The 124,137-nt window shown below is 44.3% G+C and overlaps 1 protein-coding gene and 2 long non-coding RNA genes across 3 annotated transcripts; all 3 read left to right on the top strand.

Annotated features, from left to right (window-relative positions):
• The first annotated feature begins 26,319 nt into the window (after window positions 1-26,319).
• Window positions 26,320-35,286, top strand: LOC116984261 (cytidine and dCMP deaminase domain-containing protein 1-like). Its single transcript, XM_033038378.1, has 3 exons — window positions 26,320-26,375; window positions 32,298-32,425; window positions 34,969-35,286. Exons 1-3 carry the CDS (start codon window positions 26,348-26,350, stop codon window positions 35,284-35,286), a joined length of 474 nt encoding a protein of 157 aa, XP_032894269.1. The 5' UTR covers window positions 26,320-26,347.
• Window positions 35,287-36,750: 1,464 nt separating this feature from the next.
• On the top strand, window positions 36,751-43,341 carry LOC116983890. Its single transcript, XR_004414837.1, has 3 exons — window positions 36,751-36,877; window positions 40,819-40,871; window positions 43,276-43,341. It is a non-coding gene; the product is annotated as an uncharacterized LOC116983890 (long non-coding RNA).
• A 68,846-nt stretch (window positions 43,342-112,187) lies between these two features.
• On the top strand, window positions 112,188-117,981 carry LOC116983889. The gene is made up of 3 exons (XR_004414836.1): window positions 112,188-112,252; window positions 117,602-117,651; window positions 117,895-117,981. It is a non-coding gene; the product is annotated as an uncharacterized LOC116983889 (long non-coding RNA).
• Window positions 117,982-124,137: the final 6,156 nt, after the last annotated feature.

Consider the following 124,137-nt stretch of genomic DNA (forward strand, 5'->3'; position numbering starts at 1 on the left):
TACTGGATCTGTCGATTTAAAGCCTCTGAAGGATATTACCAGAGAAACAATCCCAGAATTTATAACAATGTTAACGATGGCACAGAACAAAACCAACCTTTCAATCAATAAAATCACATTTGTCATGTTCAGCAACAGCTTTAGATCATGCAGTGCATGCAGATCATGTGAGCGGTGGGTATTAGCAAGGGTTGTGTTGGACACAAACATGTCCATGTCTACATAGATATCAATTTAAGCTACTCTCATTTGCCTGCATTTGACTGAATAGGATAGACCAAAGTCTGTAACATGCTAAGCCAGAATTTACAACCACTACTGAGATTGCACTGATATTTTTGAAATAATTTCAGAAGTTATTAATACAAAACTGGATCCAAACGCAAAATTAATAATACTTGGAATATCAGAGCAAAGTTTAACACTCACAACAAGCCAAAGAAATTTCCTCGACTACAGTATAATAACCGGGAAAAAATTAATATTAAAATTTTGGAAAGGCCCTACGACCCCCACAATTAAAATATGGATTGTGGAAATGTCGGAGACCCTATATCTAGAAAGAATTAGACTTGTCTTAATGGACAAACAAGAACTTATTGATAAAATATGGGCTCCATTCATTAATTATCTGACGGGATAGATTGGCCCGGCACGAAAACCCAACTGAAACTTGAACTCAGGATTAGATGAAAAGTCATACTTTATAATCTACGAACCTATCTCCAATGACGTATTATAAGTAATCCATTCCACCTTTTTTGTTTTTTTTGATATTTGTAACTTTTCTCTCTCTTTCTCTCTTTTTCTATATAAAAAAAACACTAGAAGTAGAAGTAATCGATAATTGAAAATTTTAATAATGCATGATTGATGTATATGAAAAGTTTTTTTTACTATAATATGTAACTATACTTTATAATATGTCTACTTCTAATTAAAAAAATTAAAAGAAAAGAAAAAAAAAAAAATTAATGATAAAAGACAAGGACAGTACGTTAGTAAAAACATGAATGCTAAGCAGCCAAAGATAAGAACTGAAATTACAATAAAACGCTGCATGAAAGTATAGTTCAGTGAACATTTGGAGAGTGACTGAGCTATACTATCTCTGAATGTTCCAGGCCCAGATTTGTGCAAATGAAAGGCTTCTAGTCTTCTTGAAGAATTCTCCGTGTCTGTGTCATTTATATCTTTAATTTGAGTCTTGTAAACCACGACAAATTGGCGCAGCGAGCAGGGTCGTTAAGAGACCATTAATTAAAAGACAATAGCCCAGGGCCTTCCCAGCCCCTAATGTGGATCTTAAGGACAACAGGACAAAGGTGGCCACCTAAAAACTATGCGGATTTCCGCTTCATTTGGACTAATAACCTGTTGTTCATGATAAGCCATTGGGGACACAGAAGTGACTAGGTAGTTAGATGGTCTCTCCGACCCAAGAATCTGGCACTAAATTGTTCTAAAAAGGAGGACCGGGTGGTTTGTCCAAGAACGCATGTATGTGTGGTGAGTAATAAAGTGTGATAAGAAAGTAATGTGATAGTATTAAGAGTTTATTAAGACCTTGTGGTTACCGCCCTGAGAAGTCAGGGGTCTGTACGGACAAGGCAAGTATTAAGACCTCGTGGTTATCACCCTGAGAAGTCAGGGGTTTTGCACGGGCAAGGCAAGTATTGTGTGGACAACGCCTTCGGGTGACCAGGGGTCATCCGGGCAAAATACGAATTTGGGGTAGGTGCGTGGCAGAAGGTATACACAGTGATAGAATATTGTAGAATAGCAGAAAGTAGAATAGCAATAATAATAGTGTATGGTTTAAGGACTGAGTGTCTTAACTGTTTGTGGAGATAAGCTTTCAGCATTCTTTAAGCTGAGAGATCAGAAAATAAATGTGTTTCCTTTGTCTGGAAATTAATGGGAGTGGTGTGTGGTCAGATGTTGAGTGACTAGGATTTTGATTGGTTGTGATTTAGTGGGGTGTGGTTAGAATTTGAGTGACGGTGAGTCTGACTGGTCACAATCTGAATCAATGTCCAATCACAGTGTTTGTGAACCTGACTGCTGGAGGATTGGATCATCCTTGTTTGGCTCTGAAGTTGAAGGTGGACCCCTGTGTCTACCTTCAACTCCCTGACTGTGGTGGCTCAGTGGGACAGGCAGGAGCTCTGGGTAGAGGGTTGCGTTTCTGGTTGAGACCCTTCTTCAGACAATCACAAATGCTCTCACCGACGAGAGTTCAGTTCAGTCTGAAGAAGGGTCTTCTCTCCAGAGTCGCTGCGCTGCCTGTTCTGCTGAGCTACTCCAACTTTTGTCTATCTTCAATTTCAGAGTTAGATAAAATTTCTCATGGGGGGCTTAAAGTGTCCCCACACCCCCACACCCCCACCCCCCCCCCCCCCCCACCTTCCTTCCTAATCTCAGCCTCAGGAAACTTAGTGTACCCCTAGTTCCTAAAACCCATTTCCATCACCGATCTGGCATATAAATTCATGACAGTGAGATTTAAAAATCATGTTATATTCTTGTGTGAATGGGATTAGTTTGTCATTTGGATACTTAGGCTATTTTTAAAAATTATCCTTTTCTTAAGAAATGGAATCTACAGGACATTGTTAATGGGAAAGTAGTGGGCAGAAAGGCATGACATGCGTGGTTTGTAGAGCGAAAACTTGTAGTTTACAATGCCAAAATTGAAAAGTTGAGAAAAACAAGGTGTACAGAGTTGCTTATTGATTACAATCTGAGGAGTATGGTGATGCTACTGATTATGATATGCCAATGTACCAGTTAGCAACTGATCTTCTCCATAAAGACTTGGTCTATTGCTAGAAATAGTAATTTATTTACCTATCTGTTACAGACTTACAGCATATTATACAATAATATTAAAGTTCTGATCTTGAGGAATTTGAAGTTTTCAACCATCTCTACTTTGGCGCCGTCAATGCAAACCTGGGTATGTGTAATGCTTCACTTCCTGAAGTCGATTACTATCTCCTTTGTCTTGCCGACATTGAGAGAAAGGTTGTTTTCTCGACACCAGGACACGAGGTTCTCAATTTCCTTCCTGTAACTTTGAATCATCATTATTTGATATCTGGCCCACAATGATGGTGTCGTCTGTGAATTTGTAAATTGAATTAGATTTGTACATGGCGGCACAGTGTTTGAGTAAAGAAGGGGGCTGAGCACCTTGCAGACCACCAGTGTTGAGGATTAGCATAGAGGACGATTCGTCCCCTATCCTCACTGATTGAGGTCTGTTAGTCAGGAAGTCGAAGATCCAGTTGCAGAGAGAAGTGCCGCTTCTAAGTCCCACGAGTATAGGGCGATCTTGTTCTTTGTTGCACTGTTCCAATGGAGAAAATGACGAGAGAGGCAACTGGAAACTTGCGTTCGTGCTTGCAGACTGAATAGATGGACTTCACAAGGTGATCATTCAATTTATCTTTGATTTTTACAATGCAGAGCAAACTATTGTACACAACGAACAGGAATCAAAACTGAGAGCAGCATGTGCTTCGAGTGTGAAAACACGATTTAAGAAAATGCATAGAAAATGAAAATCCAAAACACTTGCAGACGTGGAAAACTGAAATAAAAATAGAAAATGCTGGGTATCTGAACTGGAACCCTTCAAAGCTATTGCATGCACCTCCTGTAACTGCACAGCAAGGCGTTAATGGAAGTAGGTAATCAAACGTGTTTAATTGCCACAGCACTGACAACAGAAGGAGATTCTTACTTGCAGCTGCTTCACAAGCCGGTAAACATAATACGCACAAAAAAAATAATTAAAATTCAGTCAATTAATAACCATGATACTATTGCAAAAAAACATGACATTTGTAGTGCAGACAAAGCCATAGTACATAGTGGCTCACTGTTGTGTAGTGTTCTTGAGACTGCATGGTTATTGGGAAGATGCTATTCTTGAACTGATGGAATCAGTTTTCAGGCTCCCGATGATAGGACCAGGGTGGTGTGGGGTCTTTGATACGCCAGCTGCCTGTTTGATGCAGTGCCTCCTATAGATCCCTTACATTTTATGGGAAGGTCATTATCTGTGATCTACTGGGCAATATCTACAATTCTCTGTAATATTCTTATTACGGAGTATGTAAGATTTACGAAGTATCCAAAACAAAACCATTTCATTGACACGTCAATCCAAAAGGCTGGCATAGCAGGCTTTTTGGGATGTCCTGAACATACCAGCGTCATTTGGCATCAAATCCAGAATGCTAAGAAAGAACAAAAGAATATGACTTGATCCTCGACCTGGCCAACGCCTATGAATCAGTTCCTCATTCGCTCCTGTGGACTGCTTTTGAATTCTTTCAGGTGCCTGCAACAATAACAAATCAGGTAAAAAAACAACTTCCAGTATCTGCAATTTTGTCTCAATCAGTGCATCAAAATGGGTTGTGGGAGGAAAACAGCTACAGTGTGATCAGCGGTTACCACCTGTATGAACCTATATGAATAATATACCAACACTGTCCCCTGAACCAAGAGACTTCTGGAAAAACTTCATCAAAACATCACATGGGCAAGGATGAAGGTTAAACCCAGCAAGTGCGGAAGCATCTCCATTGTCAAAGGTCAAGTCAAGGAACAAATATTTCATATTGACGGAATACCTGTTCCAACTGTTTCAGAAATGCCAGTGAAGAGCTTGGGCTGATAGTATGATGCAAAGCTCAAGGACACCGAGCAGTTTGAACAACTCGAAAAGGATACCATCACACACATAGCTTGCATGGCCTTTAACTGTGTATGAAATCCCCAACAACAAAGTGGAAAAGCTGGAAAGAATGATCAGCACACATGTGAAATGGGAGTGAAAATTTTGAATTATCCATTGCAGGTCTTGTGGAAGAGTTCAAATGCACTAAAGCAAGGTTGGTCGTGACTAGAGCCAGGATGTTTAAGCGCTAAAAATCTCTGAAATAGGCAGGCAAAAAGGCATAACAAAATTACAAAAAAGGCACAAAAAAGGCATTTATTGACAAAAAAGGCATGGCATTTATTTCCACCACCAAAATATGGTTAAAAATGATCATTATAAAGGTATACCACATTAAATGACCAAAGTTGCCTGGTTGCACATACAGTAACTACCAGCATTTTTTTCAAATTATCTGGTGTTAAACTATGCCGTCTGTCAGACAGAATATGCTACAGTTGTGAAAAACCTCTTTCTACCCCAGCTGAGGTGACTGGTGTATACCTGAAACAAGCTACAAACTCTACATTCATGTTGATATCTTGTGCCTTACAACTACCTTTGAGAGCTATGTTTTGTATTTCTTCAAGATCTTTGTAAACTAAAATCACCCTCTCACATTTTCCTTGTATGTCTTCACCTACATCGCCAGGAACTTTAAGTACAAAGTACAGCAAGTGAAGATGTAAACAACTGAGCAATAGTTCAGCTTATTGACTTCTCCAATACTTCCGATGTCAAGAAATACTCCTTTGATGGTTGACCTGCCTCCAGTGTACCATTGACTACATTGGCAATAAATCTCCCCACAGGATCAGTTATCTCGTCTATTGAGATCCATATTTTGTTGCATGCAACTTCATCTCTAAGTTTCTGCACAACAATGTTGAAGTTGCTGTCAACATAATTTTTCCATAATGATGACTCGCTTGGTATATGTCCCTCTGTGTATTTCCCTAAAAAACCTCTGAGATTTGTTTTCCAATTTCCACAGTGGAATTCCAGCATCAATGAATGTGTTGCACAGATCACTCAAACTCAGATTTGTGATTGGAGCCAGCAGTAGATGTTGTGAGGAGACAAGCTTGCGTATTTCCTACCTTCTGTTTCTCTGCTGCCAACTTGTGTTTAGCTGTCTGTACATGCATGGAGATGAAATATTTTTTTCTCATGATTCACTCCTTTCTCACATGCATTGCAAAACAGCACACAGTTGTCCGTAGAGAATATATCACTCCCGTGCACTCTCACCGAATCGTTCAGTTTTTTACAAGGCGTTGACTTGACTTTAGGCATTTTTACGCTTGCAGGGGTAGATCCTACAGGAGCGGGGATGCAGACCTCTACAGGCAGGCCAAGTACAAGCTAAGAAGAGGAATCAGAACTGCCAAGGAAAGGTACTCTGAGAGGTTGCGGAGCAAGTTCTCAGCAAATGACTTCTTCAGTGTGGAAGGGCTTGGCAGAAATCATAAGCTACAAGAGGAAAGCCCCCCGCTCCTTGACAATCGTCAGCTGGCCAACGACCTGAACGAGTTCTACTGGAGTTTCGATAAACAAAAACTTAACCTTGGTAACCCCAACCAACACTTCGCACCTACTCACAGCTTGACTCCAGTTAGCAAAGACTGGACCCTATCCCACGCACCCCCCTCAAATCACCACTTAACACCCACTTACAGCCGGGATTCGCCCCGGTAGTGTAAATTTTCCTGAAAGTTACGTTAAAATGGCAAAAAAAGGCTGATTTAGGCACTCAATCGTGAAAAAAGCATTATCTTCCTGAAATCATCAAAAAAGGCATAAAAAGGCACATGGCATTTATGGCAAGCTCCTGGCTCTAGTCATGACCCTCACTGAATCTGAAGATACTGTTGTTCGTACAGCGGTGCCCCATGTGGCAATGGGGAGGAAGTTATATGGAAGACTATATATAAGTAATGTAGAAAATTAAAAAGGTTACTTCTCACTTTTACTTTCTGCACCATTTGCATCTTTGTGTGTAGACATATAACCAATATGCTTAAAACATTGAGTAAAGCTCGCAGATGTCAGCTTTTTTGTGTGCTCAGAAGTCAAGGCCCAAAAACATGTTATTGTTTAGTTTATTTTGCTTCAGTTAGAACATTATGGTAACTCAGAAATTGGAGATAAAAGACAAGGACAGTATGAGGTTAAAGTTAGTAAAAACATGAATGCTAAGCAGCCAAAGATAAGAACTGAAATTACAATAAAACGCTGCATGAAAGTATAGTTCAGTGAACATTTGGAGAGTGACTGAGCTGTACTATCTCTGAATGTTCCAGGCCCAGATTTGTGCAAATTAAAGGCTTCTCGTCTTCTTGAAGAATTCTCCGTGTCTGTGTCATTTATATCTTTAATTTGAGTCTTGTAAACCACGACAAATTGGCGCAGTGAGCAGGGTCGGTAAGAGACCATTAATTAAAAGACAATAGCCCAGGGCCTTCCCAGCCCCTAATGTGGATCTTAAAGACAACAGTACAAAGGTGGCCACCTAAAAACTATGCGGATTTCCGCTTCATTTGGACTAATAACCTGTTGTTCATGATAAGCCATTGGGGACACAGAAGTGACTAGGTAGTTAGAAGGTCTCTCCGACCCAAGAATCTGGCACTAAATTGTTCTAAAAAGGAGGACCGGGAGGATTGTCCAAGAACGCATGTGTGTGTGGTGAGTAATAATAGTTGTGATAAGAAAGTAATGTGATAGTATTAAGAGTTTATTAAGACCTTGTGGTTACTGCCCTGAGAAGTCAGGGGTCTGTACGGGCAAGGCAAGTATTAAGACCTCGTGGTTATCACCCTGAGAAGTCAGGGGTTTTGCACGGGCATGGCAAGTATTGTGTGGACAACGCCTTCGGGTGACCAGGGGTCATCCGGGCAAAATACGAATTAGGGGTAGGTGCGTGGCAGAAGGTATACACAGTGATAGAATATTGTAGAATAGCAGAAAGTAGAATAGCAATAATAATAGTGTATGGTTTAAGGACTGAGTGTCTTAACTGTTTGTGGAGATAAGCTTTCAGCATTCTTTAAGCTGAGAGATCAGAAAATAAATGTGTTTCCTTTGTCTGGAAATTAATGGGAGTGGTGTGTGGTCAGATGTTGAGTGACTAGGATTTTGATTGGTTGTGATTTAGTGGGGTGTGGTTAGAATTTGAGTGACGGTGAGTCTGACTGGTCACGATCTGAATCAATGTCCAATCACAGTGTTTGTGAACCTGACTGCTGGAGGATTGGATCGTCCTACTTTGGCTTGGGAGGGAGATAAGAATTATATAAATGTTAATTTTGAAATTTTAATACATGTAAAAAATTGAATAATTTCTTTGAAGTAAGAATGGAACGAATGTGATTTGTGTGTAAAAACCGGGTTGGAATGAATGAGGAAGTTTATATATGTGATAATTATTTTGTTTATTGTATTTGTAAGGGTAAGTAAGTAACTAAGTAAGTTTTATTTATATAGCACGTTTTGAGTCAACTCGCATTGACACCAAAGTGTTTTACATAAAATAGATAATAAGTTTCCATAACAACCAGAGAAAAGGGTTAATAAATAAATAAATAAATAAAAGAAAATAGAACACAACAAATTATAGAGTTGAACACAAAAGTCCCCCCACAGCAGAATCAAAAATTTCCACTGTGGGTAATAATAATAATAATGGATGGGATTTATATAGCGCCTTTCTAATACTCAAGGCGCTTTACATCGCATTATTCATTCACTCCTCAGTCACACTCGGTGGTGGTAAGCTACTTCTGTAGCCACAGCTGCCCTGGGGCAGACTGACGGAAGCGTGGCTGCCATTCTGCGCCTACGGCCCCTCCGACCACCACCAATCACTCACACACATTCACACACAGGCAAAGGTGGGTAAAGTGTCTTGCCCAAGGACACAACGACAGTATGCACTCCAAGCGGGATTCGAACCGGCTACCTTCCGGTTGCCAGCCGAACACTTAGCCCATTGTGCCATCTGTCGTCCCAAGGTAGGTGTATGTTCCTTTAAATAAATGGGGAAAAGTTATGAACAGCTGTAAGATAACGATTAACTGTTTGTATCCTCGTAACCTAAAAGGGGAAGTTGGAAAATGTAGGTTGTTTGTTTTTTTCTGATGTTTCTTTTAGATTTCTTTTCAGTAAAGTTAATTTGGAAAATTGTTCCTAGTGCTAGGAATTGGACATTTAAAATAGTGGTGAGAATGGATTGAAATAATTGGAAATAAGTTAATTGATGAAACATGACCAGCTTTTATGGTTTGTTGTTTTATGGTAAACATTCTGGTTGGAGAAGGGTAATGATTGTTTGGTGGGATTTTAAGAATTTGCTGAGATTTGAGGAAGTGACGTAAGGAAGGAACTTTTAAGGTAAATGTGTGACAAGATGAAAGTGTTAATTATGAATTATATGGCCACAGATAAGTTGGGAAAAGTGGGAAAAGCGGAAAGGAAAGGAATTAGATACACTTAGGCAGTTTAGAAAGAAAGGAGAGAGAGGCAGTTAGGAGATAACAGAAGTAGGAAACGACAGGCGTGAAAGTAATAAAGCAGGAGGAGTCAGTGGAAGATTTTAAAAAGAAAGGTGAATGAATTTGCAAGGAGGCTAGAATATTTGAGAAGCAAGAAATTGAGTTTAGAATAAGAAAGAAGGCATACCAGAAAGGATTAAAGTGGGAAGCATAGGGATAAATTGATGAGAATGCTTTAAAAAGAAAAGAGAAGGACAGACACAGATTATCCCTTGGGGCACCCATAAACTGAGAGGGCTAAAAAATACCTCACCCTATATCCCTGATGGGGGAGGAAATGGATTAGGGCTTTGGAGGAGGAAAATGGGACGATTATTGGCTATGGGAGATTTGAAGGCACTGTTGGTGAAAGTGATATGAGCCATTAAATTGACAGAACTACTGAAGTGATAGTATTAAATGATGCGAACAATGTAATAAGCAATGGCATGCTGTTTGACACAGTCAGGCAGAGGATATGGCAGGCCCTCAGACAATGTTACCCACTTAAGGTGAACCCCAAGGAATAAAGGGGAGATACACAAGGAGAGGCAAATAATCCTGCAGCCTATCTGGAAAACCAACTGAAAAGGTGGAGAGTTGAAAATGCAAATCAACAGGAAAAGCTTAAAAAGAAAGAGCGTGAAAAAAAAAAGACAATGTTGTCAATAACAACGGACGTGGTTGAAAAGACTGAAATAAGTGATGAACTGACACAAGGGAGTCCTATGACAAAACCAAGCAGGGCCAGAGAATTACATGCCAATAATAAATGTCTTTGGAGGAGCGTTTCCTCAAAAAGCCCTATCAGGAATGAAATTAATCTGGATATAAGCCCTATCCACAATAGACTCCATTGTGAGAGGTACGGACAGGGGTTTCTGCGGCAACAGACGGGATGCGAGGATGGTGTGCTGCCTTCCTGGTGCCAGGATCCAGGATGGCACGGACAGAGTGCAGAAAATCCTCAAGGGCGAAGGTGAACATCCGGAAGTGGTAGTGCATGTCGGCACAAACGATGTCGGAAAGAAGGGGATGAATATTCTGCAGCGTGACTTTAGAGAGCTCGGAAAAATGCTGAAAAGCAGGACCTCCAGGGTTGTTATCTCCGGTTTGCTTCCAGTTCCTCGTGCTGGCGAGAGCAGGAACAGGGAGATACGGGACCTGAACGTGTGGCTGAGGAACTGGTGCACGGGGCAGGGATTTAGATTCTTAGATCACTGGGATCTGTTTTGGGGTAAGGGGGAACTGTACAAAAGGGACAGATTGCATCTTAACAGGTGTGGGACCAGCATTCTGGCAGGCAGGTTTGCCACTGCTACACGGGTGGTTTAAAACTGAATAAGGGGGGTGGGGTGTCGAATGGGATAGTGGAGGATGGAGTTAAAGGGAAAGGGTTTCTTAAATGTGTGAGCGTAGAGACAGAGGGGTGTAAAATGAGGGTAGAAGCAATAGGGAGCAAGGTGAAAAGTAAAAGTGGCAGGCAGACAAAACCAGGGCAAAAATCAGAAAGGGCCACTTTTCAACATAATTGTATAAGGGGTAAGAGTGTTGTAAAAACAAGCCTGAAGGCTTTGTGTCTCAATGCAAGGAGCATTCGTAATAAGGTGGATGAGTTGAATGTGCAGATAGCTATTAATGACTATGATATAGTTGGGATCACGGAGACATGGCTCCAGGGTGACCAAGGCTGGGAGCTGAACATCCAGGGATATTCAATATTCAGGAGGGATAGAGGGAAAGGAAAAGGAGGTGGGGTAGCGTTGCTGATTAGAGAGGAGGTTAACGCAATGGAAAGGAAGGACATTAGTTTGGAGGATGTGGAATCGGTATGGGTAGAGCTGCGAAACACTAAGGGGCAGAAAACGCTGGTGGGTGTTGTGTACAGGCCACCTAACACTAGTAGTGAAGTTGGAAATGGTATCAAACAGGAAATTAGAAATGCGTGCGACAAAGGCAAAACCGTTATAATGGGTGACTTCAATCTACATATAGATTGGGTGAATCAAATTGGCAGGGGTGCTGAGGAAGAGGATTTCTTGGAATGTATGCGGGATAGTTATCTAAATCAACATGTAGCGGAACCAACGAGAGAGCAGGCTATTTTAGACTGGGTATTGAGTAATGAGGAAGGGTTAGTTGGCAGTCTTGTTGTCCGTGCCCCCTTAGGCAAGAGTGACCATGATATGGTTGAGTTCTTCATTAGGATGGAGAGTGACATTGTTAATTCAGAAACAATGGTTCTGAACTTAAAGAAAGGTAACTTTGAGGGTATGAGACGTGAATTGGCCAAGATTGACTGGCAATTAATTCTAAAAGGGTTGACGGTGGATATGCAATGGAAGACATTTAAAGACTGCATGGATGAACTACAAAAATTGTTCATCCCAGTTTGGCAAAAGAATAAATCAGGGAAGGTAGTGCATCCGTGGATAACAAGGGAAATCAGGGATAGTATCAAAGCGAAGGATGATGCGTACAAATTAGCCAGAAAAAGCAGCATACCGGAGGACTGGGAGAAATTCAGAGACCAGCAGAGGAGGACAAAGGGCTTAATTAGGAAAGGAAAAATAGATTATGAAAGAAAACTGGCAGGGAACATAAAAACTGACTGCAAAAGTTTTTATAGATCTGTGAAAAGAAAGAGATTAGTTAAAACAAATGTAGGTCCCTTGCAGTCAGAAACAGGTGAGTTGATCATGGGGAACAAGGATATGGCGGACCAATTGAATAACTACTTTGGTTCCGTCTTCACTAAGGAAGACATAAATAATCTGCCGGAATTAGCAGGGGACCGCGGGTCAAAGGAGTTGGAGGAATTGAGTGAAATCCAGGTTAGCCGGGAAGTGGTGTTGGGTAAATTGAATGGATTAAAGGCCGATAAATCCCCAGGGCCAGATAGGCTGCATCCCAGAGTACTTAAGGAAGTAGCTCCAGAAATAGTGGATGCATTAGTAATAATCTTTCAAAACTCTTTAGATTCTGGAGTAGTTCCTGAGGATTGGCGGGTAGCAAACGCAACCCTACTTTTTAAGAAGGGAGGGAGAGAGAAAACGGGGAATTACAGACCAGTTAGTCTATAGTGGGGAAACTGCTAGAGTCAGTTATTAAAGATGGGATAGCAGCACATTTGGAAAGTGGTGAAATCATTGGACAAAGTCAGCATGGATTTACAAAAGGTAAATCATGTCTGACGAATCTTATAGAATTTTTCGAGGATGTAACTAGGAGCGTGGATAGGGGAGAACCAGTGGATGTGGTGTATCTGGACTTCCAGAAGGCTTTCGACAAGGTCCCACATAAGAGATTAGTATACAAACTTAAAGCACACGGCATTGGGGGTTCAGTATTGATGTGGATAGAGAACTGGCTGGCAAACAGGAAGCAAAGAGTAGGAGTAAACGGGTCCTTTTCACAATGGCAGGCAGTGACTAGTGGGGTACCGCAAGGCTCAGTGCTGGGACCCCAGCTATTTACAATATATATTAATGATCTGGATGAGGGAGTTGAAGGCAATATCTCCAAGTTTGCGGATGACACTAAGCTGGGGGGCAGTGTTAGCTGTGAGGAGGATGCTAGGAGACTGCAAGGTGACTTGGATAGGCTGGGTGAGTGGGCAAATGTTTGGCAGATGCAGTATAATGTGGATAAATGTGAGGTTATCCATTTTGGTGGCAAAAACAGGAAAGCAGACTATTATCTAAATGGTAGGTACACACAATTGCTGGGGAAACTCAGCGGGTGCAGCAGCATCTATGGAGCGAAGGAAATAGGCGACGTTTCGGGCCGAAACCCTTCTTCAGACTGATGGGGGGTGGGGAAAGAAAGAAGGAAAAGGGGAGGAGGAGGAGGAGCCCGAGGGCGGGCGGATGGGAGGGTGGGAGGAGACAGCTAGAGGGTTAAGGAAGGGGAGGAGACAGCACGGGCTAGCCAAATTGGGAGAATTCAATGTTAATGCCATAAGGACGCAAGGACCCCAGACGGAATATGAGGTGCTGTTCCTCCAATTTCCGCCGTTGCTCACTCTGGCAATGGAGGAGACCCAGGACAGAGAGGTCGGATTGGGAATGGGAGGGGGAGTTGAAGTGCTGAGCCACCGGGAGGTCAGGTAGGTTATTGCGGACTGAGCGGAGGTGTTCGGCGAAACGATCGCCCAACCTACGCTTGGTCTCACCGATGTAAATGAGCTGACATCTAGAGCAGCGGATGCAGTAGATGAGGTTGGAGGAGATACAGGTGAACCTTTGTCGCACCTGGAACGACTGCTTGGGACCTTGAATGGAGTCGAGGGGGGAGGTGAAGGGACAGGTGTTGCATTTCTTGCGGTTGCAACGGAAAGTGCCCGGGGAGGGGGTGGTACGGGAGGGAAGGGAAGAATTGACGAGGGAGTTGCGGAGGGAGCGGTCTTTGCGGAAGGCAGACATTGGGGGAGATGGGAAGATGTGGCGAGTGGTGGGGTCACGTTGGAGGTGGCGGAAATGGCGGAGGATTATGTGTTGTATTTGCCGGCTGGTGGGGTGAAAGGTGAGGACCAGAGGGACTCTGCCCTTGTTGCGTGTGCGGGGATGGAGAGAGAGAGCAGTGTTATGGGGTATGGATGAGACCCTGGTGTGAGCCTCATCTATGGTGGCGGAGGGGAATCCCCGTTCCCTGAAGAACGAGGACATTTCCGATGCCCTGGTATGAAATGTTTCGTCCTGGGAACAGATGCGGCGTAGGCGGAGGAATTGGGAGTAGGGGATGGAGTCTTTACAGGGGGCAGGGTGGGAAGACGTGTAGTCCAGATAGCCATGTGAGTCAGTGGGTTTGTAATGTATGTCGGTCAGGAGTCTGTCCCCTGCGATGGAGATGGTGAGGTCAAGGAATGGTAGGGAAGTGTCGGAAATCGTCCAGGTGTATTGGAGTGCCGGATGGAAGTTGGTGGTGAAGTGGATGAAGTCAGTCAGTTGTGTGTGGGTGCAGGAGGTGGCACCAAAGCAGTCGTCAATGTAGCGGAGGTAGAGGTCGGGGATGGGGCCCTGGTACGCCTCGAACAAGGATCGTTCAACGTACCCGACAAAGAGGCAGGCGTAGCTGGGGCCCATGCGTGTGCCCATAGCTACGCCTTGTGTTTGGAGGAAATGGGAGGAGTCAAATGTAAAGTTATTGAGGGTGAGGACCAACTCCGCTAAGCGGAGGAGAGTGTCAGTGGCTGGGTATAGGTTGCTCCTCTGGTCGAGGAAGAACCGGAGGGCTCTGAGGCCATCCTGGTGGGGGATGGAGGTGTAGAGTGACCGGACATCCATGGTGAAGATGAGGGGGTGAGGGCCCAGAGAGTGGAATGCGTGGAGGCGGCGGAGAGTGTCTGAGGTGTCTAGAACATAGGTGGGGAGGGATTTGACCAAGGGGGATAGGATGGAATCAAGGTATGTGGAGATGAGTTCGGTGGGGCACGAACACGCAGAGACAATGGGTCTGCCGGGAGAGCCGGGTTTGTGGATTTTTGGGAGAAGGTAAAAACGGGCCGTGCGGGGCTGGGGAACGATGAGTTTGGAGGCTTGGTCAGGTAGGGCGTGGGAATTGATGAAGTCGGTGATGGTGCTAGAAATGGTGGCCTGGTGCTCGTCAGTGGGGTCATGGTCCAAGGGTAAGTAGGAGGAGGTGTCCGAGAGTTGGCGCGTGGCCTCAGCTTTGTAGAGATCGGCGCGCCAGACTACCACGGCACCTCCCTTGTCGGCTGGTTTGATGACCCAGTCTGGGTTTTCGCGGAGTGATTCGATGGCAGTGCGTTCAGAGGGGGAAAGATTGGAGTGAGACAGGGGAGTGGAGAAGTTGAGGCGGTTGACGTCGCGGCGGCAGTTCTGAATGAAGAGTTCCAGAGCCGGGACTTTATGAGGGGGGTTCCACGAGGAGGGGGTGCGTTGAAGACGGGAAAAGGGGTCATCATTAGGGGGCGAGGACTCCTTCCCCATCATTAGGGGGCGAGGACTCCTTCCCGTTGAACAATCCTTGTTCGAGGCGTACCAGGGCCCCATCCCCGACCTCTACCTCCGCTACATTGACGACTGCTTTGGTGCCACCTCCTGCACCCACACACAACTGACTGACTTCATCCACTTCACCACCAACTTCCATCCGGCACTCCAATACACCTGGACGATTTCCGACACTTCCCTACCATTCCTTGACCTCACCATCTCCATCGCAGGGGACAGACTCCTGACCGACATACATTACAAACCCACTGACTCACATGGCTATCTGGACTACACGTCTTCCCACCCTGCCCCCTGTAAAGACTCCATCCCCTACTCCCAATTCCTCCGCCTACGCCGCATCTGTTCCCAGGACGAGACATTTCATACCAGGGCATCGGAAATGTCCTCGTTCTTCAGGGAACGGGGATTCCCCTCTGCCACCATAGATGAGGCTCACACCAGGGTCTCATCCATACCCCGTAACACTGCTCTCTCTCTCCATCCCCGCACACGCAACAAGGGCAGAGTCCCTCTGGTCCTCACCTTTCACCCCACCAGCCGGCAAATACAACACATAATCCTCCGCCATTTCTGCCACCTCCAACGTGACCCCACCACTCGCCACATCTTCCCATCTCCCCCAATGTCTGCCTTCCGCAAAGACCGCTCCCTCCGCAACTCCCTCGTCAATTCTTCCCTTCCCTCCCGTACCACCCCCTCCCCGGGCACTTTCCGTTGCAACCGCAAGAAATGCAACACCTGTCCCTTCACCTCCCCCCTCGACTCCATTCAAGGTCCCAAGCAGTCGTTCCAGGTGCGACAAAGGTTCACCTGTATCTCCTCCAACCTCATCTACTGCATCCGCTGCTCTAGATGTCAGCTCATTTACATCGGTGAGACCAAGCGTAGGTTGGGCGATCGTTTCGCCGAACACCTCCGCTCAGTCCGCAATAACCTACCTGACCTCCCGGTGGCTCAGCACTTCAACTCCCCCTCCCATTCCCAATCCGACCTCTCTGTCCTGGGTCTCCTCCATTGCCAGAGTGAGCAACAGCGGAAATTGGAGGAACAGCACCTCATATTCCGTCTGGGGTCCTAGCGTCCTTATGGCATTAACATTGAATTCTCCCAATTTGGCTAGCCCGTGCTGTCTCCTCCCCTTCCTTAACCCTCTAGCTGTCTCCTCCCACCCTCCCATCCGCCCGCCCTCGGGCTCCTCCTCCTCCTCCCCTTTTTCTTCTTTCTTTCCCAACCCCCCATCAGTCTGAAGAAGGGTTTCGGCCCGAAACGTCGCCTATTTCCTTCGCTCCATAGATGCTGCTGCACCCGCTGAGTTTCCCCAGCAATTGTGTGTACCTTCGACATTCCAGCATCTGCAGTTCCCTTTTGAACACCTATTATCTAAATGGTGGCTGACTAGGAAAAGAGGAGATGCAGCGAGACCTGGGTGTCATGGTACACCAGTCATTGAAAGTGGGCATGCAGGTGCAGCAGGCAGTGAAGAAAGCGAATGGTATGTTAGCTTTCATAGCAAAAGGATTTGAGTATAGGAGCAGGGAGGTTCTACTGCAGTTGTACAGGGTCTTGGTGAGACCACACCTGGAGTATTGCGTACAGTTTTGGTCTCCAAATCTGAGGAAGGACATTATTGCCATAGAGGGAGTGCAGAGAAGGTTCACCAGACTGATTCCTGGGATGTCAGGACTGTCTTATGAAGAAAGACTGGATAGACTTGGTTTATACTCTCTAGAATTTAGGAGATTGAGAGGGGATCTTATAGAAACTTACAAAATTCTTAAGGGGTTGGACAGGCTAGATGCAGGAAGATTGCTCCCGATGTTGGGGAAGTCCAGGACAAGGGGTCACAGCTTAAGGATAAGGGGGAAATCCTTTAAAACCGAGATGAGAAGAACTTTTTCACACAGAGAGTGGTGAATCTCTGGAACTCTCTGCCACAGAGGGTAGTCGAGGCCAGTTCATTGGCTATATTTAAGAGGGAGTTAGATGTGGCCCTTGTGGCTAAGGGGATCAGAGGGTATGGAGAGAAGGCAGGTACAGGATACTGAGTTGGATGATCAGCCATGATCATATTGAATGGCGGTGCAGGCTCGAAGGGCCGAATGGCCTACTCCTGCACCTAATTTCTATGTTTCTATGTTTCTATGTTTCTATCAGGACTGGGGTCCCCAAGGGAGGGAGGGATTTAAAGGAGGATGTCAAGAAAGGCTAGGATGAGGTAGGGTTTTGAATACTAGCCCCATGTTTTAATTAGATGATAAAGGCAGTTGGAAGGTGTACCCTTAGAAAGTATTTAATGATGTGGATGATTTGTTGGTTTGTTCCACAAGTGAGAAGCAATGTAAGAGAGAGAGAGAGATATTGTAAGTCTAAAAATATATATATATATATATATTTCAGAATGTAGGACAGAGGATGATGACCTTGGGGAAGGCAGGATATAGTTCAGGTTAGATTGGAAAATATGTTAAAATTGTGACGTCATTAAGAAAGATAATGAAGGAAGAAGGACAAACAAGCCTAAATAATGTTTTACAGTGAGAACTTTTGAATGATGGAGACAAAAAGGTTTTGTTTGTGAATGTTTACTGTTAAAGGGATCATACTAGCAAGTATGTAGGGTTTGAAATGGTGTATAAGGATGAATTAGACTTTAAGGTAATTAAATTAGAAGCCTGTAACCTTGCTTAGCTCAGTTGGCAGAAATTAAGGCTTTAAGAGAAGCATGTGATGTGAGGGAAAGTGAGAAAGATGAAGTTTATACCGACTAAGCATATGATTATGGAGTTTGTGATATGTTTAGAGCAGTAGGGAAATAGAAAGGCTTTGAGAAAAGCAACGTAGACCAAACGTTAGCAGTAAAGTTAGACCTGACAAGAGCAATATTGAAGTCAGGGGCACTAGCCGTCATTAAATGTCAAGCACATAAGTAGGTAAATTAAAGTGCAGACGAAGTAGCCAAAACAGTATCTGGATAAATTGTTATGTCTAGGGTAAGTCAGAATCGATTTAGGTATGAGCACTGTAGTATAGTTTATGATGCATAAGGTAATTAAGAGGTTTGGTAGACCTACATAAATCAGTTTTCACAACGGATTGTTTTCATTTAGGGAGTAGTCAAGTTGGCGATACAGGCCCTTAGAGTAAAATACACATTTGGGTGTGTAACACCTGCAGTCACAGGCATGGTGGAAAGAATAAATGGAACATTGAAGGTTAATATGAATAGGATTTGTGTAATTACAAAGTTGAATTGGATCGATGACCTGCCATTGGCACTGAAGAGATGTGGCATGCAAACTAACCAAATAACCCACATAACACCACATGAGATGCTTATTGGCCGACCTATGTAAGTTGCACAATGGAGAGGTCCTTACAAGTGACTGAGTTCAGAACAATTAGAGATAGAATTTAAGAAGTATATGCAACAGTTAATTATGATATACAAGTCTATTTATGAACAGGTAAAGTAAAAGCTGTTGGAGGTGGACCAGGAGGAAGGACCCTTTAAACTTGAAGACAAGGTGTATGTATGAGTTTTCTAAACCACCTACCGATGTTCAGGTAGAAGGTTGACATACCTGGTACCATTTCAATAATTACATGAGGGCTGTCCCGCAGGTACAAATAGATAATAGCCCTGAGGTAAGTGAACAGGAGGACAAAGATGTGAGAAAAGAGTAGAGTTTTAACAAGAACGTTGTTTGACATCAGTGGTGGGCAAAACAATGGAAAGGATATTTAAGATAATATATATAAGAATTTGGATAAATAGGGTAGGATTAGGAAGAATTTGCATGGATTTGTGATTAGAAGGTCATGTTTGACTAATCTTGAATTTTTTGAAAAGGTTATTAGGGAAATTGATGAGAGTAAAGTGGTGGATGTTGTCTAGATGAACTTCAGTAAGGCCTTTGACAAGGTTCAATAAGGAAATAAGGTTGGTTAAGTAGGTTTAGTAAGGAGTAGCAAGATGGATTAAAAAGTGGCTGTATGGGAGATGTCAGAGAGTAATGGTGGATGGATGTTTGTCAGGTTGGAGGTCAGTGACTAGAGGGGTACCTCGGGGATGTGTGTTGGGTCCACTGTTGTATGTCATGTGAATCAATAATCTGGATGTTGGTGTTGTAAAATGGATTAATAAATATGTAGATAGGTGGTGTTGTGAATAATGAAGTAGATTTTAAAAGTGTACAGAGAGATTTAGGTCATTTGGAAGAGTGGGCTGAAACATGACAGATGGGTTTAATGTTGATAAGTGTGAGGTGATACATCTTGGAAGGACAAATCAAAATTGGACGTACATGGTAAATGGTTGTGAATTGAGGAATGAAGTTGAACAGAGGGATCTAGGAATAACTGTGCATAGTTCCCTGAAGGTGGAATCTCATGTAGATAGGGTGGTAAAGAAAGATTTTGGTGTGTTGGCCTTTATAAATCAGAGCATTGTGTATAGAAGTTGGGTTGTAATGTTAAAATTGTACAAGGTATTGGTGAGGACAATTGTGGAGTATGGTGTATAATTTTGATAGGCAAATTATAGGGAAAATGTCAACAAAATAGAGAGAGTACAGAGGAGATTAACTAGAATGTTGACTGGGTTTCAGCAACTAAGATACAGAGAAAGGTTGTTCAAGTTTGGTCTTTATTCTTTGGAGAGGAAGAAGGTTAAGGGGGAATTGATAGAGGTCTTTAAAATGATGAGAGGGATAGACAGAGTTGACGTAGATAAGGTTTTTCCGTTGAGAGTAGAGAAGATTGAAACAAGAGGACATGATTTGAGAATTAAGGGACAGAAGTTTAGGGGTAACATGAAGGGGAACTTTACTGAGAGTGGCAGCTGTGTGGAATGAGCTTCCAGTGGAAGTGGTGGAGGTAGGTTCAATTTTATCATTTAAAAATAAATTGGATAGGTATATGGACGGGAAAAGAATGGAGGGTTTTGGTCTGAGTGCAGGTAGATGGGATTAGGTGGGAGTAAGTGTTCGGCAAGGACTAGAAGGGCCAAGGTGGCCTGTTTCATTGCTGTCATTGTTATATGGTTAAGATAATGTGAAGTTTTTTTGGAGACATTAGTGACTATGAAATTGGTGTAAATAAGGTCAGAATAAGGGAGTGTTTGTGTACTTTTTGTGGAGCACTGTTGTACCTTTATCCGTAATAATACTAGCCCGGAGGGGTCTTTCACTAAAGCCATGGATAAGTTAAAAACCTAAGGAGTAAGGTTAAACGAAACGCAGGGTTAAGACATCAAGTGTGTGGGTGGCTGGAGAGGATGTTGGGGGGTTTGGGGAGAATGGCTGATTCAAAATTGAACTGACCATTGTGGTCGTTCTACATGTAGTGGTAATAATGTTGTGCTGTGTTTTCCCCTGTATTAAGTCCCTACTGGTGAAAGATATTGTGCAACAACTGCCAATAATAACGGGTGCAGACGAATCCGGCCCTAAAGGAAAATGGACCTGGGTGATAGAATACTACTGCGATGAAGAAGAACTGTTAGGAAAATGTTAAATGTAGTATGTAAGGGAAGCTGGGTCTTTTTTCCTGCCTCACGTAATGGGGGTGGGTTTTTGGTCCAGTTTCTCATGGAGCCAGAGAAAGAACATTACACAGCATTACGTAAAATTAATTAAACAAGCCTGCATTTTAGGCCTATATGAGTGATTAGACCTGGGGAATGTGTGTGTAGTTTTCTTTGTCTTGTGAGACTTTTTAAAGTCTCAGAGAAGGAAGTTATATGGAAGACTATATAGAAGTAATATAGAAAATTAAAAAGGTTACATCTCACTTTTACTTTCTGCACCATTTGCATCTTTGTGTGTAGACATATAACCAATATGCTTAAAACATTGAGTAAAGCTCGCAGATGTCAGCTTTTTTGTGTGCTCAGAAGTCAAGGTCCAAAAACATGTTATTGTTTAGTTTATTTTGCTTCAGTTAGAACATTATGGTAACTCAGAAATTGGAGATAAAAGACAAGGACCGTACGAGCTTAAAGTTAGTAAAAACATGAATGCTAAGCAGCCAAAGATAAGAACTGAAATTACAATAAAACGCTGCATGAAAGTATAGTTCAGTGAACATTTGGAGAGTGGCCGAGCTGTACTATCTCTGAATGTTCCAGGCCCAGATTTGTGCAAATTAAAGGCTTCTCGTCTTCTTGAAGAATTCTCCGTGTCTGTGTCATTTATATCTTTAATTTGAGTCTTGTAAACCACGATAGTAGACCCCATCTGAAGCCGTTCAGAGTGCTAAGTCTGCTCTTCATTTCAGGGATGTGATTGGCCAAGTCCAACACAAGAGAGCGGACTCGGGCTCGTCCCAAAAGATTCTCAATGGCACAAGGCAACATCAGTGCAGAAGAGGCAGCTCGTTGTGCAGGAGGTGAGAAAACAGGAGGAGGCGGAGCAACACGACAAGGCCGTCTCAATGGCTAAGCAGGGCCAATGGGCTAACTGGGAGAGCCTGGAAAAGAGGTACCTCAGCTGGCAAATGGAGGGATCTCGGCTAAGTTTTGTCACCAGAGCCACTTATAATGTTCTGCCCTCGCCCCAGAACCTGAAACACCCCGGGACCCCGCTTATTCTCTCATCAAACACCTGCATCACTAAGGCACATTTTAACAGGATGCACTATGAGACTCGCCCAAGGGCATTACACTTGGCGGCATAACCAAGTTCTCAGACAACTGGCATCAATCCTGGAACAGAGGCGAACAACCGCAAATGCTTCCCCACAAACATCAACAGGAAATGTCCACTTTACAACATTTGTACCAGTAGGCCAACCTCCAGAGCACCACTTACCATCAAAGGATGCAAGCAATTTGCAGGCTGCTCGGGATTGGAAAATGGACTTGGACTTGGAAAAAAAGCTTGTGTTTCCCCCAGACATTGTGGCTGCAACACTCCGGCCAAGCATGGTCCTGTGGTTCACAACAGCCAAGTTGGCATAAGTTGTGTAATTGACAGTTCCATGGGTAGATGGTGCTGAAGAAGCTTATGAGAGGAAAAAGACCAAGTTCTCTGAACTGGCAACAGAAGCGGCCCAAAATGGCTGGAAGACCCAAATTCTCCCTGTAGAAGTGGGATGCAGGTGATTCGTTGCTACATCAATGACGAGTCTATTAAAGAAAATGGGGGTCAGAGGTCACTCCCTCCAACAAGCAATCAAGTAATTGTCAAATTCAGCAGAAAAAAGTAGCAATTGGCTTTGGATTGAAAGGAAAGATAACAATTGGGCTGCAAGATGAAGACAGGACGGTATGGAACTGAGGCGGGTGTACCTGGGACGCCAGGTATCACCGTTGAGGCCTCTGGGGACATTGTGGGCTTATCAATGAAACGTCAAAGAAGGAGGGAGTCCACCTGAAAACCCGATGATGTCCCCACGCTAGAGGAAGGTCAAATCAAGGCATGAGGAAGGCAAGAACGGCCTCTGCTCCAGGCGCTAATGGTGTTCCGTATTGTGACTATAAGAATGCCCCGGATGTTCTGATATTCCTTTGGAGGAACATGAGGATTGCGTGTGAAAAGCAAGTTATCCCCAAAGCCTGGCGAAGAGCGGGGTGAGTGCTGACCCAAAAGAAATATATTCGTCCACCATCGAACATTTTCGGCAAATAAACCTTCTTAACATAGAAGGCAAGATCTTTTACAGTGTGTTGGCAAAAAGACTAACAAAGAATCTGAAACAAAACCATTTCATTGATACGTCAATCCTAAAGGCTGGCATAACAGGCTTTTCAGGATGCCTTGAACATACCAGCGTCATTTGTCATCAAATCCAAACTGCTAAGAAAGAACAAAAGAATCTGCATGTCTTGTTCCTCAACCTGGCCAACGCCTATGGATCAGTTCCTCATTCGCTACTATGGACTGCTTTTGAATTCTTTCAGGTGCCTGCAACAATAATAAATCTGGTAAAAACTACTTCCATGATCTGCTATTTTGTCCAACAACATCAGACTTTACCACAGCTTGGTAACCACTGGAAGTAGGCATCATGGCGGGGTACACCGTCTCCCCATTAACCTTCACTATGGCAACCTTCACAGTTGGCATATGTTGTGTCATTGACAGTTCCATGGGAAGATGGTATTGAAGAAGCTTATGAGAGGAGTGGGAGGGTTGGTGTGTGGGGGGATGGGTGGTGTGGGGAGGGGTGGTGTGGGGAGGGATGGTGTGGGGAGGGGGTGGGGCTAAAACTCTTCACTCTTAACCCGAGATTTTGGGAGAAGGAACAGCATACTCATTGAAGGTTAGAGGTTAGAATGTAAACCAGTACTGAGGTTGCAAAGAATGCAGTGTTGCAGTACAAATGAATGGTATTGTGATATACTGCATCTATTTACTTGTACAGAAAATAATCCCTAGTCACACCCAATCATAATATTTGATGTTGGCTGTTTATTTCCTCAATCAACCACAGTAATAGATGGTTATTCCAATGACTCAAGCACATCATTGAGCAAAACCGAAACAAAAAAATCTAGGAAAACGAAACCATTGAAAGTTGGGCGGCATTTAATATACTGAATCTATATATTCAAGTGAATATAACATGTCACTTGAATATCCTTGGTTATCATGGAAATTTGAAATAAAAATCTTACAGTTCACATCAACGAACACAGCCCATTCAATACCCAGAATTTTTAACCAAATCCCGAAGCCTCAAATTTAACAAATTCATTTTAATGAGATTTAAATAAATGTTTGTTTGACCAAAAGTTTCATTGGTATTTACCATTTTGTTGGTCATGTTAATCTGATCAATCTTTCTTGGGAACAGATGTCCTGTTCTTTGGCTGGAACATGGCAAATATACAATGCTGCTGGATCTGTCGATTTAAAGCCTCCGAAGGATATTACCAGAGAAACAATCCCAGAATCTATAACAACGTTAACGATGGCACAGAACAAAACCAACCTTTCAATCAATAAAATCACATTTGTCATGTTCAGCAACAGCTTTAGATCATGCAGTGCATGCAGATCATGTGAGCGGTGGGTACTAGCAAGGGTTGTGTTGGACACAAACATGTCCATGTCTACATAGATATCAATTTAAGCTACTCTCATTTGCCTGCATTTGACTGAATAGGATAGACCAAAGTCTGTAACATGCTAAGCCAGAATTTATAACCACTACTGAGATTGCAAAGAATGCAATGTTTAGAGTTGTTACAAATTCCTACCATCAATGGCGCTCCAAATCTGCGCACTACCTGTGCGTGCGATTCGAGAAGCTGTAGGGGAGGGGTGATTAAAATGCATGATCAATATTTTCATACTAATTATCTGACTAAAAACTTCCACAGTAATAAGTTTTCAGTTAGATGTTTAGTATGAAAATATTGATCATGGATAGTGAATAACACAAAACATAGATAATTTAGATGATTTTATGACAGGATTATGCAAAAAATAATTATTTTGATTATCTTGAGAATGGATGTTTGTGGATTTTGAACAAATGTCTATGTAAAACGGCCCTTGCCTGCTGCAGTGTTATAAACCAACAGAGTAAAATTTATGGGAATTAAACATTCAATTCCTTCCATTTGGCATAGAAATTCATGACAAAGTGAATTTAAAAATCGTTATATTGTGAATTCTTGTGTGAATGGGATCAGTTTGTTATTTGGATACTTTGGCTATTTTAAATTTTATTTTTAGCCTTTTCTTAAGAATGGCATAGATGTTTAGATCTAGTAATTGAATTTAGATGAATTTAATTGATTTGATTACACTGATGAATATGAATTTTTTGTTTGGTATTTACTATTTGTTTTAACGTTTAACTTATGTTAAGCATTTTGTTGAACAAAATCATTTCTTTTTTTTCTAAAATAATAACTTGTTTCTGTTAATGCAGTTTATTGGTTTGAAATTGGGGAGCGTGCAGAGGAACAGACGGAAGAAAAAACAGAAAGAATTGAGAGCAGAAATCATCAAGCGACAGAAAGACAAGGAGCATGCTCGGGACACGAATGAGAGGAAAAAAATAGGAAAAAATTGAAAGAGACTGATTTAGACAGCATTCGCAGAGATTATCCGAATTTGGTCTACTCCAAATGTGATGATCTACAGGACATTTGTAATGGAAAAGTAGGGGCAGAAAGGCATGTCATGCATGGTTTGAAGAGCAAAACCTTGTAGTTTACAATGCCAACATTGAAAGGTTGAGGAAAAACAAGGTGTACAGAGTTGCTTATGGTTGCAATCTGAGGAGTATGATGATGCTACTGATTATGCTATGTCAATGTACCAGCCAGCAACTGATCTTCTCCATGAAGACTTAGTCTTTTACTGGAAATTGTAATTTCTTTACCTGTTTGTTATGGACCAATCATATAATAGAATAATATTAAAGTTCGGATCTTGAGAATATCACAATTTTGAATTTTCAAGGCAGTCTGGGTGTTTATAACTATTTCCGTCACAACGGTCAATTTTGTAATTAGCTACAATTAGGTAACTAACTAATTAAATGCTTTAATTTCAGGTCATCCAAGTAAGATGTATCATATTTGTTTCAGACTGCTTCTATCTACAGTAACTGAAAATTTCATTCAGTTCTCTTCTTTTTTAAGAAAGTGATGGGCTTTTATGTCAATTGACTGTCCTCGATCACAGCTTTTGTGTTGTCAGTGGAACAGCAATAGGGAACAAGATGCTAATTTCCGAGAATGAAAATGACCATAACCTTTTTAATACTGAAGATATGAAAGTGAATTAGGTATCAAATTAAACTTCTTTTTATGCTTTATCTGATGGATCAATTACAGGCTTGATTTTTTAAATCTCAAAATGTTGACATTCCTACAGTGTTGCAATACAAATAATGGCATTATATACTGCATTTATTAATACAAAATAATACCTGGTCACGCCCAATCATAATTATTCAAAAATATTTGATGTGTCACTTTATTTGTTCAATCAACCACAATAATATTTGGTTGTTTCAATGACTCAAGCACGTAATTGAGTAAAACGTAATTCGGCTTGCCTTATAAATAGCAAAGCTAGCCCTGTCCAGCATTGGACTTACTCAGTGGACCCACAACACCAAAACCCAGCTGGATCTAACATAAAATGGAATCAAGGGAGGATAAGGCAGCTGGTAAGTGCTCTTTAAAACTAAGACCATATGAAGAGAATTATACAAACTTGAACTTGCCTCATGTTGTGTTTGCTGAAATTGTATATCATAAATCTCCAACGATAAACTGAATGAGTCACCCAGAGAGAAGACCAGTAACATGATCTTCTTCTTCTTCTTCTTCTTCTTCTTGCGTGTAAGACAACTTGTTCTGTTTGATCTTCTGTTTGTGCACGCCAGGTTGATTGCATTTGTTGAAACAGGGTGGACCACGTGAAGGTTGCAATCTCCCACCCCACATGATCTTCACTCGTGCTGTTTAACGGGCATCCATAGAAACATAGAAAGTGGGTGCAGGAGGAGGCCATCCAACCTCATAGATTTACTGGGTCAGATGCAGAATTGTTTTGCTCTTCCCAGGTACCAGAAGGAGTCAGGTTGTGAGCAGTTTCAGTGGCTGGCTGAGCACTCAGTAACACTTCCTTTATCACGGCTGTTGGCCCTGCTTTGCATCTGCCACTACTTCACCTGTACATTCAGGCAGATAGGAAATGTGTGATCATGAGACTAGGGTGAGCAGGTGGTACAGATGTCCGTCCGTCCCCCGTCCCCCGCCCCCCTCCCTCCCTCCCTCCCTCCCTCCCTCCCCTCCCTCCCCTCCCTCCCCTCCCTCCCCTCCCTCTTAACTTCATGGACTGCAGGCATAAATAGCCACCTAAAGTTCTGATACTGTGGTGCAAAGACGTGACCCAAAACAAATTAAGATTTAGGATTAGATATATCCTGGATGTTTGGGAAAGGGAAAGTAAGAAGTCACAGAGATTGTAGAATATCACTGAGGAAGATATTGGATTGCTGAAAGGAGAGAATGTTCTTGGGTGATAAAGGACAAAAGCCACATAATTTGAGTTAAGAAATAAAAGTACCATTGCACTTCTGGGTGTATTCTATTGGCTAACATGTAAAAAGAATGAAGTGTAGAAAATTTGTGGGGAAATTTATAAAGATATATAAGAATTATTAAGTACCACTAAAGGGTGATGTCAACTATCCAATTGGATTGGGGTAGTAGTTGGGCAAGATTTACTTGGTTAAAGTTATTGAAGTGTGTTCATGAGAATTTTTTGCATCAATATGTTTCCAGTCCAATGAGGGAAGAGGCAGTAATGGATCCATTTATGCAGAATGGCAGGGGTTAATTGGGTAATCATTTAGAATGTAGTGATCATACATTAGTTATGGGGAAAAAACAAGATTCTGAGATTCTGCCATTTAGCCTTTTAAACAGCAGCTGCATGTGACCAGTACTGACAGATACAAAAACCTGGCACATACTATAGGGACAGATATGTGGCATTGATTATGCTGGTTCAGTCCATAGCTAGAGTCAATGGGAAGGGCATTTGCTTTAGATTAATAATGAAGGAAATTTCTGAAAATACCAATTTGGTCGGTCAGCATTCACAGAAAAGACACATGTTTTATTCAGTTACTGTTCTGATCCTACCTGGATTTGTGCTCAATGGGCTGAATAGCATCTTGAGTGTGTAGCTTTTTGGTGTATTGCTAGTGGCTCCAGTTCTGTTTGAATCCTACAATTGTGCCCCCTCCCTCAAGAATCAGGATTTGATGAGGGAAGAATATTGGTCTCGTGTTAACCACATGGTGCCAAGAAGCATGTGAAATACCAGCCATGTAAACACTGCCATTCCATTCTTCCCACTCCCAGTAAGCGCAGATAATGTCCCAGATGTCTGCAGTCTGTACAAAGTCTACAGCTGCTCAGGTGAAGCTCTGTTCTTGCCTCTCCAATCAGCCTTGACCAGAAGGAATCCCACACCCCACCCCCCCACACCACCCCACACCACCCCTCCCCCCAAACCATCCCACACCACCCCACACCACCCCACCCCCCACACACCACCCCCATACCACCATACCACCTCCCTGCCACTCCCACACCACCCGACCCCCCCTCCCACACCACCCCCCCTTCTCCCTCACCACCCCTCCCTCTCCCACACAAACCCCTCATCTCACCCCTCTCTCTCCTCCTTCACCCCCCCCTCTCTCCCCTTTCTCCCTCACCCCCCTCTCTCCCCTCTCTCCCCCCCCTCTCCCCCCCCCCTCCCTTTTCCCCTCTCCCCTTCCCTTTCCCCCCTCCCCTTCCTCCCCCCCTCTCTTCCCCCCCTCCCCCCCCTTCTCCCCCTTCCCTCCCCTCCCCTCCCCCCTCTCTCCCCCCCTCTCTCTCCTCCCCCTCTCTTCCTCCCCTCTCTCCCCCCTCTCTTCCCCCTCTCGTCCCCCCATCCTCCCCTCTCTCCCCTCCCTCACCCCCCCTCTCTCCCCCCTCTCCCCCTCCCCTCTCCCCCTCCCCCTCTCCCCTCTCCCCCCCTTTCTCCCCCCTCATCACCCCCCTCTCCCCCTTTTCTCTCCCCCCCTCCCCTCCCTCACCTACCCCCTCTCTCCCCCCTTTCTCCCCCCTCTCACCCCCCTCTCTCCCCCCTCCCCTCCCTCACCCACCCACCCTCTCCCCCTTTCTCGTCCCCCCCCCTCCCCTCCCTCACCCCCCCCTCTCTCCCCTCCTCTCTCCCCCCTCTCCCTCCTCCCCCTCCTCGCCCCCTCCTCTCTCCCCCCCTCTCTCCCCCCCCCTCTCTCCCCCTCTCCCCTCTCTCCCCCCTCCCCTCTCTCACCCCCCTCCCCCCCTCTCCTCCCCCCTCTCCCCCCTCTCTCCCCCCTCACTCCCCCCATTTCCCCCCTCTCTCCCTCACACTCTCTCCCCTCCCTCACCCCCCCTCCCTTTTCCCCCTCTCCCCCCTTCCCTTTCCCCTCTCCCCTCTCTCCCCCACCATCTCCCCCTCCTCTCCCTCCTCTCCTCCCCTCTCTCATACCCTCTCTCCCCCTCTCTCCCCCCTATCTCCTACCCTCTCTCCCCCCATCATCTCCCCCCTCTCTCCCCCCTCTTCCCACCTTCACCCCTACCCCCCTCTCTCCCCCCCTCTCCCCCTCTCTCCCCTCACTCTCTCCCCCCTCTATACCCCCATCATCTCTTCCCCCTTCATCCCTCCCCCCCTCTCTCCCCCCTCTCTCTCTCTCCCCCTCTCTCTCCCCCCCTCTCCCCCCCCCCCCCTCCTCCCCCCCCCTCCCCCTCTCCTCCCCCCCCTCTCCCCCCCCTCCTCCCCTGTGAGTGGTGGTTAGTGTGCGTGTGACGCCGAATGCCGCCCCCCCTGCAACCGCTCATCGGGGGAACCCGTTATTTCCAGCTGTTGATGCCCGTTATTTCCAGCTGTTGACGCCCATTCACCGCTCCGCCCGCCACATCTGCAGCCGATCCGCACTCCCGCAAGATGAACATCCTCAAGCTCCACACACCGGTGCGCCGACATTTTGTAAGCTTGTGATTATAAACACGTCATGTATATATAATAACACCATTAATTATTTGCCTGTACAAAATACCAGATGTGCCTATTATTTTATAATTCTATTCTCAATGCACCTGTTAACCTTATTGCTAAGTTCAAGTGTATTATTTATAAACAATACGTGCAGGAGGAGGCCATTTGGCGCTTCGAGCCAGCACCGCAATTCAATGTGATCATGCCTGATCATCCCCAATCAGTACCAATCTCTATACTTATAAAACTCTGATCTTGGATGTGTGTGTATTTGTGCAATGTTCGTGTGCGTTTCCCCGTATGATACTTCCCGGTACTAATTTCTTTACAATTTAAAAAGTTTGCGGTTATTTACTCTTTAAATTTACCTGAATCAAAAATCTCCATCTTTCCAGAAACCACTGTACCATCTACAAGTACAGAGGCAGCTACAACAGCTTCAAGCAACACACCAGGTCCCGCATCAGCGACAGTAGAAACAACTACAGGCAGCACTAGTGCATCTACAACTGAAGCTACCACCACCAGCACGACCACACCACATACACCCACTGGTGAGTCCGGTATGCAAGAGTAATGCAAAATAAAAATGTTCCTTACACATCCAGTGAATAAGAATCATTACAGTAGAACAGGTTAACATGGATTGGCCATGTGTGTTCCGTGGCGTACACAGTTGGCCTATCTTCTGTCAAACAATCCACAGATTTTGTTTCCAAACTCTTTGGTCCCTTGAAAACAAATATGGTCTACTTTCCAGAATATTGAAGAAAATTATCATGTTGATACAAAAAAAGGCAAAATTGTAGTTCAATACATTTTCTGCCCCAATAACACCAGTCTTTACATTTACCTGAATCAAAAATCTCCACCTTTCCAGGAACCACTGTACCATCTACAAGTACAGAGGCAGCTACAACAGCTTCAAGCAACACATCAGTTCCCACATCAACGACAGTAGAAACAACTACCGGCAGCACACTCAACCTCTCCCCCCTCCACCTCTCCCCCTCCTCTTCTCTCCCCTCCAACTCTCCCCCTCCCCTCATCCTTCCTCCTCTCCTCTCCCCCTCCTCTCTCTCCCCCTCCTCTCTCTCCCCCTCCTCTCTCTCCCCCTCTCTCTCTCCCCCTTTTCTCTCTCTCTCTCCCCATTTCTCTCACTCTCTCTCATCTCTCTCCCTCTACTCTCTCTCACCCTCCAATCTCTCTCCACCTCTCCCCGCCCCTCCTCCCCTCTCCTCCCCCACCCCTCTCCTCTCCCCTCCCCCTCTTCACCTCTCCTCTCTCCTCCCCTTCCCCTCCCCACCCCTCTCTACCCCCCTCACCCACCCTTCACTCCCCCCCTCCCCCTCTACCACCCCCACCCCTTCCCCTACACCTGTCTCCCCTTCACCCTGCCCACTCTCCTCCCCTCCCTTCCCCATCCTCATCCCCCGCTCTCCCTTCCCCTCCCCTTCCCTCTCCTCCCCCTCCCCACTCTCTCCCCATCTCGTCTCCCCTCCCCTCCCGCTCCCACCCTCTCCCCCGTCTCCCCCCTCCTCATCCCTCTCTCCTTACCCCTCTCCTCACCCCTCCCTCCTCACCCCTCTCTCCTCACCCCTCTTCCCCTCTCCTCCCCCTCCCTCCTCCACTCCCTCCCCATCCCTCTCTCCCCTTCCACCCCTCCCTTACCCCTCTCCCCCTCCCTCCCCACTCTTCCCCTTCTCTCCCCCCCTCTGCCCACCCACCTCTCCCACCTCTCCCTTCCCTCTCTCCCGCTTCCCCATCCCCTCTCCCCACCACTCACACCTGAAAAGAAAAAAATCAATATTCATACCACTAGGCTGCCCAAGCGAAATATGAGATGCTGTTCATCCAATTTGTGTTTAGCCTCACTCTGACAATGGAGGAGACCTAGGACAGAAATGTCTTTGTCGGAATGGGAAGGAGAATTAATGTGTCCAGCAACCGAGAGATCGGGTAAGTTCAGGCGGGCAGAACGAAGGTGTTCTGCAAATTGCTAAGTCTGCGTTTGGTCTCGCCGATGTATAAGAGTCCACATGTCGACCAAAACATCACCCATTTCTTCTCTCCAGAGATGCTGCCTGCCCCGCTGAGTTACTCTAGCTTTTTGTGTCTATCTTCGGTTTAAACTAGCATCTGCGTTCCTTCTTACACATGGAAACCTGATTGATGGATCACAGCCCAAAGAAACGCTCATTAAAGGACTGAACATTTACAGGACATTTGGACAAGCGCATGCTTAAGAAATGGTTAGAGGAATATGGGTTAAGTGCAGGTAAATGGGACCAGCATAGATAGACATCGTGGTCAGCATCAGAGTTGGGCTAAACAGGTTGTTTAAATGCTGAATGTCTTTTATGATTCTGTAGAAGGGGATCTATATTGAAGGACTGGGGGACAGAAAGATAAGTACTGTATCGTAATAATACAGTCAAGTTAATGCTTGATCTGTTATCTGAGATTAAATACTCCCTCCCTGGCTTTGAAAGTTCAGTTTAAACCTTTTATAGGTAGAGTATAAACAGGTTGTTATGACTCATTGCAGATTTTGATGGAGACATCCAACGGCTGGAAGACAAGGAGACTCTCTTTATGTTACTCGCTCTACACATGGAGGAGTCCCCACTCTGTGAGTCTCCAATTTCTGAACCACGTGGTGATCAGGTGATCAAGGTAGGAAAAATAACAGTAAATTTAGATTATCAAATGAAACACTAAAGAGTAGAAATTATTGACCAAAGATTTTAACTGTGTTTCATTTCTATGTAGAGCCTAAAACTCTGGTGTTAAGTTGGATGGAAAATGGCAGTAACTGGTTTGGTATTTTGCCCATCTTCTTTTTAACCTGCAGTATTTGGATATTTGGCACAAATGAAACAAACACACATGCTTCAGAGTCACGCCATACTGCTGAGAAATTAAAGCATTGTCCTAAATAGCTAGCTTACCCCTGGTAGCATAGGAAGGCACCTTACTGAGTTGCTTATGGTAAATTAAGTTTGAAGAGTTAGGTTGACCAAGATGTGAAAGCTGAGCTGTGTAGAGCATTTGTGCGTATGTTATTGCAGGACCAGTTTGTTGTTGGAATAAAGTTAGCTAGTTCTTCCAAAAAGTACTTGATGGGAATAAAAATTGTTATGGAGGATCGGAAGTGGGTAAAACTGAATGAGATTTAAAAATCTTTAAAGAGTCTTCTTCCTTGGTACGGCGCCTGATGTCAGAATTGAGATCTGTGAGTCATTACGCATTATCATTCAACACACATTTTCTTTCTAATCTAACTGGACCCTTAGGAAGACTACAGCTTTCAAGTAAATGTTTTCTGGCGAATAACAGGAAGGTGTCGGGATGTTTGTGAAAGAATGTGTATGGAGTTTGCCCATTATCCCTGTGACCCATCTGGGCTTCTGCCAGATTTTCCAGTTTCCACCTGCATCCTGATAATTTGGTAGGTTAATTGGCTGCCATAAAATGCCCCCTAATGTAGGTAACTTACAGGAGAATTGGCTTCTGAGCATGTCATGGAGAATGAGTTGCCAGTTACAGAGAAATAAACAGTTCCGTTTAGGTTATTGTCAAGTTTACTGATAGAGTGCAAGCAGAGGGGAAATAGCACTGATGGGATAACTCTGTTGAGAGCCAGTATGGATCTGATGGGCTGAATGACTGCCCTCTGTGGCATGAGTCAAAAAAGTAAGCGGTTGCCAGATCATGGCCTGCTCAGCTTAACTTCATTTCTCTGTCACTTCCAGTAGGGATGAGTACTGGGGAGAAGAGGTAGTTTTAGTGTTGTAATGAGATATTGCAGAAACAGGTTTGAGTCCACCTGCTCTCTCCTCACAGTCTGTTTTAGATTCAAAGAGTTACAGAACTATGTAGCACAGAAGCAGGTTATTTGGCCCATCTTGTCCACCAACTACCAAGTTGGCATACTGGGCTAGTCTCAATTGCCTGGATTTGGGCCATATACTTCTAAACCCTTCCTATCCATATATCTGTCCAAAAGTCTTTTAAAAGTTGTAATTGTATCCACCAACTGAAGATTGGCCTCTGTGGGGCAGGAGATGAAACTTTGTAGGCAAGAATTTCATTGTACTCACCGTAGTTGGGCCTGTGACCATAGACTCGACTTGACTTCACTTGACGAGCATTGCAACTTCAATCGAAAGTTATGTATTAGTGCAGGAGAGGAGTTGTTGAAAGGAAAATGTTTAATGACGCTACCCAGATTCAGCATACTCTAAAAAATCAACAGATTGATTTCTAGGACAGGGGTTGGAAATGGGAATGGGGAGTGGATTGGAGGCATTATCTCCTTTGGTGAGATTAAACAGAATGGGCCCATAACCTTCAGAGTGTCAGTGGTGATTTATATAAACCATCAAAACTCTTACGGGTCTTGGCAGGACAGACACAATGATGATGTTTCCCTTTGCTGGTGTAGAAGTAGTCTCAAGGTACCAAAAGGTGAATCTATAGAAATTTCCACCTGAAGGCAATGGAGGCTTAGATGCTGAGTGTATGCAAGGCAGAGATCAGTAGATTATGGGATATTGAGGCAATGAAGGGATGTGAGGTTGGGGCAGCATTGATTGTAACCTCACTAAAGCCTTTGAATCCATTACTTAGATGGGATCATTACTTAAAATGTCCTCAAATTCGGCTGCCCAGCGGGATTTATCTTTATTCACTGTTTGCTTCAAAATGATATACATGCTGTGATCTAAACCAATTAGTGTTGGCCAGTGTCAACAAAGCTGCAACACAATTTTCTACACCTGACCTCCAACAAAACTATCGTGAGAGTGGAGCTAATCTTTGGGAATATTGGGAAGCGTATCCCAACTTCACTTTCGAGTATGATGAAGAAGGGTGAGGATGCTCAGTTATAAAGGTCACTGGAAGACATTCAACAAATGGCCTTATTTTAAAGGCAATGGAATCAGGAGGGAGTGACATTTTTAATATGAAATTGGTGCATTTATTGCTGCTGGATGTTTTCCAAAAGTTTACATTAGTTTTGTGTAAGGATAAACTTTGGATAGATGATTCGCTTCCGTTTTTATCTGATGGAAACTGGTGCAGTGGACACCGCTGAGAACATGATTAGTTTAAATCCTTGTGGTACATGTCTGCTGTTGGCCATGTCTATATTTATAATACATTTTCAAGTGACCCATTCATTATTCTGGTTTAATTCACATCTTTTCTCACAGATTAATAAAACTGGGATTGTCGTGTGCGAGTCCACTTCCATCCAGCGAATCGTGGCAATGGACTGCTCTCGGAAACAGCTACATGCCGTGCAGCGCGTCATGATGAACCTGACGACAATGGCAAAAGGGTGCAACGTGTACCTCTCCAGGAAACCCTGCACTGAATGCGCAAAATGTCTAGTTCAAGGCAAGACATACTTTACAAAATCATTGACCTCAGAGCAGTTCTTTTCCACTGTGCCCTTCCCAAATGTCCTGCTGCTGGCTGTCGGAATGAAGATGTCCTTGATTCTCAACCAAGTACTTTCTTTCATATGATTGGGAATGAGGATTGTGAGGCAATTCATAAGGTCCTAGGTAGAACCCAAGGGGAGACCTGGACAATGAAGAAGGGTCCCCAACATTTGCCTGCTCATGTCCTTTCAGAGATGTTGCCCAACCAGCTTAGTTACTCCAGAATTTTCTACGTAAGAGGTTCTACGCAAGATTCTAGCAACTGCAGTTCCTTGTGTCTCAAGATCCTGAGATCGATGCAGATGATAGAGTGACTTAGTCATCAGCAATTAAATCTCACTTCCTCATTATTGATAAAGTGATTGGTTGTGAACAATTGTCATAGATCTCTCATTCCAAGCACTTGTACAGGCACCCATCCCAGCCAAGCTTTTCTTTAAACGTATTTCAAATCATCACTGTGTATTCTCGTACTCAGCCTTTACCTTATTGCCTGGTATTTATGTCCCCACTCTCTCAGGTACCCCACCATCGTATTTACATAGAACATAGATCAGTACAGCACAGGAATAGGCCCTTCAGCCCACAATGTCAGTGCCAAACATGATGCTAAATTAAATTAATCTCCTCTCCTTGCAGGTGACCCATTTCCTTCAATTTCTTGCATGTTCATGTGTCTATCTAAAAGCCTATTTAACATCACTATCATATTGGCTTCCAGCACCACCGCTGGCAACAAATTCAAGGCATCCATCACTTTTGTGTAATAAACCTGTCCTGCACGTCACCTTTAATCTTTCCCCCTTTCCTCTGACATTATAGCTATGTTCTCTTGTCTATGATATTTTCATCCTCAGATAAAGGTCCTGACTGTCAAGTCTATACCAGATTCTGTCTATCATATCACCAGATTCTCTCTACCCTATCTATTCCAAGTTCAGAATGTCTAACCTCTCCATACCCTTTTGACTTGTTTCTTTATCAGGTTTTTTATTGACTTCTTGTAGCACGAAAGGAGACTATTGCTAGCTCTCGTCAAGTCAATCTCAAACCTCTTCCCTTCTCCCTGTGGCATTATTCTCTCTTGCATCCCACTCATCTTTTCCCCATTTGGTTTGTTTGTAACAGCTGTTAATTTCTAAAACAAATGGAAAATCAAAGGATCTGGATTATAGTTAGTAAATGGATTTGTTTTGATTCCAAATTAGTAAATAATTCAAGCATAATGCCTGACACTTTCTTGCCATTATAGGAGGGGTACGATCTGTACATTTCTGGCCCAAGGACGCAGAATATAGCCTCAACAATGACAAGAAAGATTTCTACGAAACCAACCAGATTTTCAGAAAGAGCAACACGTTAATGGTGCCATTCATCCCGATCATCAAAGTTAATATTGACGACAATCTGTGCCACCGGACCCGCAGGAAGAAGTGTAAACAATGTCAGAAATCCACTTCCAGCTTAGAGGAGGAGCTGAATACCAACTGGATGGGTTGTGGCTTTGCTCCCCAGTCAGACCCAGAAGGCACGAACGCCATGATCAAGAGCACAGTGTGCAGCTACTATGCACTCTTAAATTGTAGCCATGGCACCATGCCTGAGCATGAGGAGATCTCCCTGGGCATTGCTACTCATTGTCTGCAACTTTGCTTCCTGCTGGCTGCTCGTTCAGGTTTGTAACTGAGTAGTAATCCTGGTATAGTGTCAGCATCGAACATCTCAGTGCTGATTTCACCAGATTTCACTCCATTCAAACCCTCTAACCCATTCAGTCACTGGGTTATATTCTGGCTGATTTGGATCTCAATAATTAACTGATTTTGGTCCATATCTCTTGGTATCTGGCATGACAAATTTCTTTCAAAGTCATAGAGTCAAACACCACAGACACAGGCCCTTCAGCCCACCGTGTTCATGAAACTTGTGGATTGTATCTGATACCAGTACCTCCTCTGTCAATGAGTTCCGGATATCAGTCACTCTCTGTGTAAAAACCTTTCCCCTCAAACCCCCTTTAAAACTCCTTCTCATCTTAATACTTTGCCTTCTTGTTTGTGATATACTCACCAAGGGCAAACACTTTCTGACTATTTATCCATCAATGCCTCATAAATTGATTGGCATTTATCATATCACTCCTCAGGCTTCTGTACTCAGTCCCAAAGGACCACAACCTAAAACATTGTCTGTCTATTCCCCTCCACAAATGATGCCTGGCCTGCTGAATTTATCCAGTGCTATGTTTTTTCTCATTATAGGCTGTGGGCCGAGCATCAAAAATGTGTCTAGAAATCAGTTTTTGTGACCCAAGTCACCGAACTACATTTAATTTTCCACAGATTTAGATGAAATATAATTGAGAAGGATGTCATAACTCCTCATTGCCAAACGTTGCACATTAATGAATTAAACTAATTAGAAAATGAGATCAGGAAAGTAAGTGCCTTCTAGTGGCCAATGCCCGTATTACACCATGGGCAGCCTATTTCCGTGTTGCAGTCCATTTAAACTATATATTATTATACCTATATATATGACTTGTAAATATGACTGTAATCATATATAATTAAGTATAATTATATTATATAAAAATAATATGATGAATATAATTGTGTGTTTTTTTAATGACACGGTCGCAGAGGTCCTGTTCCTGGACCAGCCTAATTAATGGGTGAGGGCAGTTCTTGTGGGTTCCTCCCTTTACTGAACCCCACTGACTGCCAGTGTGCAGAGTGGGGGTCACGGCCATAGTGGGACTGGGTGGTAGACCTGTAAGAGACCTGTCTTATTCTGCAAGGCATCTTCCAGTCGCTTCAATAGGAAATGTAATGAGACTGCAGCAGAGGTCCCAAGTTTTAAGGGCTCATGAACCTGCCTAATTAAAGGGTCAGGACAGATCCTCTGGGTTCCCCCTTTTACTGAACTCCACTGACTGCCATAGTGGGGAGAGTGGGGGTAATGGCCATAGTGGGACTGGGGCAGTGCCAGGCTGGGTGGCAGACTTGTAAGAGACCTGTCTTATTTCTGATGTAAGTGTCACATCCTGACCAAGAATCAAATGCTCTGATGTTTACTCGATAAGTATTAATTTTAAGCTTCAATGAGCCTTAATATATGATAGAGACCCCCCCGATGGTGTCTTTGCAAATGAGGACTATTACCTTTAACCTAAAATAACCCTAAAAGTGTTGCATTGTTTGAGTATCTGTAGTTTGTGTGTGTGTCTGTGTACACCTGTCAAACGTGTATCTGTGGACGTGTGGATGTAAGTGTGTAAGTATGTGTGGATGGATGTATGTGTGAATGAATGGATGTGTCAATGTATGTGTGGATGTGTGTGTAGATGTATGTGTGTGCATGGATGTGTACATGTATGTCTGTGTGCGGATGGATGTGTGTGTGCGCGGATGTATGTGTGCATGTATGTGTGTGTGTGTGTGTGTGCATGCATGGAAGTGTGCGTACGGATGGATGTGTATGTGGATGTGTGTATGTATGTGTGGATGGGTGGGCTGTTGCATTGTCATTCACCAGCACGCCATTATCATAAGTAATTCACTCATTGTTTAAATAATTTGACCAAATAAACAGTGAAACGATCGACACTAAAATAAAACTTTATATAATCATTTATTTCCCCAATTTATTTGTTTACATTACATCTGATCGTCATCTGAATATTCTTCATCAGATTCCAAGTCTTTTGATAAGTTTTGATAAGTCCATTGATAAGTTAGTTCAGGTTCACGTGGAGGGTCAGGCAGAGGCTACAAAAAAAAAACATCTCATAGTCATTAAGTCTGCATGGACTTCAATTCATAACATTTCAACCTCTTCTTAATGTTAATGAGAATAACACTTACTACCATAGACAAATTAGTTCCTTCAAGTTCACATACACCAATTCATTTCTACATAAACATCAGCCATTTCTGACCATTTCTCACTCCAATGGCAGCCTAAAAAGTGCAATGAATATCCTTCCGTTTTTCTCCCATGGTCGGAGCCTGGAAACGGCTGCTACGGACGGCACTATGTACAGCCCCCCCCCCCCCCCCCCCCCCCCCGCTCGCGGAGATGATCCGCGGCTCCGTGTTCGCGAATCGGCCGCTTCTTAATTGAGACTGCGGCTTCACTATGTTAAGTACATAGACCCCGCGATCGGAGCACTTTTTCCCGGTAAATTAACGCAGGCAACTCCGAGATTAGATGTTAAAGACTTATTAGACTACAACAAGCTGGCATTAGTGAAAATGTTTAATTTACCTTGTGTTATGCATACACATAATTTAGGCCCCCAACTTCATGAGTGAATGAGTGAGTGAACGAGTGACTGAATGAATGAATGAATGAATGAATGAATGAATGAATGAATGAATGAATGAGTGAGTGAGTGAGTGAGTGAATGAGTGAATGAAGGAATGAAGGAATGAATGAGTGAATGAATGAATAAGTGAATGAATGAAGGAATGAAAGAGTGAGCGAATGAGTGAGTGAATGAGTGAATGAACGAGTGAGTGAATGAGTGAGTGAATGAATGAGTGAAGGAATGAGTGAGTGAATGAGTGAAGGAATGAAGGAATGAATGAATGAAGGAATGAATGAGTGAGTGAGTGAATGAGTGAATGAATGAAGGAATGAATGAGTGAGTGAGTGAGTGAGTGAGTGAGTGAGTGAGTGAGTGAGTGAGTGAGTGAGTGAGTGAGTGAGTGAGTGAGTGAATGAATGTACAGCCTCCAAATCTAATTTTTTCACATTATAAAAGGGTGCAATTAAATTAATGAAAGTCCATACAGGTTAATTTTCATAAATTCAGACTAGATCTTACCTTTCAGTTTGAGTTGATTCACAAAGTTTCACTGGTTTCACAACTTTGTGTTGCAGCATCTCAGCAGGGACTTTGCTTTCAAGACTTTCTTCCACTTCTATCCACTTAGCTGCAAATTCTTCAGACTTCTTAATGCTTTTCTCACCAAATTCAATTACCCTGCTGCAAGTTTCCACGACATGTATTCCACAGAACTAGAAAGAACCTTCATCGGAATCTCCAGTAAAACAGGCATCAGTAGAAGAGGACTCAGCCATGTTGTGTGCTCCCTGCCTAGCTAGCCAGAAGCAAAGCCTGTGATTGGCCAACTGGCATACAACTCAATGTTAAACGTGCTTTGATTGGACGAAAAATACCTGAAATGTTACCAGTTTTTCTCTTATTTAATAAAAATGTGCAAGTTTTGTTCTTGACGAGGTTCAGGGGTGATTTATATAATATTTTTACACAATATGTGAAAATTTAATGTAGTTCTGTGACTTGGGTCATGAAACACTGGAATAAAGCTCCTCGGCCCACAGCCTATTACAGCTGTGGTGTGTTTAAAATGGGTCAGTAAAAGGCCAGCATCTCTCTCATTGTAGCTTTCTTAGGGCTCATCACAACTCCCCAAGATCACTGGAAGTAGCAAGGCAATCAATAGAAAATAGAGACAAAGTTACTGATCAGCGATTTAGACCCAGAAATCATTTTAATTTTATTTTTCATATCCATCTTAAATTTTAAATTTAGTCTGTACTTTGCAGCATTGTAACTTTTCTAACAATTTAACACTTCTTATTTAGATGATCCAGATCGTGGTGTTGGAGCAATAATCTACAACAAGAAGCAGTATATTGTGAGTAAAGCTGCATAGCATTTTTATTCCGCCTTGGGGTCTGGATTATGTGGACAAAGTTGGCATTTCTTGCCCATTCAAACTACTCTTGAGAGGGTGATAAGCAAGTCTCTCCTTGGACGACTGGTGTCCTTTTTGTGAAGGTTCTCCCATGTGCTATAGGATTGGGAATTCCCAGATTTTGGCGCAATGACCAGGAAGGAACAATGATAAATTTCCACGTTCAGATTGTGGACGGTATTTTGGAGGTGATGTGTTCCATTGTACCTGCTGTCCTTGTCCTTCCAGATGGCGTAACATTTGTAGAACATAGAACAATACAGCTCAGGAACAAGCACTTTGGTGTGATGCCAATTTAAACAAGAACTCATTCTGCCTTGTAAGCAGATGCCCAGCTCCGAGTGGTGGAGAATCAAGCTGTTAACATACAATTACCAGGTTGCCAACAATGTCTGATTTCTTGGATGGACATCATTCTTCAGTATTCTTCCCAGCAAGCACCACAGTCTCAGGTCTGGCAGTGTCCCCATTCTATGTCCCACTACAGCCCTTGGCTCCTCATTGTTGGACCTTCTGACGGTCAACCTTGGCAACCTCTTGAGTTCTCCGACTCTGCCTTAACTCTTCCAGGGAAATGATTGTGTTTGTCAGTTTCTCATGCCTTATTGTGCAGATCATGGGCTTGCCCTCATCAGCTCCCTCTGGTCTCCTCCTCAAACACACCTCACTTATCTTCCCAGATAGAATGCAGAAGCCTCTATGAGTCATCCTCCCTGATCACAGGATTAGAGCATTGGTGTCCAGCCCTTGTGCGACCTGATGCCTCAAGAACCCACCTTGATAGGGCATCATCAGCAGGTCTCTGAAACACACATTCCCCCTACTCATGACTGAAAGAGGCCCACAATTGCAGCTCCAGAGGTCCTTGGTAGTGAGTGGATTCAACTACCTGTTCCGCCAGAAATCCCATGAGTTTACTGCCCTAGAACCTGGGAGATATCTCTTGTTTTGATGCCTTTCTTTGCCTCATAGCCAGGTGTTTGAGGTGTTTTTTGTACAAGTTTGACCTTATAACTTGCAGCAATACAAAGGACCATATGTAGCCAGATGGTAACAGTGGGGGGGGGGGTGCGGACACAATGGGAGGAGTGTGTAAATGATTGGAAGATGTAGTGGGGTAGGAACAGGCAAGTGGGAGATTAGGGGTTAGGGGTGAGGAGTGGTTGAAAAAGAAGTATGTGTGATCAGGAGAAAGAAAGAAGTGGGACACACTTAAATTGGAAAGTTCAATATTCATGCCATGGGGTTTTAGACCAACCAGGCAGAATACAAGGTGCTGATCCTCTAGTTTGCATTTGGCCTCAGTATGGCAGTGGAGGAGGCTGAGGACGGATGGTGTGGGAATGGGGAGAGGAATTATAATGGTCTGTGGGAAATCCAGGTAGCTGGTGGACAGTGCAGATGCTTGGCAAAGCGGTTGTCTAGTCTGCGCTTCATCTCACAGATCGAGAGTAAGCCACATCTCGTGTACTACATACAATAGATGAAGTTGGAGGAGATGCAAGGGAACCTCTCACCTGAAAAAGTGTTTAGATTCCTGGATAGAGGTGAGGGAGGACTGTGGAGACAGGAGACTGGTCCCTGTGGAAAGCGGCATGTGATGGGGAACGGAAGATATGATTGGGTGTAGGAAGTGTTTGTTGTTTGTACTTGATGCTACTCATCTGCACTAACAGCTGCTATCCACATAATTCCCGAAGATTGCTTCATGTCTAACAATACCTAGCAGAGTGAGACATGGTAGAAATATTTTCCAATTTTCCAATTTCTGACAGTTTTAAAGATGGATTGGAAAAGTCATTGAGGATCACGCATCTCCCAAAACCTCTTCCTGACATAATGTTTGATCTTCTTCAGTTGAATATATGGCACTGCCACAGGCTACCTCTGACATAGCCAAACCAAAGTTACTTATAGCATCCATATACAGTAAATCTGAGGCCCAATGGTGTTGGCGATTTTGATGGTCCAGGATCTGGCTCCTTCACTGGTTTGGAATATTAGCTGCAGGTTCCAAGTGCAAGTTGAGTATGGCCAGAGCTCTGGGTCAGGAATGTGAGCTAGGTATGGGCTAGTAGTGGGGGCTACCTTGCATATAGATACATTTCCCGGTGAGACTGGTGAGCTTAAAGGGAGCACCCGAAACAGGATCTGGGTCAGTTTGAAGGAAGCACAGGAAACAGGGTCCCATGTGTTGAACAGAACCAGGACAATGGTGTGTGGGAAGAGAATACAACAAACATCAACTGGTGAGTCAGATACTGAACCAGCAGGATTTCGTCGAATGGTGTGTTATCTGAGTTCTAACCGTATTATTGACAAAGCACCTATTCTTGTTCTGTAGGTTGGAGCTGGCTATAATGGGTACATCAAGAAGGCAACATATGGAAACTTCCCTCGCCATGGGCGAGGCACTATGACCAAAGCCAAATCCATGGTTCATGCAGAAGTGAACGCACTTCTCCTCAGGTTTGGCATGCTATCGGGGTTTGGGGTATGATGCCTGTGTACAATTAGTGTGTCAAATGCTTTGTTAGAGCCAACCTTTGGTCCATAGCTCCCTGAGTCAGTCCGGAAAGACATAACTGAAGACAGGCCTTGATACTGAGGAAATGTAGCCATGTGACTCAATAATCCTGGCAGTGAGGAAGAAGAAGCATATAGCTACTGGGTACCGAATCCCTGCTCTTAGAAAGGGTATGCAGGAGAGTGTGTTGTCAAAAGAACAAGGGGCTGCAGATGTTAAAAAAAAGAGCCTGCCCCGGTACTTGTAACATCCACATATCATGTACTGTCTCTCATGGGAATCCAGTACTCCACATGCACTCATCCTCTACTGTACCACATAAACCCAAACGCTGTTCCACATGTTCAACAATGGTACCCTGAGTGGCGCCGACAGACAAGAAGCCGAAGCAAAGAAGTCGAAGCAAAAGAACCAAATGAAAACGAGGCTGAAACGGCAATAAACCAAAAGAGTACGAAGATGAAACGCCTACTAACCAAATGGATGGGACGCCTAGACGCAAACTAATCAAAAGGGCGGGACGCCTGAAAGCCAACAAACCAAAAAGCTACGTAGCCTAAAAGCAAACTTACCGAATGGCCGCTCTGTTGAAACGCCACCTTCCCAAAAGGCAGCGTTGCCTCCAAGCCAAAGGACTGACTGCTGCTCAACAGAAAAGTCCAATAACGGACATGAAGTTGCCGGGGGGCGGGACTTGTCAGCGATTGGTCCAGACCCACGCGTCCATCACATCACTGTGAAGGCATGAACATTGTCCCACCGGCTGGGTCACTGTGTGACAGTGGTCTCACCGGCTCTGCCAATATGTGGAGGCAGTCTCACAGGCTGGGTCATTGTGTGACATCAGCCTCACCGGCAGCATCTCTGGAGAGGAGGAATGGGTGGCATTTCGGGTCGAGACCTTTCAGACACACTCTGAAGAATGGTCTCGGCACGAAACGTCACCCATTCCTTCTCTCCAGAGATGCTGCCTGTTTTGTGCGTGGGAGCTTGGGTGCGTTCCGCAAGCACCGAGACGGTAATAAATAAAACGTCTGTCCCCGCGGCCAGGGTGAATCATCCGGTGTGGGTGCCGGGGTCCGGTGGTCGGAGGGGGAGTGAATTACCCTGGTGTGGAGGTTGGGGTTCGATGGCGGTGCATAGCGGTCAGTGACCCATCTCACTCATTGGTCCAAATGAAAGTTCCCAATCTATATACTGTGCACACTCTTTATTCTGTCTCACTATTTATACTGCCCTGCACTCCCTATACTGCACCCCCTTTATTGTCCACAGTCCCTATACTCTTGACATTTCCTATACTATCTACGTACTCCTAATAGTGTCCAACCATACTATACTAAACACACTTCTCAAACTATCCCTAAACACTACACCTAAACATTAAACTATTGCATCTTTATTTGTTTTGTCATTGTTTAATGTGCTTATAAAACTGTAGCAGTTAATAATTTCATTGTTCTGTGATGCCGATGCATATGACAATTAAACACTCTTGAATCATGAGTTCCGCTTCCGAATTTTCTATCCTCTTGACCAGAACATCAATATTTTCCTGGAGTCTAAAGGTCCCTTCCTCACTGTTCACCACATGGCCAACACATGTATCATTTGCAGGCTTCCTCACTATTCCCTCTCCATTTAAATGTAACTAATTGATAAAGAAAACAAGGGACCATCGCACACATACATTAACCATCACCTCTGCATCCTACTGAGGAAATATTATACAAGTAGAACCGCTTGGATAGTGACTTTTATATAAGCTAAGTTGATTGCAAAAGAAAAGCTTAAAGTTTTCCTGAACTGAAATAAAGTGCAAACAGACACATACACACAGGCAAAGATGAATCAAAACATGGATGCCTGAACCTGAACCTGCTTAGCTTAGGTTATTACTTGGGGCAATTATAGCACTGGAGGAAATTGTATTTGATATGGCTTTGTGTTGAAGAATGGGAAGCTGAATAAGGGGCCTCTTCTTAGGCCATCTGCTCTGTCTCTATGGCACATTTTTGAGCTCTGAATGTGACATAAAGGTGAAGAGTTATGGCTTGTTATGCTAGGTTTGAGACAGAATTCAAGGCTGAGAGATGATAGACTGCAGTTAGCCTTGGCTGTGTAAAATTATAATGAGTGTGATAAGGAATAAGATGTAAATGAAGGAATAGTTGCTTTGAGAAATAATTAGATTGAGGGAGTTGTTTATAGAAGGTTGAAGCAGATGGAATTCTGACGTAATGGTCTGAGATGTACCTTGTACCTTGTGTTCTGTATGGTACATGAGATTGGAAATCCTGCTTCCCGATAACAGGAAAGGCACCAAACTCATATTAACTAAATTGACAGATTTACGACCCATGTATCTTTGGATGGGAGATGGAAATGTGCGTTTTGAACTTAGAAACTGTAATTCAGCAAACATATATAATTAATGTTTTAAAGACATAGGTAATGGTATTTCAAAATGTGTAAAATTATAGTAACACCAATTATGAAATGTATTGTCTTAGTAGAAAGGTACACTTTAGACATAGAAATTGTTTAGATTTATAGAAATATATTTTCTCTTAGTATAGAAAGTGTGTATGACTTGTGTGATCATTGTGTTATATACGTATCTTGTATTTTGAGGAGTGGTTTTGAAAAAGCTACTTTTATAACAACTAACCAGGTTTGCTTCTTAATAAACAGACACCACACAAACTGTTTGGTAGACCAGTTCAAAACTTTACTTATTATCGGCCGATGGAAGGGAGCGAGAATTCCAGCTAAGTGACCAATGTAGACACTCGACTGTCCTCGGTCCACTTCTCTGAACAACAGAATTACATTGCATTAAATAGTTTTTTTTTGTCCCCTTGGCACATTCCACAGACATTAGTCATGGTCAGAGGTACAGGAAAAGGTTTCCACAGAATGCATCACATCAAAGGCATTTTGTTTACATGGTACAAGATACTAAAAACATTGGCCATTTGGTTTAGGTCATTTTATCTTCAAAGAGATCACCCTAGCTCTTTCGCTGCTTCCTCTCTGTTGCTTGGAACTCCCCGTGTGCTGGTGTAACTGGTTCATGCTTCTCTTGTGTGGCACTGCATTTGCAACATAACAATGCCCTGTCACAAATATACTGTTTCCTAAATATACACCAGTGCCTTGGTTGTGGCAAAAACAGGTAGATTTAACTGGCCTTTGCAGACCTCTTACTGTCTGTAGTCAGGTTATCTTTGCTGCGCTTGTCATGTTTGACTTCAATTTTGTTTAAAAGGAGGTGTGTACCATCCTTTAAATGTGGGTTAGTCCGCAAGCTTGCCATTCTGAAGAAAGTTCAGTCCATGTGGGCTGGGCCACCCCAGAATACAGGGAGCATCAATAGCCCATCGTCCTTGTTTCCACAAACTGTTCAGTCAATCAAATGTATCCAGCGACGATGATCTTCAATCTTTACAGCAGTTCATGTTGTTAGCAACACTTGGTTGTTCTTTTCAATACAGTCTCAATTTCTTCTTGTCCCAGCACCATCATCGTATAGCTTTTATGGCCTTGGTCACTGGTTTCCAGCAAAAACTCCTCCAACCTGGGAATGTAGATCTGGCAAGACATGGGTTAATTGCCGTCCATACATAATTAGTTAATTGCCCAGGGTCTGTAGGTGGCTTCCCCCCACTCTCTAGGGGGTGGACACAGCAGCTTTTCCTGCATCAATAAAAAGTTGTAAATCTTGTTCACCAGCTGAGTTTCTCCAGCACTTTTGTCTACCTTTGATCCTCCAGCATCTCCAGTTCCTTCCTAACACTTCCCTGTGAACTTATTCTTTAATCCGATTATATCCGAAGAGGCTCTCTCCACCTGAATATTCAATTCTCCAAATATGTTCTCTTCCCCAATCTACTTTATCTTCTCACCTTTTATCCCTCATTGTGAGTTCCCTCAAACCCCCTTTTGTAAGCCATAAGACAATTTTTCATGTACCTTCATTTCCCTCACACAGCACATGCTACAGCCACATATTTTTTTGCTTGCATACAGTAATCTTGCTTCATTTGCATTTTAAAAGACAACCTCTGTTATCATATCAAAACAATCTTTCCCAAAAGAACTCACTCAGAATCAGTAATCAATAATACATTTTATTTTTCTCTGTAATTTTGACATTTCCAATCTCATTTAACACTTTAATCGGGATGAGTCTTTTTTTTAAAAACTTGGTTCAAAAGATTTATAATCAACCAACACATTTTATCATTCGAGTATAGCTCCGCCCCCCATTCATGCCTGTTTCTTAACGGAGCACACCATAAACTGTTCATTTGCATTTTAAAGGACAAACTTCTTAAAGCGACACACAACTTTGCTCATTGCTTCGAATTTCACACATTCCACATACAAAAAACATTGCTTTACAAGCAGTACATATACAAAAACCTTGTTTTGCCAGCAGTATATAATATTTCATCTACAAAGACGTCTCTTTGTAATTTACTTTCCCTTTTTCTGACAAGACTTCTGTTTACCAAAATCCTGGTTACCTAACCCTAATTGGACATTGATCCAGATCATGATTAGTCAGACTCCCCTTGACTTTTCAGTCTCCCTACCCTATCCTCATTTCTCCATTGAATTTTCCTTCATCCCCAATTTTTTATAACTTAGTTGCTTGTCAGAAAAAGGATTTACCCCAGGGTAATTTTGTTTTGCAATCCCCATTGACTCTTTCCACCATCCCAGATGCCTGCGGGTGGTGTACACAGTGAATTGCTGTCGGATATTAAAATGTGCACATTTTTCCTTATTAATAGTGGTTAAAATGTGGACCACTGTCTGAACTTATAACAATAGGTAGGCCAAACCTGGGAATAACAACAATGTTACTGTAGGTTCAGCAGTATTATTAGTGGTTGGTAGAGCTTCACTCCACCTGCTAAATAAATCTAAAATCACTAAGCAATATTTATAACACTGAGCCCTTGGCATTTCAATAAAATCAATCTGTATGCAATCAAACGATCGTGATGGCATTGGCGTCACCGCTGAGGGCATCTTATTTGGTTTGCCTGGGTTACTTCGTTGGCAAATTTTACATTCAGAGGCCTGCCACCACGTTTCCTTTGTTATTCTATCATTCCCTCCTTACCAGCATGGGTAAGACGGGTAAAAATGTATTGAATACACCAACTTGTCCAAGCGGGGTGTGCTGAATCAATGGCACAGCCCTCTTGTTTCCAGTTATTTTTATATATGAGAGGCGTCCCTCTGTAATGTACATACCTCCCTCATGTTTGGCAGGACTGTTCTATTTGATAGCATCTGTTTAGCTGCTGTCACTACTGCATTTGGATGTACAGGCTGCACTGTTTGGATACACTATCGGCAACTCATTGCCTTTTGCTATAGGGACCCCAGCACCAGTGTGTGCAGTACATTTAATAATGACCAGCTGTTCTGGTAGCATCAATGCCTTAAACAAATTACGCACAGAAAGGCATTCCCCTGCTCCCAATCCTGGGGAGCTTTGTAAGGTCAGAACTTCAAGGTATAGGGATGTTACTGACGGAACTGTCACAGGTAAAGATGCCATTGCTACTGGTAGAGCATAGGGAGGTGGACATCTCCCAAGATTATCGAACTCCCCATCTTCATTACCAAATAAGGTCGTCGTGCCAGACATGGTCTCCTCCAGAGGATTTACCAGTACTGGGTTTATTTTTTACTAACCATCACCTGTTTCTCATCTCCTGTTTGTCTTTTAATTCTTTTCTCTTGTTCCTCTGCCCACTGGCATTCTAGTTGCAATACTTTCCATCCTTTCATAGTGCTATCCTTGTTTCTTAACTCTATCCCCTTCTTACATGCAGTGTCCATCCAACTTCGATCTCTACTCTCCTCATGCTTCTTCTCTGCTTCTGCTTTCCACGTTTTAATTCCCTTCTTCCATTTCTTTCCTGCCTTCCTTTCCCATATCAACATCTCTACATTCCATGTTCCACCTACTGGCCAGGCTTCATCCCCTAACCATTTGGTCAACTTGTAACTTAACATTCTAAATATCTTATTATACTTAGGATTCAAATAACACATATGTTGGACTGTTATCCAGAGCATTCCCCATAGATAGATAGAGAGAAAGAGAGAGAGAAAGCAGACTTCTTAATTCCGAATCGTTCCAAATATATCAACCAGGCCGACTCACTACTCGAGACCCCAGTTTCTCAATTTGGCTGACTTTTTAACTCTTTAATATACGACCCAAGTGTCTCAACGAGGCCGACTCGCTAACCGAGACCCCCGTTTCTCAACCTGGCTGACTTCTTATCCCTTAAAATAAGCCCCAGGTGTCTCAACGAAGCAGACCCGCTAACCGGGACCCCCGTTTCTCAACCTGGCAGACTTCTTAACTCTTAAAATAAGCCCCAGGTGTCTCAATTAAGCAGACCCGCTAACCGGGACCCCCGTTTCTCAACCTGGCAGACTTCTTAATTCTTTAATATACAACGCCACTTATTTCTCAATCCGACAACTCTTCGGATGTCTCAATAAGCCAGACTAACCCCCGTATCTCAACCCGACAAATCACGGATGTCTCAACGAGGCCGATGAGCCCTTAGTAGAGAGAGAAAAAAAGAGAGATAGACACAGAGAGAAAAAGAGAAAGAGAAACCGCACAAGTCCTTCTTAAAAATATACACAATTCCTTCTTAAAAATACATACACAATTCTGTCTTAAAAATACATACACAATCCCTTCTTAAATAAAAACATATAAAGCCCAACTGGTCTTACCGTCGTCTGTTTCTAAGAACCTCAGCAGGGAACCAATTCAATGTCTGATGAAGGATCACAGATGTTCCCGGGAGTTTCTAGGGAGTCGGTCTGACAAGGGGGCCGATAGAGCTCCGTTATCTCCCTTCCAATCCCGGCAACCTCTGCAACCTCTTGCACATTCAGCTGTTGATGTGGTCCCAGCGAGGCCTGCATAACTACGCCAATGAAAAAGCTACTTTTATAACAACTAACCAGGTTCGCTTCTTAATAAACAGACACCACACAAACTGTTTGGTAGACCAGTTCAAAACTTTACTTATTATCGGCCGATGGAAGGGAGCGAGAATTCCAGCTAAGTGACCAATGTAGACACTCGACTGTCCTCGGTCCACTTCTCTGAACAACAGAATTACATTGCATTAAATAGGGTTTTTTTGTCCCCTTAGCACATTCCACAGACATTAGTCATGGTCAGAGGTACAGGAAAAGGTTTCCACAGAATGCATCACATCAAAGGCATTTTGTTTACATGGTACAAGATATACTAAAAACATTGGCCATTTGGTTTACGGCATCTTATCTCAAAGAGATCTCTCTAGCTTCTCCTCACTGCTTGTCACTTGGGAGACAATGTTATAGGATTTATTATCTCACACACCGCAACCTGAGGCAAGCCTAATTTGGGACTAAATATAAACTGTAAGCTAGCCCAGAAGCCAATTTAAAATCTTCTTATATTTTTAACTAAAATTTCGCTTCATCAGTTTTTCATAAGAGCCTACTGGGGTTTTGCTGTGTTGAAATAAAATAATTCTAAAACAAAGTTATAAAGCACAGGCAAATGAAGGCTGTAATGAGGCCAGGGAAGGGGGATCATGTGACTGATGTTGTAAATAACCAGAAGGACTCGGATGATTGGTTACTAGCTTGTCATACCCTCTGTATCTGAAATGTGTAATACCTATATTCCAGAGGGCTATTGACAACGCCCAGAAGATTGTCGGCTGGCCTCTCCTCACCTTGGAGGACCTACACAGTTCCCACTGTCTCAAGAAATCCCAGAACATTATTCAATTCAATTCAATTCAACTTTATTGTCATTGCACAGATACAAGTATGGGTACAACGAAATGCAGTTTAGCGTCAGTCCGTAGTAATAGTGCAATATAGAAATAAAAATACAGAATAAGCAACAATGTGGACCGAGAGACTGGAGAAATCTATCGGCGGGACTCCGAGTTCAGCAATGTGATGGTGTGGTTGTAGAAGCTGTTCCTCATTCTACTAGTACGAGACCTGAGGCTCCTGTACCGCCTCCCTGATGGGAGGAGGGCAAACAGTCCATGGTTAGGGTGGGAGGCGTCTTTGATGATCTTCCCGGCCCGTCTCAGACACCGTTTTCGGTGGAGGGCATCCATGGCAGGGAGCGGGGCACCGATGACGTACTGAGCGGTTTTCACCACCCGTTGTAGTGCCATCCTGTCCGCTACGGTGCAACTGCTGTACCATACCGTGAAGCAGGTGGTCAGGATGCTTTCGATGGTACAGCGGTAAAAATTGGTCAGGATCTGTGGGGACAGGTGAGCTTTCCTGAGCCTCCTCAGGAAGTAAAGGCGCTGCTGCGCCTTTTTGATCAGCTTGGAGGTGTTGAGGGACCAGGACAGATCCTCCGAGATGTGTACCCCGAGGAATTTGTAGTTGGAGACGCGCTCCACCTCAGTCCCGTTTATATAGATGGGGGTATGTCTGCCCCCTCTGTTCTTCCTGAAGTCAACAATAATTTCCTTCATCTTCTTGGAGTTGAGGACAAGGTTATTGTTGGCACACCAGGTTGTCAGGTGCTGGACCTCCTCCCTGTAGGACATTTCCCACGGTACAGATCAATGAGGCCAAGGACAGACTCAAAAACATTTTTTATCCCACAGCAATAACTACACTTAATGTAGCCACCAAATGAGCGCAGGTGCGCTACATACCAAAGGGATTGTGCAATCGACAGAAGCATGTATGGTTGTGTGTTTATGCTTGTTTTTTTCATGTTATTTATTTTAGTTGTTTATTTTAGATATTTCTCTTTTACGTATCGTTAGCTTTTAGATAATGTGTGAATGGTGCACTGACTGGTTGGCATTTTTAATTTCGTTGTACATGTTTACATGTTATAATGACAATAAAGAACCTAAACCTAAACCTATATAAATGCCATGAGTTTGAATCAGTTACTCCTCTCTGGACCCGCCCCAGAGCATCAGCTCTGTGTTGGAAGGTTCAAGAGACTAGTCTCAGCTGAATAAAGAATTGATTTTAACAGCAACAAGTGTTTGAGTCAAGTTGTCTTTAGATTGAAAGAACTCAGTTTAACACTGCCACTGACCTAATGTCAGATTCAATTTGTTACTTCCCTCTAACTCCAATGGAATATCAACAGCCCTGTTAATGTCCAGGTAGACTGCGTTAAAATTTAAATTTTATTGAGCCATCAAAAATGGGTACAGATTATGTTGCCATATCCAAGCTCATTTTTTCCAAATGTACATATTAAAACAGAACATTTGAGTATTATACAAACAATATGGATGGGCATGTTTATAAAAACAACATCAAATAATAAATCAATAAAAAATGAGGGGGAAAAAAAGTAAATAAAAATAAATAAATACATAAGTAAAGTGCAGAAGGTGACTACTGTACATAGGGAGCAGTTCAGTGCAATAATTATTTGTGAAGACTCTTGTTTCTAAAGCTTCTAACTCTTCTATCCCTTACTCATTATTTCATTAAAATGAGTGGTTTAGAGTGTAGATAGGTTTGTGTTTTGTGTCAGTATTCTTTTGTGCAAGAAATTATATAAATGGTTGCCAGATTATATTAAATTGATTGACTCTATCCTTTAGAACATATCTTATTCATTCTAAATGTAATGCACTGGTCAAGTCATGAAGCCACATTCTGGAATTGGAAGCTGTTGTTTTTTTTCCATGACATGAGCAGTAGTTTCTTTGCCGTAATGAGACAGTAGGAGAGGAATTGTCGTTGAACAGTTGTGAGTTGTCTTGATGTTTCAGATACCCTAAAGATGATTAATAAGGGCTCTGGGTTTAATGGGATGTTAAGAATGTCTGAGATATTCTTAAATATATCAGACCAGAAAGAGGTGAGTTTAGGGCACGATACAAAGCCATGAACAAGAGTAGCATCTGAGGAGTGACATTTATCACAAGTAGGAGAAACATTTGGATATGTACTGTGTGCCTTGGAGCAGAGAAGTCTATATATAATTTTGAACTGTATGAGTCAGTGTCTATCATTGTTTGAGCACCTATGTATAGCGATGTTACAAAAGTTACCTTCAGCGGCGCTGCAGTTCTGCCACTGATCATGTGATCTACTTTAGCGCCATGGGGGAGGGGGGGGGGGGGGGGGCGGGATTTAAATGCCGTTTTCTCCTGCTTATCAGAGGCTGCTTTCCTCGGGCTGCTAAGTTGCTGAAGAACAATCGATCGGACTTCCGTTCCCAATTTTTTTTCTAATTTAATCACAAGACAATTTAATAATTACATTAAAATAAAATGCGACTTCTAACGCCCTCAATGCCTACAACGTGACGGATCGCATGAAGGGGACAAAACATAATGTAAGTCATTTATTTTACATATAAACTTGTTTCTCGGGATGGTATTAATCTAATTTTCCTTTGCGAAAATGTGATTTGGGCCCCATACGAACCGGCAGTGTTTTTCCTGCCGATATGGAGTTCAAATTCACCGCAAATACAACGTTCCAATCGATCGCGTTCCAGAAGCAAGATGATTAAAATGCCCAATTATTTGGTAGAGAAGCCGTCTAAATTGTCTATATTTTGTGTTATTCTCTCTCTCTCCATGATCATTATTTTTAAACTAAATATTCACAACAGTTTGAGTCACATGTATTGTGCAAAAAACAATAATTTGATTATATTTTGGGTGGATGTTTCTAGATTAATTTATGGGAATTAAACATTAAATTCCTTCCATCTGGGATATAAATTCATGACAGTAAGACTTAAAAATCATGTTATATTGTGAATTCTTGTGTGAATGGGATTAATTTGTTATTTGGATACTTAGGCTATTTAAAAAAAAAATCATTTTCTTAAGAAATGGAATCTACAGGACATTGTTAATGGGAAAGTAGTGAGCAGAAAGGCATGTCATGTGTGGTTTGAAGAGCAAAAACTTGTAGTTTACAATGCCAAAATTGAAAAGTTGAGGAAAAACAAGGTGTACAGAGTTGCTTATTGATTACAATCTGAGGAGTAATGATGATGCTACTGATTATGATATGCCAATGTACCAGCTAGCAACTGGTCTTCTCCATAAAGACTTGCTCTATTGTAATTTATTTACCTGTCTGTTACGGACTTACAGCATATTATACAATAATATTAAAGGTCTGATCTTGAGAATATCACATTTTTGATTTTTCAAGGCAGTCTGGGTGTTTATTACTATTTCCGTCACGACGGTCAATTTTGTAATTAGCTACAATTAGGTAATTAACTAATTATATGCTTTAATTTCAGGTCATCCAAATAAGATGTTTCATATTTGTTTCAGAATGCTTCAATCTATAATAACTTTGGACAAAGTCAGCATGGATTTACGAAAGGTAAATCATGTCTGACGAATCTTATAGAATTTTTAGAGGATGTAACTAGTAGAGTGGATAGGGGAGAACCAGTGGATGTGTTGTATCTGGACTTTCAGAAGGCTTTCGACAAGGTCCCACATAAGAGATTAGTATACAAACTTAAAGCACACTGTATTGGGGGTTCAGTGTTGATGTGGATAGAGAACTGGCTGGCAAACAGGAAGCAAAGAGTAGGAGTAAACGGGTCCTTTTCACAATGGCAGGCAGTGACTAGTGGGGTACAGCAAGGCTCAGTGCTGGGACCCCAGCTATTTACAATATATATTAATGATCTGGATGAGGGAATTGAAGGCAACATCTCCAAGTTTGCGGATGACACTAAGCTGGGGGGCAATGTTAGCTGTGAGGAGGATGCTAGGAGACTGTAGGTGACTTGGATAGGCTGGGTGAGTGGGAAAATGTTTGGCAGATGCAGTATAATGTGGATAAATGTGAGGTTATCCACTTTGGTGGCAAAAACAGGAAAGCAGACTATTATCTAAATGGTGGCCGATTAGGAAAAGGGGAGATGCAACGAGACCTGGGTGTCATGGTACACCAGTCATTGAAAGTAGGCATGCAGGTGCAGCAGGCAGTGAATAAAGCGAATGGTATGCTAGCTTTCATAGCAAAAGGATTTGAGTACAGGAGCAGGGAGGTTCTACTGCAGTTGTACAGGGTCTTGGTGAGACCACACCTAGAGTATTGCGTACAGTCTTGGTCTCCAAATCTGAGGAAGGACATTATTGCCATAGAGGGAGTGCAGAGAAGGTTCACCAGACTGATTCCTGGGATGTCAGGACTTTCATATGAAGAAAGACTGGATAGACTCGGCTTATACTCGCTAGAATTTAGGAGATTGAGGGGGGATCTTATAGAAACTTACAAAATTCTTAAGGGGTTGGACAGGCTTGATGCAGGAAGATTGTTCCTGATGTTGGGGAAGTCCAGGACAAGGGGTCACAGCTTAAGGATAAGGGGGAAATCCCTTAAGACCGAGATGAGAAAAACATTTTTCACACAGAGAGTGGTGAATCTCTGGAACTCTCTGCCACAGAGGGTAGTTGAGGCCAGTTCATTGGCTATATTTAAGAGGGTTAGATGTGGTCCTTGTGGCTAAAGGGATCAGGGGGTATGGAGAGAAGGCAGGTACGGGATACTGAGTTGGATGATCAGCCATGATCATATTGAATGGCGGTGCAGGCTCGAAGGACCGAATGGCCTACTCCTGCACCTATTTTCTATGTATCTATGTATCTAACTGAAAATTTCATTCAGTTCTCTTAATTTTTAAGAACGTTATGCGCTTTAGACTGTCCTCGATCACAGTTTTTGTGCTAAGTCAATGGAAAAGCATTAGGGAACAAGATGCTAATTTCCGAGTATGAAAATGGGCATAACTTTTTTTATACTGAAGATATGAAAGTGAATTAGGTGTCAAATTAAACTTCTTTTTATGCTTTATCTGATGAGATAAATTGCAGACTTGATTTTTTAAATCTCAAAATTTTGTAACATTGCTACGATATATAGGTTTGAGGCTTTCCTCCCATATTTCATCTGGTATTTGCACATTTATTTCTTTTTCCCAATTGATCTTGCTAGAGGATTGAGAGGTTATTAATAGAAGGACATCATACATATAGGAGATTAATTTGTCTTTATATGGTGATGTTTTAAGGCAGTCATCTATTTGAAATTGTCTCTCAAATCCAGACAGATGCTTTCATATATAATCCCTGATTTGCAAGTATCTGAAGATGTTACTACTGGGAGTTCAAATTTATTTCATAGCTGTGTAAAGGTGGCGAGCGTACCATCGATATATAGGTATCTGACACTGTGAATTCCTAATTCACTCCATGTAGAAAAGTCTTATCTAAAATAATAAGATTAAACGAGAACTTACCAGTTTGAAGTTTGATCTTTATTTTATGAGGAGTTATGATGAGTGATTACGTGAAGAAGTCCCGCCAGTCTGCATGCGTGTCAATCTTCAAAGCAGCGGTGTGAAATCACAGATATCAGTAGTTGAAGTGACATAGTAAGATTAGAGATGAATAGAACTTCCATATGACCTTTATGATACGAGGGTTGGGAGTGGAGGGCACGTAATCGCTCATCGTAACTCCTCATAAAATAAAGATCAAACGTCAAACTGGTAAGTTCTCGTTTAATCTTACTGTTTTACTTCTGAGTCACGTGAGTGATTCCATGAAGATTTCAAAGCTCTGTGATTTCATGCCGTGGATATGAATCCATGCGACACACTGCCTTGGTTGACCCAGGATGAGTAATAACAAATAATGCATTCAAACATGATACAGACTTATACACGTTGATGCTTTAATTAACAAAAAGGTAAACAATAGCGACCCCTCTCTCAAGGGGGAAGCTACAAAACAGAATTTAAAATGGAGTGGCCAAATACCCCCGGTGTGGCAAGAAGTTTATGATAGAACCTTTGAAACGTCATTTCATTGGACCATCCTGCGGCCGCAAGGATTTGGTCGAGAAGGACATCCTGTGCCCTCGCTGCTGACGTTGATGCCGTCCTGGTGGAGTGAGATTTAAAAACATCAGTGGCCACTCGGCACAAGCCAGAACCTGTTTCAGCCACCTTGAGATGGTCTGTACTGACACCTTCTTATGAGGCTTTTTGTGACTGATGAATGTCGCTAATTCGGAACCTCTGAGGCTCTTAGTGACCTTGATATACTGCTGTAAGTGTGTAACTACACATAGGCGAAGGTCTATGGGGTATGCCATAAAATTAAGTTTAAGCCCCGACGTCCCTGGCCTGCTCTGCTTAAGTAAATCATAAACATAAAAGGTTATGTTATTTACAGTTGAAACCATGCTGTCCAGCCGAAACTTCTGCAACGTCTGGGCGCGTTGTGCTGAAACCAGTGCCATGAGCATAACCAGTTTAAGGGCGAGCCTGGACAATGACAGAGATTTTGCTGGAGCCCATTGGCGAAGCAGCGCGAGAACCACGCTCACATCCCAGATTTCCATGTATCTGAGCCTGGGGGGATTACAGTTGAAAATACCCTTCATGAACCGAGATATTAAAGGATGAGACCCAACAGAGTGTTGTCCTGATCCTTGCCACAGGTAGGACGATAAAGCACTCCTGGCATTGTTGATGGCACTATAGCTTAGTTGCTCATCAAAATATAGTGTGGAAAGAAATTCCAACACGTCAGGTACGCTTAACGTGTGATATGATATGTTCGACTGTAAACAGAGCACCTCCCATTTCTTGATATGAGAGATATATTGTTTTTTAGAACTATCCCTCCAGGCCGCAGTAATCACATCCACCGTACACTCTGATAGTCAGAGCCCCAGCAACGGTATTCTCAGAATCTGCAAATCAATAGATGAATACGATCATGTAGTGGATGATTCTCCCCAGTCACAGGATAAACCAGCAGGTTACTGCTTTTGGGGACAGCCATAAAAGGCTGTGTTATTAGTCTCAGAACTAGTGGAAACCATGGCTGTGTAGGCCAGTCGGGAACTACCAAAATGCCTGAGGCGGAGTCCTGCTCGATCTTAATCAAGCACCGACTGATGAGGCAAATTGGGGGAAATGCATATAAAAACATTCCACCCCAGTATAGCGAGAATGCATCTACTGCTACTGCCCCAGGGTCTGGTTCCCATGAAACGTACTTTGGTAACTGGTGATTCAATCTGGATGCAAACAAATCAATCTCTGGTACGCCATACCGAGCAACAATATCATTGAATATTTCACGATTCAACATCCATTCCGTGTTGTCATTGAATTTTCGTGACCTGTTGTCTGCCACCATGTTAAATCTACCTGGTAAGTAGATAGCTGAAATCCAGATGTTTCTTGTAATACACCAGTGCCAAATAAGTTTAGCCAACTTATCACATACCGAGTTGATACCACCCATGTGATTAACGTATGCTACTGCTGTAGTGTTGTCAATCTGAAGCTGCACATGCAAGTCATGCATATTAGTACAATATGCCTTTAAGCCATAGAGTGCTCCCAACAACTCTAAACAGTTAAAACCATGTGATTGTAGAATTAATGCCTCATGTATATTCCATCTGCCACCACAGCTGGAGATGGTATCAGTAGCTCCCCATCCTAGAGCACTAACATCAGTTTGTAAAATAACTGAATGTTTATCAATCCAAATTTTACTGGAGCAATGCCAAATATTCGTTATCCACCATTGTAACTCAGTAATGGCATCAACTGGTATCCGCAAGGGCCTATTGAAATGACCAGCATACTTTTTGAGTGCCTGCTCCTTTGCACGTTGCAAATTTTGATAATGTAAAGGTCAAAACTGCGCAGCTGGAAAAACAGCCACTAATTTGCCAATTATGCTAGCCACCTGCCGAATAGAAGATTGTTGCTCATCAACGAGGTTGTTAAAAGCTTCTATTAATTCTGATCTCTTGCCTGCCGGCAGAGTCACAGACATGTGAGTTGAATTAATGGTGAATCCCAAATAATCTATGACTCTAGATGGTATCAATTTGGATTTAACTGGATGGATGAGAAACCCCAATCTCTCAAACATGAGTTTGGTAGCTGAAACGGATAATTCAGCTGATTTCTGAGTCTTGCCTATGAGTCTTGCCTTCTGAGTCTTGCCTTTTGGGGAAGGTGCGACCTGTACAGAAAGGACGGGTTGCACTTGAACTCGAGGGGGACCAATATCCTGGCGGGGAGATTTGCAAAGGCTGCTGGGGAGACTTTAAACTAGTATGGTTGGGGGGAGGGACTCAAATTGGGAAAGCTAGCAGTCAGTGTGTGAGGCAGGAGGCAGAGAATGGTAGCACTCTGACCCAAAATGTAGGGGAGAGAGAAGAAAAAGACAATAAACAGAGAATAAGAGAGGGTGGGTTTCTTAAATGTGTATATTTTTATGCTAGGAGCATTGTAAGAAAGGTGGATGAACTTAGAGCCTGGATTGACACCTGGAAGTATGATGTTGTGGCAATCAGTGAAACATGGTTGCAGGAGGGCTGTGATTGGAAACTAAATATTCCAGGATTTCGTTGCTTCAGGTGTAATAGAATTGGAGGGGCAAGAGGTGGAGGTGTTGCATTGCTTATCAGGGAAGATATTACAGCAGTGCTTTGGCAGGATAGATTAGAGGGCTCGTCTAGGGAGGCTATTTGGGTGGAACTGAGAAATGGGAAAGGGGTAGCAACACTTATAGGGGTGTATTATAGACCGCCAAATGGGGAGCGAGAATTGGAAGAGCAAATATGTAAGGAGATTGCAGATGTTAGTAGTAAGCACAAGGTAGTGATTATGGGAGATTTCAATTTTCCACACATAGACTGGGAAACACATTCTGTAAATGGGCTGGATGGGTTGGAGTTTGTAAAATGTGTGCAGGATAGTTTTTTGCAGCAATACATGGAAGTACCTACTAGAGAAGGGACGGTGCTGGACCTCCTGTTAGGAAATGAGACGGGTCAGGTGGCAGAGGTATGCGTTGGGGAACAGTTCGGGACCAGTGATCACAATACCATTAGTTTCAATATAATTATGGAGAGGGTCAGAACTGGACCTAGGGTTGAGATTTTTGATTGGAGAAAGGCTAACTTTGAGGAGATGCGAAAGGATTTAAAAGGAGTAAATTGGGACAGTTTGTTTTATGGGAAAGATGTGGAAGAGAAATGGAGTACATTTAAAGGTGAAATTTTAAGAGTACAGAATCTTTATGTCCCTGTTCGGTTGAAAGGAAATAGTAAAAATTGGAAAGAGCCATGGTTTTCAAGGGAAATTGGACACTTGGTTCGGAAAAAGAGAGAGATCTACAATAATTCAAGTCAAGTCAAGTCAAGTCATGTTTATTTGTCACATACACATACGAGATGTGCAGTGAAATGAAAGTGGCAATGCTCGCGGACTTTTGTGCAAAAAGACAAACAACCAAACAACCAAACAAACTACAAACACAATCATAACACACATATACCTTTACATAATAAATAATGGAAGGAAAAACGTTCAGTAGAGTTAGTCCCTGGTGAGATAGGCGTTTACAGTCCGAATGGCCTCTGGGAAGAAACTCCTTCTCAACCTTTCTGTTCTCACCCATGGCAACGGAGGCGTTTGCCTGACCGTAGCAGCTGGAACAGTCCGTTGCAGGGGTGGAAGGGGCCTCTCATGATATTGTTGGCTCTGGAGTTGCACCTCCTGATGTATAGTTCCTGCAGGGGGGCAAGTGAAGTTCCCATAGTGCGTTCGGCCGAACGCACTACTCTCTGCAGAGCCATCTTGTCCTTGGCAGAGCAATTCCCAAACCAGATGGTAATGTTCCCGGACAAGATGCTTTCCACTGCCGCTGCGTAGAAGCACTGGAGGATCCTCGGAGACACTCTGAATTTCCTCAATTGCCTGAGGTGGTAAAGGCGCTGCCTTGCCTTACTCACGAGTGCTGAGGCGTGTGATACCCATGTCATATCCTCGGAGATGTTGACTCCCAGATATTTAAAACATATCTGTGGACTCCCAGATATTTAAAACATAATTATAGGCAGCATGGAGTAAATGAGGTGCTTGAGGAGTATAAAGAATGAAAAAAGAATCTTAAGAAATAAATTAGAAAAGCTAAAAGAAGATATGAGGTTGCTTTGGCAAGTAAGGTGAAAGTAAATCCAAAGGGTTTCTACAGCTATATTAATAGCAAAAGGATAACGAGGGATAAAATTGGTCCATTAGAGAGTCAGAGTGGACAGCTATCTGCAGAGCCAAAAGAGATGGGGGGAGATATTGAACAATTTATTTTCTTCGGTATTCACCAAGGAGAAGGATATTGAATTATGTGATGTAAGGGAAACAAGTAGAGTAGCTATGGAAACTATGAGATTCAAAGAAGAGGAAGTACTGACACTTTTGAGAAATATAAAAGTGGATAAGTCTCCAGGTCCGGACAGGATATTCCCTAGGACATTGAGGGAAGTTAGTGTAGAAATAGCAGGGGCTATGACAGAAATATTTCAAATGTCATTAGAAACGGGAATAGTGCCGGAGGATTGGCGTACTGCGCATGTTGTTCCATTGTTTAAAAAGGGGTCTAAGAGTAAACCTAGCAATTATAGACCTGTTAGTTTGACATCAGTGGTGGGCAAATTAATGGAAAGGATACTTAGAGATAATATATATAAGCATCTGGATAAACAGGGTCTGATTAGGAACAGTCAACATGAATTTGTGCCTGGAAGGTCATGTTTGACTAATCTTCTTGAATTTTTTGAAGAGGTTACTCGGGAAATTGATGAGGGTAAAGCAGTGGATGTTGTATATATGGACTTCAGTAAGGCCTTTGACAAGGTTCCTCATGGAAGGTTGGTTAAGAAGGTTCAATGGTTGGGTATTAATGGTGGAGTAGCAAGATGGATTCAACAGTGGCTGAATGGGAGATGCCAGAGAGTAATGGTGGATGGTTGTTTGTCAGGTTGGAGGCCAGTGACTAGTGGGGTGCCACAGGGATCTGTGTTGGGTCCACTGTTGTTTGTCATGTACATCAATGATCTGGATGATGGTGTGGTAAATTGGATTAGTAAGTATGCAGATGATACTAAGATAGGTGGGCTTGTGGATAATGAAGTAGATTTTCAAAGTCTACAGAGAGATTTATGCCAGTTGGAAGAGTGGACTGAAAGATGGCAGATGGAGTTTAATGCTGATAAGTGTGAGGTGCTACATCTTGGCAGGACAAGTCAAAATAGGACGTACATAATAAATGGTAGGGAATTGAAGAATGCAGGTGAACAGAGGGATCTGGGAATAACTGTGCACAGTTCCCTGAAAGTGGAATCTCATGTAGATAGGGTGGTAAAGAAAGCTTTTGGTGTGCTGGCCTTTATAAATCAGAGCATTGAGTATAGAAGTTGGGATGTAATGTTAAAATTGTACAAGGCATTGGTGAGGCCAATACTGGAGTATGGTGTACAATTTTGGTCGCCTAATTATAGGAAGGATGTCAACAAAATAGAGAGAATACAGAGGAGATTTACTAGAATGTTGCCTGGGTTTCAGCAACTAAGTTACAGAGAAAGATTGAACAAGTTAGGGCTTTATTCTTTGGAGCGCAGAAGGTTAAGGGGGGACTTGATAGAGGTCTTTAAAATGATGAGAGGGATAGGCAGAGTTGACGTGGATAAGCTTTTCCCACTGAGAGATGGGAAGATTCAAACAAGGGGACATGACTTGAGAATTAAGGGACTGAAGTTTAAGGGTAACATGAGGGGGAACTTCTTTACTCAGAGAGTGGTGGCTGTGTGGAATGAGCTTCCAGTGAAGGTGGTGGAGGCAGGTTCGTTTTTATCATTTAAAAATAAATTGGATAGTTATATGGACGGGAAAGGAATGGAGGGTTATGGTCTGAGCGCAGGTATATGGGACTAGGGGAGAATACGTGTTCGGCATGGACTAGAAAGGTCGAGATGGCCTGTTTCCGTGCTGTAATTGTTATTAGGATATCATCCAAATAGGCCATTACAATATGATTCTGATCCAAATTTAGCAATTAGGCCCAAATTTAGCAATTTTGTAAATAATCTAGTAGCAGAAGTTAAACCATTAGGCAATGCTTTAAACTGCCATTATTGCTTCATCCAGTTCAAATATCTCCGGTGATTGCAATGAATGGGTACTGAATAGTATGCATCTTTGAGGTCTAAGCATGCCATATAGCATCCTTTGGAAACCAGTTGTTTGGCAGTAACAGAAGTTTCCATTTTGAAATGTTTATACTGCACATAGGAGTTAAGTCGAGTTAGATCAAGAATTATTTGACACCCTCCATCCTTCTTTTGTCTAGGGAATATATTAGACACAAATTGGTGTGATTGATAAAAAGATTTCTCAATCACCCCTTTTTTAGCTAGCGTTTCAATTTCAGCTTGTACCTCTAAAGACTCTTGTGAAAAATAGTAAGATTAAACGAGAACTTACCAGTTTGAAGTTTGATCTGTATTTTATGAGGAGTTACGATGAGGGATTACGTGAAGAACCCGCTCAGTGCGCAGGCGCGGCATACTTCCAAGCAGCGGTGTGGAATCACAGATAGACAGTTATTTTGAAGTAAACATAGTAAAGATAAGGAGACATCAATTTATTAGTTTGATCCATATAATGAGGGTGGGAGCGGAGGGCACGTAATCCTTCATCGTAACTCCTCATAAAATACAGATCAAACTTCAAACTGGTAAGTTCTCGTTTAATCTTACTATTTTACTTCGGAGTCACGTGAGTGACTACGTGAAGATTTCAAAGCTCTGTGATTTCAAACCGTGTAACAGTTTCATTTCACTCACTGCCGAAGTTCTTGAGGGAGGAAGTGTTATCGTAATCAACCAATGAGTCTATTTGTAGAAAAACACAATGGTATTTTTTAAACAATAACAACAAACAATTTAGTTGCTACCCTGGGCTTAAATTAAATATTTGCAGTTCGTAAATCTTTACTGCAAATAAACCAGGTTTTGCCAACGGCTTATTATAAAATTTCTGAACGGTCTTTCCCCCCCCCCAACCATCCTGCTGTAGCCAGGATGTGGTCTATAGGCATGTCTATTCTTTAGCCGTCGACACGGATGCTGCCCTGGTGAAATAAAATTTGTACATGTTAGCGTTTATCCCAGCAGTTTCTAGCACCTGCTTGAGCCATCTTGCAATGGTTTGGCTCGTCACCCGACCATAAGGCTTTTGTGACTGACCCACAAGGCTTTTCATCTCCCTCGAATATTTTGGTTGTGTCTATGTAGGATAGTAGGTGGGTCATGGCACATAACCGTGGTTCTGGTGGGTAAGCCACGACTGGATTAGGTGTTCCTGGTCTGCTCTGTTTGATCAGTCGCTGAATAACGACAGATCTGGTCTGGAGCTGTGATCATGTTCTCCAGTCGCAATAGGTGTAGTGACTGGACCCTCTGAGCGGATACAAGTGCCATCAACATGAGCGTCTTTAGTGTAGCTTGCTCGAGGCCGGGGGATCTGGCTGGTGGCCATTCCCTGAGATATGTCAGGACCACACTGATATCCCAAATATGGGTATACCTGGGCTTAGGGCTTGATATTGTAAATGCCCTTCATCAGTTTTACCACCAGTGGATGGGATCCCATCGCCTGTTGTCCTGGCGCTGGTTTGAGATAAGCAGAAAGAGCACTCTGCGCTGTGTTGATGGCACTGTAGCTGATCCCTACATCGTGGTGTAGATAGGCCAGGAACTCCAGTATGTTGGTGGCTGTAGCTGTTGCGTATGTTGTCCCTGTTTCCTGGCAGTACTTCTCCCTTTTTTGATGCTGGTTAAGTACTGCCTCTTGGTGGATGTTCGAAGGGATGCCGACATGGTGGTGATGGTTTGTTTGGACAATCCCAGTTCCAGGTAAGGTCTGTTCAAACTTGCAACCCAGGCGTTTAATTTTCTCATGGCATGGGTGTTTAGCTTACCTGGTAGGTAAGTAGCTGATAGCCAAATATGTCTTTCGACACACCATTGCCAAATCATGTTGACCAATTTGTCGCATGATAATGATTTTATGCCACCCATATGGTTAATATAAGCCATCACCGTAGTATTTATCAATTTGTAACCGAACATGCAAGTGCTGCATATTAGATACATATGCTTTTAAACCATAAAAGGCGCCCAACATCTCTAGATAGTTAATGCCCAGTGTAAGTAGTAATGATGACTCTAGGTTAGTCCATCTACCACCTGTGCTGGATATGGAGTTATTCGCTCCCCAGCCTTGAGCACTGGCATCTGTTTGAGTAACTAAAGCAGGGTTAGTGATAAAGATAGGGCTGAAACTATGCCAAACGTTTTCTGCCCACCACTGTAGCTCTGATATTGCTTCAGTGGGTAAGTTCATGACACGATCATAGTGACCTGTATGTCGTTTTATTGCCTGTACCTTTGCTCTCTGTAAATTTTTTGATAGTGCAAAGGTCCGAATTGTGTAGCCGGAAATGCTGCTACCATTTCCCCAATTACTCTTGCTATTTGTCGAATAGTTGGTCGCTCGTTGACCATTAAATTGTTGCACGATTGTGCTAATTCAACCATTTTTGCCTTTGGCAAGGTAACAGTCATATGGACTGAGTTAATTGTGAAGCCCAGGTAGTCCATGATAGTGGATGGCTTCATTATCATCAAACAACATTTATCTGGATGTAGGACGAACCCCAGAGTTTCGAGGAGCTGTTTTGTAGCTGATACTGCTGCCACAGCCAATTCCATCATTTTCTCTACTATCAGAATATCATCCAGATATGCCATGACAATATGTTTTTGTTTTCTTAGTATTGCCATGGCTAGGTTCAATATTTTGGTGAATAATCTTGGGGCTGAAGTTAGCCCATAGGGCAATGCTTTGTACCATCCAGATAAATTTTAGGTATCTGCGATGATCCTTGTATATGGGTACTAGATAGTAAGCATCTTTAAGATAAATGCTTGCCATGAAGTGTCCTTTGGAATTCAGTTGTTTGGCAGTAACAAATGTCTCCATTTTGAAATGTATATACTTAACAAATTTGTTTAGTGATGTTAAGTCAATGATGATGCGACAGCCACCATCTTTTTTGGTTTTAGTGAATATATTCGATACAAATTCCAAAGGTTCATGTTTGGTCTTTTCGATGACCCCCTTTGTGATGAGTCTCACTAGTTCAGCTTGTCCCTCACGTTTCTCTTTGACGGAGGGAGAAATACCCTTTGGGGCCAACTGGCGGCGTTTTTTCTGACATGAATTGTATTTTATATCCACTAATGCTGTTGAGTATATACTTGTCACTCGTGACAGACTCCCATGCTGCTTTAAACTGGTGCAATCTACCTCCTGTTAGTATTAAGCCTCCACCTCCCAAAAGTTGATAGGAACCAGACCCACCTACCTCCATGGTTACGGGTATTTCCTCTGATTACCTTTGGTCGGACGAGGCTTGCGAGGTGTCTGATGTGGTGTGTTTGTTGGGGGTTGGCGCATTTTCCATGGGGTCCGCTCTGGGCCCTGGTCTAAAAAAGACTTACGGTGAAAGTAAGCGGACCCCGAGCTTTCAGCAGTGTTGAATGGCGGATGTTTACTGGTGGATGCGGCGGGGTGCTGCCACTTGGTGGTGTGTGTTTTCAGTTTGCTCGTTTTATACCCTGCCTTCATGAGGCCTTGAGTTCTTGAGGCCTCGGTCATGTCCTTCATGCGTTTAGGTAGGTCTTTCCCGAAGAGCAGCCTGTCTGGCTCATCGGCTGGTGTTTTACACAGCCCGGCAAATCAAGGATTGATGGCAGGTTTGATGATTTCTTTCCGCAGATTATTAATTTCAAACTGCGTGTTTCACAACAACGCGAGTGTATCCTGTTGATTGGTGGTCATCTCGGTGTTGTTTATAGAACGAGCAAACGAAGTGATGCCTGCTGTCAATAGTCGGAGTATCCGCTGCAGCTTTAGCTCGTGGTGCCGGATGGTTGCCCCAATGTGTCCCCAGATTTGGCTGTTCACCGCTGGTACTTTTAGCACAGTTCTCCGGCGCCGTATAGGTATCTAAAGCTTCATTAATCACCTGCTCCTGCAGAGCTCTGTTGGAAAGGTGATTGATACTTGCCGCTAGTTTGGCCTCTAGCGGTTCCCCTGCACGGGGTTTTGACACGTAGCGGCCCACTACACCAAGCAGCTGTTCCTGCTCCTGCACCCCCTGCATACTCCCGAAATCTTCAGCCATAACCCCTTGTTCTGGACCAGCCCAGTCCTGGTCCCCAAAGCTATCCTCTGGAAAGGAGGATGCAATGGACAGTGCAGGAGGCACTGTAGAGGGAGTGCCTGACCTCCCTCTGCAAGACCTCCCCTCCCGGGGTGCACCTTGCTGGAGCACCTGCTCCAAGAGCCGCTCCATGCGGCTCAGGCGACTGTCCCTCCCCCTCCTGGGTGGAGAGACGTCCCCGTCCGACGAGTCGGATGCCACCGGCCGGTTGCTCTTCCGTTTGGCTTTGCCTCCAGCCCGCTGTTCAGGCGTTAGCGGAGCTGGACTCGGCTCGGTGTCGGGGATAGCGGAGCGCCCGGATAGCGCTCCTACCGCCTGTTGCTGCCCCCCCTTCTCCTCTTGCGGAGTTGGACGGGGGGCAGATTTCTTCGAAAGTCTTGTCTTGAGTGTGGACATTCTGCAAGAGAAGACAGCCGGCTCTTCTTCGGTAAGGAAAGCCGACTTCTGTTCACTTACCTGACGGTCCGTCTTTGAAATTGCAGCGGGAGCGTTTGACTTCCGCTGCTGCCGCTGTTGCACTGCTGGTGTAATGCCGCGCCTGCGCACTGAGCGGGTTCTTCACGTAGTCACTCACGTGACTCCGAAGTAAAACACAATGTGTTTGGTGTATGCTGTGTAGGTGGACGCAATTTGAAAAGGAATTCAATTTGGAACCCTTGTATACTGTGCAGTATAAACAAATCTGATGTTATACAACACCACTCATTAAAAAACAAGTGTAATCTCCCACCAACTTGTAACTGGTCCATACATGGCTTGTTCTGAAAAGAACCAGATCCACCTACCTCCATGGTTGTTGGTATAAACTTCTGCCCCCGGGTTCTGGAGGAGAAGAATGTTGGCATGCACCAATTGCGCATAGTTGGCAAGGGCCGGCTTGATCCTTGACCTGAAGCCGATTCAACGAACCGTTTATAGGGGTCCTTCCGCCGGGGGGGGGATTCTTGCTGGTTGGTTGGGCTTTTATGAGGCCAATCATTTTTGCCTCATCGTCCAATTCTCGTACCTGTTTCGATATGTCATCATCGGACAGTAAATTTGGCGGTTGCACGTTGCTTGTCTTGCATAGTGCCGCAAACTTCGGGTTCAGCATAGGACGGATGGCACTCTTCCTGAGACAGTTTATCTCAAAATGTGCATTGCACATTTGGGCAAGGGCATCCTGCTGCACCTCAGACAGGGGCCCACCATCAACAGACCTAGCGAATGCAGTAATACCTGAAGCAAGCAGGTTTAGTATTTTTTGGAGCCCCAGTTCTTGGGCTCTGATACCCGCACCCATGTGACCCCAGATTGGATGGTTCACAGTTGGGACTTTGAGTGATGTACAATTGGCGGGCGTTTGGTATTTTTTGGATGTTTCACCCATCGTGAGGTCTTGTAGCTGATGTGAGACCATGTAGTTTATGGTCATGGCCAGGTCCTCATTCAGCGGTCCCCCAGTTCCGGCTGGTATAGCAAATCTAGATGCCATACTTGGCACCCCTGATTCGTGGCCTTCTTGCCTGGAAGTATGCTCACCAGCTATACCCGCGGCCTCGGAGTCAGAATAAAACTCTCCAAGAGGGAGACATTATGCAGCCCTTCTACAGGTGCTGCTGCCACGGGCCCCGGAGGAGACCTGCGGATATAAGGCTCGTCTTCCTCGAGCATATTGTGATGGAGCATCCTCTCCATCAGGAGCTCCATCCTAGACAGCCGCCCAAAAACGGCATCCATCATGGGAGGACAATCCTCCTGACCCGACTCATCAGAGTCAACAGGTCTAATCGACTTTTTGGTGGCTTTCTGGCCCACCGGAGTAGCCATGGTGCTTTCCACCGGCACCAAGTTGGAAGCCACTGGCCATGCCGCAGTGACTCTGAAGGTGAGATGGACGGCCGCACGCTACCCGCACTCCCGTGGTCTTCTGTAGCTGCTCTCCCAGTGGACCGCCTCGACATTCCTTTAATCATCTTCTCCATGGCCGACCGCAGAAGACGACCTCAGCTAAGTTTAAAACTTACCTCAGGGTTTTAAACTTACCACTGGTGGAGCTACAAGCCTGCCAGCCCATTGGTGCACCATGTGTCAGACGTAATGACGCACATGTTGGGACTTATTCACGGAATCACTCATGTGACTCCGAAGTAAAATAGATGGTTTGAATGTGTTGGGGTTGTTTGCTATGGGCAAAGCGAGAGATATAGGTTTAAGTTCAAAATGGGCTCTGATTTGCTTCCATATACATATAAAATTGTCTATAACATGATTAAATCCATAATATGATTTATCAATTGAAGTAGGAGCTAGTAGAATGGTACCAGGTAGACTGCATTAAGTACTCATCCAGGTACTTTCTAAATTTAAGCTGGGAGTTTGAGAGCTCCACAGCCATTGAGATAAACTTTAATTAGTCTCATTTTAGTATTGTCATAAATTTTTTAAAAAATCATGGTCTCATCTTTGAAAGTCTGCATCATTGGTACCCAGAAATCTGCACACTCAAGAACTTTAGACTATTGACTCTCTACACCGCCATCTCAATAAATACGGTGCATGGATCCTCAGTTTTCCCTTCCTGAAGACAACAATCAGCTCCTTGGTCGTGTTGATGTTAAGAACAAGATCATTGTTGTTGCACCATTCAATCAGATTATCGATTTCCTGGCTCTGACATCATTATCAGTTATTCATCCAACAACAGTAGCATTGTCGACGAATTTAAAGATACACTGGAGCTGTATCTGGCTACACAGTCATGGTTATAGAGAGAGTAGAGCAGAGTACTGAGCACTCACTCTTGGGGTGATGGTTTTGGGGAGGAGCAATAGAGAAATGTAATATGCAATGAATAGGAGGATATTGAGGTGGAAAAAATGAAGGAAGACACAGAGAACTGTGGAATGGGCAAAGAAGTGGCAGATGAAGTTTAAGGCTAAACAATGACCAGTGACACTGAGAAGATTGAACAACAATTTAAACTAGAAGTAGCATTCTGGAGTGGGAACAAAAAGAGAGTAATTGTGGGGGTAATTGTCTACACATTTTCTTTAGTTCAGTTTTTGTTATCAGACTTCTGAATAATCCTTCCATAAGCTAAGATACTGTCCGATTCACCTCTACCCCATTGGACATTGAACGTTAATAGTGGAACTGTTGTGCTACAATGCTGATAACTAAAATCTGAACTCTATATCTTCTCCTGTACTCTACCTATTATACTTGAGTTTGACTTGTTTGTATTTATGTTTAGTATTATCTGCTCTGATTTTCACTGTACCTCAGTACATCTAAATCAATAATAAATCTTTTGACGCCTCCATGTTGAAAAATACACAAAAATCACTCAATACGATAACAGTATTTCCACAGTGTTGTAATGAAGGACACCAAATACACATGTCAGATAAGTGAGAACAATTATTAAGAATGGAGAAAGAGATAGGAAACTAATTCTGCGCTTTGTAACAATGAACGTAACATTAATGTTGTAGCAGGGACTCGCAAGAATCCAGCCAAAAACTAAGCGGACACAGGTTGTGTGCACGAGATGTGTTTTTTCTCTACGATACAGCTCCCTACTTCTCCAAGGTCACGGGCGTTGCCTGGCCTTAAATATCAACTCAGGTACCAACCCTGTGACTAGCGCCTCCCAGACCGAGACGCCGTTCTCCAGAGCCGAGGGTTCGTTGTGCACCTGGCTTGCCACCAGGTACCTCCACAATGTCAGACTTTAGAATCCTCTTCTTGCGTATGGCATGCACAACTTAAAGTTGTAAGTCAACTTGTTCTATTTGATCTTGTTTGTGCACATCGGGTTGATTGCATTTGTCAAAACAGGGTTGACCACGTGAAGGTTACAATCTTCCACCCCAGACTTTAGAATTAAATAATAAGATGGGAGCTCATGAGATGGGCTTCTGTAACCCAGGCAGTATAAAATGTATGTCGAAACACAGTACCATCTGTTCCAGCCCATTCCAGTTCCAGTTACGTTACAGGAGAGAGATTACTACACCAGGAAAGTGTAAGAGGGAAATTAAGAGGAAGTTCCAGGACTGAAAATCCATAGCTATGGAAAAATATTGGATAGGCTGAAATTGTTTTCATTTGTAACAGTAGGCTGTGGGGAGACTTAACATGGGTGAATGGTAGGACAAGGGGCTTAGACAAGAGGGGCCTATTTCCCGCATCAGCATGGTGAAAAGCTGAACAGATGTAAAATATTTGGTAGATGGATTAGAGAGGGAATTTAGAAAAGTTTTTCATCCACATGGGAGTAGGGGTCTGGGATGTACTACCCATATGATTGGTAACATCCACAGTAGAACCCTCCCCATTTAAACAGTGTTGGGATAAGTATGTGAACAGCTATAAGCTGCCAGGCTGCATAGCCAGAGCAGGAAGGTGGCACCAGGTTGTCGACCTCTTCTTTGGAAGGGACAAGTACGATGGGCTGAATGCATACACATTTTCTATGATTCTCCCATTGAAAGCTCTACTCTTCTTTTCCTGATACTCCTTCATTCAGGAGAATGTAGATGCTTCATGATATTCCCACTGCAAATGGTAAATGTTATGTTTTGCATTGAGTGGGAGGCTGGCACCATTGCTGGCAAAACCATCCTACCACTGACACATCTGCTCTTAGTGTTTACACAGGTTTCAGCCCCATTGCTCAGACGCTAGGTTCGTACTTAGGCTTGGATTCGGTAGGATTTCTCTAAGAGTTTTCCATTTCAACAAATGTTTTCATTAAGCGGTTCCATAATCCCACTCTGGTTGTTCCAAATTTGGAAGTTTTGATTTTACCGGGAATGGTAGGTACCCAGGTGTGGTGGTGGAAGCAGATAAGATAGCAACTTTTAAGAGGCATTTAGGTAGACACGGAAACGGGCAGTGAATGGAAGGATGTAGACCGGGTGTGGGTAGAGGGGATTAGTTTAAAATGATAACAGCACAGACTTCATGGGCCGAATGGCCTGTTCCTGTGCAGAACAATTCTATTATTCTATTACATATGCTTCCAGCTTTACTTACTTTCTGGGATTTATTACCCTCCCAATCTAGGCCCCATCTTCTCTTTGCCAAATTAAAGTCAAAATTCTGCTTCAGCACAATTGGGCCTAACCACTTGCTGATTTCTGCTGTTACAGGTCAGACAAGGACATCGATTCTGCTGTGCTGGTTTCTTCCAAAAAACCCTGCAAAAATTGTGAAAATATGATCATCGCTTCTGGCATAAAGACTTGTGTTTCTGTCAAAGATCAGTCAGAATCTAAGAATAAAGAATGGAAATACATTGAGGTATGCATGAAGTACATTGAATCTTGTGCCTGATGTAAGTTCCTTCATCCTTTGTTTAATTTTGACCAAAGAAGGCTCACTATTCACGTTCAGTGGAGAGCACCATTTGTAATGTTGGAGCAGCAACATAATTAGGGCTTAGATATTTCAGGATAAACCAATCAAAATGTTTCAGAAGGGCTCCCTGGAGAATTAGCATTAATGTCTCCCTTTTTTGTCATTACATTAAATACTGTGCAGAATTTACACTAACATTAATTTTGCTTTTGGAGTGCTGCATGTACAGTAGCTGCTGAAATGCTCAGGGAGCTCTCAGAGTGATCCCGCTGGTCCAGGAAGAGAAGTTTGATGGGGTGTAACAGAGTCGAAAAAGCTTTGTCGGGCTTAAGTACAGGCTTCACTATCCTTCGAAATATGTGTAAAAATAAACTAAGGTAGTGGGGAAAACTTTCAGGTGAGAGCCCTAGAGTCACACAGCACAGAAACAGGTATTCAACCATGCCGATAAAGATCCCCCATCCAAGCGAGAACCGTTTGCCAGCATCTGGCCCACCATATCTCTCTAAACCATTTCTTTCCATGTATCTTTCCAAATATATTTTAAATATTGTTATTGTACCTCTCTCAACTACTTCATCAGGCACCACACTCCGTGTACCAACCCCTCTGAGTGAACAGCAATCTTTTTTAAAGCAAAGACAAACTACTCAACGGACAAAGAACTCAACGGGTCAGGCACCATCTGAGGTGAGAAATGGCCAGATGTCATTTCAAGTTGGGACCTTTCTTCAGACCTGAAATCCATCAGCCTATGGACAGAGCCTGACCAAAATGTGGTCTGTCCATTTCCCTTCACAGATACTGCCTGACCCGCTGAGTTCCTCCAGCAGTTTGCTTTTTGCACAAGATTCCAGCATCTGAAGTTTCATGTGTCTCAATATTTAAAAAATGGTAATGAAGGGAGAACAATTAATCTATACATTGATGCTTAAAAGGAATTTGATCAAGTAGTTCAGGCAGTTGCATCACAGCACCAGAGATTGCGATTCAATCTTGACCTCAGATGCTGTCTTTGTGGAGTTTGCATGTTCACTCTGTGACTATATTCCCTCCCAAAATCATACAGTTGAGTAGGTTAAATGTCTTCTGTAAATTGTCCCTGTGGGTGGTCGCAGGGGACTTTGACAGGGGAGGGATGGGAACCATACTGTGATTGTCAGAAGTGGATGTATGAATGGGAAAGGTTCAGTGGGATATGGGCCAAATGGGAACAAGTGGAACTAACTTAGATGGGGCACCTTGGTGGGCATGGACATGTTGGGCTGTCCATGCAGTATGACTCGATGACTCTATGACTGATATCCATTTGGCTTTGGTTTATGGAGATTAAAACTTGATGCCTCTTGTGAATCAAAATCCTGATTTTGCCAAACTTAAATAAAAACTGAAAATATCCCAAACTGAATCAAAAATTGAAATCAAAATATTTAAGCTTCAGTTATGATCTGTCACTTGGAGTTATGTATCTATATGAGTGTTGTCTAATCTATGTTCTTAATATGGTTCACAGTAGCATAGTGGTTACATTATCAGACAAATATTACAGAGGCCTAGACTCACAATCGAGCAAACTCGTGTTTGACTTTACCTCCCATCACACTTAAAGTTGAATATTAAGTCTGGTTGATAAATTGGATTATTTTTTAATTAAATCCAGCCATTAATAACGTGACCACAAAACCTGTTCACTGCCATGTTTTTTTTTCACTATTGGCCATGACCCGTTTATACTCGGGGGTGGCACTGAACAGGTTAACATAATGTAATTAAAAGGAACTGCAGAAACTTGTTTATACCAATGATAGACAGAAAATGCTGGAGTATCTCAACGGGTCAAGCAGCATCTCTGGAGAAAATGCCAAAGACTTTCTCTCAGACAAGAAGAAAAAGGGTCCTGACCCGAAACATCACCAATATATTTTCTCCAGAGATGCTGCCTGGCCTTCTAAATTATCCAGCATTTTGTGTCTGCTTTGATTTATTAGCATCCTCTAATGGAAGACATCTGTTGTCCTTCCTGACATGACCTGATTGTGATTCCAGACTACAGCAAAGTGGTTTACTCCAAATTGCTCTGAAGTTCTGGGTAAGCCACACAGTTCAAAGGCAATTAAGGATGGCCACTAAATGCTTGCTGATTCTAGATCACCAAAATTGAATAAAATGTCATGTCTCCATAAGGAGTTTCCATTGCAAACTGTGAGTGAGGAACTATTATTTATGGCTCATATTGAGGTAATTCTGATCGGTTAGACTGTGAAGTATTGAAACTATTTCCATCCTCTCTCTGCAGTGGGAGGGGCCTGAAGATGACAAAGGTAAGACTCATAATTGCAAACATTGGAATTAGAAGTATAGAGTTAATACTGGTGGAGGAACTCAGCGGATCGGGCAGCATCTGAGGAGGATCTTTCCTCAAATTGAGTCAGAAAAAGGGGTCTGACTCAGTGTCCTGACATAACTATATAAATGACTAGACTAAGTGGGACCCATTGGCGCTAGTATGGGTGTTGTGGGTTGAAACGACTGGTTTCCAGAGGGCCAGTGTGGACATTGTGGGCCGAATGAATTCTTGGGCTGGCAGCTCAGTCACTCAGGCCTGGTGGACTGACAGCTCAGTCATCAGGCCTGGTAGGCTGACAGCTCAGTCACTCATGCCTGGTGGGCTGGCAGCTCAGTCACTCAGGGCTGGTGGACTGGCAGCTCAGTCATCAGGCCTGGTAGGCTGACAGCTCAGTCACTCATGCCTGGTGGGCTGGCAGCTCAGTCACTCAGGGCTGGTGGGTTGGCAGCTCAGAAACATGCCAAAAATTCTCCCCAAAACAGGTGAGAGACTGTGAGAGAGAAGGGGGAGAGGGGGGAGAATTAATTTTAGACATTTTTCATCTTTTCCTACAGATCACAGCAATGACCTACTCCTGCACCTAATTTCTATGTTTCTATGTTTCTATGAAGGAAGAAAGTCTATACTGGCTTGGATCTTACAGAGAGCCAATGAATGGATGGAGAAAATTACTGGGGTGAGGTTTAATACTTACATGGGGAATACTTACTGATGGGCCAAAGGGACTCCTCCTGGGCTAGTAAATGCCTGATGGACCAAAGGGACTTTGAAATCTCAGTGAAAGGTACTTTTTGTGGACATTTCCTAGCCTGGCACGGGCCTTTTGGGCCAAAATGCTCCTCCTGGGCTAATACGGGCATTTTGGGCAAAAGGGGCTGGTTTCTGGGCTAATACGGGCCTTATGAGCCGAAATGAGTGATTTCAGTTGGCCAAAGGTGGGCTGGCAGTTCATTAATTCACAACTGGTAGACTGGCAGTTGACTCACTCATGGCTGGTGGGCTGGCAGTTGACTGACTCATGGCTGTTAGGCTGGCAGTTGACTCACGGCTGGTGGGCTGGCAGTTGATTGATTCACGGCTGGTGGGCTGGCAGTTCGCTCATGGCTATTCCTTGAAATTCCATTTCAAGCAGAGTGCAGGCCACCAAATTCAAATGCAATTTCATACCATTTCATTAACTTGAAAATGGCAAGTATGGTGGATAAGATTTTGATGAAGATGTTTGAAACACATGCCTTCATTGGGAAGAGTATTAAGTTAGGAAATCATCATGTACAAGTCATTGGTAAGTTACCACACAGTGTTCAGTTCTGGTCAACCAGCAAACAGAAAGATGTAATTAATTTGGAAAGAATGCAGAGGAGATGTTACCTGGACTTATGGGCTTGAGTTATAGCCTAAGGTTGGATTTGGAGTGTTGGAGGCTGACGAATGATCGTATAGATGTTTGCAAGGCGTAGATAAAGTGAACATGCACAGTCATTTTTTTCAAGGTAGAAGATTCTAGAACTTGAGAGCATAGGCTTAAAGTAAGAGGGAGAGACTTAACAAAGACATCAGGAGCAACATTTTCACTCAAAAGATAGTCAGTGCCTGGAATGAGCTGCGAGACGAACTTACAGTGGCTTGCAAAAGTATTCATACCCCTTGAACTTTTCCACATTTTGTCACGTTACAACCACAAATGTAAATGTATTTTATTGGGATTTTATGTGATAGACCGACACAGTGGTGCATAATTGTGAAGTGGAAGGAAAATGATACATGGTTTTCAAATTTTTTTACAAATAAAAAACTGAAAAGTGTGGCGTGCAAAAGTATTCAGCCCCCTTTACTCTGATACCCCTAAATAAAATCCAGTGCAACCAATTGCCTTCAGAAGTCACCTAATTAGTAAATAGAGTCCACTTGTGTGTAATCTAATCTCAGTATAAATACAGCTGTTCTGTGAAGGCCTCAGAGGTTTGTTAGAGAACATTAGTGAACAAACAGCATCATGAAGCCCAAGGAACACACCAGACAGGTCAGGGATAAAGTTGTGGAGAAGTTTAAAGCAGGGTTAGGTTATAAAAAAATATCCCAAGCTTTGAACATCTCACGGAGCACTGTTCAATCCATCATCCGAAAATGGAAAGAGTATGGCACAACTGCAAACCAACCAAGACATGGCCGTCCACCTAAACTGACAGGCCGGGCAAGGAGAGCATTGATCAGAGAAGCAGCCAAGAGTAACATGGTAACTCTGGAGGAGCTGCAGAGATCCACAGCTCAGGTTGGAGAATCTGTCCACAGGACAACTATTAGTCGTGCATTCCACAAATCGGGCCTTTATGGAAGAGTGGCAAGAAGAACGCCATTGTTGAAAAAAAGCCATAAGAAGTCCCGTTTGCAGTTTGCCACAAGCCATGTGGGGGACACATCAAACATGTGGAGGAAGGTGCTCTGGTAAGATGAGACCAAAATTGAAATTTTTGGCCTAAATGCAAAACGCTATGTGTGGCGGAAAACTAACACTGCACATCACCCTGAACACACCATCCCCACTGTGAAACATGGTGGTGGCAGCATCATGCTGTGGGGAAGCTTTTCTTCAGCAGGGACAGGGAAGCTGGTCAGAGTTGATGGGAAGATGGATGGAGCCAAATACAGGGCAATCTTGGAAGAAAACCTGTTAGAGTGTGCAAAAGACTTGAGACTGGGGTGGAGGTTCACCTTCCAGCAGCACAACGACCCTAAACATACAGCCAGAGCTACAATGGAATGGTTTAGATCAAAGCATATTCATGTGTTAGAACGGCCCAGTCAAAGTCCAGACCTAAATCCAATTGAGAATATCTGGCAAGACTAGAAAATTGCTGTTCACATACGCTCTCCATCCAATCTGACTGACCTTGAGCTATTTTGCAAAGAAGAATGGGCAAAAATTTCAGTCTCTAGATGTGCAATGCTGGTAGAGACATACCCCAAAAGACTTGCAGCTGTAATTGCAGCGAAAGGTGGTTCTACAAAGTATTGACTCAGGGGGGGCTGAATACTTTTGCACGCCACACTTTTCAGTTTTTTATTTGTAAAAAAATTTGAAAACTATGTATCATTTTCCTTCCACTTCACAATTATGCACCACTTTGTGTTGGTCTATCACATAAAATCCCAATAAAATACATTTACGTTTGTGGTTGTAACGTGTAATCGAAGAACTGGCATAAGGTCGACAGACCAAATAGCCTCCTTCTTACCGGCCCATTAAACCAACAACACAAATAAATATACAATAAACAATAATGAAATAAATTATCAGTAATAATCTAGGGCCTGTCCCACACGCGACTTTTCAGCAAACTGTTTGCGACTTTCAAGCTCGGAGGCACTCGCCTGAAACACCGCGAGCTGGATCGACCTTCAGCAGAACACACACACACACACACAAACACATCGCAAAGACGGGGGCCAGGGAAAGCAGGGGAGCGCTGTCTGAAATTCACACGTTGCAAAGCCAAGGTGATACCCGCGATGAACAGGGAGGTTAAAGACGGCTAGCACAGTGTATGGTAAATCATTTAAAAGAGTGGGGGAAGGGCGGGGGGGAGAAGGGGAGAGAAGGGGCCAGACAACTTTTAATAAGCCAGAGATACACAGTTGTGAAGTTTAGCGGGCATTTAACATTACCGGTCAGTTATCCATGGTTCTGAAAACTCGTGCTTACATTTTTTCCCCCCAATGAGCCAATTAAAATGTCCGGGCAGCAAAGGAGATTACCTACGGTTACCTCGACTACCTACAATGACATGGCGACCCCACTACGAGCTCAAAATTATCGATTTCTCCATGCCGACCAATTTTTGCTCGCAGAATATTTTTCAACTAAGGCCGCGAGTAGTAACCACTATGCGGGAACTCCTCTCGACCATGAAGGAGACTTACCAGAGACCACCTACGACCAGGTGTTGACCATTCTGCAAGCTTGTGGCAAGCCCAGACTCTCCTAAACTCGCCAATAAGGTCGCCATAGTGGGACAGACCCTCAAGTAACTAGACCACATTAGTGCAAGCTTAAGTACATAGTGCTAAGTGGCACAAAGACCACAGGAGTTTGAAGCCGAGGTAGAGTTGTGGCTGAGGTTGTGCAGTGTGATTCAAGAACCCAATGATTGATGGGAAGAAGCTGTTAGACGTTGTGGGGCGTAGGTCCCAAAATGAAAGCGAGGAGCCAGGAATATCGGGAGGTACCTTTTAATATGTCCTTCCAGGTAGCAGGGAAGTCCACGAGAGAAAGGTGGCACCCAAACCCTTGCCTTGAATCACTCTGGTTAAGGGCCGCCTCTGGACTGAACCATTCCCGTGCCGAGGGGTTTGATAATTGGGATGACCCGACCCATGGGAGCCGTCACAACGTAAACATTCTCAGACATCCTATCAAAAAGACAGACAGGTGGGTAGAGGTGGCGGGGTAGCTCTGTTGGTGAGGAATTAAATTCAGTCCCTTGCAAGTGGTGACATTGAAACAGGAGATGTGTAGTCAGTATGGATAGAACTAATGAATTGTAAGGATAAAAATACCCCAATGGGACTTATCCACAGCCCCCCAAACAGTTGCCTGGATATAGGGTGCAAATTGAATCAAGAGTTAAACTTGGCATGTCGTAAAGATAATGCTATGGTTGTTATGGGAGATTTCAACATGCAGGTAGACTGGGAAAATCAGGTTGGTACTGGACCCCAAGAAAGGGAGTTTGTGGAGTGCCTCCGATGGATTCTTATAGCAGCTTGTATTGGAGCCTACCAGAAGAAGGCAATTCTGGATTTAGTAGCAATGTTACAAAATTTTGAGATTTTAAAAATCAAGTCTGCAATTTATCCCATCAGATAAAGCATAAAAATAAGTTTAATTTGACACCTAATTCACTTTCATATCTCAAGTATTAAAAATGTTATGGCCATTTTCATACTTGGAAATTAGCATCTTGTTCCCTATTGATTTTCTATGGACATAACAAAAAAGCTGTGATCGTGGACAGTCAAAAGTCCATGACTTTCTTAAAAATTAAAAGAACTGAATGAAATTTTCAGTTATCATAGATTGAAGCATTCTGAAACAAGTATAAAACAATCTTACTTGGATGACCTGAAATTAAAGCATATAATTAGTTAGTTACCCAATTGTAGCTAATTCCAAACTTCAATTACTAGATCTAAACATCTATCCATTTCTTAAGAAAAGATTAACATTTTTAAATAGCCTAAGTGTCCAAATAACTCACAAAGAATACACAATAAAACATGATTTTTAAATCCCATTTACATTAATTTATAGGCCAAATGGAAAGAATTTAGTGTTCAATTGCTGTAAATTAATGGCCATTTAAATCAGCTTTCGAGTGGGATCCTGTGGAACGCGCTGGTTTAGAACGTTCCCATTGCGGTAGATTTGTACTCCAAATGCCCAGAAAAATACTGCGGGATTTAATGGGGCCCCAAATTAGCTACTTGCAACATAAAACTTTGTATAAAGGGATCTTAAGAAGTGCTTTTTAATGTAAAAATAAACAACCTACCGTCAGTTGTCCCCTGTATGAGATCCAACCCGTTGTCAGCGGTCACGGGTTTAGAGGATAATTTTGAACCTACTATAATAATTAAATAAACCCAATAGATGTAAAAAAAGCGATTTTTTGTTCACAACTAAGTAGGCTGAACAAGCTCGTTATTTGAATAACCTAGGGAAAATCGCGTTTTAAACCCGCTCCCCTCTCAATGGCGTCAAAATCGCACACACGGGCTGGGACAGATCTGCAGCGACGCTTAAGGTAGGTTTTGCAACATACCTAGATTTAGTGTTGTGTAATGAACCGGATTTGATAAAGGAACTTGAGGTTAAGGAGCCAATTGGAGGTAGTGACCATAATATGTTTTAATTTACAATTTGAGAGGGAGAAGGGTAAATTGGAGCTGTCAAGAGCCTGTCCCACTTGGGCGACATTTTCAGTGACAGCCTGAAAAGAGGTTGTTGCGGCGTGACGTGGGGTGACTCATGTAGTGGCACGCAGTGTCTCCCTGCCGCCCATAGATTTTGGAATGTTCAAAATCTTGTGGGGACATCTGGGTGTTTCATCGTGTCGTGCGCCCTGTCACATGCTGTCCTGCGGGTGATGCCCGGTTAGGGTTAGAATTGGGATTAGGGATAGGGTTAGGGCTAGGGTTCGGGATCACAGATGGGCTGTAAAATATTCTTCCTTCAATGCATGGATTTTAAACATTAATATATTAAAATTAATACAATAAAATCAATTGTGCAAATAAAAAGATGTCTGAGTCGTTCAGTTATATTTACAGGTGTATTGGTCCGCTTCCAGATCCAATCACCGTCTCTAACCTTTCACCGGGATAGATTCAGTGAGTGTAGACTGAACTCCCCTCTCCCCTCCACCCCTTCTTCCCCGCCATCCCTCCTTCTCCACCCCCCACTTCTCCCCTCCCATCTCCCCCCCTCTTCCCTGCCCCCCGCTTCCTCTCTTCTACCCGCTCCACTCTTCTCCCGCCTCTCCACCCCTCCCTCCCCTCACATCCCCCTCCCTTCTCCCATTCTCCAACCCCCCACCCCACTTTCCCCGACGCTGCCCATTTGTGGACCCAGCCTGTGACACCTAGATCCCACTAATAAACTCCACATCATCTGTTTTAGCACCATTGACTATTGGATGAATGCAGACTTTGGGAACAGGACTAGGGCTAGGGTTAGGGTTTCCTCCCGGACTCCAAAGGCGCATTGGTTTGTAGTTTGATAGGCTTGGTATAAGTAGAAATTGGCACTGTATCTCTGAACTAAATGTGACAGGGGTTGGACTCGAACCCCCAATGTTCTGCCTGCTCCTCATGGGAACTAAACTGTTGGCCACGAGTTGTCCCAGAGGCAGATCTCTCTTCCAATGGTGTCTCTAAACCCAAAGGCAGCGGGGTTTTCAACTGGGTACAGGCAATGTTGTCACTGTACCAGTGCCACCCACCAGCTCCGGCCACTGAGTCAAAATAAAACCACCCATTTTGAAGCAAGGCCACGGGGCGGGGGTGGGGGGGGGGGGGGGGGTGTTCCCAACGTCTGCATTTATCCCATAGTCAATGTTACTAAAATGATGTCCCTTGGTGCAGTACTATTAGTGGGATCTAGTGTCGCAGGCTGGGTCCACAAATGGGGGGCGTCTGGGTAAGATGGGGGGGAGGGGGGAGAATGGGAGAAAGGAGAGGGGGAGAAGGGGATGTGATGGGAGGGGGCAGTGGAGAAGGGGGAGAAGAGTGGTGCGGGGAGAAGAAAGGAAGCGGGGGGAACCGAAGAGGGGGGGAGGGGAGAAGGGGAGAAGGGGAGGGGGTGGAAAAGGAGGGATGGGGACGGGAGGGGGTAAGAGGGGGGTGGATGGGAGAGGGGAGTTCAGTCTACACTCACTGAATCTATCCCTGTGAAAAGCTAGAGACGATGATTGCATCTGGAAGCGGACCAATACATCTGTAAATAAAACTGAACGACTCAGACATCTTTTCATTTGCACAATTGATTTTATTGAAGGAAGAATATTTTACAGCCCATCTATGGTCCCTAACCCTAACCCTAGCCCTAACCCTAACCGTGCATCACCCGCAGGACAGCATACCTCAGCGTGTATGTCGTACAACTTGATGGTTTTTAGGGCGACTACGGGTGTCAATTACAGTTTCTCAGTCACTGAAAAAAAGTGGGATAGGCCTTTCAGTATTACAGTTGAACAAAGGGGACTATGGAGCCATGAGGGAGGAGCTGGCCAAAGTCGACTGGAAAGATACCCTAGCCGGGATGACAATGGAACAACAATGGCAGGTATTTCTGGGAATAATTCAGAAGGTGCAGGAACCAAAGGGGAAGTTCATTCCAAAGAGGAAGAAAGATTCCAAGGGGAGTAAGGGGTGACCGTGGCTGACAAGGGAAGTCAGGGACAGTATAAAAATAAAAGAGAAGAAGTACAACATAGCAAAGATGAGCTGGAAGCCAGAGGATAGGGTAACGTTTAAAGAGCAACAGAGGATGAGGAAATAATTAGTTAAGATCAAAGTTGGACCCTTGAAGACTGAAAAGGGTGAACTTATTATGGGGAACAAGGAAATGGCAGATGAGTTGAGCAGGTACTTTGGATCCGTCTTCAATAAGGAAGACACAAACAATCTTCCTGATATAGTAGTGACCTGAGGATCTGGGGTGACGGAGGAACTGAAGGAAATCCACATTAGGCAGGATATGGTGTTGGGATGACTGATGGGACCAAAGGCTGATAAATCCCCAGGGCCTGATGGTCTGCATCCCAGGGTACTTAAGGAAATGGCTCTAGAAATCAGGGACGCATTGGTGATCATTTCCCAATGTTCTATAGATTCTGGATCAGTTCCTGTGGATTGGACGATAGCTAATGTTATCCCACTTTTTAAGAAAGGCGGGAGAGAGAAATAAGGGAATTATAGACCAGTTAGCCTGACATCGGGGAAGATGCTGGTCAATCAAAAAAGATGAAATCCACCACATTCTGCAGCTTCCTTTGTTGTTGGGCATTTGGGTTACCAAACCAGTCTATGATGCAACCGATCAGTATGTTCTACACCAGACACCTGTAGAAGTTCAACAGAGTAACTCCCAATTTAGTATTCCAAACATACTACATATAGAAGAATTTGGTTCCTTTTCAGGGTATAGAATAAACTGGAACAAAGTGAAATTATGTCGATTAAAACTCAAGACCCAACACACCTTCTAAAATTTCCCTTTAGAATTGCTACGGAAAAATTTAAATATCTTGGAGTTTACGTGACAAGAAAATACCCTTCTTTATTTCAAGGAAATTTTCCATCATTAATCACCAAATTAAATGCCCTTATTCAATTTTGGAAAACAATTCCGATCTCCCTTATAGGTAGAATAAATGCCATAAAGATGATCTTCCTTCCACAAATCCTGTACCTATTTTAATCAATACCGATTTTTCTCCCTAAAATCTTTTTTTTAAAACTCGATTCTGTGATCACAAACTTTATCTGGGATTACAAAACTCACAGAATTCATAAACAACATTTATGTAAACCTAAAGAAATCGGCGGACTGGCTTTCCCTAATTTATTTTATTATTACTGGGCAACGAATATTAAAAATTTAATCTATTGGATGTACGATACATGCCAACAGGTAAACTGGCTAATAATGGAGAGGGAAGATTATTTCCCTGTTAATATAGGCGCGATTCTTCTCTCTCCAATAAATCTGAAGAAACCAGCATATGAGAAAAATCCGATAATCCATAGCACTTTATCAATCTGGAAACAGGTGAAATCAACCCTTAGATTGAGAAATTTCTCTCCTCTTACCAATCGCCAATAATCCCTCGTTTAAGCCGTCTACTTTAGATATGGCGTTTATACAACGTGAAAGCTTAGGAATTAAAAAGCTGGGAGACCTTTATGAGATGGGGACTCTCCTCTCATTTCAAGAATTACAGTCGAAATATCATTTGAAAGGTAGCCAATACTTTAGATATCTTCAAATGCGAGACTATGTGAAATCATACACACAAGACTGTCAATATATGGTTCCAGACATACTAGACGAATGCATGAATAGAAAGTCGGATTCAAGTAAGTTAATATCGTACCTTTATAATACCCTTTTAAATTTACAAACTCGGAAATAATTAGGCGAGGTTGGGAAGATGAACTGGGTCTAACAATTTTAAAATATAGTTGGGAGGAAAGCCTTCTATATATACACAACCGTTCTCTTAATGTTAGGCACTCGCTAATACAGTTTAAAAAACTGCATAGACTTTATTACTCAAAGTCTAAATTGAATAAGATCTTCCCAAATGTCTCCCCTATTTGTGATAAATGTCTCCTCCAAGAAGCAACCATAACCCATTCCTTTGCTTCCTGTACAAAATTAAACAACTTCTGGTGGGGAATTTTTGATATTAAAATACTTTAAATAATATTGGACCCCGACATGGAATTGATCTCACTAGGTACGTCAGAAGTCTGTTTTGAGCTAACATTATTTCAAAAACGAGGGACAGACGAGGGGCAGGTATATCTCCACTTTTGTTTTTTCTTTTTTTTCTTTTATCTCTACTTTCTTTTCGGCCACACTACGTTGGTAGTCTAGGGGTCTTTTCTATGTGCTTTTTCAAGCTTTCTTTTCACCTCACTTTTTCCCTCTCTTCTCTCTTGTTTTCTTTCATTTTCAGGTTATAAGGTTAAAAATGAAGCTGTACAATAATTGTATAATTTTAGATGCCGAATGTTTTATCTTTGTACAATTGCTTCTAATAAAAATAAATTTTTAAAAATAAATAAATAATGGATAATAATTTAAGAAAAAAAGAAATTCAACAGAGTATGCAGTGATTATAGTGATTATTATACCTGAGCATAATTACACATGACCCACTCTTCCAGCTTACATCTCAGAGACGTCTTGACCAGTCTTGAACTGTCCTCAAGTATTTAACGGTTACAATTTGACCAACTAAGGATGAGTCTCTTGCCATGTGACTGTATCCAATCACAACACAATTCTCCCTTGATCTAAACAATCAATCAGTGTCACATAATTCAAGAGGCTTGTTTTTGGAGGCCACATTCCCTCCATTGACCCAAGCTATCACTTACTATATTTTCCAAAAGTGGGTAATGGCATTGTAACATGCCTGTGGCCTCGTCGTGTCTTATAAAACATTCCGTAGGACAGTCTGGGTATGTTACAATACTTTACCTTCAGCGGTGCTGCAACTCTGCCACTGGCCGTTTGCGCGATTTGGGCGCGTTTGAGGGTGGGGGGCGGGGTTTAAACGCGTTTTTTTACCGACTTGGTCCTGGATTATATTTGTTGGAGTGCAAGATGTTGCTAAAGAATCGTTCCGACGGCCGTTCTGTGTGTTTTTTGAAAAAAATGTGCCCGACAAGTTAATCGCTGGAGTCATTTTAAAATCAGCTTCTGAAGCCGTCAATGCCGACAACGGGCCGGATTTTTATGTAGGGGACAGGTAAAAGAAAGTCGTTTATTTTTATGTATAAAAGTGTTTCTTAAGATGCATTTAATTCACATTTTAAGATGCGAAACGGTGATTATTTCCCCCGAAGAACCGGCAGTGTATTTGCTGCCGATATGGGACTAAAATCATCGCAACCTCAACGTTCCAAATGGTCCCGTTCCAGAAAAACCCACAGGCAAGTTGATTTAAAAGGCCATTAATTTACAGGTATTAAACATTAAATTCCTTCAATTTGGCCTATAAACCCATGACAATGAAGTTTAAAAATTATGTTATATTATGAATTCTTGTGTGAATGTTATTTGGACACTTAGGCTATTTAAAAAGGTTAATCTACTCTTAAGAAATGGATAGATGTTTAGATCTAGTAATTGAATTTTGCAATTAGCTACAATTAGGTAACTAACTAATTATATGCTTTAATTTCAAGTCATCTAAGTAAGATTGTTTCATATTTGTTTCAGAATGCTTCAATCTATAATAACTGAAAAATTATTTCAGTTCTCTTAAATTTTAAGAAAGTTATGGGCTTTTAAATGTCCTCGATCACAGCTTTTGTGTTAAGTCAATGAAAAAGCAATAGGGAACAAGATGCCAATTTCCGAGTATGAAAATTGCCATAACTTTTTTAATATTGAAGATATGAAAGTGAATTAGGTGTCAAATTAAACTTCGTTTTATGCTTTATCTGATGGGATAAATTAAAGACTTGATTTTTTAAATCTCAAAATGTTGTAACATTGCTAGACGGTCATGTATTTTGTTATGCATCTCCATCTCTTGGCTGTTATTTGTACTGTTGAGCCTGCTACCTCATTTACAGAAATACACATTTGACCTGCTTCATAAAACAGGTTACTTTGTTCAATTGCACCATGTTTCAGAATCATATATCCTTACAGCAGGATGTCCTGAGTCTTTCAGATGAATGTGCTCCATATGAGCCTTATTTTCCATGTAAAATGCCTGTAATGTCAGTCACTGTGTCTTACTGACTATTAAATAGTTGACAAAATGCAGACGTTGATTGGTAAAACCTGCAAACAGGTAGATTGCCAACATAATTCCGGCGTGAGGAATTACGTGCACTGGATTGAAAGAACTTTGGCCAATAACAACAGAGGAAACGTGTTGTACTTCCGGTGGCGCTGGTGCCAGCAGCCTCCACCTACAGCCCGGTATCTTTTTGTTTTTTTGTTTATTTAGTTATGTAAAAGTGTGTTTTTTTGTGTTTTTTTTGTGTTTTGATGTGGGGGAAGAGGGTACAGTGCGGGGGATATCGTCCTTCAGCCGCTTCCTGGTGAAGACGCGACTATTATTCGAGTCGCGTCCTCGCCCCCCCCCCCCCCCCAGCGGCCTACCTACTGGATTGGCGTGGACTTTCCTGCCAGGATCGACCAGAGCTCCAGCAGCGGCGGGACAGCGCTGTAACATCGCGAGGCTGGCGATGCCTTACCGGGGATCGCCGTCTGGAGCCCGGAGTGCTGGACCTGCTGCACCGACATCATGGAGCTGCGGTTTGTGGAGCTCCTAACGCGGGCGGCGCTGATGGACAGCGCGGGGTCCTGCGACTCTGCCCGGCTCGGCCTGCGGACTCGGGAGCTGCGGACTCCGGCTGCGGGAGGCGGCTGATCAGGAGGTCCGGGCCGCTGAGGAGGAGGATGTTCACCGTCGGGGTTCGGCGTCGGCGTTCCACCAGCCCGGCGTGAGGGCCTGAACATCGGGCCACCCGGGGCGGCGACTGCGGGTGCTAGGAAGGCCTCGACCACGAGTGAACATCTGGGAAGAACGGAGGGGAGGCTGGCTGGACTATGGTGCCTTCCTCACCTTGGTGCCACTGTGTTATGTTGTGTCGTGGACTTTCAGTGTTTGTGCTTTTTTTTTAATTCTATTTTATTTTTAATATGTTTTATTATTTATTATTATTTATTTATTTTTATTTTTATGATACTGCCTGTAAGGGAAATTCATTTCGTTGTCTCTAACTGAGACAATGACAATAAATTTGAATACAATACAATACAATACAAAAAACACTGGAATGGTGTTCTGTTTCGAGTTCAAGTACCAGAAGCTAAATGAAAGAACAAGATAAAAGCTTTTGATATATTAGTGAGTTGTAAATTGAAGTAAGCACAAGTGGAATGGGGAGCTGAGTAAATGAGTCAAGGTGATTGGTAGTGGTTCTAGGTCCTGGGGCACTGTTTACAGTGCTGTGATGGGGGGAAAAGTGTGCTACAGGGGTAGGCTCCAGCAGGCCAGGCTGGGACTGAGTCTGTAGAATGGATGCCCAGATAGACACAAAGATCTGCAAATTAGTGTAGAGTGGGGTTGGACTATGGAGAGAAAGATAGCATCAATAATAGCTGTAACTGAAATAGGAGGGTGGCACAGCGATGCAGCGACGCGGTATAGTTGCTGCCATACAGTGGCAGAGACCCGGGTTCTATGCTGACTACAGGTGCATGTCCGTATAGAGTTTGTACGTTCTCCCTGTGACCGTGTGGGATTTTTCTGGGTGCTCCAGTTTCCTTCCACATTCCTAAGACGTGCAGGTTTGTATGTTAATTGGCTTCTGTAAATTGTCCCCAGCCTGTAGAATAGAATTAGTGTATGAGGAATTGCTGGTTGGTGCAGACTCGGTGGGGTGCAGGGCCTGTTTCTATATTGTATCTCTAAACTAAACTAAGCTAAACTAAACGAAAGACGGAGGAGAGTGGGGCAAGAGGCTGAAATAGTACTTGCAGGTCATACTTCGGGGTCACATAACGTCAAATGTGTCCCCAAATTCTCCTCCCTCTGAATTCTACCCCTCATCCATACACGGGTGGGCAATTTATAATGGTCAATCAACCACCAACCCACGTGTCTTGTGGGAGAAAACTGCAGCACCCAGAGGAAACCCGCTCAGATACAGGGTGAACGGGTAAACTCCACACAGACTTACAACTTTGATATATAGCATCAGTCTGGATTTTTCTTTTGTGGAATTAATACTTCAATTCTTATTATTGCAGCGAAAGACCAAATCTCCTGGTGAGTAAATTTTCATTTATAACAGTGAATAAGCATGTACACTGAAACAATGTTTATCTGATCATCTGGAGTCATTAACACCATCCATCTCGCTCTCTCTGTCTCTCTGTCTGTCTCTCTGTCTGTCTCTCTCTGTGTCTCTCTCTGTGTCTCTCTCTGTGTCTCTCTCTGTGTCTCTCTCTGTGTCTCTCTCTGTGTCTCTCTCTGTGTCACTCTCTCTATCTCACTCTATCTGTCTCACTTTTCTGCCTCACTCTCTCTGTGTCTCTGTCTCTCTCTCTCTCTCTCTCTGTTTCTCTCTGTTTCTCTCTCTCTCAATTCAATTTTCAATTTTTTCAATTTTAATTTTAAAAACTTTATTGGCATGATAAAATACATCGCTATATTGCCAAAGTATAAAACATAACATGCATATTTAAAATGCATAAATGTAAATACAAGTATACAGTGCATGGATAGATAACCCTGTACATAAACTCTGCTTTATGTCTCTAACAGTTGAGAGATAGTCTGCCAATTTATAATCTCTTTTTAGGGCATGGTAATTTTCTAATCTGCATTGGCTTTTGGTTTCTTTATCCCAATGTTCCAAATACGTTTCTTTACATTGTTTGATAATTTGGTTCACTCTAACTGGTGATTGGGGGTCAGTATTGATCTGAGGCCGGTCAGGGTTTAACTGGATAGGGTTTAAATGAATAGGGGTAGTTAGTCTCAGTACCAACTGACACAGGGAACTCTTTTCTGGGTTCCCCTCTTGTGTTTGAAGGGCTTTAAACTGGAGGGTATCTGGGGGGCTAGATTTAAGGTGATTCCAAAAATTTAGTGCTCTTTTCTGGATATTTATTATCTGTGGGTATCTGCCTAATTCCGCCCTACATGCGTTTGTTGGTGTTTTCCTTTGGATACGGAGGATGTTCCGACAAAATTCCGCATGCAGGGCCTCCGTTGTATGTTTTTCCTATTTACTATAACTATGGTAACCCCATACTTCACTACCATATAGCGCAATATGGCTGCATTACACTGTCAAATGTCTCTCTCCCTCTCCCTTTCTGTCTCTCTCTGTCTCCCTCTGTCTCCATCTCCGTCTCCCTCTCTGTCTCCCTCTCTGTCTCCCTCTCTGTCTCCCTCTCTGTCTCTCTGTGTCTCTTTTTTTCTTTTTCAAATAATTTATTCAGCACAAACGCATAATACTTCACATCAAAAACACAATCAGTGGTTACAATACATCAAGTAAACATTATAGTACAATGATGCAGTCATTATTTACAATGCTCTCAACCCCACGCGGTAACCAGTGCCCACGGAAGGCCCACAGAGTCCCCGTGGACACCACGTGTTCCCTCTCCAGGGACTCGCGCGCACGGACGTAGGCTCGGAAGAGGGGCAGGCAGCCGACTCTGGCATGACCATCAACCACCCGCTGCCTGGACCCGCGAATGGCCATCTTGGCCAGGCCCAGGAGCAAACCGACAGGGAGGTTCCACCCAACCCCCCCCCCCCCCCCCCCCCCCCCCCCGATCAGCTCTCCCCACTCCCTGACTTGTGTCCAAACACTAGAATCGTGGGACTAAAATGCAACCAAAACTTGAGGAACAACCCCTTCAGATATTGGTACAGGGGCAGTAACCTCTCACACTCCATATACGTGTGGAACATGGTCTCTTCCTCACCGCAGAATATACAGGCAGCCGGCGAGCCCGTGAACCAACACAAAAGTTTATTACATGCCACTGCTCTGTGCAACACTCTCCACCCCAGGTCCCCAATGTAAAGGGGGACAACTCCCTTGTAGAGAGACCCCCACTGGGGACGGCCCCGGCCTTCAGGTTGTAACACTGACCGCCAAGGTGTGTCAGGACGGAAGACGAAGGCAAGGAGGTGCAGAATGTGCAGAAGCATCCTGTACAGTATGCGTCCCTTCGCATCATGAAACGGCACACTGGGCATCTAGGAAATGCGCCTCAAGTTGTGTGGAGCCAGCGCCCGAGAAATATCCTGGAGCCTAGGCCCGATGAGCAATTCTGACGGAGCGGGGGTAAGCTCCGTCAGAACCACTCTAGGCGCACCCCTCTCCTGGACACCCGCCATGACAGGGTGAGGACCGGCCACTCCCGCAGCCACAACACCCCCCTCCCCCTGTGGAGCAACACGCTGGCTGAAAATAAGCAAATTCCTCACTCTTAACACATCACGATAGAAACTAGGCAAACCCCGTAAGGCGGGTCGACTGATGCCTGCCACTGGGAGCCATGAAACCCCCATTAGGCAACGACCCCAACGGAAAAAATACGTGACCAGAGCGTGCCATCTGGGGGGTTCTCCGCATACATATACCTCCGCAGAGTTCTGAGACGGAGAGCCGCCACCTGGGTACGCACGCATACCAAGGATTGGTTGCCCTCCTCTAACGGGACACTCAGGACCGCTGCGGAATCTCAGTGCTTCCTATTTCCCCAAAATAAATCCACCAGCTTCTTCTGTAATGCAGTTGCAAAGATAGAGTACCATAAATGGAGGCAACCAGCTTGTTTATGACCAGCACCCTCCCCTGAAAAGAAAGAACTCCAAGCAGGCCTGACCAGCGCGCCAGCCGGACGACGACTTTCATCTCCAGCTCCTGCCAATTCGCCGGCCAAGCAACCTCAGTGGGACTCAGGTAAACCCCCAAATAGAGGAGGTGCATGGTGCTCCACGCATACAATATCATCTCCTCCGGCAGGGAATCTACCTGCCACTGACCCACTAAAAGTCCAGAACACTTACTCCAGTTAATCCTGGCAGATGATGCAGCCGAGAAAACCTTCTGGCAATCACGCATCCTCTGCAGGTCACCAGGGTCAGTGAACGTAAGGAGTACATCATCGGCATAAGCCGAAAGAACCACCTCCACCCCCGGTCCTCGTAGCGCCAGGCCTGACAACCGCCTCCGAAGAAGACACAGGAACGGCTCCACACAGACCGAGTACAACTGAACAGATATGGGGCACCCCTGACGAACCCCCCCATTCGAAATGAATGGGAGCCAACAACACACCATTAACCTTCACAAGAAACTCCACTGCAGCGTACAAAAGCCAGACCAGGGCCACAAAATGCGGTCCAAATCCGAACGCCTGCAACGTCCGAAGAGGTAGTCATGCTCTACCCTGTCAAAAGCTTTCTCCTGATCAAGAGACAGAAAGGCAGATAGATGAATCAGATCCCTAACCAGGTGGATGTTTTCCTGAATGGACTGGCCAGGGACTGTATAGGACTGTACACAAAAAAGCTGGAGAAACTCAGCGGTTGCAGCAGCATCTATGGTGCGAAGGAAAAAGGCAACGTTTCGGGCCGAAACCCTTCTTCAGTCTGAAGCTGAGTTTCTCCTGCTTTTTTGTGTACCTTCGATTTTCCAGCATCTGCAGTTTCTTCTTAAACACTGTATAGGACTGGTCAGGGTGAATCAGTTGAGACAGCATGGAGCCCGGGCGATTTGCCATCGCCCGTGCAAAAACGTTGTACTCTGTACAGAGGAGAGAGCCCGGGCGCCAGTTCTTCAACAGGCGGAGTTCGTCCCTCTTGGGCAGCAGGCTCCCCGCCCTTTCTCCAGAGAGAAAAAGAAAAGTGAAGCACGGTCCAGATCGTGCAGCATCTGGACCCGCGACCTCACGTAAGCGCCTCGGGACCGCTCAAACAGCAGGTTCCTCAAGGCTCCCTTCTTCTCCTGAAACTCTCCCCATTCACAGGAGTCCTCACCAATCCGACCCAAGCGAGACTCTGCGTCGAGTAGCTCCCTCTCAAGTCTCTCGACCACTGAGTCCCACCTTCAAGTCAACCCCCACTTGTATTCCTTACAAAAGAGACGAATGTGAGCTTTCCCCACATCCCACCACTGCCTAAGGGAAGAGAAGCTCCTCTGCCTCTCTCTCATCTTCATCCAAAACCGACTGAATGACTCCCGGAAACACCGATCCTCCAGCAGCCGGTTATTAAAATGCCAGTACGCGGACCCAGCCCATGTGCGCGCTGGATTAAAGTCCACACGCACCAGACAGTGGTCTGAGCACGGCACCAGCTGCATTAAGGCCATCGAGACACGAGAGACATACGCACCGGAGATGTCCATGCGATCGATGCGGAAACCACCCCTCTCAGACCTCCGCGAAAAAGCATTGGAATCAGGGTGGAGGTTCCGCCACGCATCAACCAGCTCAAAGGAATCCATCAAACCTCTCAGCTTCTTCGCTACAGCAGGGGGCACATTGAATACCAGAGCGATCTCGCACCTCAAGTGTGCAATTGAAACCCCCTCCAAGGAAGACACACTCTCCGCTATCAATAGTGTTCAACAGAGCAGCCACCACCTGAAGTAGTCAGGCAGGCCTGCATCATGCCGGTGGTGTGGGCGTGCACGTTAATGAAATGTAACGGCATGCCATCCAGGCTCATGGCCAAATAGAGCAAACGACCTGGCACAACTTCATGCACCTTCAGGATCTCTGGCTGGAAAGTCGGGGCCAACAGGAAGGCAACCCCACTCGAATTAATGCTGAGGTGACTCATGAAGACCTCCCCCCCCTTCCCACTCCAGTCGCCAGGTGGGTTCATCACTGACAACAGTATGCGTCTCTTGAAGAAAACTCACTGCATATTTCCCCTCTCTGAGGACTGATAGATGATGAAATCTACGAAAGTCCCCTCTACTACCATTTAAATTTAAAGTGGCAACTATGAATGTGCAAGCACACTAGATTGTGTTCCTCACACGCCTCGTGGGCTTGGAGACTCTCTCTAAGGAACTTCAAAAAGTCCCCAAACTGATGCTTCTCAGACTCGTGGAGATCACTGTCTTCGCTGCCAAGGATAGTATCAAGTATCTTCATAAATCCCGACAGATCTGTCCACCGCCTCCACATTGCTTCAATTTTAGTCCCAGCACTCTTGTTTATTTTCAGAAAGTCCCCAATCTCACAGATAACGACCCCTCGAGACACAGCATTGGAGTCCTGGCGATTCGCCAACCCACTCACACCTGGAGCACCATCCTCCCCTGTACTGCGCTCAAGGTCATTGTCAGAATTCGAAGGACTCCAGCTAGCTGTCAGCTCACTCACCCCACTGCACAAGCCGGCTTCATCACTCTCCTCCTCCTCCGGCATGACACAACCCCCAGGATCAATGCTGAGGGAGGGTCCCGATACCCCTGTCAGCAATGAGCTGTCCGGTGAAAGGTCAGGCTTCCGCGCTCTCCCACCCCCCCCCCCCCCCCCCCACGTCTGGGCCTGGGGAAGAAAAAACAAGAGGTACCCCCAGGGCCCCTGGTGCGCAGGCACCCCCGGAATCCGAGTGAGGGTCATGACCTCGAAACAGCCCCGACCCCCACAGCACCCAGAGTACCCGCTCCACTGGCCACACCCAGAGAGTCTCCACCCTCAACCACCAGGGGAGTAACCTCACTAAGGCCCACTGAAAGAGCCGGTGTTTTTGGAGTCTCCCCTACTACCTCAGCCGGTGAGGCAGCACACCCCACAGCACCTCAATTGGCTCTAATAAGGAGCACAGAATGGAAAACTGGTACTCCTGAGCCTCCCCCTTCGGGCTGACTCTCCTCATCCCCCATCCCAGGGACACATTTCCAGGGGAGCCAACCCCAACAACTGGTGTGCCAACATCCCCAGAAGGCTCTGAAACGAGGGGACCTCCTCCGACCCAGAGGACACACACTCGGGGAACTAATCCCAATAACCGGTGAGATAACTCCCTCGGAAGGCACCCGAGACGAGGGGACAACCAACGGCCCAGAGGACACAATTCCAGGGGAGTCAACCCCAGTAACTGGTCAGGTAACACCTGCAGAAGGCCCCATGCAACAGAGGCCCAACCCCTCTTCCACCTTCATAAGGACCCGCCTCTTGAAACTCAAGACCCCTTTTTCATATACGGATGCATAAGCCTAATAAACTTAGACCGCACCTCCCCAATCTTTTCCAAGTGTGGAAGAATTTTTACATCCCGGAGAAACGTGGGACAGTTCCGCAGGAGAACCGGTTTCACAGTGGACACCCACGGTTCCACCGGTATAAAGACCCCCTCCGCTGTGAGCCCCCTCTCCAACGCTAGGGCTACATCCTTCTGGGGCTTTAATATCATCCCAACCTTCCCTCTTGCAAGCTCGGAAGAGGCAATAACATCCTTCTTGAAAAGGTCATGCATGCCCTTCCTATTACATCCCTGCTCCACTGGAACCCAGTTTGGACCGAGATGCCGTATATACTGCCATCCAAGTCAACAAGGCTCATCCTCAAATGGCCCCGAAACCGCAGCCGAAGCCACAGCTGCATAACTCCGAGCCCAAGACCGAGCCCCCGCCATCATGACAGTGGCACAAACCAGCACCAGGGACACCAGGCAGCATCTGTGGAGAGGGAAACTGTGTTCATGTTTAAGGTTGATGAACGTTTGTAAGAATTGGGGAAAGTTAGAAATAAATGTGAAAGGGAGAGTGCAAAGGGGAAGGTCTGAGGGTAAGAGGGATTGACTCTGGAAGAGGTGGAATGGGAGCATAGCAAAATTTGACATTGTCACAAAATGACTTGAGCGAGCAGGTAGGCAAAGAGATATAATACAGGGGGTCGTTTTAAAGAAAGTCATAAGGAGAAGTAACTAAGTTGGAGAGTCTTAAAGGGCCTGTCCCACTTTCACGACATAATTCACGCCCTTTTTTACTCATGGACATTTTTCATCAGGCTAGAAAAATGCCCCAACCTACTTGATGCCACGAGTACCTACGACCAGCACCACGACATACCTATGACCTATCTATGACCTATGACCTCCTACGACCTCGTGACGACCATGCTGCGAGTATGAGTCAAGAGCAAACTCGGCAGAGGTCGTGAATAAGGTCATGAAAGTGGGACAGGCCCATAAGCAATTCCAGAGCATGGTGTGATTATAGGATGATTAAAATGAGGAGACCACTAGGGGGCAGCATGAGTACATGCAGAGCTCCAATATAGCCCCGTCATGGAGGAGATTGTGAAAGGCCGAGGAGGCGGTGATGAGGATTGGTGGATGTGCTTGTGGGGAAACCAAAACGAAGGGTGAAAATTATAAAATATGAAATGGAGCATTTGATAAGGTCCCATATAGGAGATTAGTGGGCAAAATTAGGGCACATGGTATTGGGGGTAGAGTGCTGACATGGATAGAGAAGTGGTTGGCAGACAGGAAACAAAGAGTAGGGATTAACGGGTCCCTTTCAGAATGGCAGGCAGTGACTAGTGGGGTACCGCAAGGCTCTGTGCTGGGACCACAGCTATTTACAATATACATCAATGATTTGGATGAAGGGATTCAAAGTAACATTAGCAAATTTGCAGATGACACAAAGCTGGGTGGCAATGTAAACTGTGAGGAGGATGCTATGAGAATGCAGGGTGCCTTGGACAGGTTGAGGGAGTGGGCAGATGCATGGCAGATGAAGTTTAATGCGGATAAATGTGAGGTTATCCACTTTGGTAGCAAAAACAGGAAGGCAGATTACTATCTAAATGGCGTCAAGTTGGGAAAAGGGGAAGTACAACAGGATCTGGGGGTCCTTGTACATCAGTCTATGAAAGTAAGCATGCAGGTACAGCAGGCAGTGAAGAAAGTGAATGGCATGTTGGCCTTTATAACAAGAGGAGTCGAATGTATGAGCAAAGGGGTCCTTCTGCAGATGCACAGAGTCCTAGTGCGACCACACCTGGAGTATTGTGTGCAGTTTTGGCCCCCTAATTTGAGGAAGGACATTCTTGCTATTGAGGGAATGCAGCGTAGGTTTACAAGGTTATTTCCCGGGATGGCGGGACTGTCTTATGCTGAGAGAATGGAGCGGCTGGGCTTGTACACTCTGGAGTTTAGAAGGATGAGAGGTTATCTCATTGAAACATATAAGATTGTTAAGGGCTTGGACACGCTAGAAGCAGAAAACATGTTCCCAATGTTGGGGGAGTCCAGAACCAGGGGCCACAGTTTAAGAATAAAGAGTAAGTCATTTAGAACGGAGACGAGGAAACACTTTTTCTCACAGAGAGTAGTGAGTCTGTGGAATTCTCTGCCTCAGAGGGCGGTGGAGGCAGGTTCCCTGGATGCTTTCAAGAGAGAGCTAGATATGGCTCTTAAAAATAGCGGAGTAAGGGGTATGGGGAGAAGGCAGGAACGGGGTGCTGATTGGGGATGATCAGCCATGATCACATTGAATGGCGGTGCTGGCTCGAAGGGTCAAATGGCCTACTCCTGCACCTATTGTCTATTGTCTAAGGTCAGTAAACTAATCAATAAATGGTGCACAAACTAAAGCAAGTTAAAATATTGGCAGCAAAGTCCTCACTAATAGATGGGATATGCTTCATTTGAGAGACCTGCCCGCAGATAGAGGGTTATAAATGTGGAATCAGTGCCTTCATCCAGACTTCTTCACTAATCCCATGGTTCGTTGTGAAGTTGGCAGAGTGGTGTACGGGCAGAGAGAGTAGTCATGGTACCCATCCTATTCACTCGGTCTGGGGCCCTCCTCATTTTATTAAATCAACTGCTAATCTCAATATTATTGTCAATTATTGTCAAATAGGCGGTCAGAGAGCTGACTGTGACCTTACACTGTGTCTCCTTTATTGAATATAGTTGGACTGCACCGCCTGCTGAGTAAAGCTGACCTAATGATGTATCTGGCTTTACATATGGAAGAATCTCCCTTGTGCAAGGAACCGAAAATATATAACAATCGTGAAGTAAGTGATCAGAATGTAAGAATGTAGGAGTTGTCAGTCTGGGGAGACCATATCTAATGATTCGCTTTCATTAGCCTTAGAAATCCTCTTAGATTTGTTAAAAATGGTTTATCTTCCATAAGCCATATCGCCTCCACCCATTCAAGTTCAAGTTCAAGTTCAAGTGAGTTTATTGTCATGTGTCCCTGTATAGGACAATGAAATTCTTGCTTTGCTTAAGCACACAGAAAATAGTAGGCATTTACTACAAAACAGATAAATGTGTCCATATACCATGATATAAATATATACACACATGAATAAATAAACTGGTAGTGCAAATAACAGAAAGTGGTTGCTAATAATCAGAGTTTTGTCCGAGCCAGGTTTAATAACCTGATGGCTGAGGGGAAGTAGCTATTCCTGAACCTGGTTGTTGCAGTCTTCAGGCTCCTGTACCTTCTACCTGAAGGTAGCAGGGAGATCAGTGTGTGGCCAGGATGGTGTGGGTCTTTGATGATACTGCCAGCCTTTTTGAGGCAGCGACTGCGATAAATCCCCTCGATGGAAGGAAGGTCAGAGCCGATGATGGACTGGGCAGTGTTTACTACTTTTTGTAATCTTTTCCTCTCCAGGGCGCTCAAATTTCCGAACCAAGCCACGATGCAACCGGTCAGTATGCTCTCGACTGTGCACCTGTAGAAGTTAGAGAGAGTCTTCCTTGACAATCCGACTCTCCGTAATCTTCTCAGGAAGTAGAGGCGCTGATGAGCTTTTTTGATAATTGCGTTCGTGTTCTCGGACCAGGAAAGATCTTCAGAGATGTGCACCCCCAGGAATTTGTAGTTCTTGACCCTTTCAACCATCGACCCGTTGATATAAATGGGGCTGTGGGTCCCCCTCCTACTCCTTCCAAAGTCCACAATCAGTTCCTTGGTTTTGCTGGTGTTCAGGGCCAGGTTATTGCGCTGGCACCATATGGACAGTTGCTCGATCTCTCTTCTGTACTCTGACTCATCCCCATCAGTGATACGCCCCACAATAGTGGTGTCATCAGCGAACTTGATGATGGAGTTCGCACTGTGGTTCGCTACGCAGTCATGGGTATAGAGTGAGTACAGCAGGGGGCTGAGCACGCAGCCTTGAGGTGCTCCCGTGCTGATTGTTATTGAGGCTGACACATTTCCACCAATACGAACAGACTGTGGTCTGTGGACGAGGAAGTCGAGGATCCAGTTGCAGAGGGATGCGCAGAGACCCAGTTCTGCGAGTTTGGTAACCAGTTTGGAGGGGATGATTGTGTTAAATGCCGAGCTGTAATCAATGAATAACAGCCTGACATATGAGTTTTTGTTGTCCAAGTGGTCCAGTGCGGAGTGGAGGGCCAGCGAGATCGCATCCACCGTTGATCTGTTGTGGCGGTATGCGAACTGCAGTGGGTCCAGGTTTTTGTCGATGTAGGAGTTGATTTGCTCCATGATCAACCTCTCAAAGCACTTCATCACCACCGGCGTTAGTGCCACTGGTCGATAGTCATTGAGGCACGTCACCTTACTCTTCTTGGGCACCGGTATAATTGATGCTCTTTTAAAGCAGGTGGGGACCTCAGACCTCAGAAGTGAGAGGTTGAAAATGTCCGTAAAAACTCCCGCCAGTTGGTCCGCACAGGTTTTTAGAACACGGCCGGGTATACCATCAGGTCCAGGTGCTTTTCGGGGGTTCACCCCTCTGAAGGATTTCCTGACATCGGCCTCTGTGACTGAGACTGAAATGCCATCACAGCGAATGGGGGATCGGGAAGGCACATCAGTATTCTCCCTGTCAAAGCGTGCGTAAAACGCATTGAGCTCGTCAGGGAGTGATGTTACACCGGCATTCGAGCTGCCTCCTGGTTTTGCCTTGTAGGAGGTGATTGCATTCAGACCCTGCCACAGCTGCCGAACATCTGTCTCGTCCTCCAGTTTGGAGCAGAAGTCCCTTTTGGCCTTTTTGATGGCCTTACCAAGGTCGTATCTGGTCTTCATGTAGGCCACTGTATCGTTGGATGTGAATGCCCTGTGTCTGGACTTCAGGAGAGTACGGATCTCATAGTTCATCCAAGGTTTCTGATTGGGAAACACTCGGAAGGTTTTTGTAGGGATGCAGTCCTCCACACATTTCTTTATGAAGTCTGTAACGACTGTGGCATATTCGTTCAAGTCCGTTGCCGAGTCCTTGAACATTGCCCAGTCTACAGACTCCAAACAGTCCTGGAGTTGTTCTTCTGCCCCCCCCGACCAGCTCTGTGCTGTCCTCACTTCTGGGGGTGCGCTCTTTAATTGCTGCTTGTAGGCAGGAAGAAGCAGCACCGCGGTATGGTCGGACTTACCGAAGTGAGGGCGAGGGATAGAACGATAGGCATTCTTGATGGTGGTGTAGCAGTGGTCGAGGGTGTTAGGTCCTCTGGTGCAGCAGGAGACATGTTGGTGGAAGTTGGGGAGTGATTTCTTGAGGTTCGCCTTATTGAAGTCCCCAGCAATGGTGGTAAATGCCTCGGGGTAAGACGTCTGGTGTTTGTTGACCACGGCCTGCACCAAACCAGTGCCAGACGGACGTCTGCCTGGGGTGGGATGTAGACCGCGGTCAGGATTAAGGAGGTGAATTCTCTCGGGAGGTAGAAGGGACGGCACTTCACCGCCAGATGTTCGAGGTGTGGAGAGCAGGAGTTGGACAGGACTGCCACGTCGGAACACCACGCAGAGTTGACCATGAGGCAGACGCCCCCTCCTCTCCCTTTCCCAGATGCCAGGGTACGGTCCATGCGGTGGATGGAGAACCCTTCAGGCTGGACCGCTGAGTCTGGGGAGCTGGGGGTGAGCCATGTCTCTGTGAAACAGAACACAGAGCATTCCCTCAGCTCCCTTTGATAAAGCAGTCTTGCCCTTAAGTCCTCCATTCAAGTGTTTGGGTGCAGAGTTACCACTTCCTTAACGATGATCTGACAATTTCCCATATTTCCCACACTCTCCCTATTGATTTTACTTCGGAGTCACGTGAGTGACTACGTGAATAGAAGCCGTCAGCCCGCATGCGCATCATTATGTCGAGGCATGGCGCAATGACGTAATGATGCGCCAGGCGCGCTGCACTTCCAGCGGTAAGTTTCAAATCCTATAGGTAAGTTTAAACTTACTTTTCAGGTTGTCCTTTGTTGCATGAATCTCTGCTTTCAGAGTTTCCTGTTGGATATTACATACGGGCGAAACCCGGTCGGACCGCGGGGAAATCAATAGGGTGATTTCACGAAAGGTCACTGGAGCGTAGATCCGCACCCATGTGACCGAAAATTTTAACTGGGGGACAAGCGTCACTTCCGGTACATGTTAGTGAATGGGAAAACACGCACTTTCACACCCGTTAAAAACATCGAAAACGGCCAGTTATTGAGCTGCAATTAACTGTACCAGTCGGGATGACCGTGAGGCACAGCTACCTAAATTTACAGTTAAAAAAAAAGATAGAAACTAAGGTAAATACAAGAGGGAGCTGAAGGGGCAAAATAAGCGGAAGTTGATAGCGGACATTTTTCGTGGAGATTTAAAGATCCAAAATATCGGGAATTATCGCGTTTGCTCGCTGCTTTTCATCAAAAGTAAGGCATTATTGGCTTTGTTATCTTTATTCATTTGTTAGATGAAAAGTATTAAAAGTTAGAAATCCTTCAGTAAAATTGCAAAATCGCCCATGGTTCTCGGGTGGGTTTTAACATGCAAAATGAACACGCTTCTGAAGCTCCATTCACCGTCATTTCAGGACATTTTTTGGCTAATAATAAAATGTCCTGATTTTGTCAAATGAACAGCTGACAATTATACCATTCCTTAGCTTGCATCTGAGTAAAATTTATTTCAAGACGCATTTATGATTCACGGATATTTAAATGGTAAATGTAGCTTCAGAAGCGTGTTCATTTTGCATGTTAAAACCCACCCGAGAACCATGGGCGATTTTGCAATTTTACTGAAGGATTTCTAACTTTTAGTACTTTTCATCTAACAAATGAATAAAGATAACAAAGCCAATAATGTCTTACTTTTGATGAAATGCAGCGAGCAAACGCGATAATTCCCGATATTTTGAATCTTTAAATCTCCACGAAAAATGTCCGCTATCAACTTCCGCTTATTTTGCCCCTTCAGCTCCCTCTTGTATTTACCTTAGTTTCTATCTTTTTTTTTTAACTGTAAATTTAGGTAGCTGTGCCTCACGGTCATCCCGACTGGTACAGTTAATTGCAGCTCAATAACTGGCCGTTTTCGATGTTTTTCACGGGTGTGAAAGTGCGTGTTTTCCCATTCACTAACATGTACCGGAAGTGACGCTTGTCCCCCAGTTAAAATTTTCGGTCACGTGGGTGCGGATCTACGCTCCAGTGACCTTTCGTGAAATCACCCTATTGGACCGCGGGGATGCCGGCTACGGACCGCGGAAGTGCGGGTAGCGGGTAGCCATTCGGGTTTACTGCTTGAGTCGCCGACAGTGCGGTCAGCGACCCCCGAGGGTTTTAATTCGGGCAATATCCGGACAGGCCACGGGGATACTACAGTCCGCGGGGATGCCGGCTACGGACCGTGGGAGAGTGGGTAGCCAGTGGCCGTCGGGTTCGCTCCTGAGTCGCAGACAGTGCGGTCATCGACTCCGACTTCGGCAGCCCTAAGGTAGGAAACCAAATGGAGAGGCCTGGGCTGGGGTACGTCCCCGGACATTTGCCCAGCCTGATATGGTCCACTAAACAGGGCCATATCAGCACAGGTCCATGGGGGCCTATGGAAGCAACTGTGTGCAGGGCTGCTCACAAATCTCCCTCTCTGTGGAGAGGAGTACGATGGCTCAGTGTATGACTGACTCCAACCCCAGAGGAATGTCCATGGCACATGCTGCCATTCATCAGTAAGGTTCCAGAATACCCGGGGAAGGGGGGGGGGGGGGGGGCAGAGAGTTCCCCTCACGTCACTAGCGGCATAAACACCCCTACGCCTCCATGGCAGTAGCAGTTATAGTATATTCTTTCAAATATATGTCTATACAGGGTAGGCACTATTATGCTGGTATCCTCTGACTAATTTCAAGGGTTTGTCTTGATATCATAATATGTATCATCATGCCAATTTAGTTGTGTTAATAGAGAGAAATTACAAGCTATATTATTTTCACTTACACCAATATATTGTGTAGTGGAATCGAACCTGCCATGGCATTATAGATCCCTGGCTTGGAAAGCCTTGTTGAGCAATACCTATCAGTTACCTGTGCGAGCACACATGGTGGCATCATGGTAATTCCGCTCATTAAAGGGACTGTGGAAGATTTTCTCCCAGACGCCGACTTTATTCATATCAATAAAGTGATCAAATCTCTGATTTACTGGGATAGGCGTCTTCATTCCTGTAAACGTCTTCACCCATGACAAATAACTGGCAGGTTTTTTCCAGCATTTCTCTCTCTATGTCTGACGTACGGGGGCCAGAGATGCTCCATTCCTTCCCTGTAGACTGCATTTGCATCGCAAAGGAGCAGGACTCGGAGTCACTAGCACGTGCAGCCTGTTTGGTAAATGAAGATACCAACAGAGCATCGATTTGCACAGCTAGTCCTGGCGGCTGCTGAAGGAAGCAACCTGACAACCCCAACTCAGAGTGAGTGCCAAGTCTTGGGCATCTATGTCAGACAAGATTGCGACTCTTCGCAGTCAAAGAACGCTCCATCCTAAGGCATGTCAGGCAGCAGCACCTGTTTCAGGGTTGCAAATTTCCTCCCACTCAAATGGCGGAGTGGTAGAGGGTGCTATAGAAGTGTGCACATGTGCCTGAAATGACACCTGTTTCAGGGTTGCAATTCCTCCCACTCGATTGAACGTAGTGATGGAGATGGTGCTAAAATACATGCACACATGCCTGAGGCAGCTCCTGGTTCAGGTTGCATAAGTCCTCCCATTCGGATGGATGAAGATGGAGCCATATATATCATGCCTCCTGTCATGGATGCATACACAAGCAGTTCAAGTCACATGCCTGCAGCTGCCTTGGTTCAAGGTTAGCTTTACCTCCCATCCAAAAGACTATGGGAGATGATGTCGCAAAACATGCTTGGTACAGAAGCATGCACACACAATTTGAGGATATAAATGGTACACCTGGTTCAGGTGCAATTATTCCCACTCTAAAAGAGTGTCAGAGGTCAGTATGGATTACCTCCAAACAGGAACCTGAATATGATTTGTGCCGGGATCCCATGCTTAATGCATAAGGTACGACAATCGCATGAGGGGAAGCGGTGTGCTTTGCCTCTAAAATTGCTGCTCCGTTGGGGACGGACTAGCCACTACAAGAGAAGTTTGCGCAGCATCAGCGATCTAATGAAAATGACAAACATGTGGACAGCGTCTGGGAATGAAACTTCGCTGAAACTCCAGCAAAGGTAAGAGATCTGGAGTTAGAGTAAGTAGGTCTCGTTATTTACCTCCAGGAAATAAAACCGAAAAGGTAACATCGATTTGTTCACAGCTCAACTCAATCACCAGTTACCTAAGTGTGTAGACCCAGGGGCAGTAGATGCAAAAATCTGCTGGTTCACCCCGTGACTGGGGAGGACCATCCACTGCATGATCAAAGCAAATCTTTGATTCCGAGCCTGAGAAGACCTTACCTAGGGCTCGGACTGTCTGGTCGTACGTTGATCATGATCACTGAGGCCTGGAGAGGTAGTACCAAGAAATTGTGCATCCCCCATATCATTAGTGGGAAGTGTTCTGTTTACAGTCCAACATACGTATGACATGACACGTATAACAGATGTTTTGCAATTCCTCGCTAAACTTATTTTACGAGGGATAGAATTTGTGCCAGTAGTACCTTATTGTCATACTTGTTGCTGGGATCGGGACATCACTCTGTCGGATCTCACCCACTGATAGCCAGATTTATGAAACGTATCTCCAACTCAAAATCTCCCAGGCCCAGGGACTCAGAGATATGGGATGTTGACATTGTGCTGACGCTGCTTCGCCAATGGGCTCCAACTACATCCCTGTCCTTGGTCTAACACACTTACAAAAAGGTTATGCTCATGGCGTTGGTTACATCGCAACGGATCCAGGCGTTGCATAAGCTACGACTGGACAAGATGGTTACATCTGTAGACTATAACATTTTATGTTATGACAGCAAGCAGAGCAGACCAGGGGCATCAGGTTTCAAACTAGAGGTTGGCATACCCTATGGACCTTCGGTTGTGCGTTGTTGCACAACTACAACAGTTTGTTAAGGTCACCTAGAGCCTTAGAGGCTCCGAACTAGCTATGTTTGTTAGTTACATAAAACCTCATAAAAAGGTATCAATACAGACCACCTCCAGGTGGCTTAAACGGGGTCTGGCTTGTGCAGGAGTGATCACTGGCAGTCTCAATTTCACTCCACCAGGGCTGCAAAAACATCAGCAGCTAGGGTTATGGACGTTCCGCTGGACCACATCCTAGCGGCTGCAGGATGGTCTAACGAACAACCCTTTTCCCATCATTTGACAACAAACCCATTGGCAGACCAAGGGTATTTGCCATCCTATTTTAGGTTCAGTTTTATAATTTCCTCCTGCACGAAAGGGGTTACTATTATTATCATTTGTACATTTAAAAACATCAGCATGTTTTAATGTCATGTCTGAATGCTTTTTAATGTTCAATCATCTGTGGTCAACTGATGCAGTTATGTTGTGTGGACTCGTGTTCACGGCATGAAATCACAGAGCTTCAAAATCTTCACGTAGTCACTCACGTGACTCCGAAGTAAAATAGTAAGATTAAACGAGATCTTTATTATATAAGGAGTTACGTTGAGGGATTACGTGCCCTCTGCTCCCAACCCCCTCTCATAAAGATCAACTGGTAGTTCTAGTTTCTCAAATCTTACTATATTCAGTTCATCAACTGTTATCTGTGATTTCACACCGCTGCTTTGAAGATTGATGTGTATGCGGGCTGATGGCTTCTATTCATGTAATTCCTCAACGTAACTCCTCATAAAATAAAGATCAAACCTCAAACTGGTAAGTTCTCATTTAATATTACTATTAACTTGCATTTGGATTCTGCCAAATGACTGGGATAAACTGGGAATCTGATGAATAATCCTTTATCCTGCCCTTTCTTCATCATTGTGAACTACCTTGTCCCTCAGGCTATTGGCACCACGCTGGTTCTGGCAAATGTTGTAACTAAGAGTCAGAATATTTGTTAGAGCACAGGCTGATTGGGTCCATGCCAGCACTATGTATTATCAAATCACTTAGTCACTGCCCTTACAATCACCCTCACTTAACCTCTGCCTCCCCACTCCCCTCACTCTCCCCTCATACATCCTCCCTTCCTCCCTCACTCCCTCTCAACCTCCTCCCTCCCCTGTAACACTTCCCCAACTCCCCCTCCCTCCCCCCCAATTCCCCTCCACACAACCTCCCCCATTGTGGTGCGTATACCACTTCTTTAGTATTCATTAACACATTGACATCCTTAACAATGCATTTGTCCCCAACCCCATTCATTGACCCTTCAGTGCAGTATGTTGAACCACAGATGGATGTGGGGATATTGAAACATGCACAAATGTTTGGGCCTTGTTCGAAAACTAATTCTGAATTCTTAGCTGTGATGGGCCCCAAGACCAGTGATGGTGTATGTAGACTCTGAGACTGGTGACTGATATCCATAGACCCCAAGACCAGTGACTGGCGTCTGTAGACCCCAAGACCAGTGACTGATGTCTGTAGACTGATGTCTGTAGAGATGGTTGAAAGCTTCATATTCCTAGGAAAAAATGTCATAAGCAACTTGTCTTAGACCACCCATATCGAAGCAGTGGCCAAGAAAACACAACAACACCTCTACTTCCATTTAAGGCTTAGGAAGTTCGGCATCTCACCAACAATTCTCACCAACTTCTGCAGATATGCCGTGGAAAGTATTTTATCAAGTTGCATCACAGCATAGTTTGGGAACAGCTGCATCCAAGACCGCAAAACATTGCAGAGAATGTGAACACAGCCCAGACCATCACACAAACCAAACTCACTTCCATTGACTTAATTTACATATTGTGCTGCCTCGGCAAGATTACCAGCATAATTATGGAAGAGTCTCACCCCGGTCACTCCCCCTTCTTCCCTCTCCCATCAGGCAAGAGGTTTAGAAGTGTGAAAACACACACCTCCAGAAGCTTCCCAGCTGTTATCGGGTAATTGAACCATTTTATCAACAACTAGAGAACGGTCCTGAGCTACACTCTACCACATTGGAGACACTCGGATTATCTTTAATCAGACTTTACTGGACTTTATCTTACACTAAACGTTATTCCCTTGTACAGTATCTGTACACTGCGGATGGCTCGATTGTAAATATGTATTGATTTTCACGCAACAAAAGTTTTGCACTGTACCTCGGTAAATGTGACAATAACTTAAAATAAACTAAACTAGACCCTGATAGGTGAATCATGGCTATAGGGCTCTGAAGTGAGAGCCCTCAGCTGTATGTTGGGCAGCATAAGTTCAGACACAGATTGAGACTCTCTCCACGTTGTTCCTCAAACATTTCCAGTCTGGGCAAGCCACAAGGCTGATTACACAGACGACCCCATGCATTACAGCTGTTCAGGTTTCAGAAATTCATCCTTACAGAATTCCCAAAACGCTATCCAAATGTTTCAGATTTGGAATAAAATTCACCTTCATGGAATTTGTAAAAACTAAATAAATAAACAAATGTAAGATTTGTTTGCTTTTAGCCTGTGTTCTTCGATGCATGCACAATTATGACACGGCTTTGTGTTATAGAATATCACAAAACGGAGCTGTCTGAAATTCACACAGTGCAAAGCCAAGGTGATACAGACACACACTGTGATGAACAGGAAGGTTGGCGCTGTTATTAAGATGGCTAAAGCACAGTGTACGGTAAGTCCTTTAAAAGAAGGGGGGAGAAGGAGGGGAGACAACTTTTAATAAGCCAGAGATACACAGCTGTGAAGCTCGGCGGGCATTTAACATCACCGGTCGGTTATCCTTGGTTCTGAAAACTCCTGCATACGTTTTTTCCCCCCAATGAGCCAATGAAAATGACCGGTCAGCAAAGGCAATTAACTAAAATTACCTACGACTACTTCGACTACGTATAACTACATGGCGATCCCACTGCAACTGCATCTATGACTGCAGGATTATCGACTGGGATAGAAACACCCCTATATCTTAAGAGAATGGGACGTGTAATGCTCAAACTAAAGTAAAGCTTAGAGATGAAGATGAACCAATCCGCCCTCTCTTTTCTTTTAACCTCAGTTTTGTAAAGCAGGCATCGCTATCCTGAACACGGCTTCGGAGAGAAATCAGATCCTTGCTATTGACTGCTCCAGAGGTGGGCTTCATGCCGTGCAGCAAGCGCTTGTATCCTTTCCCAGGCAAGTGCAGGGATGCACAGTCTACCTATCCAGATATCCCTGTACCCACTGTGCAACACTACTCATTCAAGGTACGTGAGGGGTATTGTAATGGTGGAAGTCTTCATACCTTGATTTCTGCAGTGAGGAGGAACCCATGTGAAACCATTCCCATCACCTTTAGACTTTCCCCTTCTCACCTTAAAACGATGTCTTCTAATCGTTGACATTTACATCATTTGAAAAAGGTCCTAACTGTCTGCCTTATCTATGCCTCTCATAATTTTTTATACTTCTGTCAGGTCTCTCCTCAACCTCTGACACGCCATAGAAAACAATCCAAGTTTGCCCAACCTCTCCTCATAGCTCATACCCTCTAATCCAAGCTGCATTCTGGTAAACCTCCTCTGCACCCTTTCCAAAGCCTCTCAATCCTTGAGGCAACCAGAACTGCACATAATACACCAAATGTAGTCTAACCAAATTCTTATAATGCTGCAACATGACTTCCTGGCCCTTATACTCAACGCCCTGACCGATGAGGGCAATCATTCCATACACATTCTATACCACTCTATCTACTCTGTTGTCACTTTCAGGTCAAGTCAAGTCAGTCAAGTTTATGTGTCACATACACATACAAGATGTGCAGTGAAATGAAAGTGGCAATGCCTACGGATTGTACAGAAAACTACAGAACAGAATAGAACAGAATCAGTATTTACATATTAGAAAAAAACAGCAATTTTAAAAGACACAACACGACAGTAAATTAGTACAGTAAATTAGTCCCTGGTGAGATAAGAGTTTACAGTCCTGATGGCCTGTGGGAAGAAATTCCGTCTCATCCCCTCTGTTTTCACAGCATGACAGCGGAGGCGTTTGCCTGACCGTAGCAGCTGGAACAGTCCTTGGCTGGGGTGGTAGGGGGCCCTCATAATGTTGCTGGCTCTGGATCTGCACCTCCTGGTGTGTAGGTCTTACAGGGGGGCGAGTGTAGTGCATAGTGCATTCAGCCGAACCCACTATTCTCTGCAGAGCCTTCCTGTCCTGGGCAGAGCAGTTCCCAAACCAGATTGTGATGTTGCCGGACAAGATGCTTTCTACAGCCCCAGAGTAGAAACACTGAAGGATCCTCAGAGAGACTCTGAATTTCCTCAGCTGCCCGAGGTGGTAAAGGCGCTGCCTTGCCTTACTCGCCAGTGCGGCAGCGTGTGATGTCCATGTCAGATCCTCTATGATGTGGACTCCCAGGTATTTAAAGCAGCTCACCCTGTCCACAGTATCCCCATTTATCTCCAGTGGCATATACGTCCTCGGATGTTGTGCCCTTCTAAAGTCCACAATCAGCTCCTTGGTTTTTATGACATTCAAGAAGAGGCTGTTGTCCTGACACCAGAGTGTCAGATCAGCCACCTCCTCCCGGTAGGCCTTCTCATCGTTATCGGAGATCAGGCCCACCACCACAGTGTCATCAGCAAACTTGATTATAGAGTTGGAGCTGAACCTGGCCACACAGTCATGTGTGTACAGGGAGTACAGTAGGGGGCTGAGGACGCAACCCTGGGGGGCTCCTGCGTTCAGGGTGAGGGTGTTCATTGTATTTCCTCCCATGTTGACCACCTGGGGCCTGGCGGTGAGAAGGTCCAGGCCGCAGGCACACAGGGGGGTGTTGAGCCCCAATTCCAGCAGCTTCTCAGTCAGTCTGGTGGGGACTATCGTGTTGAAGGCTGAATTGAAGTCAATGAACAGCATCCTCACATAGCCCCCCTTCTGGCTGTCAAGGTGAGAGAGAGCGGTGTGCAGATCCTGGGGGACAAAGGCGCAGATGTGTTTCTTGACCATCCTCTCGAAGCATTTCATGGCTACCAAGGCGAGGGCCATCGGAAAGTAGTCATTCAGACAAGCTGGAGAGGCATTTTTTGGAACTGGTACAATGATGGATCTTTTGAAGCAGGCAGGGACCACGGACTTGGCCAGGAAGAGGTTGAATATTGTGGTGAGCACAGAGCTAGCTGCATAGCACAAGACTTAAGTACTCACCCAGATATACCATCTGGGCCTACAGCTTTCCTCATGTTCACACGGGTCAGAGCCCTCCTCACCCCATGCTCGGTGATGGAGAATGTGTGCACATCCCCAGCAGAGGACCTCCCTCCAGCTTCGCTAGCCAGCACACTAGCGATGTTGTCGTTAGCCGGCGAGCTAGAGGTGATGTTGCCCATCTCAAATCATGTGTAGAAAGAGTTCTAAAGGTAGCTATGGACTTGAACCCCAATACCCATTTGTCTATTCATCTGTTAAGGGTCATGCCATTAATCATATAATTTCCCCTTACATTCAACCCCCCAGAGTCCAACACCTCACGCTTGCTTAGATTAAACTATATCTGCTATTTCCCCATCTATTACAATAATTAATCTATACCCCAATCTATTGAGGGCCTCATCCATGATGGAAGAGGGGAACCCCTGTTCCCTAAAGAATGAGGACATCTGAGATATCCTGGAACACGTCATCTTGAGGAATTTGGAGTAGGGGACAGAGTCTTTACAGGAAGCAGGGTGGGAGGAAGTGTACTTTAGATAACTGTGGAGGTCAGTAGCTTTAAAATAATGAAAAATAAATATGTTAAATTGGACTTTGGCCCAGTATGTAGGGAGTGGTTGCCAAAATGGAATAACATAGAATTAACGTGAACGGGTCGGCGTGGACTCAGTGGTCCGTAGAACTTGTTTTCTTGCTGTAACTTTCAATCAATTCAATCAGTCCCGTATCCACCTATAGCTTGCCACTCCTCATGCCCACCAGGTTCTGATGATTATCTTTTCTTTCAGTTCAGAGGCAAGGTCCCAAAAAATCAACAGTCCATTTCCATCCACAGCTGCTGCCTGATCCATTAAGTTCTTCCAGGAATTATTTTTTTGCTCCAGATTCCAGAATTTGCGATCTCTTGCGTCTCTCTGAATTTTGTAAGATGACATTGCATTGACTGTCTCTAAAGTCACCCATTCAAAACATCAGGTGGCAGGTCGTCAGGCCATTAGCATTAATTGGTTTTTAGACTCATTGCCTTCTCAACACATATGTTGAGCCCTTAAATTAACTTTTAACCCTGAAGCAATCTATTTTCCATCAGGTGGTGTTCAGCACATTTGTTATTGGCCTGAACTGGAAAAGAAAGATGACATGGCTAACATCACTCGTGTTACTAAACTGTTTGTTGAGGCTGAAGTCATTATTGATGTATACATTCCATTACTGAAATTAGAAGATGTTCGGAATAAAATATCACCAAAAACAGCTGTGACGCCGGAAAAAAAAAATAAACCATGCAAGTCGATTTTGGACTCCGGTGATATATCGAAAATCCTGAAAGCTCTGGATTTATCGCATATGGAACAGAAACATTTCAAGGCCAAATTCATGTCCGAGATAGAAAATGCACACACATGCTATTGTGCACTACTGAACAGTTCTGATGGCAGCTTTGAACACCAAAGATCAGCTGAAGGTCACAATGACAATGACACTTTGGAGAATGATAAGGATATTCATGCCTTGCAGCTGTGCTTCCTTCTAGCTGCAAGAACTGGTAAGGAACAGTTCGCCTTCCGGCCATTCTGGTTAATGGAAATGTGTGGGTCTACTGATATCCAAGTCCTTGTGTTGAAAGGGCTGGCCACACCTGAGAAACTCACAGCACGCTGCAAAAAGAGACACTTGGCGTGCTGGATATTTCAAAGAACAGAAAATACTGGAATCACAATAAAGAAACAAAGGGTCAACCTGAATTTCAGATTGACTCTGTTTCTTTATTGTATTGTCAACTCTTCCTGTAATCTTGTTTCATCTTTTATCATTTATTCTCTCTTGCTGAAGAGATTGGCCAGAATGTTGCCTGGACTTCATGACTCTAGTTATGGGGGGGGGGGAGATTGGATAGAGTGGGCTTGTTTTCCATGGAGCGAGGAGGGTGACAGGTGACCTGATAGAAGTATCAAAAACAAAAGGGGCTAAGAGAAAGAAAGGAGTGTTAAAGAAAATCTGAGGGATAAATTATTCACTGTTGATATCTATAACATGCTGCCAAAGGAGGTGATGGAATCAGATACAATTAATATGTGTAAGAGGCATTTCTTAGACAAATACTTCAATAGGCAAGGCATAGAAGGATATGCACCTAATGCAGGCAGATGGGATGAGTGTAGATGGGGAAAAGGTCAGCATGGATGAGATGGATATTAATTGTCACATATGCAATTAAATATTACACAGTGAAATTCATTTTGCATATAATAATGCCAGCACCGCCATGTGTGGTGTCATTTTATCAAGTTCAAAATCCAGATTACCACAGGTTCATTTCCCTGGTGGCTCCTGATCCCCTCCGTCACCCATGGCAGGCTTGGCCCGCGAACCGTCATCTCTCCGTCCTCCTCGCCAGCCATCATGTGTCCTGGGGGCAACCTCCTGCAGCCTACCTGAAGGTGCTAGAGGCATTACCCAGGTTCACTCTCCTACTGACCTTTGCTCTTCACACCCAATGTCTCCAATGACTCCATTCCGTGCCCGACAAGCCTTTGGGGAAATTCCACATCCGAGGATCCTCCAGGTGAGTTTGGCCGCCCGGCGAAGCCTCTCCGCCGGTTTCGGCCTTCCAACGAAGCCCCCAGGTGCGTCTGGCCGCCTCTGCGTACGTCCAGCTTTCCCATGGAGCCTCTGGCGTTTCTGCATCAAACGTGTTTCGGGCTGGTTCGGCCGTCTGCACTGTACGACTGTTTAATTGGAGTATTGTGTTCATTTTGGTCACCCTGCAATGGGAAACATAGCGCTAAGTTGGAAAGAGAAAATTTACAAGGATGTTACCATGACTTGAGGTCCTGAGCTATTGGGAGAGGTTGGGCTGGCTAACATTTTATTCCTTGCAGTGCAGAGATAGAGGAGTATAGGATCGTGGGGAATAGAGTGAATGCAGAGTCTTAATTAGAGGAGGTGATTCAAGAACCAGAGAACAAGATCCCAACTACACACACATTTCACCCACTGAATTACCTCCTCCGTCTGGTCCCATCAGCTGTTCTCCATTCCCCCTAATGGCTCTTATCACCATCTTCCTTACTTATCACACTTCAGCACTGGTGTTCTCACTTCTCACCCTCCTAGCTGCCTCTATTAACACCTTCCCCATTTGGCTCAATCTGTCTTTTTTTTCTCTTTTTTTATTTATCATCTGCCTTCGTCTCCCAACTCCCTATCAGGCTCTATCTGGTCATCGACCTCCATGACTCCACAATCAACCTATTATTTACCGTCCCCTGTGCCACCTCTGCACCCCACCCTCTCTCACTGGTTTTTACAGATTATCACCCCTCTCCACTCATTTCTGATGCAGGTGTTTGACCGAAAATATCAACAGTTCCTTCCACCCTCCCCCACAGATGCTGCTCGACCCACTAAGTTTCTCCAGCACATTGTTTGCTGCAAAGTTAAACTTTTTTTCTTTCTCTCAGACTCTGCCTGATCCGCTGGGCAGTTCCAACCTACACCTTTTCTTCTCATGTTCAGCAACACCTCTGGCCTGCTCTACCTAGCTCCGTATGTTCCTTGGTTTCATTTTTGCATATACATTCATTAATCTATCATGGAGTCATAGAGGCATACAATGTGGAAACAGACCCTTTGGCCCAACTTGTCCATACCAACCAACATGTCCCATCTACACTAGTCCCGCCTGCCTGAATTTGGCCCATATCGTTGCAAACCTGACTTATCTAGTACCTCTCTAATTGTTTCTTAAATGTTGCAATGGTCCCTGCCTCAACTACCTCCTCTGGCAGCTTATTCCATACACCCTCCACGCTTTGTGTGAAAAAGTTACCCCTCAGATTCCTATTAAATCTTTTTATCTTTAACTTCAAATCTTTATTCATGAAGCAAACTTTCAACATCAAGATCGCCAGGGTGAGGCAAGGTTTGTCATATCCCTGACCCTCCCCATTCCTCCCTACTGCTCAGTGGTTAAAGTTAACTCTCTTTCCCAATTCTGACAAAGCATCTTTGAGTTGAAATGTTAATTCTGTTTAGACAATATACAATAGGTGCTGGAGTAGGCCATTCGGCCCTTCAAGCCAGCACCGCCATTCAATGTGATCATGGCTGATCATCCACAATCAGTACCGCGTTCCTGCCTGCTCCCCATATCCCCTGACTCCGCTATCTTTAAGAGCCATATCTTGCATTCTCTTGAAAGTATCCAGAGAACCGGCCTCCACCGCCCTCTGAGGCAGAGAATTCCACAGACTCACAACTCTCTGTGTGAAAAAAGTGTTTCCTCGTCTCAGTTTTAAATGGCTTACCCCTTATTCTTAAACGGTGGCCCCTGGTTCTGGACTCCCCCAACATTGGGAACATGTTTCCTGTCTCTAGCGTGTCCAAACCCTTAATAATCTTATATGTTTCATTAAGATCCTCTCTCATCCTTCTAAACTCCAGAGTATACAAGCCGAGCCGCTCCATTCTCTCAGCATATGACAGTCCCGCCATCCCAGGAATTAACCTTGTAAACCTACGCTGCACTCCCTCAATAGCAAGAATGTCCTTCCTCAAATTAGGGGATCAAAACTGCACACAATATTCCAGGTGTGGTCTCACTAGGACCCTATGCAACTGCAGAAGGACCTCTTTGCTCCTATACTCAACTCCTCTTGTTATGAAGGCCAAATGCCATTCGCTTTCTACACTGTCTGCTGTACCTGCATGCTTACTTTCATAGACTGATGAACAAGGACCACCAGATCCCGTTTTACTTCCCTTTTCCCAACTTGACGCCATTTAGATGGAAATCTGCCTTCCTGTTTTTGCTACCAAAGTGGATAACCTCACATTTATCCCCATTAAACTGCATCTGCCATGCATCTGCCACTCACCCAACCTGTCCAAGTCGCCCTGCATTCTCATAGCATCCTCCTCACAGTTCACACAGCCACCCAGTTTTGTGTCATCTGCAAATTTCATATGTCACTTTGAATCCCTTCATCTAAATCATTGATGTATATTGTAAATAGCTGCGGTCCCAGCACTGAGCCTTGCGGTATCCCATTAGTCGCGGCTTGCCATTCTGAAAGAGACCCGTTAATCCCTATTCTTTGTTTCCTGTCTGCCAACCAATTTTCTATCCATGTCAGCACTCTACCCCCAATACCATGTGCCCTAATTTTGCCCACTAATCTCCTATGTGGTACCTTATCAAATGCTTTCTGAAAGTCCAGGTACACTACATCCACTGGCTCTCCCTCATCCATTTTCCTAGTTACACCCTCAAAAAATTCCAGAAGATTAGTCAAGCATGATTCCCCCTTAGTAAATCCATGCTGACTCGGACCGATCCTGTTACTGCTATCCAAATGTGCCGCTATTTCATCTTTTATAATTGACTCCAGCATCATCCCCACCACCGATGTCAGGCTAACTGGTCTATAATTCCCTATTTTCTCTCTCCCACCTTTCTTAAAAAGTTGGATAACATTAGCTGCTCTCCAATCCACAAGAACTGATCCTGAGTCTATAAAACATTGGAAAATTATCATCAATGCACCCACGATTTCTTGAGCCACTTCCTTAAGTACCCTGGGATGCAGACCATCAGGCCCTGGGGATTTATCAGCCTTCAATCCCATCAGTCTACCCAACACCATTTCCTGCCTAATTTGGATTTCCTTCAGTTCCTCCATCACCCCAGATCCTCTGGCCACTAGTACATCAGGAAGATTGTTTGTGTCCTCCTTAGTGTTTCTCTCTCCATAGGAATTGTCTGCCCTGCAGAGTGTTTTTATCTCTCAGAGTTGTTCTCTTGTGGTCTGGCTTGGCAGAGGGCAATTGAAAGAATGTGTTGCTTGGTGTTGCATACAGTGGATTTCCAATGGTGGGACTGTAGTTGGTGGGATATGTTTAGTTTGTCAGTTTAGTTTAGAGATACAGTGCGAAAACCTTCGGCCCACTGAGTCCGCACACTAACACTCGGGACAATTTACAATTTTAGCAAGGCAATTATCCTCCAAACCTGTACATCCTTGGAGTGTGGGAGGAAACCGGAGCACTCGGATCAAATCCACACAGGTCACAGCGAGAACATACAACTCCATACAGTCAGCACTGTAGTCAGGATCGAACCTGGGTCTCTGGTGCTGAAAGGCAGCAACTCTATCGCTGGACCACCGTGCTACTCTTGGGACTATAGGAAGGACATGATGTGCCGGAGAGGGTGAAGAGGGGATTCGCCGGGATCTTGCCTGGGATGGACTGTTTGAATTACAAGAGAGTAGAAAGGTTGGGTTTTCCAAAATATGGAGGAAGCTGGGGAAGAATGTCTACAAAATTATGGGGCACAGAGGGATACTCTTTTCCCAGAGCAGAGGTGTCCACAATTCAAGGGTGTAGGTTTAAAGGAAAGAGAAAGAAGATTAGAGTGGAACTGCGGATGTTTTTTCAGCCAGAGGGTGTTTGGAATCTGAACACATTGCCCATGATTGATGAAACCAGAGATTCTCACAACATTTAAGAACCTTGAGTACTTTAACTGCCGATGTGTAGAAGTTTAGGGATCAAGTACTGGTGAATTGGAATTGGTTTAGATAGCGGTCAGTATGGACACGATGGGCCAAACGGCCTGTTTCTGAGCTGCCCAGCTCTGTGAACTCACTGGCCCATCAAAAAGTTGGCCCTCCCTGCAGAAACGCCGGTGCACATTGGATATGCTGATTGCAGTCTAGGTGGGATGATCTTCTTCCAGCAGAAAGTTGCCCCAACCCTCCTCAAAAACGAGGGTCTCTATTGACCCAATAGTGGTCAATATTGTGATATGAGACATCCAGAGCTCTGATCGCATTAGAGACATTCGGCTGCACAGCCTCAGGTGATGGTCTTCTACGCTTCTGTGTTTCAGATAGTCCAGATCGCGGAGTTGGAGCACTAATCTGCCAGGACGGATGCTTTGTGAGTACTTCATGTGAATTTGTCTCAACTTCTTATGCTCATTTGGGAAATGACACTATTCCCTGACACTCTAAGAGCGTTCTTCCTCTAACTAAATGGATTAGGTCATGCTTGTGAAGCCACAGATATAGACAGCGTGGCCATCACAGGGAAGGCATTTGAGGAATGCAGGGGAATGGGTCCGTCAGAAGTGGGAGGGCCTCGTCTTGTCCCAGAATAATTCTAATCTTGATTGTCCTGCAGGTGGCAATGGGCTACAATGGTTTTCCACGAGGTTGTTACCATGGTCGCTACCTTTCAAGTCGTGACCAAAGTGAGACGAAGAGCCCCAACTTGCTCATCTGTGCAGAGGCTAACGCTCTTTATTTCAGGTAAGACACGGCACGGAAGTGTACCCTTCAGCCCACTGTGGCCATGCTAGTCACTGGATGCCCATCTACACTAAACCCCTTCCCATGTACTCGGTTGGTAGCGGTCTCTGTCTTGGTGTTTTAGGTAAAGATGAAAATACAAAAAAAAACTTTAATCTGGCAAGCCCAAGACTCGGGTTTTGCTGGTCTCTCCTCTAGACTATCAGATGGTATACAATTAATGCTCCACCACATTTAATACATTTTTTTCTTTAACGTTACCTGGCAGAATAATACATTCCTAATAAAGTTAATGGGAGCCTGGAAACAAGACTTCAGTGAGTGGGAAGGGAAAAGAGAGATAGAAGCCCCTGTGAGATTATGGGAAGCACAGCAAACATAAGGGTGATCAACGGTGCCTTTATATAGATTCCCTTGGTTTTCATGACGTATAATTAAGTGTGGGATTTAAATGTGGGCCCATCATCAGTTTGTGTGAAATGACAAAATTGACTGGGTGGTTGACAGCAAGAAAGAAAGTTCTCAGCCACAAGAAGATAATCGGTCTTCTTATTGGTTGGATTCAGCTCAGCACGGTGTGAGTCATACATGTGGGAATGGCAAATAATATCTTGTAAATAGAGGGATAGTGTAGATAAACAAAGCAATCTTAGGCTGTAGAACAGAAAGATAATGTTGTAGTCATAGAATCATATGACATTGAACCAGGCCGTTTGGTCTAACATGTCCAAGCCGACCAGGGCACCCATCCCACTTCTCATTACTTGGCCCATAGCGTTCTATTCCTTCGCAATTCAAGTGCTCAGCTGGACAAATGTGGTCAGTGACCCCGTTTCAATAATTCTTTTCAACAGTGCATTCCACTCTGGGTAAAGAAGGTCCCTCTCATATCCCCTGTTAATGTCTTACTTTAAATCTATGTCCCCTGATATATTTAGTTTACTTTAGACTTTAGAGACACAGCGTGGAAGCAAGCCCTTCGCCCACTGAGTCCGCACGGTCCAGCGATCCACTGAGTCTGCGCGGTCCAGCGATCACCACGTACACTATCACTATCCTACACACTACAGAGGTGTGAAACACACTGCACACTACTCCTACATCCTACAGGGACAATTTACAATTTTACCAAAGCGAATTAGCTAACAAACCTGTATATCTTTGCAGTGTGGGAGGAAACCGGAGATCCCGGAGAAAACCCACGCAGGTCATGGGGAGAATGTACAAACTCCATAGACAGCCTCCAGTCAAGATCGAAACTGTGTCTCTGGCGCTGTAAGGCAGCATCTCAACCGCTGCACCACTGTGCCGCCCAAAGTTTCCCCACGGGCCATCTGATCTGTACCTCTCATAATTTTGGATACCTCAATTATATACCCTCCGATCCTCCTCCACTCCATGGAGAATAAACCTAGTGTCTCCAGTCTCTCCTCATAATTGATCTGCCCCACATCCAGGTGAATCTCCTCTACTTCTCCCCAGCACTGCACATTGTACTCTGGCTGAGGTATGTTGAACATTTTATAAAGTTGGACTTCTGTATTCAGTGCCCCCATTAATGAAGTATAGTATCATTCACATATCAGACCTAAATCTAAGGATGTTGGGAAGCTTATGTCCAGGACTCCCACAATTCCCTTCCTCCTTCTCTCAGCATCCCAAGATACAACCTGGACCAGCTGAGATCCATTTTCTGTGGGGCTGCCCTTTCTACATCCCCTGCACGGGTAATCTCATTTCGGAACTTGAGACACAAAGTTGTGAAGGACCCTCCCCTGTGTCGGCTACCCTCCGTGATTTATTTTGCTGAAGAGGAAGTTCTGGGTGAGGACAGTAATCAGCAGCATCACAATAGCTCCCTGTTCATGATCGAGCGTGAAGGTTGGTTGTATGGAGGATGACTCTCACCTCCGAACTCTGAACACTCACAATTTGTAAGAGGAATTTTCTTTACTACTCCCCCTATGCAAACCCCCCTATGATTCTACCACGCACTGACACAGTGGGGGCAAGTTACAGAGGCTGATTGATTTAGGAAACCAGAGTTGTCGAAGTGAGACTGTGCGGACTCCATAGAGACAGCTCCCACGGTCAGGATTAAACCCGTGTCTCTAGAGCTATGATACAGTGACTCTACCAGCTGTGTCATTGTCCACTGGTATGAGGACCCTACATTATGGAATATGTCTACTTTATGCTGCCAGTCAGTGACATCCAAACATGGACAGCTCCTCGCACAAGAAGACCGGCAAGTTTAGGGCAGGCCAGAGTGCATCTTTCACTGATGTCCCACCAGCAGCTTGCGTTTGTCCCAAAATGTCCCTGACCACAGAGCCCTGCCAGCATGATGAGATGAATTATAACAAAGACCACTGCCTTCTGTTTCCAGACTATCTTGGCAAATGCATCTTCCAGAAGTAGGTAGATAACCATCTCATTCTCAGTACCACTCTGTCGAGCATTGCTGAGACAGACCGACTGGCTGTGAATCACCCCAAGCCAGCAAACATAGAAACATAGAAATATAGAAAATAGGTGCAGGAGTAGGCCATTCGGCCCTTCGAGCCTGCACCGCCATTCAATATGATCATGGCTGATCATCGAACTCAGTATCCTGTACCTGCCTTTCTCCATACCCCCTGATCCCTTTAGCCACAAGGGCCACATCTAACTCCTTCTTAAATATAGCCAATGAACTGGCCTCAACTACCTTCTGTGGCAGAGAGTTCCAGAGATTCACCACTCTCTGTGTGAAAAATGTTTTTCTCATCTCGGTCCTAAAGGATTTCCCCTTTATCCTTAAACTCACCCCTTGTCCTGGACTTCCCCAACATCGGGAACAATCTTCCTGCATCTAGCCTGTCTAACCCTTTAAGAATTTTGGAAGTTTCTATAAGATCCCCCCTCAATCTTCTAAATTCTAGCGAGTACAAGCCGATGCTATCCAGTCTTTTTTCATATGAAAGTCCTGACATCCCAGAGGGAGTACATAACCTTCTCTGTACTCCCTCTATGGCAAGAATGTCTTTCCTCAGATTTGGAGACCAAAACTGTACACAGTATTCCAGGTGTGGTCTCACCAATACCCTGTACAACTGCAGTAGAACCTCCCTGCTCCTATACTCAAATCCTTTTGCTATGAATGCTAACATACCATTTGCTTACTTCACTGCCTGCTGCACCTGCATGCCTACTTTCAATGACTGGTGTACCATGACACCCAGGTCTTGTTGCATCTCCCCTTTTCCTCATCGGCCACCATTTAGATAATAGTCTACTCTCCTGTTTTTGCCACCAAAGTGGATAACCTCACATTTATCCACATTATACTGCATCTGCCATGCATTTGCCCACTCACCTCGCCTATCCAAGTCACCTTGCAGCCTCCTAGCATCCTCCTCACAGCTAACACTGCCCCCCAGCTTCGTGTCATTCGCAATCTTGCATTCAATTCCCTCGTCCAAATCATTAATAGATATTGTAAATAGCTGAGGTCCCAGCACTGAGTCTTGCGGTACCCCTCTAGTCACTCCCTGCCATTCTGAAAAGGACCCGTTTACTCCTACTCTTTGCTTCCTGTTTGCTAGCCAGTTCTCTATCCACATCAATACTGAACCCCCAATACCGTGTGCTTTAAGTTTGTATACTAATCTCTTATGTGGGACCTTGTTGAAAGCCTTCTGAAAGCCCAGAAATAACACATCCACTGGTTCTCCCTTATCCACTCTACTAGTTACATCCTCGAAAAATGCTATAAGATTCGTCAGACATGATTTACCTTTCATAAATCCATGCTGACTTTGTCCAATAATTTCACCACTTTCCAAATGTGCTGCTATCCCATCTTTAATAACTGACTCTAGCAGTTTCCCCACTATAGACTAACTGGTCTGTAATTCCCAGTTTTCTCTCTCCCTCCCTTTTTAAAAAGTGGGGTTACATTAGCTACCCTCCAATCCTCAGGAACTACTCCAGAATCTAAAGAGTTTTAAAAAATTATCACTAATGCATCCACTATTTCTGGGGCTACTTCCTTAAGTACTCTGGGATGCAGCCTATCTGGCCCTGGGGATTTATCGGCCTTTAATCCATTCAATTTACCTGACACCACTTCCCGGCTAACCTGGATTTCACTCAGTTCCTCCATCTCATTTGACCCCCGGTCCCCTGCTATTTCTGGCAGATTATTTATGTCTTCCTTAGTGAAGACGGAACCAAAGTAGTTATTCAATTGGTCTGCCATGTCCTTGTTCACCATGATCAATTCACCTGTTTCTGACTGCAAGGGACCTACATTTGTTTTAACTAGTCTCTTTCTCTTCACATATCTATAAAAACTTTTGCAGTCAGTTTTTATGTTCCGTGCCAGTTTTCTTTCATAATCTATTTTCCCTTTCCTAATTAAGCCCTTTGTCTTCCTCTGCTGGACTCTGAATTTCTCCCAGTCCTCTGGTAGGCTGCTTTTTCTGGCTAATTTGTACGCCTCATCTTTTGTTTTGATACTATCCTTGATTTCCCTTGTTATCCACGGACTACCTTCCCTAATTTTTTATTTTGCCAAACTGGGATGAACAATTGTTGTAGTTCATCCATGCAGCCATTAAATGCCTTCCATTGCATATCCACCGTCAACCCTTTAAGAATCAATTGCCAGTCTATCTTGGCCAATTCACGTCTCATACCCTCAAAGTTACCTTTCTTTAAGTTCAGAACCCTTGTTTCTGAATTAACAATGTCACTCTCCATCCTAATGAAGAACTCAACCATATTATGGTCACTCTTGCCCAAGGGGCCATGCACAACAAAACTGCTTACTAACCCTTCCTCATTACTCAATACCCAGTCTAGAATAGCCTGCTCTCTCGTTGGTTCCACTACATGTTGGTTTAGAAAACTATCTCGCATACATTCCAAGAAATCCTCTTCCTCAGCACCCCTGCCAATTTGATTCACCCAATCTATATGTAGATTGAAGTCGCCCATTATAACTGTTTATACCATGTTTTACCTTTGTTGCACGCATTTCTAATTTTCTGTTTGATGCCATCCCCAACTCCACTATTACTGTTAGGTGGCCTGTACACAACACCAACTAGTGTTTTCTGCCCCTTAGTGTTTCGCAGCTCTACCCATATCGATTCCACATCCTCCAAGCTAATGTCCTTCCTTTCCATTGCGTTAATCTCCTCTAACCAGCAACGCTACCCCACCTCCTTTTCTTTTCTGTCTATCCCTCATGAATATTGAATATCCCTGGATGTTGAGCTCCCAGCCTTGGTCACCCTGGAGCCATGTCTCCGTGATCCCAACTATATCATAATCATTAATAGCTATCTGCACATTCAACTCATCCACCTTATTACGAATGCTCCTTGCATTGAGACACAAAGCCTTCAGGCTTGTTTTTACAACGCTCTTACCCCTTATACAATTATGTTGAAAAGTTGCCCTTTTTGATTTTTGCCTTGGATTTGTCTGCCTGCCACTTTTACTTTTCACCTTGCTACCTATTGCTTCTACCCTCATTTTACACCCCTCTGTCTCTCTGCTCACACATTTAAGAACCCCACCACCTCTTATTCTCGATTTATTATTTTTTTATTCTTTCCCCCCTACATGTTGGGTCTGAGTGCTTCCCTTCTCTGCCTCCTGCCTCACACACTGTCTGCTAGCTTTCTCTATTTGAGCCCCTCCCCCCAACCGTTCTAGTTTAAAGTCTCCGCAGTAGCCTTTGCAAATCTCCCCACCAGGATATTGGTCCCCCTTGGATTCAAGTGCAACCCGTCTTTTTTGTACAGGTCCCGCCTTCCACAAAAGAGGTCCCAATGATCCAGAAACTTGAATCCCTGCCCTCTGCACCAGTCCTTCAGCCACGCATTTATCCTCCACCTCGCTCCATTCCTACTCTCACTGTCACGTGGCACAGCAAGGTCTTGGTGCTTGTTCAAAAGTTGCAGTGGTGAGGCAAATGGTTGCATGGGAAGCCATCCTTCAGGACCCTGCATCTCCTTTTCCCACACAGCTTCAAAGACATTCAATATTGACCACTACTGGGTTAAGTATCAAAGTATCAAGGAATACCTCATGGTCAAAAGTATTCTTCGCAAATTTTTCC

Source organism: Amblyraja radiata, chromosome 19 (assembly GCF_010909765.2).
Source record: "Amblyraja radiata isolate CabotCenter1 chromosome 19, sAmbRad1.1.pri, whole genome shotgun sequence".
NCBI lineage: Eukaryota > Metazoa > Chordata > Chondrichthyes > Rajiformes > Rajidae > Amblyraja > Amblyraja radiata.

Bases quoted from the DNA above. Each gene is read 5' to 3' on its own strand.
- LOC116984261 (XM_033038378.1), top strand. From the start codon at position 26,348: ATGGAATCAAGGGAGGATAAGGCAGCTG. The intron at 26,376-32,297 runs GTAAGTGCTCTT...GACTCATTGCAG, and splicing joins AAGGGAGGATAAGGCAGCTG to ATTTTGATGGAGACATCCAA. The intron at 32,426-34,968 runs GTAGGAAAAATA...CTTTTCTCACAG, and splicing joins GTGGTGATCAGGTGATCAAG to ATTAATAAAACTGGGATTGT.